The 144,179-nt window shown below is 38.4% G+C and overlaps 2 protein-coding genes and 4 long non-coding RNA genes across 9 annotated transcripts in view; 2 read left to right on the forward strand and 4 right to left on the reverse strand.

Moving 5' to 3' along the window:
* Positions 1–2,204, reverse strand: part of LOC137858169 (uncharacterized) — a 15,077-nt gene extending 12,873 nt beyond the window's left edge. For both annotated transcript variants that reach the window (XR_011097543.1, XR_011097542.1), the window contains exon 1: positions 2,026–2,204. This is a non-coding gene — a long non-coding RNA (uncharacterized lncRNA). The remainder of the gene's footprint in view (positions 1–2,025) is intronic.
* A 50,784-nt stretch (positions 2,205–52,988) lies between these two features.
* On the reverse strand, positions 52,989–113,898 carry TTC6 (tetratricopeptide repeat domain 6). The gene is made up of 32 exons (XM_068683283.1): positions 113,727–113,898; positions 112,274–113,422; positions 106,898–106,981; positions 106,008–106,091; positions 102,618–102,757; positions 98,948–99,157; positions 92,177–92,333; positions 91,639–91,743; positions 90,559–90,657; positions 88,656–88,715; positions 87,171–87,595; positions 85,535–86,015; positions 84,186–84,315; positions 80,985–81,160; positions 80,443–80,579; positions 77,077–77,246; positions 76,483–76,603; positions 74,989–75,139; positions 73,581–73,663; positions 72,405–72,481; positions 71,412–71,572; positions 69,202–69,336; positions 67,654–67,803; positions 67,251–67,391; positions 66,460–66,573; positions 64,863–64,982; positions 62,347–62,426; positions 60,431–60,641; positions 58,589–58,741; positions 58,221–58,391; positions 56,067–56,292; positions 52,989–54,593 (listed from the first exon to the last, which is right to left on the reverse strand). Exons 2-32 carry the CDS (start codon positions 113,078–113,080, stop codon positions 54,457–54,459), a joined length of 5,496 nt encoding a protein of 1,831 aa, XP_068539384.1. The 5' UTR covers positions 113,081–113,422; positions 113,727–113,898; the 3' UTR covers positions 52,989–54,456.
* Positions 101,626–104,646, forward strand: LOC137857138 (uncharacterized). Its single transcript, XR_011096985.1, has 3 exons — positions 101,626–102,068; positions 102,740–102,800; positions 103,440–104,646. It is a non-coding gene; the product is annotated as an uncharacterized lncRNA (long non-coding RNA).
* Positions 113,899–117,944: 4,046 nt separating the features above from the next.
* LOC137857140 (uncharacterized) lies at positions 117,945–124,800 on the reverse strand. 2 transcript variants are annotated; one of them, XR_011096987.1, is made up of 4 exons: positions 124,660–124,800; positions 124,035–124,144; positions 122,447–122,937; positions 117,945–120,640 (listed from the first exon to the last, which is right to left on the reverse strand). It is a non-coding gene; the product is annotated as an uncharacterized lncRNA (long non-coding RNA). The 2 variants fall into 2 exon arrangements; XR_011096986.1 differs by having other exon boundaries at positions 122,447–124,144.
* A 14-nt stretch (positions 124,801–124,814) lies between these two features.
* Positions 124,815–130,158, forward strand: FOXA1 (forkhead box A1). The gene is made up of 2 exons (XM_068683284.1): positions 124,815–125,165; positions 127,542–130,158. The coding sequence occupies exons 1-2, from the start codon at positions 125,094–125,096 to the stop codon at positions 128,802–128,804; spliced, it is 1,335 nt and encodes a 444-aa protein (XP_068539385.1). The 5' UTR covers positions 124,815–125,093; the 3' UTR covers positions 128,805–130,158.
* Positions 130,159–139,017: 8,859 nt separating this feature from the next.
* LOC137857141 (uncharacterized) lies at positions 139,018–141,484 on the reverse strand. 2 transcript variants are annotated; one of them, XR_011096989.1, is made up of 3 exons: positions 141,349–141,484; positions 140,058–140,761; positions 139,018–139,733 (listed from the first exon to the last, which is right to left on the reverse strand). It is a non-coding gene; the product is annotated as an uncharacterized lncRNA (long non-coding RNA). The 2 variants fall into 2 exon arrangements; XR_011096988.1 differs by having other exon boundaries at positions 139,018–140,761.
* Positions 141,485–144,179: the final 2,695 nt, after the last annotated feature.

Here is a 144,179-nt window from a genome sequence, read left to right on the forward strand (position 1 = left end):
GAGAAAGAAGTGAGAAGGAAAACAGGACCCTTGGACAGAGGCCAAAACTATGGATAGGGTAGAATAAGAAGAGTCTCTAACAAAACTGAAACCTGAAATTTATGAAATTAATAAATTTTGAGTTTTCCATACCATTAACCTGTGGTTATCAAGGTGGTTGAATGTTTCTCTTTGATTCTTTAATTTCTGTTCAATTTAGACAATATAGACAATTTAATTGTCTACACAGAACTAACATCTGTGTGCTATAGGACTTAATTCATGAAAAATAAATTCCAATGTAAATTAAGGGATTCCCACTTGTTATATATCTGTATTATTTATAAATTTGCTGAATGCAGTCAACACTTCTTTTGTAGCTTATCTCCTGAATCTTTCCCGATATGTTGGTCAATAAAAAATGCATATGCTTATATTTCAAATAAACTTTTTCAAATACTATTTCAAATAATATTCAAGTAATATTATTAACACTCCATTCAATGGGAAAGAAAGGTGTCCCTGATATCTTAAAAAATTGAAAATATCTTCCTAAAAGTGTCTCCATAGAATTATATAATTCATATTAGATAAATCTGAAATCTTGCTATGCTGCTAGATTTGCAGGTATTTGATTGCCTGGCATTACTTTCAAACACATTTTCATGTGTAGCAGGTATCATATGACCATGTCATAAGTGTAATCCAACTGTCTGAAAAATAACTTACTACAACTCCTAACTACTACACCAGGAAGCATTTAAAACTTATCCAGTCTATTGAGCACACTTATTGAGCACACTTTTTTTTTTTTTTTTTTTTTTTTTTTTGTGACGTGTCAGCTGCTTTTATTTTCTCATTGCATTGTTACAACGCATTTAGATTGTCATTCAGTTTGTCTCCACTCCAGAACAGCAACAGAAAGTCAATGGATATATATTTGTCACTGCTACATTTCCTCTCATCAGAGGCAAGATTGACTCCATTTGTTTTTTAATACGACCCGGGGAGATAAGTGGTGGTTGAGATAGAAAGAGGAAGTGTTTTTGTTCTTTTTACATAAAGGAAATGTGTGGTTCCAGATACACAATTGCACCAGATATGAAAAATCGTGTTGTTCAAAGGAGTTTGTCCCTAGTAAACAAGCTCTATTTTTAGGCTTTGTGAGTTGCTTTTACAAATATTTTAATTCAAAATTTAAAGATTATTTGATGTGACCATAATGCTATTATTATAAAGGTTTTAGGAATACCTCTGCAATGGAACCAAGGAATGGAAGTCAAATATTTGGGTTTGGCACCAATACTGGAGGTTTAAAACTTGATCCCAGCTGGAGATTCACAGAGAAAACAAAAATTAACATATACCAGCTTCTAGATTATTTTCAATGTCTAATCTAGTTAACTTATATTTTAATAATTTGCTAATAATTTTAATTTTTAAGAAATATAATATTTAAACAATTTTGATATAAGATTTTAATCCCCATAACACTTTGCCTTCAACGATTAAGCACAGAAACCTCTACTCTAAAAAAGGCAAGCAAGGTGAAAATAATTCATATTGAAGATGCAATGTAGAAAGGAAAGACAGAATAACTAACCCAGTAGAAATTACTGGGTTTATTACATATTAATTTGAAATCTCAACAGCAGGTGCTTCATAAACATGCAGCATATTTGAAATGTGTATTGTTTAGCATTGAGGCAACCATGGAACCTAAGCCTTCCCTGACTTAATTTATTAGTGCTTAGAAATGTCTGCACTAATTCATTTGATTCATTTGATGTACGGTCATGATTTTTCCTCCAAACAACCATTTAAAAAAGACTTTTAAAAATATATTTCAGATTTGATAAAAAGAATCTATTCCTCATGTCATAAGGTTATTTTTCTTGCTGTAACTGACTGGAAGTTTCATTCAAATTTCATTAGTTTTTCTTTAAGACAGATCTTGTTTTTGTTGTTTCTACATAGACTCAACCTTTTGTAAAAGGAAAATATTCCTTGCAGAAAAGAAACAATATACAAAACATAACTGTTTACCTTGTTCACTCTTTTATACAGTGGTCTGATGTGCAAATTTTAGGGCATGATCCTCCTTCCTGTAGACTTCCAGAAGAGAAGATTTAGGTGTAGTTTTTACTTTTCTAATGATTGCCACTGGGAGCTCTCTAGGAAGTGAATCCTAAAGCTTTCCAATCAAGAAGATTAACCTGGTGTGCTTAAAGGTAATAGGTTAGACAAGTGCCATCAGCTTGTCATTTCACTTAAATCCTTCTTTCCTGTGTTTTAGCTGGGTGTCACCACCTCAAGAAAGAGAAATAAGAACACATGCATTTTTTCATGGCTTGGTTCCTACTAGCACTAGAGGGATTTGCCCAGAAGTACTACTCACTGATATCCAGATGGCAATCTCAATTTTCAGACAGGCAGTAAATCCTAAAAAATCACCCCCCTGGGGTAGTGAGTTAGCACATAGCTGATTGCATGGCTGCAGAAGTTCCTAGGCAGTAGCACAAATATGCCATGCCCCACAGAGCACCGGGAGCAAGGCTGCGCTTGTGCTTGAGTCATTTTCTGAAATGTGAGCTCTCATGTTCACTCCTAGGTCATGGCAACTTGGCCTCAGCATCTCCCCATTCTGGTTCAGCACAGCTTCTCATGCTGGAAGGGCTCATCATTGTTATTCACCACTCTAGCACCTTGCTTAGCTTTAATACAGGTTTTATTTCTTTTCTAAATACTGTCTGTGAACTGTCCTAAAGACCATAGTTATTCCAGGTACAAATTATCCACTTTTCCTTCCTCCCCATCTGCTGCTTGCAGGTGGGATGGTACAGATACAGACACACAGCTCTGCAGTTTCTACTGCGTACAGACAGTGTAGCTGCATCTGGCTCCACTCCTCCTGCTATTAACTGATGTATTAGCCCAAAAAACTCTGCAGTGATGAATGTATTCACTTGGGACATAATTTAAATTGGAGATAAGAAATCTCCATATTTTATTTATTTATTTATTTTTATTTATTTATTACTACAGGAGCAAACTAGGCTTTTATTAATAGTTTCCCAACACTGCTATTTAACATCTGATTTGCACATCCAGAAATCTCCAGAGGTTAAAATGTTAGGTTTTGATCACTGTGTTTGAACAGAAAAAATAAATATTCATATAGCATAGTGAATGCCTTCTTACTTACTAGGGTGTTTTGCTTCATCTGTTACCAATCAGGTTGTGCCATTTTCCAGGAAAGAAAGACATCTCCTGGCTGAATCTGGGTATGGAGAAAAGGATATTAATTGCTCAGTGCTGGCTATGTCCGCATGGAACGAGAACAAACCTAGAACTGCAGAGTAAGGTTTCTGGCTCTTGCATGTCATTGTTGCAGACTTTTTCTGGTTCGGCATCTGCATTTAGAAAAACATATGAGCATAACGATACATCATTTGGTGCTGTGCTAAGTCTGATAGTAAATAGTAGGAAACTTTGTAGCTTAAGACAACACTGTGGCCTGCATACTTTCATGTTAACCACAGGAACTTGTCCCTTCTGCTCCAAAAGGGCACATGCAATTAAGCAAAATCTCCACTGTTGCTAACAATATATTGTAGTATGTGTTATATGCGAAGAAGAGAATCTGATATACTAGAAAACCATCAAGACTGTGTGTATACATATATATAAAAATTAAAGGTTTATGTGTATGTATTCATACACAAATTTGCATACACATATATATGTGTGTGTGTAAATACACAGCCCAGTATAGGATAAGTAACACAGGCAGTTGCTAACAGCAACAAATGGCTGGAGCAGAAAAATGACCTAGTGTTTCTATACAAGTCTTGAAAAGCCTCTCCCAGACTGCTGTATTTCTGAGAGTGTCTGACAGAATGGTGGCCCCTCTAATCAGCAGCAATCATTTTCCCATGATTTTGCCTCCTCAGCAGCAGCAGGATCAACAAGGTTGACTATCCCCATCCCCTTCAACTGTCTCTTCCTTTCCTGAGTCAAGGGCAGCCCAAGCCTTGTTCCCCTCTTTTATTCACTGCTGACAAAAAACATAAAGCTTTGAATCAGCTTTAGGTATGTGCATACTCGGGGAGCAGATTGCCTAATCCTCTGCTTGGGTGCATACGCAGGACTTAGAGCTCTATCTATTAGGAACAACATGGGTTTATGGAAAAGCAAAACTGGGCCCTAGATCAACCACATTAACAGAGACATCTTTAGTTTGTTACAAAACCGTATTCCAGTTTATGCTGTAGAACACCGGAAATATCTGCATATCTCAGCTTTCTCAAAATAAATTGAAAAAAATATTGACAGAAATATACACAAATACAACTGAAAGGTTAAGAATGGTGTATGTGAGGATAGAAGAAAATCAAAACATTTTAGATTTTCTTCTTCATTATTGCCTTTTTTGCTTACAGATTATGGTAATGAGAACTGCAGAAACATAAACTGAATGCATACAGGATTATAAACCTGTAAAATGCAAAATACCAACAATATAACTCATAACATCTGAGCCCAAAAGTTCCCGATTTTGTATTAAAAAAAAAAAAAAAAAAAAAAAGCCTTCACTTATCTGCAGAATTCTTTGGAATGTTTTAACATAATTTTGATAAAAATAAAAAGTTTAGTGTAAATGTCACCCTTAAAACCTGTCTTAAAAAAGAGATTGCTGCTTGCGGCTCTGGGTGTGCTTACCAGCATATGGAGCATTTTCATATTGTAGCATAGATTTTGGTTTAATACAGTGAAGACATTACTGGTTGTTGTCATGACATTTCTCTCTGCAAGATTAAAGTATTTCCATTCCAGCATCCACAGCTATTATTGAAATAACATAATTTGTGAGTTATATGAACTTGTACCTTGCCTAGGATAATGAGTTGATGAGGCATTTGTATGAAGAACGATGTTTTATTATTAGCAGTATAAATATGAAGGTCTTCAATATAGGCTTCATTGCAACTTGTGCATGATTCTTTGCTCTGTTTTCATGTTCTCATATTGATGAAAAGAAACAGCAGTTGTGTTGTGGCGGCTTAGTACTGAGCAAATTTCACTTTCATAACAGCTTCCACAGCACTTGGCCACCCGAGAGTACTAACAAACCCCAGCAGTGCCATCTGAAATACTCATCCGGTTAATCTCTGCATGGCAACTGCATCTGCTCTCAGTGCCTACTGCCTGCACCCCTTGCAGGTTTTCTGTAGGATACCAGCTGACTCCAAGGCAAATTTACTTTTTTAATAAAAGTGAAATTCACACCAGCAAATAGTGAGGGCACCGGCTTGCCCAGGAAAACAAAACAAAACAAAACAAAACAAAACAAAACAAAACAAAACAAAACAAAACAAAAAAAACACAGAGAACAAGGGACACATAGCAGAGTACTTGGTTCAGCAGCTGGGAAGGCTTCCCTCTCTCTATTGACTACTGAAGGTGCCTGCGATGATTGCATTTTTCTATTAGCTGCCTCCAATAAATGCCCAAAGCCTTAACAGCACCCTTCACAGGCTTGCCACAGGTGCCTGTGCCACAATACTCCAGTCACAAATGCTACTGGCACAACACACCTTGCTCTTTTAAAAACTTGAAGAGCCTCTCACAACAAAAGGTGAAAGAAACTCTGTTTTACACTGCTCCTGGGAAAGATCTCCTAGGGCAATTTTATAAATTATTGGATGGCTGCTGCAAGCCCTTCCCAGGTAATCAAAAGGTGGATGTTTTCTAGTTTGCCCTTTTGAAAAAGAAACTGAAGCTAAAGTGAGTGAAAAAATGCATGTTATAGGCCAAAACAAGCAGCCATAATTTGCTGATCCATAGCTGATCGTGTAAATGTATAATGGATTAATTCATATTTCTGATTATCCTTTTTCATCACAAGCTAGGATGTGTTATGTTGGCTGTGTTTGCTTTTGTTAATTGTGACTGTAGTCTGCCAGATTGTTTTGTTCCCCAAACTGAAGATCTAATTAAAAGGCAAAAAATATTCCCAGTCTAAAATTCAATGGCCAATACAATGGCAATAAATTGAGAAAGAAGGGATATTAAAGCTCAGGTACTACATGTTAATTTATCTCAAAACTTGTGATGCTCCTATAAATTATTTTGGATGCTCACTGGATGCTTAAAAACAATTCCTGGACTATTTTGAAGCAGAGAAAGGAGATAATACCTAAGGTGTTATTATTTCATATCTTTCTACTGTCAGCTTTCATAAAAATTAATGTCAATTTCTACAATACGCTATTCCGTTTAAGGACAATATAAACAAAGTATAAACAATATTTAAGGACAATATAAAGATGCTACTCTTTACGTAAGAGAAATTGCCAAGTCTTTCAAATTTGTGCTAGCTTTGCTCACCTCCTTTTTTCATTCTCAAACTACAGCAGCCTAAGAATCCTGTAAAGAAATATGAACTACCATGACGGAGCTAAAGCTGCAATATATATCTCAGGCTTGATGCCTATGAGGCACTGGGAGATGTTCAGTTAAAGGCTGTCTGAAGAATGGGATTCCATCTGCCAAGTGGTGGGAAAGGTTTGGTGGAAAAAAGGTCCTTTGGCTTGGGCGAGTTTACTCATTTACGTAAGAATTTGCTGCCTTGTTAACTACAGCAGAAAAAAAAAAAAAATAGTCTTCACACTGACAATGAGATGAGCCCTTGGTTGTTTACCATGACATGGGCATTTTCTGATGTCATCCCTGCAAAATGGAGAGTCAGTGTGCCTGAATTGGTATTTTTATCCATGTCTTTTATCACTGACATCTCTGGTGCTAACCAGGAAAATCTTCCGAGTAGGACACCTTGGTAATCTTTCTACTTGGGGGTGGGCATCTGGGTTCTCTGCCATGTAGTTCTGGAAGCCTTTTCACAGGGATGAAGCTGGAAACAGGGTCTCAAGCCGAGAGTTAATCCACCAACCTTGTGTCATTTGTTTCAAAAAAAATCAATTAGCTTATCTTTCAGAAAAAAAAAAAAAACAGGCCAGGTTTGCTATTCACAGATGAATTTGGAAAGAAAGCACCAAGCTTCCTTTTCAAGTCATCCTACAAAAGATTGGGCTGCATGGCAGAGTAGAAGTGAGGTTCCCATTCCCTTGCGCTACAGCTAGTTACACCTACTTTGAGAAAGAAATAAATTACATCTGCAGCAAACAGTATTTTGTAGCTTTCAAATGTCACTAGCGAGATTGACGGTATTTAGTTATCTTAGTTTGAAAGTTGATTCCCTTCCCAAAATAATGACATCGTCATAGAATTCCTGTACACGGTCCCATTTTCCACAGGATGTGCTTAAACTATTGAGTCTCTGAGGATTCGGTGACCTGTAGTGTGACACAACTCTAAAATAAAGAACATACTCAAGAGAAATGCAGTCTCTTACCTTTGTCAGGTCATTCACATTAAGCACTAGAGAAGTTGTTCAAGGAGTTACACAGGTAATACACCAAAAGGAATTACATAAGTCAAACCCAAAAAGTACACTGTGGTAGCTATGGCTTCTGCTATGGAAAAATCTGCAGAAAGCATAGGAAGTCTGGCAGAGCTTCCAGAGGAAGAGGGCAGAATAAAATGTTGTCTGTCACTCTAGGTAAACATTGAGGGAAATAATACATAGCACAGGAAAAAAAAAAAAAAATAGTCCATAGTCTTCACTATGCAAGAGACTCTAAAAAATCCACATAGGAGCCCTGAGCTTTGTAGAAGATTACACAGCTTCAGTGACAGAAAATATTTTTATCACTAGCTTGGGATGTCCAGAAAAATGCATTTATTATCAGGCTTTGTCCTCAATGTCCCGGGTATACCAAGTACACATTTCTCAGTGTTTGGGTGGAAGGTTCCAAAAAATATTTATCCAAGACAGACTAAATAGAAATACATTTTGCAATTTGTATCCTAGGAAAAGGTTAGCTTTAAAGTAAAAAAAAATAAATAGATAAATAAAAAAAATTCCAAATCAGGATAAATTTAAAGTTAAGATTGTTTCAACAAAAAAAAGAACTTATTGAGAGAAGTCAACAAGTTATTATCTGGACCTGAAATGTTTTATTCCACGTGATTACCTTGACTTTAGTGCTCTGTGATTAAATTCAATATTCAGCTGAGTTTTTTTACCCCTTGTGGACTTCAGACATAAAGTATCCAATACCCCCATTTTCTCCTCCTTTTTCTCACCTCCAGTGTGCCTTGTGCAGAGTGTTTTCTCCACAACACATGCAGAGGCAAGTGCCTCCAGTGGCAAACTACTACTTGGCTAGAAGATATCTGCACTGAATAAGAGGAATATTACTTTTTATGGGAGCATTGCAGAAGAGAGACTAGGAATTTAAAAAAACAACCTTTTCCACAAGGAAGTGAGGAAACAGGGACGTGCAGCAAGGTGTTTTAAACTAAGTTCCCCATTCATGTTAAATCACTTTGAACTAAAATGCTCCAATTTTTCACAAACTGAATTATCAAAGAATGTAAAAATACTAATTGCAGCTAGAAAAGACTGAGAGTAATTATAATTAAATGCTGTAAATACCTCAAGGTTTAAACAACACAGAGAGAGAATAGCTATTGAGCTAGTAAAAACAAACCAGAACTGAAATTAGAGCAAATAAATCCAGATAGTCCCAAATAAATGAAAGCTGTAAATTACAAGAAAATGTGCAATGTTAATTTCAATAGACAGGGGTGTGAGAAACCCTTATTTTTCATTTTTTTTTTTTGGCAGTGTGATATGCATATTTATGAGAAAAGTTTGTTGTCTGTGGGACCAAAGAACTTCACAAATCAGGATCCCAATGTACAGACTGCCAAAGCTGTCTAACTCTCTTTCATAATAAATAATAATATAAAAATAATAATGAGTGAGTGAGTGAGTGAGTGTGTGTGTGTGTGTGTGTGTGTGTGTGTGTGTATTTAAATCAATTTCCCAAGAAAGCAGTATTTCTGTGGAAGGTGGATTTCTTTTCGGGAAAGCCATTCTGATATGCCATCACCTATTAGCAATACATCCAAGTCTGAGAAAGCTTCAAAACACATAGCACAACCTTGAGCTATTTCTAATCTTTATCAGTAAAATGTGATTATTGAATCTTTCTTTCTATCCCCTAGATTTTTCACATGACTCATCTAGTTGGATAAAGGTATATTTTGGATATCTATTTTCTGTTTTGTTCAGTCTGAGTTAAATGTTAACCTACACTTAAAAACCTGACCTGTGCTCTAATACTTCTCTTACTGCATATACTTACAGTAACTAGTACACTGAAACAAATTTTGCTGAGATTTCTGCTTTGTAATGAACATTAATTGTTTGGGGTCCAAGAAAAATATTTTTTTCCTAGTTAAAATTAAAACAGTTTATGCATTAGAAAAATATTAGAAATAGCTGAAATGAGTGAACAGATCTATGCTTTGACACTTTAAAAAAAAAAAAAAAAGCAGGGGGTGGGGGGGGAAGTGGTGTTATCTAAATGACGTCATAAATTTCAGACACTTCCTAGAGGCAACACTACTGAGCAGAATCCCAGTGTGTTCCCATTGTCAGAGGTGCCTTGTATGGCAAACATTGGGCAGAAGCTGTGGCTATTAGTTTTTAAAGAAACAACATTTACTTACCTTTACTCATGATCAACTTATCAGTTCTTACAGCAGTTTTCTGAATCTTGTTCTGCATTCATCTGTTGATGCTTCCTCATCTCAAATACTCTGCACAATCTCACAGAGCAGAAAACTGTATTCTGGCAATATATAATTAGTTGTTGCTGGATTTGCTAATCAGGTCACTTTGCTTACTGTTTTTCTATGTAGAAGTAGGCATACTTGTGCTTGTCTAATGTTTCTCTTAGAATAAACTGCTCATATGATGTCACCACTACTAAAAATGTCAAGGACATACTTAGGTACATAAGTTAAAATTCTCTTCATTAAAATGAATGATTGGCTCATCTTTGAGCAAACTGCATAATTGCCTGTCTCTGTGTAAAGCCCTCACTGTTCTCTTTCAAAAAAGAAGTACAATCCTCTTAGTGTCCAAAACATAGATCCCAACCACTATGAAGGTGACTCTAATACTTCAGACAAACTAATATTGGCTAACCCTGACTTCGTGCTGGCAGTTTTCCATCTCCATAATAAAGTTCACTAGTCAAGGAGTTGTGAGCATCTCATTTTGAACTGCAGAAATGCAGAAAGCTGACCTTGCTTAATGCTAAGAGAAAGAAAGAAAGAAAGAAAGAAAGAAAGAAAGAAAGAAAGAAAGAAAGAAAGAAAGAAAGAAGGAAGGAAGGAAGGAAGGAAGGAAGGAAGGAAGGAAGGAAGGAAGGAAGGAAGGAAGGAAGGAAGGAAGGAAGGAAGGAAGGAAGGAAGGAAGGAAGGAAGGAAGGAAGGAAGGAAGGAAGGAAGGAAGGAAGGAAGGAAGGAAGGAAGGAAGGAAGGAAGGAAGGAAGGACAGACTTACAGGGTAGGACAATTCAATTACACCTCTCACCTCAGGTGAAGAAAACATCTGAAGTTTTCTCTCCAGCCCCAGAGAAAAAGAAGACTGCAAATCTGATTTTGAATCTCCTGACATCAGAATAAATCAAAACATTTTTGTTGACCTGAAGAGGATGGGGTATAAAAATGATAGGACAAACCACACAAAATCTGTGGATAGAATGCATCCCCTACATTCAGGGGATTAATAACGATTGATTAAAATAGAACGCTGGAGATGGAGGCAACAGCAGTAATTCCTAAATGCCACACAGACCAGTCTAGGACACTAATTACCAAGAGATGACCCAGTACTGGTACCTGAATTCATCCCCTACACCCTAATCTGCAGGTAAGTCCGAGGCTGAACTTTCTGGTGACACATAACCCAGAGTGTTCTGTCATGCTCTCTGCAATGCAGCAACAGCAGATATGCAAATGCATTAAAAAATTCATGATGTGTACTGAAGGGCTGTGTTTAATGAAACCATGCTTCAGTTTGTAGCAAGCAGTTGATGACATAACAAGGGCCCCATCCTTCTCAGAAAGTGTCCTTAGCAGAGGTTTCATAGGAGAGGGTAGGTTGACGCTCCAGAAGTCCACTGCTAGGTGGAAGTGCTTGTCCCACCCCAGGCTTACATTTTAAAAGCAGTTCAGCAGTAGTCATGAACGTAATAAATGGCAAAGAAGAGAGTATCTAATTAAAATTCCCATGAATCATGAGGAGCCTAACTTAGCTGGTTTTCAAAAGGCTTCTAGAATGAAGGATTTTTCTTAGGATGTTTATCTTTATAATCTTTATTATAATTACAACTATGTTATAATTATATTATAATTTTCTAGTTGAAATCTGGCTTTTTCAGACACAATCCTAAATGATGACAAAGGGATGTACTGCACTCTGCCACACCAGAAAGAGAAGCTTCTTAAGAAGTACCACTAATAGCTGATCAGCTGTTAATTCTACATGAACAATGTCCATTGAAATGTGGACTGTCCAAATATTTCCTAAGCCTTTTGATCACTTGACATTAAGGTGAATTTAGCCAATTTACTAGTGAGAGATTTAGTTTCACAGCTGACATTTTTCAGCCCTTGCTTGTCGGCTTGTTCGTCTGCAGGATGTGGAGGTGGATGTTTGTGGAGCCTGGACTTCATTTGCACAGCCTCCAGTAAAACAAAACCTTCAGCAAGCAATAAAGACTGAGAAAAAAAAAGGGGGGGGGGGTGGGGGCGGGACGGGACGGTAAGTGTCAGGCTATGTTGCTGAGTAACAACATTTATAGCCACATAAAAATCAGAGCACATTCACAAAGAACCTCTGGAGGTGGAGAATCACAAGTAAACCTTCTGTCATCTCTGGCCATTAGAAAAACAACTGATTCTCAGACTTCAGCATTTCAAAAAGCACAAGCATCTTGTGGGAATGGACACTATGATTCCTGATTCAACTTGACTTTGCTGAGTAGCAACCCTGATAGCTTAGAACAAAGGAAAAATGAGAGAATATTCAAATCAAGAAGGGCCCAGTGAGGCATGTAATTGGGAGAAAACCTCTGGTGATTGTCCATTGTATCTGTAGCAGGAAAGGGCATCACTTTAATGATTTACATGAATGAGAAAAGACAACTTCATAATTGCCAGAACGTTGTCACAGGAAAAAGCTGAAAAGAAATTGCAAGAAAAGCACATGAGTCAACTCTGAAATTTAAAATGTCATCCTGAGGAAGCCTAACTGATTTCTCGGAATATAAAAAGAAATGTGGGAAATAATTTACAGAAAATTTAAGATGTTCACAGTTGTTTATTAAAAATAAATACACCAGCCTATTCACACATTCACGGTTCATTCTAGGAACTGACTTGTGGAATAGATCTTCAAACACTGTCAGAGCACAGCAGCAATTTCAGAGTCAGGGGAAGGTGAGGCACTGCTGAAAATCTAGTATCTGGTTAGTACCTTGTCTCACCCCATGGTATCTTCAGAAGGTATGGGTACTGTCCTACACACACACATTAATATGCATAAACGTCATACTTTTATATACATGCATATACATATATATATTATATATATACACACACATGCTCAGCTCTAAGGGCCTCTCCACTGAGGTTCTAAGGTTCTAAAGAGGTGGCTGGCAAGATATTTAGTAAGACTTTCCTGTTCCATAATATAATATCCACACATGGATATTTTAAATGTGATGGTATGGTAGTGAGTTTACATGATTCCACACAGCAGATTTTGATACTATTTCAAACAAATTATGAAAGAAACTGTCATCAGAGCTGAGCTTTTGAAAATATACTTTTTTTTTTTTTTTCGTAAATGACATACATTTAAAAGTCTGCTAAAATACAGTTTAAAATGTTCTATCCAGTTTTCTGATTTCTGTCCTACATTCAAGATATGAGATGGGAAATAAGTGCTTTTACCTCTGATGGAATTTTGCCTAGATTCCCATGAATACCAAACTGAGAGAGTTTGGTTCTTCCAAAGTCCTGCCCAGTCTCAGAATTGCTCTGTTTTTTTTATTGGTTAAGAACTTCAAAAGCTGGTAAGAGTTTTTAAGCAACTGAAATAGACTGTTTTATAGACTTACTTTTTAGTTGTCATAGCACAGCAAAAGAATTAGTGACTGCTTATCAGAATTAAGTTAGGTGGGATACAGTAAACTTGCTCACAGACATCATGTGTGACCAAGAATTGCTCCTTCCATCACCACCCTCAGAGTAGCTTGAACTCAGTATGTCAACAAAGGCTCAGAACATTTCTCAGTGCATTCAGGTTTGCTGTTCAACCTCAGTCTCACAGACAAGACAAAGTAATTTCATGAGAATACCTGCATAAGAATTAGTCACAATTTTTTAACTGTCTTGTAAAAAGTTTCCTGCACTCATGGTATTCTGACATGGAAGTACTAGCATGTTTTAGGCTGATCTAAGTACTTTCTGTATCACTTTACTCTTTTCCATAGGGCAGAGACTAGTACCAGCACTAACAAAAGGTCTAGGCAACTCAGGCTAGCCAAACACCACTGCTCCTGTCGTGGCTGAACTTGCTGTCTCCTGGGACCCTGGAATGGAAAGTGGAGAAATTGGAGAACCCTTCACTGAAGCAGTGACCGGGATATACCTATCTTTTTGCAAAGATGAGGAGTAACCTTGCAGAATACTTTTCAGTGAACCCAAACCATTCTGCTGACCTAGACATGGCTGTGAAACAGATTTCACCAATCAATTCTGCTTCAGTTTTCCCATAGTACAGTGCAAAACATTATGTATAGCCCTTATCATTATAAAATTGCAAGAAACATTGAAATTACAAGGATAGATTTCAAGCCATTGTTATTTTACAAAAACATGCATTAATCACTAACTGTGCCTGATGATCCCCTTCAGCACCATGGAAAGCCCTAACAAATACCAGTTGCAAGCTAAAGAATCTGGAACGTACCTGTTAAGTAATATAGGCAGTTCAGAAATCTAGGTTATTTTAAAGCTACAAAAGATGCCTAAAACCATCAGGGTGAGATATGAAAGCAGCACCAAAAGAGGCCATGGCAGTTACAGAAAAACATTGTTGCTATGTATAATAGCAGGATTTAAATTTATTCCTTGAAGCTGTCTAATTGACTATGCATAATGTCCATCTATATGCCAATTGCTTGCCTACACTGTCCCTAGTAACAAATAACTCCTCTGATATGCAGTAATAATCCTCATATCGCTGTTGCAAATAGATACACCCAGATTAATGTGGAACATCAGACTTTAGTCTTACATTGCACAAACCTCTAGCCTGTTTCCTGGGGGGAGCTATTTCTGGTTGTTAGAAACACTTTTTAATGGGACCATACAGAACTGGACATTACCCTCTTGTTTTGCAGCAGGTGTTCTGGACTTAACAGCAAGAAATTCTGCAATCAACCCTGAGGCTTATCAATTTGGAATGACAAAAAGAAACACTGTGTGTTTTGCTTGGTTATAAGATGTTTATAGACCACCACTATGAAGTTGTGGTCAAAAAAAAAATTAAAATAAATAAATAAATAAAAAAGGAAATACAATTATGGAATGCATCGAGTGAAGTATTTGCACTACTTCACAGGCAACTTCTGTTCAAGATAGATGAACCTAGACAAGAAGAGTGGCAGAAGTGGATTTTTAGGATAATCAAGAGAATGTAGAGGCTTTTTAACAGAAGAGAGCCAGAAAATATTTGCTTATTGAATCCAAAGAGCATCATCTCAAGCACTAATAGGTATTAAGTGTTTGTTAATAAACACAGGCTGAAAATAGAGATTTACAACAAAACACTGTTAGTAAGAGCTGTGAGAACAAAGATAACATAGATATATAGAATATAGATATCATCAAATATACATATAAAAATTTCATCTGTTTAGGAAGTGACTTTATAACTTAAAAAGATCCCTTTAAGTCGTACAGCTATAACATTATAGTAGAAAAAATATTTTACTTATACATCCTGTTCAAGACAATGGAACTTAGCTTAAAATAATTAACATTTTAAACATCCTGGGGAACTTCTGTGTCTATACTGGCATTTTCATGAAAGCCGAAGCTTTTAACCTGATGTACAAGCAACATAGAGCACAAAACTACCGAAGAGGACAAACAAAAAAGAGAGATTCAGATACTACTGTTAGCAGTATGGTCAGAGGTCCTTCTCAGTGCAAGCTGCAGTCATAAACACATAAACCCTGCAAAAGGTGTGCTCCCTCAGAGAAGGGCAAGCCCTTGCCATGGATATTCTCTTTCTGACAGAGACAGAATAAAGGGATGCATGAGCCTTTTCATGATGAACTGTAGAGTTTGGGTGTTTTGCTATGAAAAGCTTTACCTGCAAAATTAGCAAGAGGTATTATGCTTGACAAAGTGCAGACTACTCTATAAAACCAGTCTCTAGAGCTTTCAAATTCTAATTCATGGTATCACAGTCCTGTAGTGTGAGAGAGGTGAGATCCTCTCATTGTTACTTCTTCTTTCAAGTTCTTCCACAACTGAAAGATTAAAAAGACACAAGGAATCCCTTCACCTCAAAAGAACTGCTCACCTATATTGAATCTAAGAATATTTCCAAGAAATCTTTTATGGAATTAACACCTAGAAGCAGAAAAAAAAAAATTATTTGCCACAAGGCTAGTAGCTGACTGACTGACATGCAGTCAATCACACAACAGTTGAGAGTAAATCTTAAAAAAATCCCATCCTTTATACCACTTGTGTCAAAAGTATTCCATCTTGGACCTACGCTGCAGTTATGAAAATACGCCAAGAGCAATGAAAAACCAGTGCTCAAGGTCTGGTTTTCCACACAGAAAACAAGTACACAGAATCTTACAATCCCGACAGCTTTGCAGAACTGCAGATTCTTGGCTTCTTCCAGAAATGTTCTGTTTGGAAACAAATTCACTTATTTGCCTAATAAATTCAAAAAGAAATGGAAGAGTTAAATGAATACTGAAGCACTTTTCTGAAGTTCTTTCTTTGCCTGGATACAGCATTTCTTGTAGCTAGTACATTCACTTTACTTCATACACTCCTCAGTATGGTTCTATGTGGAGTAACGTATACACTTATTTCTAAGAAACATGGCTTCTGAGAAGTGAACAAAATTTTCTTGAAAGGAAGAACCAAAAATAAAGAGAAGAGTTTCATCAGTGCTACTTTTACTGCCTCTTTTATCATTTGCTTGGAGTAGAATGTATTCATAGAACCTGGAGAAGACACACAGAAAAAGGATTCGCTTGTGTTATTTACATTTAGATATCCTTATGTTGACTTACTCGTGTGTTGTTGCTAGCACATAAGCCCTGAGCAGAACAAGAGCCAACAGCGAGCTCTGCAGGGGCAATAAAAAACTTCCCAGGTATCCTTGAAGATGCAAAAGAGATTGCTCACATTGTGAACAAGTTTGACAGCAGAGATAAAACAGTAGCAGGGAACCTGTTGTCTATGCTAATGATACGTCAAAAAGTAGTGTAAAGTTTTCCCTGCAGGTGGCCAGGCATATGAAACATTATAAATTAGCAAAAGAAAGAAGTCTGATTTGAGTCTTCTCTTCATCCCTGTCTTAACATTTCTTGTAGAATTAATTTTCCACAAGGAAAACTGTGTGGAGACAAAGACAGACTGGCATACCTTAAAGCCCTTTTGACACCTTTCTATAAATCTGGTCTCTATGGAAGAAATATTCTCTATTACAAACCTGACTAGCTTCTTTGTGTCATTAATATTCTGGTATTCTAGCTGATTCCTTAATTAACTGACTTTTAAATCCAGCTTTTAAAGCAAACTAGTCAAGTATGAAGGTATTGGAAAGGCTTTTTCTTCTGAGAGAAAGAGAGAGTGAGAGAGATTCTAATAATTATACCTTCTTGCAACCCCTGACCAAGCATGCATTTTTAGTATTATTCTCTGTGCGTCTTATGGGTTATCTAAAGATGTTACTTTAGGTCAAGTTGAAAATAAAACAGCTCTTTTTGAAAAAGTTTAAAATGGTGCTGTGTGCTCTGAAAAAAAAATGACAACTTTTTCCTTTCCCCCTCAGTTTCAGAGCTACTGAGATGTAATTATTGATTGATCTCTTTCTCTGGACTTTAATAAAACTTGGTTCTATTTTGTGCCTGGAAGAATAGCTCTTAGAATAATTTCCAAATGCTTTTCACTCTAAGACATGCTCTGATTAATTACTAGTCCCTTTACATAATTTGCAGGACTGTATTTTTGTTTCATAACAATTCATTTTCTTTAAACAGATGGATGTTAATATATCACACAGCCCTGAAAACTTATGTTATGGTGGATCTATCTAAATGAAAACCAGCTTCATTTCAGTAACATTTGCTAAGTGGTGTAATGCTTTATTTTTTTTTGCATTGGGATTATAGATTTATCTTCTTTACATGCTTAGAACTGTTCTGTAACATTTCTACCTAATGTTCAGTTTATGGCTGGGAACACTGAGCTTATGGAATTAGTCTCTTACACATTAACATAAAATATGAGAAATTAAATCCCATAACATATGTAATTGCTATTTATATAAAAAGCAAGATGGTTATTTAATTTTTATACATGTAAATACATATTTGCTAATTTAAATACTTCGGTATGCCTCTCTAAGACATGTTGGCTAGAGCCTCAGCCTTCTAAATGAAAAATAGAAATGTTACCTGCATTCTTAGACTGATCCAATAAGTTTAAATCTAAATCTGGGCAATTTCTCTCTAGCTTTAATACAGTTGCCATTGGGGAAAAAAAAAAAAAAAAAAAAAAAAAAGCCAAATTCTCTGATGTCTTCATTATTTCAAAAGTGGGCAACAAGTGGTGAACATTTTTGTGGACTCTAGGTGGGCAATCCAACAGAGAAATATGCAGATCACTGCACTGAGGTAGCCCAGAAAACATACATCTGATTTCACCCAGCTATAATAGTCATCTGAGTCCACACGTCCTCCAACACTCTACACCTGGGAAGACTTACTCATTCAAGAGCAACTTTAGGCCTGAGTGTATTCTATGAACTTGTGTGGTTTCTAGATCTGCCTATATTTTCCCAGTCCTGGGAATCAGAGGCAGAAATAACCTCAGTTGTTAGGGGGAAGAGGCTACACAGGAGTGTCCTCTTCACCTTCCTGAGTCTGAAGACAGATATTTACCTCCATTTCAGGACATGACGGAGGAGCTGAAGAGAAACTATGGTACTGTGCTGCAGCTAGCAAGTATGTGAATTGCCACTGATTCAGGGTAAGAATCAAGAAACAGGGGTGAAAGTCCCCTTTACCTTCATAAAATGCTTTCCTCAAAATATCAGTGTTTGATTGGAGTCCAGAGCTGAGAGATTTTCTCTGTACCCAGAGTGGTCTAAGTACCTTGTGGACATGGTTTTGCATATCCTGACATTCAAAGTGATTCTCTGCAGTGGCAGAATCACTCTTCACAGCCCTCTATCCACAGTCAATCTAAAGTCCAGCTAAATCTTCCAAGGCTAACAGCAGATAGGAGCCCCTGAAGTCATGGGCAATACCCACTGAGTGACACTAAGTGCTAAAAACAAAGAACAAAAATGGTCTGCTCCACACTGTAAATCGGAGCAAGGAAAATAATACTCATCTGAAATCACTTATTCACATAATTGCTCATTCTTGAAGGCCTCAGAGACTATAGGAGCAAGGTACTTGTACATTCAAATCCATCATCTTCCCCCTGTCTTCTGTAGTTTGCAGGCTGGAAGCTTTGTGTGCAAAATATGTAAGCAAGCAGAGCTGGACAGCTGGTGAGCTGTCATCCCTGCAGAGAGCTGATGCTCTCCTCATCTCCACACCCAGGATGGGTAGTGCTTGCTGTGACACAGCACAGCTATCAAACAGCATTCATGCAGAGGAAAAGCAGAACAGACGCAGTATATATTACTAAGTGTCCATAACTGAACGGAAAAATATCCAGTTTTGCAGAATAAAACTTATTCAGTGTTGGTGAAGATGCTGTCGAAATTGCACAAGAGTTTCTCTGAGCACTCAGGAAAAAAAAAGAAAAAAAAAAAAAGAAAAGGAAAAGAATGTTTACTATCTCACCTCACTTTTTGGAAAATTAGGAGTCTTTTTAATTAAATAATAGAAATTGTGACAGTTCTTACATACCTTTAAGGGTCACCTTAATATCTTAAGGTCAGCTGTGTGAGAGGAGTTACCCAAAGCAAAACACCACCTGTAATAGTTAAAAGTGGGGGTGAGTCACTGTGAATTTCCCGGACATTTCTGCATGGCTAAGTCAGTCACAGACACTGGTCTACCTGGCACTTTGCTGAGTCAGAGCCACTTGTTCTAAAACTAGAAATGTCAGTGGATAACATGCTAACATCTTTTTTAATCCAACTGTAGGCCTTGACAGCTTGTGTCCTTCATTTGTCTGTTCTGGTATTTCTGCTCCAGTTCTACTTGAAGGCTAGGATAAGCTATCTTAGAGTTACAGGCAATTATATGCTATCCAGTGTCTGAGCACTGGTGTAGAAACAAGAATTTTAGACATCCAAGTGCAAAGTGAATGCACTTGTCCTGTCTGTAGTATTGTGCTGCATCTCTGGGATGTCTCTGCAATCTCTAGAAGAGAGTTTGTGCTCGTATCATCCTTCCTGTTTATGGCTAATCTACGTCTAAAGGAGCAATCATGAAAGTTCATCTCTTCCCATTATATTTATGCATGCAATTTTTACAGTTCCATCCTGTTGGTACATGTCTGCTACAGAAGCAGTCCTTCCAGTCACTTCTGCTTGCAGAAGTCTGCTATGAGAGGAAAACACCAACAACAAATCTATGATAGAAACCAACAGGTTTCTCTGGCTATCTCTGATTACTCTCTTTCCTCTCATGTTCACAGGGCATCTTCCCAGAGCATGGAAAACCAGCTGCGTTTATTCACAGAAATAAACACTTAAATGCCCTGCTAAATCTGAGCCTTGACAAGTGCCCTCAGACTCCCTGTACCTGCATCCCAAGTGTATATGTTTACATTCAAAAACACAGATGTCATAAAAGCCAAATATGTCTTGTTCCACTCTCTTAGACGCCTTAGCCTTAGTAATGCTAAAAGCTATTTACAACTCTGTAACCTTTTACCTAAGCCATTGAGGTAGTATTCCCAGAGCCTGTGTCAAGACTTTTCCTTTATTATTCTCAGCCTATTGTACTCTCAGTGTTGCTTTCATATTCTCGCCCTTTCAAATCCCAATAGTGGTTTTATGGTAGGTTCTCATCTGCAAGTACCATGGGTACCACTGGTATGGGAATCACCTCTCTCCTTGCCCTCTTACTTTCATTATATTTTTTAGATTCTTATATTAGACAGATCAAAAGCATAGTGCACCTTGAAGCAATTAATAGCCATAACAATCCTCAATACATATTAACCAATAATTTATATGCACAGACATATAACAACCAATAAGTGTGGAACACTGGCACTTAACTAGCATAATCCAATCAGCACTAATAACATCATCATTGTAAATAACTGTGAAGGAGTTTGTGTGGGTCCCAATGAAAAATTATATACACTGCATTGGAGATAAGTGCCAAAAACTCATCAAAATCATCACCATTGCTGCCTGCTGCACTAGAGAAAGGATACTCATCTGGGACCCTGTCCTGTTGTTCCTAGCTGGACACTAGTGAGAGTTTTCCCTTTCCCTTTTTTCTTTCCCCTCTTTCTCTTCTTTTGCTTTGAATGTCCCCAAAAGTAACATTCACCAGAAGATACACCAACGTGAGAACTCACTCAAACCTTTTTTTCAAAGGAACCCTTTATGCAAAGGTCCCTAATGTTACTCCCAGATACTACATAGGAATAGGCAGTAGGTTTCTTGTTCTTCAGCAGCAGTGATATCTTTGTACACATGCAGATGTGTCTGACTGCATAGGTGTTTATTCATGCTTCCAGACACATTATGCAAAGTGGCAAAAGAAAATCATAATACTCTTATGGGGTCCTCATTTGTTTCACAGTATTGATGTTTCAAGAAGAAATCCTTCTCTGACCTACTTTGCCTTTTCTACCATATCTTCCTCTGTTCCTTTTAACTGTATTTCAACCTTGTAAAGCAGTTGACACCAGATGGCTATGCAAAGCTTTTTTGTCTGCCTTGATACACTTGTGAAAGTGAGTACAATATGCTTTCCTATCATTCCCCACAGCCACATAACCCCCTCTCTGCCCTGAAAAAAATAACCAACTTTACTCAGTCTACATGTAGTTTCTGTCTTCAAAGTTAGGATTTTGCTGAGGGTTACACAACTAAACAAGTACTTGCTTAACAGTGACTGAATAGAGCACATTCAAGCCCAGTATGTCAAATGCAAGTCAAAGTGTGGGGTGATGCCCGTGGTCAACCTCTGTTGAATTACTACTCCTAACAATAGAACATTGTTACAATGGAAATTCTCAAGGCTTCTTTACAGTGGGCTTTGTGCTTCAGGCTAGGTCACCTTGACTGTGGATTTAAAACAGAGGCAATTTACAGACGATGTCAGACTGAGCATCTCTTAGTCCTTCCTCTCTGTCTGTCACCTGTGCTCAACTGATACCAGAGCACAGAAACATGGATATAAATGGACTCAATATATGAAATGTTTCATCTCGTGATATATTGTACAGTCTTCATTATGAACAAAACTGCTGTAGGTCAACACACATAAGAGACAAAGTTTAAGGCTCAAAACTGGGCTGAAACCACAGTGAGGACTCTGCTGATGTGGAGTCAGTACCAGGAATAATGAGAAGTCCTTAATTTATCAACAATATTTCTGAAAATCACAGGAACAATCTGTTATATGCACCTGAAAACATTATTAATGGCATCCTACCTACAAGCTTTTTTTTCCTCAAGTGCTCTTTTAAAATATTTTGGAAGTAAATGAAGGGGACACTGATGGCTTAAAAGTCTAGTAATGTCTTCCACTTCGATGCTTTTGCAGTTCTGCTCTCCCAGTTGAGAAAGAACATTGCTTCTTCTGCTACTCTAGGAAAAACTAATGCAGTGGTCACAAACGTGGTACTGTTTGGTTAAATAGTCACAAAGGAATCAGCTGTCTATAGGGTCTTTCAGAAAATACCAGCTGAAAAACAGAGCAGTGGATAGGATTTCCACTTGAAAGTTTCCACTTAATTTAACAGATCCTGAAGTAGCCAGTCATATATGAAGCAAACGTATTATTTATATTTTCTGTGTGGTTTCTTTGGGCAAAAGCAGAGTCCAGACACTTGCTGCACATAAATGAAGTGTGCTTCATTTTAGATGCCTATAGAGGAGAGGCAATTTTAGGTTAGATTTCTGCAAGAACCCTCTCTGTGTGAAATGTCATATTGTAATGCATCCCTTCCTGCCCCCTGCAGCATTTCATAAAGCCTTCTCTGCAGGAAACTGTATGTTTCAGCTGTCATGTTCCAAAACCTCAATGCCTATATATTTTAACTTGATCATGATATACTCATTCTTAACCATTCCTTTCAATAGAGCATGTTTCCTTATTCTCATAGCTAAAAATAAGGTTTCTAAGTATAATGTTTCACAAATGAAAGAAATAACATTATAGCTATGATCATATTATGAAAATCATTGTATCATTTGGTTTCCTAAAGGGATTGAAAACCAAACCCAATATCATAATATAGAAGGCAGTTTCACAGAAAAAATACTTCCCAAACTGTTCATAGTACCTTCTGTTGGTTACCAATATAGTAAAACTTAATGCCAAACACATTGCTATCCAATAACAAAAATTCAGGTATATGTCTATATTAAATTAAACTATAAATTTTGATTCCTTTACCAGATGAATTTCTCTGAATGCTTCCTATAATTAACAATGCCATGATGCAAGTGGCTTTTTTAAAAGCCTTGTCTTTCTCATTCCTGTTCCATAGTCTGAAATCCTACTCATCAGCTTTTCACTATTTCACCTTCATCCCATAAATCAAATATGAGAACCTAAAAAATATTCATCTCACAGATAATGCTCTGAATTGGTCAATGATCCTTGCTTATGCAGAGGTGATGGATTATTGCACTTTTGATTAAACGATGGTCATAGAAAGACACATTTATGTCATGCTACACTTCCTCTGATGGAGCGTGTTGGAAGTGCAAGATATGACTACATGTTTATGTCAGACTATTCTGAGGGCTGTGAGACTCATTTTAAAGCTAACTTGACATTAAAAATAAAAATGAAAAAACAAACAAACAAAAAACACCCTCTAGCACCTTCAACATTTCAGCATACCTTTTCTAACAATGTTCTTTTCAAGAAAATGCATGGATAAAGAGCAGAGATAATCCTTTGCAAGAACTTGGCTTTCAAAAAAATTTATGGTCATATTCTCTTGGTCTTTTTTTTTTTTTCTTCCCTTTTTCTTTTTTTTTTAACTTCTTTTTTTCTACGCTTTTTTCCCAGTCTGTGCAATTCACATTTATTTAAAGAGTGATCTTCTACAAAATAACAGTCTGCATGGAAGTCCACATAGCAGACTGTGGTGCATTTTCACCCACATTTTCAGGTGTTTTAACGTGTCTTTGTGAAAATATTTCCCAAATTCACCAAACTCAGAGGACTTCTTTACAGGAGAGTACTATAATTACAATTTACTTGAGAACATCAGTTATTTTTGTTTCAAGTGTGGTGAACAGTTTATTACCCATCTTCATTCTTAGCACATTTACTTAATTTGCTGAAGCAAACCAGCCAAGTGTAAAATCAAATTATTTAAGGAAGATTATAGGATAATGAGGTAGTCAGCATTAGTATAATAATCATTGTAATGTGCAGAATATTGCATATTTTGCAATTTGTTGCAGAAAATATGCCAATATGCTAGTAAGTAAACTGACTAAAGTTTTCTAGTGGCAGAAATATACTGCTCTCTCTCTCTCTCTCTCTCTGTTTCTTAAGTAACTTTTCTTTTTAAGCTCCATTCAGAGATGGAAAGCTCCAACAATTGATTGCATCAATAGACATTGATTTACAGAAAAAGTTTGAGTGACTATCTCTTGATCCAGGTAAAAATCCACAGCAGTCAACGGAAACAATTCCTACTGCTTTTAGTGTGCTTTTGATCATTACCTGTAGATCTCAATAGATTTAGAGTGTGATCTTGGAGTAACCCTCCAAAGCATCACTAAGCCATCATCATTAGGATTAAGTGTAAAGCTAATTTTTGAAACTTTGCTCCAGTGAAACGTTCACAGAATCACAGAATCACAGAATCACAGAATTTTCTAGGTTGGAAGAGACCTCAAGATCATCGAGTCCAACCTCTGACCTAAAACTAACAGTCCCCACTAAACCATATCCCTAAGCTCTACATCTAAACGTCCTTTGAAGACTTCCAGGGATGGTGACTCCACCACCTCCCTGGGCAGCCCGTTCCAATGCCTCACAACCCTTTCAGTAAAGAAATTCTTCCTAACATCTAACCTAAAACTCCCCTGGCGTAACTTTAGCCCATTCCCCCTCGTCCTGTCACCAGGCACATGGGAGAACAGGCCAACCCCCACCTCGCTAGAGGTTAGATTGAGATCATTTATTGTACTGCATAATGATTTGCTTACCCCATCTGCCTGTTACGTATGAAAATAACTTACTAAAGAATGGGCAGGGACCATATCACAGAAACCGGATTACCTGTGTAAATAATTGTGTGGGACAGTGTCACTGCAAAGACCATCTCCAAATTGTTCATAGGAGAACAGTGAATAAAATTAAATATGTCAGAGGGTTTAAAACAAAACTCTAGTTAAGTTGACCTTGTTAAATTGAATACATGTAAAATAATCCTGGTTTTCTGTTTCAAAAGGAAGAAAAAGAAGCACTCAAGAAAAAAAATCCCACTAATTACATCAAGACAAAATTGCTATTACTGTTGATTCCCCTAGAGGTATCAAGAAAGGTCTCTGTCATTGCTTGCAGAAGTGCATTGGGATGTACATGTTAATATTCACCCAGTTCCAATTAGGAGATTTCAATATAGAGAAATTTTCAGTTAGATGTTAAAGTCATACTAAAGTTACTCTTTCCTTCTCCTGGAGCCCGGGAGAAAAGCTATAGCAAAAAGGCTGTTTTCTACTTGTGGATGCTTTTGTTACTGGAATTCTTCAGAGAAAACCATCCACTTTCCAAACTTCTCTGTTTTTAGTACTAATCTGAAAACTTGTATATTGTCATGGTTTCAGCTGCACACAACATCCTTCTGTTTTCAGTTAATTGATCCCTGTGTCCACATAAACATGACCAGGCTGATGTGCTTTCCATCTTTTTACTACTTATCACTGGGATAATTTTCTTAATTTTGTACAGAAAACTGAAACAAATGTTAAATTTATTTTTTCCTAAAGTGTGCATTAAGGCTTCAGGAAATGTTATTGAATAATTATGTTTTAGTCATGGATTTAATGAATATTCATTACTGTTTCTGATGCCTCTTCGAATACTATATTTAAATTAGAAAGCCTTCTCTCCACAGTACAATACTGATTTTAACCATATCTATTCTGTGCTGTAAAATAATCAGAAATTGCATCATCATTACTAGATAAATCTCACAGACTTCACTGGGACTTAGTCACAGGATTAAAGCTTTCCTGAGAGGGACAGAACTACTTGTGTGAAAATACTTTGCTCTTTGAGGTTAAGACTTTATTTTCTGATTCCACAGATGAAAAGATCAGTTTGTTACTATATAATCCTAATATAATGATCCTCACACAGTTTCATCCCTTGAGAAAATGTTGAGAACCTGAGAAACATCTGACCTGATAAGATTTTTTTGAAGACGGAGAATATGTGAGCTGATCCTCTTTATCATTATCCCTTATTGAAAACGATTTATAAATATGGACAGGTTATTACATACACACATTATACCCATTTTATGCATACACACTTATTTTCATACATATTTTTCATATATGTATATATATTTCCATATAGATGTACGCAGATCTATTTTCCATGCCCTTCTTTAATTGTCTCATTTGTATAGCTGGAATTTTCTTTTATATGCTTCACAGACCTTAACTACTGAGCAATTTCCCTCTTTTTCTTCTCAATACTGAAAGAAAAGCCTATGCTGAAATAGGTAGAACAGTACCTTCAACATCAACTCCTTTGATTTCAGGTTCCTAGTCTCCTCAACCCTTTTTTTTTTTTTTTTTTTTTTTTGCAGCTGGCAAAGCACACAAAGATACCCTATGTTTCCTCGTGCTCTATAGAAAATAAATCAAAAAATGAGGACTAGATGCAGGACTAGATGCAGCAACATAGAAACTATGTAAGTCTATCAGAAGCACCATTCTTGCCACATGGCACTAAGCAATTAGGCGATGAGGGATGGTAAGAGCCAACAGTGATTTTTAATAACATGCTCTGATTCATTGGGCTACAGAAGATGTAGCCCAATAAAAAAGCCTGGACAGTCAATAAGTAGAGCTAGACAGAGTACCACACAAAGCTAATTTCTAAATAGAATTTTAAGTAATCACTGTTTATCATTTTGCCAGCCACGGACTCTAATGTCTTTGGGGCCTGTCTGGAACAACCAGAGGGATCAATCAACAGCCATTCATTAAAAATTATCTTCCTTCTTTTTATAAATAAAATTTACACAGATGATTCACAAGTCACAAAAAAACAGTAAATATCAGAAATTAGGTGCTGTCTTTGCTCATTCCAGATCTTCCCAAATAGTGGTATTGCTCTTTCTTGTCCTCATCTGCTTCGTGTTTGTTTTTTTGTTGGTTTGAAGGCTATACACTCAGTATTTGACCTCCCAACTACTGCTTGACTAAACAAATCGGAAAACTCTACTGGCAGGAAACTTGAATCCATTAAAATATGCATCAGTTCAACCCTTAAGTAAACAAACAGGTTTCCTGTGATTTCAGAAAGAGTTTGGTTAGTCTACCATGTTGCTGTCATTATGTGGCACTTCCCCTGTACACTTGCACTCACAAAGCAGTTATACACTACCTTTGCTCATCAGGTGTCCATGCACATTACAAATCTGGATACATACTACTGAAATAATTCATTGGTCCATTTTTCCAAGCCAGTAGCAAACATGAAACAAAGAGAAATTAAATTACATATTTCTGTTGACTGTAACATATAAAAGAGATGTCTAACTGAAAATTCTTTGTGGAAGACACAGAAGTCTCCAAGAAAATACATAAAAACACCCATTCAATAACAACCAACTCAACAAAACTTTACTGTGCTCCCAATTATGTAATTCATTGGACTGGGAAAATAAAAAATCATGAATATTACCCAGAAGTGTAATTCAGATGTACACAGATGTTTCCACTAAAACTCCTCCTTAGTCCAGTGCCAGGAATTAGACTGGTGCAGAAAAATTAAAGTGATGTATATAAGTAGAACATCCCTCCTGAAAGAAGAAGCAGGATCACCCCAGTGAAACTGTTGCATCATCTATACTGAGACATAACATTATAATACACCAACTAAAATTAGATCCTTTGTGGGTTTTTTTGTTTGTTTGTTTGTTTGTTTGTTTTTTCCTATGCTTGGGAATAAAAGAAATAAATAAAAAACACTTGAAATTGCTAATGTCATCACAAGTGGGTGCAGGACTTCTTGCATAAAAACATTCCTATTTTATTGCATAAAATTAAGTACCTTTCTGTGCAGAAAAAAATAGTTATTTACCTTAAAAGAAATATTGGTGAGCTACTGTGATAAATTTCTCTGTATGATACACATCTGTAGTACAATGAACATGAAAGCACCAAACTACTGACATCGAACTTTAGATCAAAATATGGATGACCTGTTCCCTCAGAGATTATTTTTATCAAAGATAACACAGAACTTCAAAAAGCCTTGCAGAACATATGAGAACAGATGCATTTTATAGCGAACCAGGAACAGTTTATACATCAGAAAGCACACTAAAAATGATTACTATTTAAGGGAGAAAAGGGAACACAGGGAAGAGGAAATCCTCCTTTCTTTCCCCAATTAAAAGCATTTGTTAATGTCACTGTATGTGGAAAAAAAAATATAAAAGTCCTTTAGTCTCAATAGTAAATCATGACACTTTAAAACAGGTCCAGTGGAATTAAGCAAAATACACATTCTCCAAATAAACAAATTCAAAGGTATGTCAGAGAGGTTGTTTTCCTTCTCTCTCAGATAGGTTATTTTGCAGCCAGGCTGAGGAATAGGGGATTACCATTTCTTAAAGCACTTGAGAGCTAAGAGGAAATGAAAGCACTCTAAAACAGTTATAAAGTAATAGTAAAAGGAAATAGAGGAAACCCTGTTAACTGCATCCAAGAATAATGACAGTGATATTGGTAGTTTGCTGTATCCATTTCAGATTTCAGTATTTTGTTATTACTGCTCCCCAAAATACATCATTTGAACAGAAATTCTGTAGCCAGAGGACATTAAAAATTGTCTACACTGCTCATGTAGTTTTCTCCACAGTTATCTTCAAAATTATTCACCATTTTAGAATTTTATCTTGTCAGATAAAAGAGCCAAACACTAGAGTCAACTGCTCTTCAGAAACCCCAAGACACTCAGAATTTGCAATATGTCTTCTGAAGTCATGAGGCAGCATCAAGAGGTCCTGCACTTTTTCAGGAGAGTGACAGTACCCCTTGAGACTCTTTACAATCACCAAAAATTTTACTGCAGTTTTTGCAAGAGTAAATATGCAATACACCAATGCTTTGTCCAATTTTCCTCTCTGCAAATTATTTCTTTTTAGTCTTTTTAGATGTTTCAGTCCTTGTTCTAAGATGTTCCATAACACAACAGCTGTGTCCCTCAGAGGAAGAAACATCAGTATATGGGTAAGTATCACATTTGTCTCATTGACATTCCATTGAATGGAAGACAATGCAAAAAGGAAATGTTTTTATTTTAAGCAATATAGTCTCACTTGATACTCAGACACTCTGAATTCTTCAGAAAGTCATTAGCACAAATCTGTATACAGCTTAGGTAGAGTAGCTACAAGGATGTGTTGAAAAGGAAAGAAACTATGTAAGTAGGCTGATGAGGTGCTTGGTATCACTTTGCTTCTGTTGGCAAGTACAAGCACAGCCCATCTCTAAGTACACTTGTGCCTAGAGTGTGCATTTTTCTAAGTAGGTTACATGTTAAATGGTACAGGTATGCTACAACTACAGATTTCCTGTACCCATTGTACGCTATGTTTTTCTTTCCTGTGTCACAGTAACCTGACAAAAAGCTGAGCAAGCTGATCTCATTTTACTGCATGTGAAAGACCTACCAGAAGTACTTTTGACTGCTTAATTTATTCCCCATGAGGATGTGGAACGAACTCAGTAGTACTTTTTTGTTCATGGCATCTATCTTAGATTAGATTTATCTTTCAGCCTAGAAGAGAGGGATCTGGGGGTCGTGGTAGACAACAAGTTGAATATGAGCCGGCAGTGTGCCCTGGCAGCCAGGAGGGCCAACCGTGTCCTGGGGTGCATCAAGCACGGCATCGCTAGTAGGTCAAGGGAGGTGATTGTCCCGCTCTACTCTGCGCTGGTGCGGCCTCACCTCGAGTACTGTGTGCAGTTCTGGGCACCACAGTATAAAAAGGACATGAAACTGTTGGAGAGTGTCCAGAGGAGGGCTACGAAGATGGTGAAAGGCCTGGAGGGGAAGATGTACGAGGAACGGCTGAGGGCACTGGGCCTGTTCAGCCTGGAGAAGAGGAGGCTAAGGGGAGACCTCATCGCAGTCTACAACTTCCTCGTAAGGGGGTGTCGAGAGGCAGGAGACCTTTTCTCCATTAACACCAGCGACAGGACCCGCGGGAATGGAGTTAAGCTGAGGCAGGGGAAGTTTAGGCTGGACATCAGGAAGGGGTTCTTCACAGAGAGAGTGGTTGCACACTGGAACAGGCTCCCCAGGGAAGTGGTCACTGCACCGAGCCTGACTGAATTTAAGAAGAGATTGGACTGTGCACTTAGTCACATGGTCTGAACTTGGGTAGACCTGTGCGGTGTCAAGAGTTGGACTTGATGATCCTTAAGGGTCCCTTCCAACTCAGGATATTCTATGATTCTATGATTCTATGATCTTATTTTCTTCTTGTAAGCTGCATATGAAAAGGGAAAGAAAGGGTTTCTGTTCTAGACTGAGTAGGTAGAATAGGAGATTAATAGGTTTCAGCTACTGGAAAATACAATGTTTTGCAAATTAATTTAAAAATTGATGTCCTTTTCTGAAGATATTAGTGTCTTAAGGGGTAAATGTTATCCCACATATAAAGGAATCAATAATGGATTGTTCCAAAATTAAATTTATTTCATCAAAAACAAAACAAAAAAATAAAAAGAGAAATATCCAGTTTTGGACAAGCCAAATATATTTTTCCTCATCTTTTTCTTATGGCCAATTATATAAAAACATTTATTTTCCTCCAGTTCCAGCCTTCATGGAGACCAACAAAAAATGCAACATCAATTAGAAAAAATCAGAAAATGCTAATGTGGGAAGGGGGAGTTCTAGTAAATAAACTACAAGAGTGAGAGGTGAGAGATTCAAGTTCACTTTCAGATCAGCTACAGACATCCTGAATAGCTTTGGACAGCTCAAGTGGATTGACATTTTTGAATTTGGCTGCCCATAGTTGTGCATTACATTCACAGTTCCACCAAAGTTAATACTTCTGCATGTCTAACGGTCATTGCATTTTGACACCTCAAATACACAATTAAAAGTCTAAAGTTTAAGTAACTCCACTTGAAAAATAACTCTTTAATCTTAGTGTCTGAGCTTTCATGCTGATCGTGTAGTAGACAATAAAAGATCTGTTGTGTTGGCTGAGAAACTGATGGATTAGTGATGATAATGATAGCAATGATGACAAAAAGATGAAAACCCTAAAATAAAATAATGTACAAAACATCAGTGTTATGGCAAACATCATGCTGAGGCCCTGAGGAAAGATCATCCCATTTGACACAGCATTAATGTGGCCATTAGAATGGTAATTTAAATTGTTTGCAATACAATATCTTCTGCTAAGAGTATTTCAATGTGGAAAAAATACACCAACAAACAGAATATTGTTAGATGAACAACTTCCACTTAGTCATATTTGGAAAGAAACAAAAAAGATGTACATACATGCATGTATACAGAAATCCACATGTACACAAAAAAAAACGAGGCTAAACACTTACCCCAGAATTGCCTAAAATTTTCTAACTTCTGCAGGACCTATGTTGCATACTGATGCCCTTACACCACACCCAAATTCTTACATACCAGAGCATGCCCCATAGAAAATGACATAGTTGAGGAAACACTTAAAGAGTCTTATTTTCTCATGTTGCCATGGTCTATGAAGCACTTTGTGGTCTCACCTGGGTTGTTCAGAAGATGCATTAGCCATGTCCAGTGAATATACAGCAAGGGTTGAACAGTCCAGGTTTCATGGCTATTGTGATGATGGACCTTTAGGGCATAACAAAAGAGAATGATAAGCACCGCAATAGATCTGCAAATAAATTTCAGAGTGATTCCTCATGGTATCACCATGAGGAAAAAGAGCTATTTCAGGTTTTCCTGTGTCATTTCAACTTACTGATGAAGCCTGAAGTTTAAGCAACATTGCTAATTATAGTGAAGGTCACAAACTGAAGTGATCTTTTCAGTAGGAGCAGCAAGATACAAGATGGAAAAAAATGTAATGATAAAATTAAATATAATTTATTTCTTTAATATCTGGGTATGATTTTGGAAAGAAAAATCATACATTCAAGATAAAATGTCCACCTTACTGACAGACTCCTATGCACCAGTTTCTCCTATTTCAATATTATTTACTATAATTACATTTATTGTGCCTGTTTCTCCATCCTGACCACTTGCCTGCTTACACAGTGCTGGACGCTGTACTAAAATAATTACAGGCAGCTCCAGCCCTGATCTAAGTAGGTAAGAGATACAAGTGGAGCTCAGTCTGATGAAAACAAATGTTATGCTTGACAAAATCACTCTATTATCAAAGACAGTATGAGCTAATAGAGGAGCAGATATAGCCCAGGTATGCTCTAAAGCTGAGATGAAGAGATTGTACAGGAAAGAAAGGTTAGAATAAACTACCAGTCCACACAAGGCATGGACAGTCCCAATTGGACTGATGTGTTTTTTTCATTATTTTTTCATAAGTAGGTTCACTGCAGATGCTTCTGCTCACTAAAATCTCCAGGAGTCCTCTATCTGAAGGAATTTTTGCCCACAAAAGTAATTTGGTGAGAGTTCCAGAGATTAAAGATGTCAAATTGTACACATAATAGATAATTTTGTTTGTTTGTTTGTTTAGTTCATTGTGGGTTTTTGTTTGTTTGTTTACCAACTAGTCCAAGAATGCAACTCCTCATACATTTTCTGGGTTTTGACAAAAAATGTTGATATCAACCATGCCCTTACTCAGACATATGGCATCAGTAAGAAAAATACGGATAATGAACATTGTAATTCAAATAGATATCATACAGATTTGTAATGTTGACTAGATTTAAAAAAAAAAAAAAAAAAAAAAAAAAGAAGATGGTTAGAAGAAAGGTTTAGAAATACATATGCTGTATAAGTAATCAGGGAACTGTCTCCTGCCTTCTTCTACCAGGACATCGCACCCAGGAGATACTGGAAATCACAGAGATGTTCTGTCCTGGCAAATTTCATTTGTAAAATAACACTGTAATATAGGTGTGCTGCCGCCTATGATTTAGAGAAACTCTGAAGCCATTCCCAAATTACAGTGGAGACTGAACCACCATAGTACTATCAGCAATCATGAACACACATGGAGACCTAACCTACCTTTGTATGTTTGACCTCTTTTGGTTTTCCAAGCAGAATTCTGGCTAAGCAGAGCTGACCTATCCAGAAAACTTTAATGAAATTATACCTTTTAAATCAAAATATCTCTCCTTGTCCATTAACAGAAATCGTGGAGAAGTTCCTATGATCTTCAAGCAATTACCCACCAATACTGCTACCTGCAGAAAATAAACTGCTTGATTAGTTTCTGGTTTGAAAAGGCAGCTGCTGGGTCATGCTGTCAGTGTAGCAGGTAACAGAGATGCTCTGCTTGCAGGCATCAATGTCTGTATATAATAAAAAACAGAATAAATCAAAGCTATGCAAAATTCCATTTCTACTGTCATGAAGTTACTAACAGATTTAAGAAAAAAGCAACCAACCAACCAAGCAAACAAACAAAAACACTGACATGAATAGAACAGCACAGATTTGCACCAGAGATTCCAGTGCTTGCTTAGAGACCCTGAGTTACACAGAACACAACACAGAATTTGTCTTTACATCTGTCTTTCTGCAGTACACTGCTAATGCACTCAGATTTGCTCCAGCTATTGCTCAGCTTTCTTCTTTCACCTGTATTTACTGGCACATCGGTGTATGCACTTTGAGTCCCTGCATTTTTTGAAATCTTTTATTCTTCAATCTTTTTAAAATCTGTCTGTTTAGTCTTGGCCTCCCTGGCTATCATTTCCAAACACCACTTCTTCAGCCTGTATCTACTTGAAAGACATTCTTTCTGATGCCTTTTCCAGCTTCTCCACTGTGAACTCTAATTTCTTTTTCAGATCAGTACAACTTCAATGTTTATTTCTCAAACAGGCATACTGCAGAGTGCTGCTAATATATCTACAGCCTCCTTTTGCTTCCATTTCTCCTTTGAAAACACTGCAGTTCTGGCAGGCTGTGTAGATAATATTTTGTCCTTTCCCTAGACCAGGGTTCCATTGTCCCCATTCCCAGAGTAATTTAGAAATCCCACACACTGGCTGAACACTCCTTCACAGATAACAGCTTTCCCTCTTCCTAACCATACTTTGGAGTCCAGCAATAGAAATGTGTGCTGCTCTTATTTCTTGTAGCCAAATTCTTAATGTTCCTTTCCAAATGTTGAGAAACATTAATAGGGATATAAGCACAGACTTATCAGAGCTGAATCTGGGTCTCTGGTGTCCTTTATTTCTTAAGAGTCTCATCTTCAAGCAGTTACTATAATTAATAATTTGCCCAAAATTCTATTGAAGTGTTTTTGGTTTTGTTATTGTTGTTTGTTTTTAATGATTACATTCTTCTCCATTCATTTAGACAATAAATTCATGTTTATGTGTACTAGGCTGGTTGGCATCGCACAGAGATATGCAAAAACATTAAGGAAGGCAAATGTCTCTTGTGGTGAATGAAGCTGAACTCAACCAAGCAAGTAAATAGAGCACAAGCCTGATTCAAATATGATCTGCAAAAACTCCTCTCCTCCCTTTGACTGTGGTAAGATCCTATGTAGATTAAGCTTCTTATGGCAAATTAGGATATAACCATAGTTCCTATTTCCTGGAGATATTCATAGTCAGATTATGTATAATTGCCTTTTTAATATATATTTTTTTCTGTACAAGTCAGCTCTGCTTGTCCTTTGATCTTTTTCTGTAATAAGTCCACAGGCTTCTACTGTATCTACAAACCTCTTCATTGCTGAGCAACACAGGTGGTACTGCCTGTGTTGGTCTATGGTAGGATGTTTCAGTATTTACACCTCAGACTTTCCATTTTTTCTCCTTTTAACTATTATTCACCATTAAATCATCAGCTACTGTGAAATCTAGTTCTACTTTAGCATAACTGCCTTCCAGGTACTGCTATTTCACTGTGCTTCCCAATACTTTTCAGTGAGTACGTTTTCCAAGAAGTATGCACCTCCATTTGCCACATCTATTTCTGTACAAGCCTTCACATAATTGCTCTAACTTGAAAAGCATTTTTACATTAGGCATATGAATATGATTATGAATATAATTAACCCTTAAAGGAAAAGACAAATGAGCATGTCTACAAATGAGCATGTAGGAACATGTCAACCTAGTTCCTAGGTCCGCAACTTAGATTTGAGTAGCCCAGGATGCATACAAGGCATAGCACAGGCATAGTGGAAGGAGGAGACGTGAAATACATGTGTCTCATCTCCACACTAATTAAAAAGAGTTAATTAATTAAAATTAACTCTCTGACTAGAAGGTAGTTTTTTCAGTGTTTACTGAGGAAGCACTAGATTACGCTGCAGAGCCTTAACGCAGTTCTAGCTTGTGGCCCTAAGGAAACAGAGGAGACATTTGCACTTAGTGAACAACCTTCTATGCTGAAATATTTGTTATCACCTGCTTTTTCTGAGTCTTGCTGGGTTTCACAGGAAAAGATAATTTACGGGGGTATGAATGGTACAAATTTTTACATTGTGGTTTCACATTCTATGAGGAAATGCAGTAGAACAGAACCACCAGAGGCTGTAAACAACTGTAAAAAACAGTTGGGATGTCATTATAAAGACAAAATAGGTAAAGTAACTGAAATGACATGCCCTGGAGGCCACGTACTTATGGCAAGATGCACAGGTCAGTCTCACTAAGCTGAGTGTCATCACCCACTAGACTGATCCAAAAGACAGGGAAGATGCCGCTAAGTGGGAAATGTTTCAAACTGGCAAACCAAGAGCAAAAACATGCAAAGATGGTGAATAGACTCAGAAGACAAAACTTGCAATTGTTCATTTAAACAGGCCTGGATGAAGAAAGGTGCATCAGTAAACAGCTAGAGGACAAAGACTTATCTCTTCTTGGCTGTGAACTCATGTTTTGGGAGAGGTCAGCACATCGGTGTAAGAGCAGAGACAAATTCAAACACTACCATTCATTGCTGGTTAAAGTCACAGACTGGCTGAAAGCATTTGATACAAATGTATACACAGGTGATTACCTCGAAGTGCTTCACATGCTAAGATTACCTGATAGCTTATCTCCCAATAAAGTATTAGTTTTTCCCTATTCTGAGCTGGGTTTGTTTACTGAGTTTTGAAATACCTATTTATTTTTTTTTCCATCAATTTCTTTTTCCTCAGCCAAAACTACCTGTGGTCTAGTTACATCTATTGAAGGCCCAATTGATTTGCTACTTTACTATGTCGAACATGTTCCATTAAAAGATTTTTGTGTGTTACGTTTTAATAATGACAGTTCCAGTGAGTAGCTGCCAAAACAACTTCAGCAGTTTAAACAATTAAGAACACGAGTAAAGGCAATTCTATTGCATTACTCCTCACGCTACTCTGGGCAGCTAATCACCAATAAAAAGTGGTCCTTCACAGTACAGTTCAGGTCTCTGTTTTAGAAATGCAGATAAAATGGAAAAAGTGTGTTAATCTTGTATGGTACTGAGCCAGTCCAGGAGCTCCATGGCAACCCTTTTCCTAGGTCCTGTGCACGGAAAAACGACCTGTTTAGCATGAGCCTTTATGAAGGATCAAGTTAATCTCTAGCTGTCTGCAATGCACAGGAGCCAAAATTCTATGTTCCATACTTTCCAAAAGCAGCAGCTCTAAATATGCTGTTGGACTAGTCCATTGTTGCTTATATGTTTGTTTGTTTATTGAACATTTATGGCCTGTGTTATAGAGGAGGTTATGTTAATTGATGTCATTGCCAGTTCTGGTGTTATAATTGAAAATTCTGTTATATGCTAAACCAGCTTAGAAAAGAGAGTTACTGGCTTCCCAAGAAGGATAACAAATGGCATAAAACCAGCAAAAAGACAGGCTGTTTTGCACTGGGAGTTGTTTTAGTTATACTGATGGTAAAGAATCAAGAATCAGAAGAGACATATATAGAAACAATTATTCGGTTGATACCAAGTAAATCTGCTGCACTTACCTCTGTGGAACACAAAATATTTTCCTGGAGAACTTAACATATTTAATGTGAAACTACCATAATTCTCATGTTGTACACGATTCTCTGCAGCATGCTCGTGGAACAGGATGGCTTTCAAATTCTTGGGTAATTCCTTGTCTGTGTGCTGTTAATGACTCCACACTTCTTTCTCTCCTGCCAAAAGATAATTATATTAACTTTTACTTATATATTAACTTATTATCCATGTTAGTTCAATATCCTATAATGATTCTGCCCAAAGCCAGGATAATCTGCAAGAGTTTTAAACCTGAAGTGTAACAATGGATATAAGTTGGCCATCTCCATCTGTCTGCCTTAATCTCCCAGTTGAATTGGAGACAGATACACATCATTAGTCTCCCTTTATAGCTCATAATCATTCAGGATTGGGCAAATAAAACCATCTCCAAACTTGATCATAAAAAATATCCAGTGAGTTCTGATCCTGTGAGGACACCTAGTGAGCAATTCCATATAGAAACAAAAGAATAACTTCCTACAGCACATGATACAAGCACACATTCCCAGTAAATCTTTTTTTGCAGACAGGTATTATAATTACTGTTTGTATTACAGCAGCTTCTAGAGCCAGGCAGTAGTTGCAATAGGCTCCCTCTATTCTATCCCTGCTTTTCTGTAATCATACAGAAAATAGAAAGCTATGTCCTGAAGGCTTACAGATAAAGGAAAAAGAACTCGCACACTTTCATAGATACTGCCTTTAATAACATAGCTTCACCATTTTAATTATTTATCCAGTTCCTGTGACTGTCATGGGATCATGACTGCTGGCTCCTGCTGGAGTGGGAGCCTTCTGTGGGGGCTCTCTGGTGTGTCTAGGGCTCTCCGTCCCAAAGAACACTACTCTGCACTCTCCTTGGCTGTGGGCAGGTGCATTGGGCACTGGAGGCTCTGTATGCAGACACCATGGACCAGCAGGAAAAAACAAAACAAACAAACAAAACAAAACAAAAACACATGAGATGTCAGGGAAGGGAAAAGAGTTGCCACATGCATTTCACACAGCCTGCACAGGACTTGGCAGTCTGTGTTTACATTGGGAAAGAAAATGCAAGTGAGACCTACAGCTCAATCCAGAAACCCTCTGGATCCTGTTAAAAACAAGGCATGGTACAAAGAAAGGTTTCTCTCCCTTGTTTTCTGTTTTCTGATTGTTTGCTTGTTTCCAGGAAGAGTGATTCTCCAGGTCACTGCCATACTATAATTTACTCAGAGTATTTGAATGTGCTTGCAAACACTGCTCTGTTTAGTAGACTGAAAAACAAGTGAAAAAGACTGGGGATGGGGGAAGGAGGGGAACCACTCTCAAAGCTTGCACATGTTTTATAAATCATTCCAATTTTTTGATTCTCTCTGGCTAAAATACATTCAAAATATGTGTGAGAATAGAAATTAAGAAATGATCAGCTACAGAAAACCTTAACTACAAAATATGCCATAACAATTCTGTGAAATTTTAAAGGAAGGAAGCCCACATTTCAAGGGAAGCCTATTACATTGTATCTACTTACAACACCTGAAAACTTGAAAGATTTGGAAGAATACTGCATTCAGCTTCCAAAGACAAAATTTCCTATTGTACAGCACACAAATAACACATTTACTGAATTGCACACAGAACTGTAATTTTTATTTCTGAAATCACTTTCAGAATCACTGCCAAGATTCTTTTTGTTCTCTGTAAAGGTAGAGACTCTTACATGGAAAGGCTGGAAATAAGAAACTGTAAGACTATGAATCGGTAATGTTCCAGGCACTGTTTAGAGGAATGTATTATATATATATTATATTTATATTAGTACTAAGGCCTCCAATTTCCACCTAATTAGTGCACTAGTGGATTTCCCCAAATCCTCACTAATATGGAAGAAGCTGCCAGGTAATACAACAAGCTTATTGAAAAACAGAAATTAGCTTCAGAAAGAATTTTTGCTACATCTCATGTCATAAGCATAAGGAATCAACCCCCCACTCAAAAACAAAACAAAACAAAACAAACAAACAAACAAAAAAACCACCAATAACAAAAAACAACATAAACCCTGAAAATTCAGTGAAAGGAAGAGTAGAAGAGTAGACAAATGCTTTGGTAAATTCATTTGTTCTGAAGCATGTTAAGGTTTTGTATGCCTGACCTTTTTGAGTCATCCAGACAAATTTACACTTTCAAGAAACCTCCCAGTCTACTCTGCTGTAGATTTGTCATTATACTGAAAATCACTTCCTAAAGTTAGTGGAATTATCCGAAAACATAGGAGTTAAACTTATGTAGTTCAAAAAGTTAATCAGGTATCATAATAGTAATATCTTAATCTTCTGTGAAAGCCATTCACTAAATAAACAGTGATATGTATGTACAAATAAGCAGGATTTAAGAATGGGTATGGAAATTCTGAAAGCACGTTTATTTTTTCTATTATACAGACATTGAATCTTAAATAGTCTGTACTGAAATGATTGTCAGAAAACGTTCTCATAAAGTTCAGAAAAACAGACTTGATTTACGTAATTATGTTAAACATCCAAATGACAATTGTCATGCTATGTTATTTGATTAGTTATTTTACAGTTAACAACCTAAAATAAGCTTATTATCTGGCATTGTTTCTGTTCCCAGTCTTTTTACAATTATGCATGAACATTCATAATTCCTTGAGAAAATTAACACAGCAAGTGAAAACATTTATAAAAATTGCAGTAGAGGTACTGTTGGCATAAAGTTTCATGATAATGGTTGTGGATAGTCAGACCACATAGAAATGGTAATATTGTATAACTACAATGAAGTGAAAAGCAAACACTGAAAAAAAATGGCAGAGACGAAGTTAAATAACTTTGATATCAACCCCAGCATCCAGTGTCTGCACCCAATTTACTAAGGGAAGTAAAATCCCCAGTGATCACCAAGCATCACTGATTCTGCCCCTCACAAAGTCTATAGCATCTAAAAGTAACCTGTCAGCTTTGAACAGCTATCCAGGGCAAGCACTATTCACTCATTAAAATTAATGTCTCTTAAATGGCTTTGAAAACCATACCCTTGACAATCATTTTACAGAATGCATAAAATACATAGAGCTGCACATAAAAATTATAATGCCTTATTTTATTCTACAGGAAAGGTTAAAATATGACCTCTCGTATAACATAACATCATTTACAATACCGTTATTTGATTAAAGGACTACTTAACATTGTCTGTGTCCAATTTAGTAGCAGAAGCAGAGCTGATCCAAGGGACTTTGTGCAGACTCGTGCACCACACTCACACAGTGCCGGGAAGCACAGTGTGGGAGGGTCTGCATGAGGTGGCCAAGGCCAGCTGGTATTTCTAAAATCAGCTCTGCTCTCTCTCAGACAGTGGATTCCAAATCCAGGTCCACGAGTTTACCAAAGCATGTTATCACATGTGCAAGGATCCAGCTTGTGTTTGTTACTTCTGGCTTCATGTTTCTCTCAGAGTAGGGAACAAGGAGATACTTGATATGGCCATACAGCAGTCATCCTATAACCATCACAGTTTATGTTGCACTGGATTTGAACCAAGCTGCTGGGACAGGAGCATTATAGGACTTAGTGTTTGTTTGAGTTAAGGGGGGACTTGAGTTGGCCATGTGTACTTGCTCCAGCCCCACTAGCACTCTCCTCAGTAAATCCACACCTGGTCTTACAAAAATATTTATATTCACTCTGTCTGTCCGCATCAGTTGCTTGTTTACAAAAGCTGAATGCGTTATTTCTGTGTTAGAAATCTTACTAAATCTTACTAAATTATGGCACAAAAAATGAGGTGCAAACACCAGCCTTCAGTGCAACACACAGCATGCAGTAACATTGGTCGTCTTCGCAATCATCATTTATGAATGTAATGACTTAGACTTTCATTAATTTCAAGAAAACTATCTTGCACTGAAGAAATGAAAGTTATGTAAATACTCTAAATTGTTCTTTGCCAAATCTTAATCAAATCTTAATATTAACTGCAGCTGAAATAATGCATGCAAAATTCAATCAAGAGGGAAAACAACCATGCTATATTCTGAAGCATTTTTTCTAATGTTCATAAATAAAAATATTTCCATCAGTATAAAAATACAATGTTTTTATCTAAACTCTATTAGTTTGTTTTCATACCCCATAGATATTTCTCCCTATGAAGCTATGAAGTAAGATTCTTACTGTTTTATTTGTTCCTGTCACTGTCTTCTTCTTTTGTCTTCTTTTTTTTTTTTTTTTTTTCCCAGATAAACTCATTTATGATATTTCTTGGAGCTTGAGGTTATGCTTGCATCTGAAGACAAACATCTACATTTATGATATTAGCTTGGAGCTTGAGGTTATGCTGGCATCTGAAGACAACCATCTACATTAAAAGTCCAGAGAACTAAAACATGAGGATAAGAGGGAAAAAACAAAACAAAACAAACAAAAAAAAAAAAACCAAGGAGCTTTCTCAAACTTCACCACAAGGTTTTACTTTAATTTCTTTCCTTCACCAAAGTAATGGTCTGCTCCAGAGGAAAAATAAAATAAAAATAAATAAAATACAATAAAATAAAGCACACAGAAAAACAAAAGCAGTAAAAACATGTAAGTCTAAATATTGCTAATAGATTTTAGACGTAAATCAAAGCCCTCAAAAACATTCAGAAAACAGAGTCAGAAAGACTAAAACATTTATTACTAATTGGGAATATGGCACGAGAAAAATCTCAGGTTTGGATGAAATTTTCCAAAGAGAATAGTCCCACGTTGATTGAGATAAGATCTATACTTTTTATTTTTACGGAAAATAAAATTAATCTGAAAGCTTTCTACAGTTCAGAGAAGAAATATAAGCCCTCTTTAGAACCAATATTCCAAATGAAATTTCACTTTTGGAAGATTAAGATTTTCTTTTAAACTAATTAAAATGTTATTAGCTCATTTATATTCCTTTCAATTTTTTTTTCATAAAGTAAAATACAACTTCTCAAATCAGAAAATAGCAGTTTCAATGCAAAGTCAAAGCATTCTGTTCTGTAAACATCAAAATAGGAAGGAAACCAAATGTTTTATTTTGCTGGGCTTTTGTCTAAACAAGAATTCAGTGACATGGGCATGCTTCCATTAAAAGTCTGAGTTTAACAAAAGCAACATTTTTTATAGAGAAACCTTCTGTCAAAATTTTCTGATTAACACTAATCACATTGTATTTCAGCAAAAGTTAAATTAGCAATCAGCTACATCACAGATTTTCAGATTTATATGGACACTTAAATATGCAGATAGTGCCCAACTAGAATATTTTACAGTACCTAAATGTGTATATACATTACTTTTGAAAATGAGAATTGATCAACTAATCCATTCAATGACTTTTAAAAAATTATTTTAAATCAATTTTTATTATCACATTTTCACAGGGACATGATCTGTCCTTGTTGCCTCTTTCTCAGAGAACATGCAGAAAATTCTCATTTTAAGCTCCACAGTTTAATTTTTTAATTATATTTCATTTAAAGAAAATTTGTTTTGGGAAATCCTGGCAACTGTGTTCCAGAACAGAAGGCAGGAAAGCTTCACCATTCATGTTGGACTGCATTTTGTCATTCCTACTTGACAATACAGGCGCAGAATAGAGGCGCAGAATAGAGGCGCTTCCAAACAAGACGTCTTCTGCAGAGGAAGTTCTATGGTGCACAGCATATCCAAGCCACAGTTGGCATCTCAAGCTCTCATCTCCATTTGACTGGCTCATAAAGTTGGCAGTATGCATACAGCTGTTAAACTATCCTTTCCGCACTCTTTAGCCCTAATGTCTAATCTGTGGTGGTTTGCAAAGGAGTTTCTGTGCTTGCAGGGATACGTTACATTAGATTTGTGGCAATGCAATTTAGTTTTGGAAGTTGTCTTGCCCTTTTCTACATCTGTAGCCTCCTTCCTGTGTCCAGAGGAGAAGCTGTGAAGCTTGACGTTACAAATCTCTTATGCAGAATATAAACCCCACAAAGTGAAGGTAGTTGTTCATCTTGTACGGGGTACGTTTGAATCCAAAACTCATCTTTAGGATAGAAGCAAGGTATTAAGCTCTTTCTGTTAATAGGAACGTGAGTCTTTCTGCCTGGAGTACAATTCAACAGAGCAGTCAACCATTTCTTTAGCTTTGAAGATGCTGAAATGGGCCCTGGATAAAAAAGAACCGGTTCCCAGCCTGCCTCGAAAGGTAGTTGTTTAGTGCTAAAATGTGAGTTTCCTTTCTGGTACGTGAACATCCTAGCCTTAAGATTTTCAGTACTCAGTTGCGGTCCCCAGACTCTTGTGTTTTGAGAGGGATTGTACTCCCCTTACCTAATGTGGGAATCCCGTTTTTGTGCCTCAAGGGTCAATGGTGTAAGGCACTTAGAAATCATTGCGGATTGTGGTTGTTGTCAATTGCCACAGAAATTAAGGCCATGCAAGTACCTTCTATTCCTTCTTCTTCCCTTTCATTTGTTGTCCGGTTACTACTCAATATTACACATTTGGTGAGATGTCCTAAAAAAAGCATTACAAAAAACATTACATAACAAGAGTTAACAACTCTTGGTTTTTCTTTCTCTAGGTCTGCCAGTAGCTGACATGGTAGAAAGATGACCTCTTCTCTTTCATTCTTGTGAAGTTAGAGGCAGTGCCCATTTAAACTGTGGCTGAGGCTCTGCGATGGTGCATGTCTATCATACTCCTTCAAATTCAGTGATGCTGCCGGAGTTTTCAGTAATAAACTTTGAAGGATTCAACCACTCTAAAGCTTTTGGACAGTGGCAATTATCTGAAAACATTCCTACAGGTTTATCTTCTTCGTCTACGTTTGTTTGCTCTCTCTATCTCATTCAAAGCAGTCAGGACTGGTTTGCTTCCCCCTTCTCTGGAAATTTGCACTAGGAACCATTGTTAGAATCAGAATCCTGATCTGAGAGCACGATGAAAAATGTTGCACTCCAACTTGGACATTGGAGAGGAAACCGTTCATATATATGTCAGTATGGTACTCAAACAGCTGCTTACACATTTTTAACTTTTAAACCTGAGAAGCAACAGGTAGTTCTTATGTTGCCCTCAGGGATAGTGTACTCTTCTGTACTTTGCTTCTATACAAACAGCTCAAAATTTTAAAGTCATGTTGTCGCTCATACCACCAAACAACCTTGCACGGCATTACACGTTCCCGCCCAGATAGATCTTGCCCTGAATGTGAGACCAGACAAGGAAATAATGCCGGCACGTAAAACTAACTTGTAAATACATCTCTTTTTGGCTTTTTTTTTATTTTGTTTTGTTTTGATGTTTTGTGGGGCTTAGCTGTACTTCAGTGAGAAGAATGTCTTCTGGTGTGAACTGGAATTATACCTCTATGCCACAATGTCCCTCTATTTTTTTTATTTTTTTTGGGGGGGGGGTGGGGGGGTGGGGAGGGTAGAGGAGGGTGTTGATAATTCCTTGTGGACACCTGAAGGAGTTGCAAAATAATAAAATTTAGGAATTTTATTAGGATAGAGGCACAGGATAGAGGCGCCTGTGACAGCAGTCACACGACTAATGGATCATTAGGGAATGATTGGGATATCAGCACAGTTGGCTCTGCTCTACTGCTGGCTTCCTTGTGTGTTCTAAACAAGTAATCCATCTGTTGTTATTTTCCAAAATTTGGGGAGGAACTAATAACCAGAGCTAGGGAGCTGCCGTTGCCATGAACCCCCTGGCTGGACTGAGCTGGCTGCTCTACAAGTTGTCCTAGTTCCTGGCAACTGACCGAAAATACTGCCAGCATTTCTAGAATAGCTAGCTCTGCTCATCTATCCAGGTCTAGCTCTCATTTCTGCAATATTTGAGAAGACCTCAATAATTTTGAATGTTGTAAGAGGATGTTATTTTACACAAGAAAAATATGCCATGCTATAATGAATAGCAGAGAAATCATCACAAGACAAAAAAGATGGGGAAAGAGAGTATGTATAGTCAAGCTATAGTCAAGTTTCAGGAAGAAGTAGCCACCTGCATCTAGACAGGCATGATTACCTCTCTGACCTGTGTATCTCAGAACATAAACATTGTACTCACCCCTAAATGTTGTCTTCCTCTCCATTCTGCTGGATTCTCCTCTCCAGTTTGCCCAGCCCCACCATTCAGAGTTTGCAATACTGTTCCAGTCAAATTGATACTTATTAATATCCTCATCAGCCATCATAACCCAACATTTCTGCACAGAGCCTGCACAATCTCATCAAAGGCATGTTACCACCTCCCCAAGTTGACATTCAGCTTGTGTTCTTTCCTTTGCATTCTCTTGCTTTCTCAATATAAGTGCTCCAGGGTCACCAGCAAATGGAACAAGTCTGGAGTAATCTCTGTGTCCCCCTTCTATTTGGGGCAGAACCTTTAGACTGCTGTGCAATGCCATGCCATGCCAGAAGTGCTTTAGTTTACTGAGCTGATGGGATAAGAGCACGTCTGCAGATGGCCAGGAATGGACAGATATTCTCCCAGAATACACTCTAAAATGTTTCAGAAAGGACTAAGTGCTAAGGGTTCAGGATTTCAAGTGCCTGCCCAGAGCTGTGGTTCCATTATGAATGCAACTACATCACTATGTCTCAATATTGTGGACTTTCACACTCCCAAAACCCAGATAACTGGGTTATCTGCAAATATATCTAGCAAAGAGAGCAAAAAACAGAGTAGACAGTTTGACAGACATGGTGAGGTATGACTCGGGTGTTAAAACCTGGCAATACCACAGTAACCACTAGAAGCAAGCAAGTGCCACAGCGTCATCTAGGATGTCTGCAATGCTGCATACCACAGCCTCATCCCTGACTTTCTGCAGTCACCTCCAGCCCTATGTTAGTATACCAGCTACCCAAGGAGTTGCAGCCCATGTAAGCCTTTAGAAAATATTTACCTGCTGTGCTCTACAATGTCTGCAGCAAAGGATAGCCTCTTCTGATCAGAAATAGGGCTATCAGGATCCCTTTGCAAAGACACAGAACTTTAAAAAAATCTCTGCAAAGCCATGAATGCAAGAACCCCATACTGAGATGGAGAATAACAGCTGAAAAAAAAAAAAAAAAGATTGCATAAATACAGCACACATTGCTTGGTGTGATTAATTTGATGTGGGATTTATATCTCCACAAAAACAATCCTCTATCTCCTACCCATTTCTTATTCATCTGTCCTGATTACTTTATTGTACTGGGTCTGGCTGGAATGTTAACTTTCCCAGCAGCATATATGTACCAGAAGTTTCACATTTATACTTTTAAAACTTACAATTTTCAGTGCCCCTTGATACAGAAATATACACTATTGCTTAATGAGATTAAGAAAGGCAGCAAGTTCATAGCAGTGCTAGAAAATAAAATATACTTTCTCCCTGTGAAAACAACCAGGAGGGAAGGCTGGCATATTGGATAATGCTATTATTAGAAAAGAAGGTAATGGTTTTTGAACTAATTAGCTACCTACTGATACTACCTTAACATATTTGTTCCACTTGATACTCAGTTTAGTAACTAACAAGCTAGGTTTCAATGATGAAGGTTTTCTTTCTTTACTCCATGGCTTCTGAATTGCTCTAATCAGAGTTAAACTACTATTTGGAAAGCCTCCCTAGTTAAGTAATTTTCACTTTCTCTTTAAGGCAACTAGTTATTTAAAAACTAGTGTATTTCTCACTAAATTGCAATTATAGTTGATAACTGCATGAATAAACTTCTCAGATTCATCAGCATGTAAATTAGGGCCAATCAAAGACCTTATTAACAAATACAAATAAAATACTATTCTCACTTTTTAAGTAAGTATAAATGGTGTTTTAGCTGTATTTTTTGTACTCTGCCCTCTGGAGACTGGCTATGAAGACTATGCAAACTCCTACAGACCTAGTTAATATTTCACAATTCCATAGCTCTGTGAGAAAAAGACAATGACAAGCTATGGAAGACTATACTACAAGTTTCATTTTGCAAACAAGAAATTAGAATTTATCTCACAATGAGCAAGCTAGTCAGAAAGGTCAGAGTTAAATACATAGAGCTGACCTTAGCAGAATTTCTCATCAAGCTTTATATGGAAAAAAACACTGATATGAAGTCTGGGAAAATGCAGATAGAGGAAAATCATCAAAAATGGCTCAGTAACTAGAGATACAGATGAGGGACATACAGAATAGCTCCAATATTCATTGCCATCTGACATCTAGGGGAAAAGGGTATCACTAAGAGCAGCAGAACCCTGTTCTGCCATGCCCAAGATATGCTTTTCATCCATTTATATAAGTATCAGACTTTTCTTTCTAGAAGTAATATAGGCAACATCCAGCTAATAAAGGATTTAAACTTAGTACATGGTGAGACCCTCTACACCATACCAGTGTGACTGCGGAAGCCACTCTCAAGTAAAATAGCATATGAATTTCCAGTGCATGTGTTGAACTGCATACTTTGCATATTATCTCCACATGACAACAGCATTAATAAACACTACGCTTATAGTTGCACACACTACTTGATAAAGCTATTTTGCACAACATGAAGTTGTTTGCATGCTATACATTTATATTTTAGGAGTTGTAAATAAACTATTTGCCACACTGCATCACTGTCAGTTGGGTCAGAAAAAAAGATAAATATCACTGTTTTATTCCAATGACAGGTCAAATCAGACAACTCTAGTTTCTATAAACATGGGAAAAGGGTAACAGCAAGGGAGCGTTTGCCATTCTTCTGTAGCTTGTAAATTTGACTTGAAACATAGTGAAGCTCCATCTTTTCACTGAATTTAATGAATTCTGAATCAGGCTTTTAACAGTCATTGCATGTATGCGTGCATTTAATTACAAAACAATATGAGACTGCAATTCAATTAACAGTCATCCAGTAAAGAAACCAAGCTTGCAACTCTGAAAATGCCCAATGCCATCTTTCCTTTTATTAGAGCTAAAAAACACTTGTTCTGGAAGGTCACAACCTCTGGTTGCTACTCTAAGATTGTTTGTTTTCTCTCGGGGAGAAAGCACTTTACCTTTTCCACTTGCCACCTCAAACAGAACGTTGTGTCCATGGGGGGAAAAAAAAGGCCACTTTTTTTTTTTTTTTTTTCCAGCTTTTCTCCTTGAATTCCAACAGAGAGCAACGATAAGCTTTTTCCCTTTGCATCAAAAAGACTTTACTGACTAGGTAAAGTGAACAAAAAGAAACATGCTGTAAAATGTAACTGCTGGGAGCAGTTAAAAGGTTCCACACAGTTTGCCTTCCTTTTCTGAATACCCCATTTTGTAGAAAAGTACATCAAAACCAGGAGAGAAAAAATGAGCACATGAAAGGAGTTGTTATTCAAGGCTTGTTCTGCTTATAACTGTATTACTGTGTGTGCATGCACATATATATCCACATGTACAATTCTGCATGCGTTCAAATATTTATATGTTTACATTATAATGTTAAAGTTCTATACTAATTATATAGTACTTCCGATCTGGTGAGGTAGAATAATCTCAGTTATTGTTTTATTGTTAAATAATTGTGTATAACGTATTAAAAAATAAGTGAGAACAATACTGCCAATTAAGGAAGAGCCCTAGAATATACCAATATACAGAAATCCCTCCTCAGAAAAGGGAGCAGCAGCAGCTGTTGTAGCTAATCTGTCAGGCAATAAAGTTCTCCCACTTCATATTGCAGGCTGCCATCTGCTGGTGCTCTTATTCAAATTCATACTTCTTAAGTCTAGAAAAAGGTTACTTGAAATATTGCCTTTTTTTTTCACACTGATTTTTCACAAGTATATTTATTCTGGTATATTATTTACCCTGATAGCACATGAACTTGCTCAGGCTGCATGTATATATATTGCAATTCAGGGTTTGGTCCACCACCAACTCAAATACAAATTCAATTTGTGTTCACACAAGCTCATGCTCAAGCATTGGCTTGAGGTTTGGGGTTGAGATGGAACACAACAGGTAGCTCAAGCTAAAATAAATTATATCTACGTATTTTACAAAGGTGGAAATCTTGGAGACATGGGAAAATCAGATTATATTTGTTATTTACAGTTTGTAAAATAGACTGCTAAATTTGAGCCCCTTACTGCTCTCTCAAAGGCTACTCATCTCACTGTCACTGATTGGGACGTTCTCTATGCAACTAGATAATTAAACTGGAGATAGACTACTTTAATTTAAAAGGTTTTCTGACTTGAATATTAAAGTAAGTTAGATTTAGTCCAATAAATCTAAGGCCTAATCAATAATTTTAGACAAAGGTTGACAGCAAAACATACAAAAACAAACAAACAAACAAACTTCCCCAAATATAAATACTATGAAGAATGACCATGAAGTAGTCAAGTTTAAAATCTTTGGTGTTAGGAGGAAAACTGTTGCCAAAACTTCAACCCTGGTATGGGTAGAGCAGGCTTCAGGAGGCTCAGGGAACTAGTTAGTTCCTCCTCTTAGGAGGACTGGAACATGCAATTCCAAAATGTCAGAGGCAGCTGGGACAGAAGGTCAGCTTGGCTGAGCAGAGGTCTTCTTCTAGAGTTTAGGAGGAAAATGTGTATGGCCACTCAAAGTGAGGTTGGGCAACATAGAAGGACTAGAGAGATGCTGTTTGCCATTGCAGGGATAAAATTTATGCAGCCAAGGCTCAATTAGAGTTGAAGGTGGCCAGTATAGTATGTATGGGACAATAAAAAAATTGTTGTTTGTTTTTTAATATGTTAACAACAAAAGGAGGACCAGAGAAAGTATTGGTCTATTTCCTGATGAGGATAATCACCTCACAAATAGAGACATAGACATAGCAGAGACATTTAATGCCTTCTTCACCTCCGTCTTCAACACCAAGAATGGTCTCTGGGACCCCTATAGCCCTGAGCTGGAAGACTGTGAATGCAGTAATGATAAACTCCGAGCCAATCCTGAACTTGTATGGGATTTGCTGCTCCATCTGGATGCACAGAAGTCTATGGGGCCCAATGCAGTTCATCCCAGGGTACTCAGAGAGCTGGATGATGTCATTGTGAGGTGCCTCTCAATTATTTTTCAACAGTCTTGGGAATCTGGAGAAGTTCAACTGAAAACTGGCAAATATTGTTCCTATTTTCAAAAAGGACAAGAAGACCCTGGTAACTACAGGCCTGTCAGTCTCATTTCAGTGCCTCGTAAAATTACAGGGCTTATTCTGGGAGTTATTGAACACCTGAAAGACAATGCAGTCATTGGTCATAGCCAGCACAGGTTTGTATTTGTATATGAATGAACAATTTGTTGATGGGTTGTGCTCGGGGTACATTGGTTTACATCAGGTTGGCAGTCAGTCACTGCTGAGGTTCCCCATGGCTCTATTTTAGGGCTTCTTTTTCAGAAATAACATGGATGCAGGACCTGAAGGTAAACTAAGTTTGCAGATGACACTAAATTGGGAGGAGCTGTTGAATCCATCAAGGGTAGAGAGTCCTTGCAAAGAATTCTTAATGAATTAGAGAGCTGGACGATCAGCAACAACATAAAATTTACTGAGAGTAAGTGCTGGAGTCTGCAGCTGGGAACCTGGATATACATAAGGACTGGGGGACAAGAAACTGGAGAGCAGCCCTGCAGAAAGGGATCTGAGGGTTTTCTTGAATGTATTCTCTGCTAATCAAACACTTACCTATTTTCCAATAACACATTTATTCTCAGTATTTTAAAGAGTGAGAAATAAAACAGGTGATTCAGTCCTTTAGGTGAATAGAGATATGTTTGCATAATAAAGTTCTGCTTCAGTTATAAAATTAAAAGTTCTTTATCCTATTGTATTATAACAGTTAAACATTACTATAAAATTTCATTATTTTAGATGGAATTGGGACAGAGAAAACATTCTTGTTTGTTTGTTTTATTCTACAAATCTGTAAATCTTGCTTGACCAGCACTCATAAGAATACATCTGTTCTTCTGCCCTCCTTTTTCAATAAACTGAGCTATGTTTCTATCAACATAATGAACAAATAATGATCAAAGCAATATCAAGATTTCTTGAAATTGTATTTCTTATTTGGAACAATTACCAGTAACTAAAGATAAAACTTGTATATAGATTTTTCATTTTGTCCATGGAAAGACATAAATGGGAACACAGATGTCACACAAACTAGTTTAGTAAACTAGATTTTAGTGGGGTTACTAGTAGTGCAAGTCTTAACAATAAAGTATAACACTGACAAATGTGATATAACAACAGAGATGTTCCACTGCTGATGTATTTTGCCATTCTAGACACAAGTCTTCTCAGCAGCAGTTTCCAAACATAAATGCAGCCGAGGTTTCTTAGTAAGTCTGCTTTATTAAACTACAGCCCGTCAAATGGATTTTTTAGAAAAAGAATAAAAGAAGAAAAATTAAAAATAGAAAAATTAAGCTCCACTAAAGAGATTTTAAATACAGAAAGAACTAATACCACTGTATAGCAAGGGACAAGAGCTTCTCTTAAAGTAATTTTGTGAAGCAAAAATTTTCATAATACTAATTATGAAAATTTTCTGGATCTATAATTAGCAATGGAAGAAATCTCAGAATTTAACAACCATAGCATACTGGGTTGAACAAAGTTCAGGCTGCAATAAACCCATCATAATCCTGTTCAGACTGTAAAATACAATTGTAGTGGAACAGTGATTCTTAAAGTCACTAATGACCTTATCAATCTATTTTACTAAAAAGACATGAAAGAAGTGCTATAAAGAAGAGGACAATATATTTCCATTGACTTTTAAAATGCTTTAGAAAATATAAAATTTCTCTTGAGAAAGAAAATTTGAAAGATTTCAAGAAAAAAAAGGAACTGGTAATCTATTCTTCTAATAGAGCAGTAAATTTTGATCATGCAACTTGAAATTTACAAGCTATATTATGCAAACAAATTCTTCATCCATTTCACGTTTTCAAAAACATCTAACATGCTCCCTGAATTGCAAATTGTGGTGCTAAATGATAAAATTGGAAATTCAGCAGGCCACCACCCACATCCTAGCATTGTGTAACAGATGAAACATTTGTAAATGACAATAGCCCATGTCATTTATGTCAAGTCACTCTAGCGGTAGCAAGTCATAACTGACGGTGTTTCATTTCAGGTTTTAAACATGAAGATAAAAGTCTTATAAATGTTCATTTCTGTTTGATATTCAAGATGTGCTAAGCTAAAAAAAACAACAACAAAAAAAAACACTATAGTGGGTACTGCAAGAAAAGGATCCAAGGGAAAGGTTTGGTCTCTTTTCATTCTGATTTAACATTGATGATGCTCTATACATGATGAGGGTATCACTATCTCACAACCCATCAGCAGGTAATTCATAAGGAGGTCAAAGAAAGGAAAAGGCCATAGAATCATGAATAATTTAACAATTTCATCAATAAACAATTCTTCAGATAATAAAAAGCACCGACAGAGCCATGTGGAGAAAGAGAAAGGGGAAAAAAACGTTTTTGCCTCACACTGACAACCATCATTCAAGCAAACTTTGAATTTGTGCACATACAGTATATTAGGTAAATAATTCCCCAATTTGCATCAACAACAATGATAGTCCTGCATGGAAATATAGCCACTTGTAAATTTATACTTATATAATTTAATTTTTGATCATCCTATGGTCATGTATTTTAATTTAATTTCAAGAAAAACTGTTATTACAAATAAATTTCCAGTAACATGCTAATGTATATAATAATACGATATAATGAATGCTATGACATAATATTCTATATGTTTTCTTCTATGATAATACTGGGAAAAAACATCCTACATTACCTAGAGATATTTTAATTTAGTGCTTATATCCATAAACTCCTTTTTAAACATCAGAGATACTAATCATGAATAAAGAAATTAAAAGCAATGTTTTGTAAACTTTTTCTACCCTTTATGTATTTTGACTATGATTCATCTATTCCAGACAACCAATGCATTTGCTAGATCTGTCATCATCCTAGATATTAAACAGCTAGATAAGAGGACAATCAAGGAGAGTAGGGATATAGTCAAATGCTTTTCTCCATCAACTTATCTTAGTTGTGATTTTCGGAATTTCCTTTCGGTGGTAATTTTTTTCCAGCCCAAATATCATAAGTGTGGCAAGCATAGGATTTTTTATAATGTAATATGATATTACAAATGAAAAAAATTAGACAGCAGAACATAGCTAAACTTCCAGTCACTCTCTATCACATTGACTAAACATTCACCACATAGGTTTGTAAGAACAGGGAATATACAGAAATAGAGTATATCATTGTTTTAAGTACTCAGAGTAAACAAAACATAATAATTTGAGAAAAAGCAATGACAACATTTTCACGTCAATTTCAACAACACATAAATGAAAAAAAAATCAGTTATAAAATTAAACCAACAAATATGATTATTCTTTAATGTTCCTTTAATATGAATTAGATTATTTACTTTGAATCTATTCTGGATTATTCTCTATCTACAAATTATTGCACAAACGGGGGATTAGGCAATTACAGGTATATACCAGTATGTGTTAGGTCTATTGTTTGTTGAAGTTTCCCCTCCCTTTTTCCTCTGCTCTTTTTTGCCAAGTAAATTGTCAGCATTTTATATCTAAATCTAAACTAAAAATACACATATAATTTCCATACCTCTGGGATTGAGCATTAAAGAACCATTTGTACCTTTAAAAATCTTCTTACCATCTGAACCCATAGTACTGTTTGCATTCTGAATGAGACCTTAAGATTCCTTCTTTTTCTCTTTTCTGAGACAAACACATCTGTTTCGCTTCATCCTTTTGCTGTCTTCACCACGTTGTACCAGATTTGGAGGGTTTAATTTAGCACCTGGGTAGGGACTGACAGTTTTTAAATTTTGTTCATGCTGATTCACACTCCAATCTCCATGTTTAGATAAAAGCCTATTCTTAAGCCCACTCTCACAATTTAGAACCAAAAAAAAAAAAAAAAAAAAAAAAAAGATCTAAGATCTATTACTTATGCATTTTTACATGCCTCTTCAAGATGACAGTGTAACATATTTAAGTGGAAGCAAATGACCTCAATTTTTTTTTTTACTCTCAGAATGAATCACCTTCTCAAATTTCAGTTTCTGGAGTAGTTCTCATGCTCTGTAACATGTACCTTGCACAATGTCTAGTGTGAGTGACAGGGAACTGGAAAGAGATAAGGTAGAAAGTGAGGCCTAGTGAGCAGTCACAGGCATTTGGCAGCCGTCTTAGAAGGTTTGATATCCAAACACTTCAGACGTCACCTGGCCAGGGAATTGTCTCTCCTCTCATTCTGTCACCAATATGATTGAAGCCTCTTGCTTATAACTACTACTTATCTGTTCTTCATTTACTGTACAACACAATCAATTCTCTCTTTAACAAATAAAGAACAATCTGTAACTCATAAAAATAAAATGTGGCATTCTATTCTCGTAACTCCAGCTAGTTTGGGATTGAATCAAGGTAATTATATTATTTAGGAAAATAAAACGTGTAAAATATATAAAAATAAAGATATATTTCTTTGCATGTTGGACTTTAATTAAAAGTCTAAGAAATCTGTAAATAGAACTGATGTATTTTCATACGCAATCAATCTGTTCTTGTATGCTGATTGCTTGTTTGTAGTCTTCTACAGCTTCTTTATTGAAACCCAATTTAGCACGAATATCAGCTCTAAGTCTATACATCAAGGCATCATTAGGCTGAATTGACAATGCTGTAAAAACAAGAAATACAATATTAGGGTGTTTTTTTTCTTTTCTTTTTTTTTACACATCATCACATAATTATAAAGAGAAGCATGGTCTCAAAGTTGTTGTCAGTGTTCTAATTTTTCTCAAAACATGCTTTCACAAGAGAAAAGCATTACCTATATACTAATTACCTATACTAATTTTACATGAAAAGGTAAATAGCATATTTACCTAAAAGTAATAAAAGTAATAGCATAACTTTGTTATGCTACTTATTCTTCAGATTTTTTTTCTTTTTGATGCCATTTATGCATCAAATTTCAATTCTGCCCCATCAGCAGGCACTATGCTTTCCTCTATAATATGAGCAAAATCTCAGAAAAAAAAAAACAAAACAAACAAACAAAAAAAAACTATCACCATCCATGGCAGACATGGCAAGGTACACAATAGCTTTCTCAGTTCCTCCATTATGTAAAAAAGGATTTATGAAATTGTTGGAAATCTTAATCTGATGTTTTAAAATTCTATTTTAGAGAGGAAGTTAGTTGAAAAGCATCATCTCACTGGTCCAGTCAATTTTCATTATCTTATAGCATGAAAATAATACTCATGAAACCCAATATGCGATTATTTTATTAACCACAAAAACAATGATTATTTTGACAAATCTCAAAAAGTAAAAGTAAACTAATTTAAAAAAATCTAAAGAGTTAATTTTTTCTGGAAAGATCACTACCTGTACAATCAAAGGTCAAATCAAAGGCATAGTACTAAGTTTTGTTCTACAAAATTAATACAAACTAAACATAGCATTAGTTCCTGGGAGAAAAAAATTGCCTGTGTATCCAGAGTTGCTGTATCTTGTGTTAGCACCAAGGACAACAGAAGCAAAAAACATAGTTCAGCTGTTTTAAATCCGAACAAACAGTTTGTATTTTACTAGGATCAAGACAAGAATTTGATTCAGCTCCTCTTATCCATGAACCATGTCTGTTCCCAGTACAAAAGCTTATGCCAGCAAATACCATTTTAAAACTTCTACAATGAGCATACACATTTTATTTCTTGCTTATATATGAAATAAACTACATGACTGCCATTTTCATAACACCTAGACTTCTCAATACACACATATACAAATTAAATTTTTCAAGACCTGGTAAGTATTGTATTTTCTCAAAATTTCTTGCCACAATTTCATTTAGAATGGGGTTCCGTTCAGCTAATATGACACATTATATGAAACTGTTTTCCTTCTAATCTATATATTTTTAGTTCTAAGAGTGAAAAAAAGCCTGGAATTCATTAGTACATGTATGTTTACTTTAACTTGCTCTTTTTAATCATATCATAATACCTTATCTAATTAGCTAGAAAATATGCTAGCAAAAATACACACATACTTGCTGAATTGTGAAATAAAACCAAGTAATTTATCATCACAATTGTTAGTATGGTTCCAAATGGCAGTCATAGCAGGTAATTAAGATTACCTGTTGAAATGTCTTTCTCAGCTTGTTCATATTGCTTTAATCCATTATAGAAATTTGCCCTGTTAAAATACACTGCTGCAGAGAATGGACAGAGGCAAACTGCCTTCTCAAAGTCTTCTCTTGCTTCTTCGAAATTTTTTAATTTTGTATTTGTAATAGCACGATTCATAATAGCAGATTCATTTCTTGGCTCAAGCTTTAATACCTTGGAATAATAGCAATAGGCCTAAAAAAGACATGAATTGGAGATAAAAAACAGTGTTAAAACTTGAGGAATATTTACTCATGCTGTTTAATATTCTTTGTGCATAGTAAAGCACCCCTATGCTTATTCACTGCATTCATTTTTGCTGGGATAGAGTTAATTTTTCTTCATAGTAGCCTGTACAGTGCTATGTTTTGGATTTGTGACCAAAACAGTGTTAACAATACACCAACATTTTAGCTATTGCTGAACAGTATGTACACAGCATCAAGGCCTTTTCTGTTTCTCATGCTGACCTGCCAGAACAGTTGATCCCAGCTAACCAAAGGGATCCAGACCTTACATCATCAAGCTCAAGCAACAAAAAGCTACAGAAAAGGATGAGAACATTTGGAGTTATTGTGTTTGTCTTCCCAAGTAACCATTATGCATGCTTTCCTGAAAATGGTTAAACATCTGCCTGCCAAGGGGAAGTATTGAATGAATTCTTTATTTTGCATTGCATGTGTACACAGCCTTTGCTTTACCTATTAAACTATTTTTATCTCAATTCACAAGTTTTCTCACTTTTACCCTTTCAATTCTCTTCTCCATTCCACTTGAGGGGGACGAGAGGCTACATAGGATTTAGCTGCCTAACAGGATTGACCCACAACATCCACAAATGGGTTAGTAACCACACAGACAGAATTTTGAAAAAAAAGAATACCTGTTTATGCTGAATTGTAATTATAGCACAGAAGAAATGAGCTACGCATTGAGTTCAATTTGAATTAACACAGAAAGTGATTTATAATGCAACATTCATTCTTGAACTTCTTTGTCCGTAACCAAACCTTCTGGGAGATAGCGTAAAGAATCACAGATTTTATTCATAGGAAAGAGGAAGAATAGATTGTGCTAGACCACTCATAGATGAATGATACCAGATGCAGTAAAAAGAAAAAAAAAAAAAAGAGATTACATGATCAAAGCTGAACCTACATGCAGAGCACTGACCTTGGAGTCTTAAGGAATTTATGACCCAAGTCTAACTTATGCTCAAAATCAACAAGGAATTTAACTCAAAGAAACAAACAAGAACATTAAATTGTTTTTTTACATCATCTATTTCTTGTGCTGTATGAAGTACAATCTCAGTTTAAAAATATTTGCCAAGCCTGTACTGTACATGATGAATTCCTCATTATGTGAACTGCAAGCTAAAGTGTTTACAGATGCAATTCTAGGAGAGGATTAATTAAAGTAGACAAAACCTGCTGAAGTATCCATACTGGTTTTGGGTTTCCACAACTTCTGGACCACAAAGTTCCAACCAAATAAAAGGCTGAGCCTGTGTCCATGAAGTGTGACAGGAAGCCAAAGGAAAAATCAGTGTGGGGGCCTTCTAACTGAGAGAAAAATAAATGGTCCTTGCCTTCAAGCGTATTTCAAATTCTCTCACAAGAGGAGTTTCAGAATCCAACTCTTCTGTATTTGAAGATGCATATTGTATTTAAGCAGAAATAGGTGATCTAAAAATCTGAAGTTACTGTGGTGAAAGGTAGAAGATCTGGCTTCTTGATTAAAACCCATCAGTATGAGATTCTTTTTATTTTCCTTCTAACAGTGCTATAGTGAATCCAGGCAACTTATTTAACATATGGGAATTAGGCTTGATAAAGCTTAATTGATGTCAGTGAAATTTTAGTACTACAATTCTTTACAAACTTTTGTGATGTGTATCCTAGCTGCCATAAATGTTTAGTTCATTCATATCAATGCTAAAATATAGTATGGCAATTACTTATTATTGATTACTACAGATTAATCTCCCATTAAAAGACCAGGAAATTCAGTGTAAGAAAGTTTAAGTGCGTTCAAAGACAGATTTGTACCAACAGTATTTATTCCAGTTAAGGGAAAAAAAAATGTTCTGAAGACAGTATAAAGACAGACTAAAGACTTACCTGTGAAAATTGATGATTATGGAAGTAAATATTTGCTGCGCTGAAGTAAGCTAATGCGTAATTGGGGTCAACAGAAATTGCTTGTTGATAGTCCTTCATGGCACAGGATAGATACCCCATTAACTGATTGATGACACCCCGATTTGTTAGCAGTGGGGCAGTAGTAGTGAGCTGAAAGGAAATACCAAATTCATTCTTATCCAGGGAAAATCCACATTTATACAGCAATTTATTCTGCTTTTAAATGATACATTTCTTTTTAAAATAAAATTTAAAAATGCACCTTCTGGCAATTGTTCTTGTACAGTAGTGACTGGCTTCATAAAACCAGTTTAATTTTAGTAAAATCACTTTAATCTAAGATCTACCTTTAATGCAGCATTTATATCCTGAAATGCAGCAAAATTTTCACCCATCTGAAGACAGACCGAAGCTCGTCCATCATATGCAGCATAGCACTTTGGATCAATAACAATGGCAACTGTAAACTGGTTCCATGCTCTCTGAAGCTTTCCATGGACCTAAAATGAATTGCAGTATGTGCACAATAAGAAACTGAGGAAACGTCAGAAAAAAAACAACCTACTAATGACCCGATTACAGCAGAAAATGGAAGAATGCTTTTACTTACAAATGCAGTTAACTTAATTACAGAAGAAATAAGAAAAAAGACTTCAAATAACTTGTAGGCAACACTCATTGTTTTTACAGCAATTCAATCTATCTGCCACAACTGTTTTAATTGCAAGTATTACCTTTTCTATATCATAGATTCACGGAATGTTTGAAGGTGGAAGGGATCTCTGAAAATCACCTAGAACCTTTGGTGAAAAGGTTCTTTTCACCACTTTTGAAAAGCAGGGTCACCCATGACCACGTGCAGTTGGATTTTGAACTTCTCCAAAGATGAAGACTGAACAACTTCTATGTGTAATTAGTTCCAATGTTAGATCATCCTCACAATAAAAAATAAAATAAAATAAAAAATAAAAACTTTTCTAATTTTAAGTGGATTCTCCTTTATTTCAATTAGTGCCTCCGGTCATATCACTGGGCACCATTAAGAAAAGCCTGGCTAAATTTTCTTTGAGTTCCTCCATTAAGTATTTATACACATTGATAAAATCCCCCTTTACATCTTCAGCTCTCACTGTGGCAAAGTGTAAACATTTTATCTAGTATACAAATTAATTAAGCAACAGTGAAAGACTAATCATCCAAATCAAAAAATTTCTCTTCTTGTGTGTATGTTTAAGCCCCAAAGGTACAATTAAGGTAAGGTAAAGAAAAGATACCCAGTCAGATTTAGGCCTCAAAGGAATTAAGCACCTGCCTCCTGCAACATGAGATGTCCAATTTCTACATAAGTCATATTCCTACCTACTCACCAATGTAGTCCTTCCTGTGCAAATAGGCCTGACACAGGCCACTGACTCATATACGAGATATGAGAGACATATACTCATGTCTCTCATATACGCATACATTGGCAAAATATACATATATATTGGCAAAAAATAATTCCCAGCAAGATTCTTGACAATTGAAGACATTTCAGACAATTGGATATAATAAATCACAGTAGGTAAATCAGAGGAATTAGACAGAGAAGAAGAAAAACTGTCAAGTCATATCTTATATCCTTTTGCCAATACAGAATTACAGTTTATGCAGTTAAGCATTTTACAGTGATCATTATATATGTAATTTTCCAAAGGATTTTAGTAGACTTTCTAACACTATTTTGGATAACTGGAACGCATAAGATTGTTTTAAATTGATTTTTTAAATATATATTTACATGTATTTAACATTTTGGCCACTTTTACATCTGTAAACAGCTTATACACACAGAACATGCCCATTGAGGAACCTGCTTTGGCTGGGGGGTTTGACCTGATGATCTTTTGAGGTCCTTTCCAACCCCTTCAATTCTGTGATTCTGTGGTTCATAATGTTCATTTATCAGGTGCAAACAGATGGCAAGGTTACTTGTTATGTCATTAATTGAGAGTGGATCTACAAGTTTCTGTACAAATGTGAAAAGAAAATAACTGTCTAGCCATTTATCTAAAAACAAAAAAGCACACTAAGACATGTCTTAACATATGGATTGTTTTACATTTTGCATTGTAAAAATATATGCATACAATATTAACTTTATTTTGTTTGATTAATCATAGTATTGACAATGAATTTTGGTGTGTTACCTGCAAGTTGTATCCTAAGCAAATTCTGGCTTTCGTACACATTGGATTCAGGTGAATTGCTTTCAGGAAATCTTTCTGTGCTAGTTTAAGACCAGTCTCATGTCCACTTTCCATGTAAGAATTTCCTCGTTCAATATAGGCATCCACAGAAATGGGTTCTAGTTTGATAACCTGGTTAAATGATCTCACAGCTTCTTCAAATTCATTAAGTCTAAAAATAGAGCTACGAGTGAATATTTGCTCTGTTTATTGTTTAAAAAATTATAAACAAGATCCTCTATCCCATAATGCCTTCAGAACATAGTTCGATTCTGACTGAAGGGACACTTTTTTCTTAAGTTTGGTTTCTATATGTGCTCCCTGATGGTTATTGTAACAGTGAAAGAAGATAGTCAAACTTCAGTTTAAATTCCTTGGCCTGAGGAAGAAAGCAGCAAAATTCTCATTTAACTTCTGCTGGCCAAAGATTTCACCTTTTCACTGTTTGTACTCAGCAGATTCTAATATAGACTTTATCTGAGTCATTCATGCTGTCCAAATGTCATGACTAAACATGTTTTTTTGGCAAATTCCTCAGGCACATTTATTTCAGCCATAAATCATCTACCTCTAATATAAGCCTTCTCTCTGTTTCTACTGCTACCAGTTCTTGAACTTATCCAAGCTATGTTACACTTGTAGGGTAAAAAGAGCTAATATTCTGGCTACTAAGGACAGACCATTCTGGTCAAAGAGTAGGCCAAATATGGAATTCCATCCGTAAATAAAATTTGATGCATGTGGATTATAGTGAGTGTAAACAGAATACCTGAAATACATAAATGATTACTAATAGATGCCTTTACATACAAAGCAAAAAATTCAGCATGTCGAAATACAAACTCATTTTACCAAGGCAATACTGAAAGGTAAGAGATTTTTTGACTGTAAGTTACCTGTTTTGAATCCACCTGAATACAGCCTGATTTCTTTACCAAAGGAGGGCAGATTATAGATTAATCTAACAAATAATTTTAAGGGTTGTAAGTCAAATGCTTTTTTTCAAGAAAAACACATGTTGCAAAACAAATTAGGGCTTCATCCCAATCCTGCTAATAGTATCCCAAATGCATTTAAAACAGGTTGTACTAGCTCAGTTTTACATTTAACAGTAACTCCTTTTGACAGGTAAATATAGACGTGAACACCAAAATCTTATACCGAGTTCTTAGAAGCAGGACTCGGCATTACCATGCTAGTTCTACATCATTCAGACACTGTGAAAGTTGGAGCCAGCTGTGCTTTAATTATAAGCATGGTAACACAAGAAGTTGTGATGCTAGAATCCTGAATATGTCTACTTCCAAGCTGCCTCATCAGAAATAATCTTATGGAGTGATACATAACAGCATAACTTTAGAATAAAATAGATTACACTAGACTAATAGGTAGAGAGAGCTATTAAAATTCCCTTTTTATCACAGGTTATGTTTGTGTGAAATGGGAGCTAATGACTCTAAGTGTCAGTATGATGAGTACAACTAAAAATACTAACGCACATCTTATTTCTTCCAACTTGTATCTGTTTTAACAGATATACTTTAACCTTTCAAAATAAATCTCATCTTGATAAAACAACACTTTAAAACTTCAAAATAAAAAATTCTGTCAAGGCTGACAATTCTTTCTTCTTCAGTCCTTCTCTTGATTCAGTTTTTATCATCCTAGTATTTCCTTCTGATGCTGCCATGAACACATGGTTGCTTGATACCAGAAGATTATAATATTAGTTATTTCTTCCCTCCCCCCCCCAATTCCTCTTTACCACTTTCTCCTCCCCCAGTTCTCAGTATGCCCAAAATTAAAGGGGGTATAGGCATATAAAGTTCAGGAATTATTAATTTTTCTACTCTGCATCAAACAAAAATACCTCTTACCTATGATAACAGATTCCAATAGCTTGAAAGATCTTGCTTGAAAGATCACCTGGACTAAGCAATGCTGCTTCTTTAAAGTCCTGAAATGAACAGACATTAAACAATGCAAAATTTGCATTGTTTCACTTTACCTAAAACTGTGATTTTAGCTATACAACTTTATGCTTCTATAGGAAAAGGGAGATAACTCTTCACATAAGGAAGTGCTTTAGGCCTTCTTCATAGGAAAGCAATCAGTACACAGTAGGAGTGGTTTAGCTGGTACATCCACTGAATCACAACTCAGAAAGCATTTTCTGTATGTTCAGATTTTAAAAATAAAACAACATGGAAGATTTTAATCCTGCTGGAGGTACGGAAGTGGCAAAATACTTTCACAATACTTTCATGATGTGCAGATGTGTATATATATTAGTATTTTATTAAAATAAAACCTCTCCTTTTGTAAACACAAAATAAAATTATAGATCTGCTTCTAAAAAAACACTGAGAGGCACTGTTCCAATCCACTAAAGCCTTTCAGTGAATTTCCAGGGAAGCTAATGTGAGTCTTCATATGCGCAGTTTGAAGTATACGCCTTGCTCTGTGCATGAAGTACAGCAAATGCAGGATTAAATTTCCAAGGATCAGGTTTAGTTTACTTAAACCAAATATAAACCCTCACAGTCACCACACACTTCAAAGAATCAACTGGAAAAAAACAGACACCTCTATACAGCAATTCAGATCTTATGCAGAATGAGTTGTAACTTTTCCTCTTCCTCCCAGTGTACCCAATTTGGAAATACATTCATTTTGAGTAGAGTTTAATAAGTACATGTTATTTCAGCAAGCAGTATACATGTATTACACATACTTGCAATAAAATAACAGAAAAAATACACAAGGAGGTCTCTAGCACATTTATGATTATTTTTTTTTTTTTTTTTTTTCCCTTAAGTTAGCTGTTACATAATTTTGTGTCTGTTGAATTACTATTTTGTGAGTCTGTCTTAACTATTGTCCTGGTTTTGGCTGGGATAGTTAATTTTCTTCCTAGTAGCTGGTATGGTGCAGTATTTTGGATTTAGGATGAGAATGCTGATGACACAGGATGGTTTAGTTATTACAGAGCAGTGCTCACTCAGAGCCAAGGACTTTCCAGCCTCTCACTGGTAGCACACTGCCAGCGGGCAGGCCGGGGGTGCACCAGGAGCTGAGAGGGGACACAGCCAGGACAGCTGACCCAGACTGGCCACAGTGATGAGCAATAAAACTCAAAAAAAGGGGGACTGCTGCTGTTAGGGGAGTGTCTGGGCATCGGTTGGCAGGCATCAATGGGCAATTGCATTGTCCATCGCTTGTTTTGTACATTCTTTTATCATTATCTTTTTTCCCCCCTTTCCTTTTTTATCCTATTGTCTTTATATCAACCCATAAGCTTTACCTTTTTGCTGTTTTTCTACCCCATCCCACTCTGAGGCAGTGAGCAAATGGTGCTTAGCTGTCTGCTAGGTTAAACCATATCTATAAACCATTCAAATTGTTTGCTCAGCCTGCTGGTTCTGTCCCATTTCAGTCTCCTTTCACTGGCCTTACATACTAGTTTGTACCATCTCAGTATCTTTTCTGAACTATTCTGATCAATTGCATCTTAAAGACCAATAATGCAATCTTCCTATTTAACTTCTACACAAGCTCTACAAACTGTAAAGAGCTTTTGGCATGCACTTCCAGTAGGACAATGGGATTCATAATCATTCTTCAATTTATATTTGCTCAATTTTTAGAATTTCTATGTTCACATTGTTGCTATCACGTAGTGAAAATACCAATGTTTATAGTCCACAATGGAGGCGATGAATGCAGCAGCAACTATTCTTGGAAAAAAATACAAAAAAAAATACACTCTTTAAAGACAAGAGAAAAAAAAACTTTTAGAAAACTTGAAAAGTATCCACAATTTGAAATTAAAAGCCTGTATGTTTGAAAGAGTGGTTTAATGCTTAGATTTCTGCTATACCAGATGGAGTCCCAATGAACAGGAGTCCTCTGCAATGCAGGTGTCAGAAACACATTTTTTTCCTCTACATTTAAGAAAATGAACTTAAGGTCTGACTCTGCCTGCCCTTTCGACAAAAATGGTCATTTACACACACACACAGGAAGAGGACAAGCTCACTCAATTAATCAGAACCCTCCATTTATTTTGGATTCTGCAATGAATTAGTACTCACTTGGACCCAGCATAAACAACTTAAAGGATTAAAAAAGAAAAGGAGGAAAAGTCAGATTCTTGCTTATTAAATTTTGTAAAATTCCCATGCTTCCCCCTTGCAGCATAAAATTTTAAAAGACATTTCTATCATTTTACATGTATTTGCTTTCAGACTGGTATGAGTTGTTGAGCATATGAGAAGAGGATACCAACTATTTCAGGGAAATATAAAAGCTGGCAAATTGGTCTCTATATCATCAGTGGCTTACAAATAAGAAAAAAATCAAAATTTGCCTTAAACAAAAAAAGATTTTGTACCTCACATGCATTAGCATAATCACTAACTTCCATGTAGAGTAGCCCACGATTAATTAACACTTTAAAAATTATTTCCTTACTCAATTCATGCAGAATAAGAATTCCATAGTCTTTCAAAGCCTACAAAAACATAGAAGGCATTTTAGAAAATAATTCATACAGAGACAGACACAAGCACTGACTTCAGTCTGGCTAGTCCAATGTTTCACTGTTTGCAGATTGAACTTAACTGTATTTGGAGACTTCTATACTTACATAGATACCTAATCTCAGAGTACAAAAGCAAAGATAATACAAATTATACAGACGCGTTAAACAGGCAAAATTAAAAGTTATTTTGGTATTACATAAATTACAGTTGGAAGTAAGTCTTTATTTTTTCTGCTGATAACATTTGTCCGTATTCTTTCTTTTCTTTCCTTTTTTTTTTTTTTTTTTTTTTTTTTAAGCAGTTCTGAATGCATTATTCATGGTTTAATACCAAGGTAAAATACTTTTAAAATTAAGTATTTTCAGATACAATTTATTTTTATTGAAAAGTCTAAGCACTAGTTTTATTAAATAATTTTTTGTGTAAATTCTGTAAAAAGGTAAATAGTGATATGACTGCATAGATTGAGGAAGCCTTGATTCCCAAATTTATCAAAACTGAACAATATTTCAGCAACAATGCTTCATCTTTTTTTTTTTTTTCACATGAAGAATTAACTCATATAGTTTACTTAAGAATAATTGGATATTTTACATCTAGATATTTAGATATTTTACAAAAAACAAAACAAAACAAAACAAAACAAAAAATGTTCTTGACAGCAGTATTCCATATACTAGCTTCTTAAGGGAAGTTCTATTCCTTGCCTCTTCTAAATTGGGGAAGGCATTTGAAAGTGTTTTACAGAAAACAACACAGTTCTTGTCAGACCCAGTAAATTTCTTCTGTCAATAGGTTATTACATTTTTCTGCAACTTCCCTTGTACTTTAATTAGCTTTTCTAAAAAGTGATAGCAAAGAATGAATTTTATACTAACGTATTATGAAGGAACTAGCATTTTCACATCTTACATTTTTACCTACAACGCCCCTGTTTGTTTTTTTCTTTACCCCCGCATCATTCTTGGCCATTTAACCTTTATGAACAAATGGCCTTTGCCCAAGGTCAATTTAACTTTAGACATCAAAACGATAGTTCAGCATGATCATGTTTCCAGTCTCAAGCTGCACTGTGCCTTTTTGTGTCCTGTTGTGCTTTTTATTTACAACAAAAAATAGACAGCAGAAATAGAGGTAGTGGCAGCTCACAGGTTAGTCATCTGAGTTATAAACACACCCGGAAAAACAAGGTTGTGATGAGAGTAGGATGTCATCCAAATTTTCATGTGGTCCTTTTTCGGATATAGCCATTATATTTTCAAAGGTGTATCAAATTAACATGATGAGGACCAAAAATTAATTTTTTAAACAATTTCTTGAAGAGCATTGTCATACATTGTCAGACATTGCAAGAGATCAGAAATTTTGACTAATTGTCAAAGACAGGTTACTAGCTAATATGAACAACTGAGTGATCATGTGATGTTACAAAAATATATATCATACCTTTCTGAAGTTCTTTATTTGATGGTAACAGATTGCTCGGTTATAGTATGCCAACATGCAGGTTTTGTTGAGGTCAATAGTTTTTGAGAGATCTTCAATAGCAGCTTTAAATGTCTGGACATGAAAAAACACTATGTATAAATTATAATTCACAATTCACAACACTATATATTCCTCCTCAAATAACAGCCTTTTGGAAAACTTGATTTTACATTTACTTTTTTTTTTTTTTTTACATTGTTTCTTCGTTAGTACTTCAAGGTATCTAATCAATTCTCTATGGACTAGTTACTGCAGTACTTGCGGCAGAAGGAACAATTCTTCAGTTCTATTTTGCCAATGACTGGACAACCAAACATTTTTAATTTTTGTTTAGATAATATACATATGCTGCAATCAACATTTAATTTTACTAGCCTGATCTGTTTCTTAGCCTAACCTAGACGGTATCTTTGATGGAGTTTTGGTACTTATTAGGTAAGGTTCTATCCTGAAGAACTGAAGAGGAGATCATAGAAGCATACAATGTTTGGAGTTGGAAGGGACTTTAAAGATCAGACTTTAAAGATCATCTAATGCTCAGTAGCTTGTCCAATCCATCATGAAAGTTACACAGAACAATTAGAGTGGCTTCAAAAGAGAAAAGTATGATAGTCAATTGAAATTCCTTGCTTCCATCAACAACACTGGTTTCCAAAGTTTTTATCATTGTTTTACCATTATGAAGTGGCAAGTGAAATACATTGTTTTGGGGGAGAACGCAGAAGTACAACAATAACAGAGATACCCACCTTATTCTGATATTTCAAAGTTCCTCGGTAAAAATAAGCTCTCGCACTGTTAGGAAGAATTTTGATTGCCTCATTACAATTCATAATTGCCTTAGAGTATCTGCATTTACTTCCATAGTAAGCGGCACGACTCATGTATGCCTGCAGAGATGAACACAGAATGATGATGTGGCATAATGCTAAAAAAAATAAGCTGGTTATTTAAGACAAGGGTAAAATATAAGAACTAAGCTCTATAAAAACATGCATCTTTTGAAGTATGTAATTTCTTTTATTTAATCCTTGCATTGTGTTTACTGGCAAATTACAAGGCAATACACCCCTAAATGCAGAACCTGTTATTCTTTGAACCTATCCTAAAACACCCCACAGAAACAAATTATGGGGAGTCTTTATATATTACCTGGAAGTGTGATGGACAAAGGGCAAGTGTTCTATTGAAATCTCGGATGCACTTAGCTTGTCCGAGCTGCATTCTACACAGCCCTCGCTGATAAAAAGCATCAGGGTATCTTGAATGTAGTCTGATAGCCATATTAAAAGCATCACGGGCCTAAAAGAATGACATATCATCTAGATTAAATATGGTCTGTTTGTACAGCTGTAAACATAGGCTGTTAAACAACTGATTCATTGTACAGCAAGGTATAATCTATTTATGCAGTTGAAATCCAACACGTATCTGCATTGGTTTTGATTGCTTTCATCTATCTGCAGCTACTTAAAGTACCCCAGTAATGCAATCATAACCACAAGGAGGTACAATCTAACTTGCTTAATAATCTCATCTCTTCAGTGGTTTATCCAAGCACATGGTTTGTCAGAGCTAAAACAGTGAAGTTATTTCTTACAACAAGAAATCCATCTGGATATTTTTTCCCCACACAATTCACATGAACTTACAAAATCATGAGCTTTTCCTAGATCTGCAGCTATAATATCAGATGTGCACTGATTTAGAAAGTCACCTTTTGCAATTGTCATGTATTATTGCATTAGATATTTCAGACAACTTTGACAGCCTTCTTCCAAAAGAATATCACTTATGACAATTGGGGTTGGAGGCAGACAGTGCAAGGAATTATTACCCTACCCTGTGAAAATCTGCTTTCAAATATTTCTAGTTTCAGTCTTGAGCCTTTTAGCAAATCAGCAACTGACACATGTTTACTAAAAATCAACACTGAAAACATTTGAACCAACACAAACTAGGCCAGCCACAAAGCTCCCTGACTTTTTATAGAATCAACGGCATGGGTTGAAAAGGACTTTAAAGATCATCTTGTTTCAATCCCCTGCTCTGGGCAGGGTTGCCAACCACTACAGCAGGATTCCCAGAGCCCATCCAGCCTGGCTTTGAATGCCACCAAGGATGGGGCATCCAAAATTTAGTATTTTTTTAACAAAGAAATCTCTAATCAGAAGTATTGATTTTATTGAAATAATGCAAATATAATTTCCTTAAGTAAGGCAGTGTCATAGATAAGATAGGTGCCAAATAGAACCATCTAGAGGGATGTTTTGAGCTACAGTAATATAGAAGAAGGTTAACAAAATATAGCCAAATCCATAATTAATACAATAATCTAGGAATTCCCTTGTCCAAGTTTAGTACTAATTGACTTAGCCACTGATATGCTACCAAGTACCTGTCTATAAGGTCTCTGAAAATAAGCATAAAGAATAAGAAATTCATGTAGTTTTTAAAACATTAGAATGCAAACTAATGTCATACAGAAAAAAAAAAAAAAAAAAAAAAAAAAAAGCCATAACATTAGCACTGAAAAAAATATATTCACAAACTTGCAGGACAGTCTAATGTACATTGTGAGTTAAAAAGAAAAATGCTAAAAACAATGGAGGCTGTTGAAAATATTGAAATCATTCATTTGGTTATCATTTTTTACAGGCAGTGGAGTCAAAGGCTAACACGTATATAATTAATACCAACCTGTAATAAATTTGTTTGTTCCATATAACACAGGCCCATAAGATAATACATTTCAGCAACCTCAAATGCATTATGTACGATTTTTGCTGAGGTCATCTGAAGCTCTATAGCTTGTTTAAAACTTTTCATAGCATCCTGCAATATAGATAATACTACTAGTTACAAAGCACTTAACTGAAATCTGAAAGACTTGTTAGTCATTTTCAATTATTTTTAAAAGGTTTTCTTAGTCTGAAACATTAAGGTAAAAATGACTACTAGAGTGTTACTTGATGCTGCTGCATTTAAACATTCTCTTGATCTCTGAACTGTTCATATAGACTGACTAGAAAAATGGACATTTTTGTGTGATTTTTATATAACAAAGTAGCTATTGTACATGATCTAGAGATAACAGTAGAAATGAAATGTATTCTATTTAGGAGCATAATTATAACTATTTATTGATTTTCCTTGAAATGTCCATTTTTTCTCTCTCGCTTCTCAGGAAGAAAACATATCTTTTGATGGAGTATGATGATAATGAAGTACTTGCTGCAGGTATCTTTATGTAAATAATAATAACAACAAACAGTTATGTAAAATACATCTTTATTCCATAAACAGCTTGCATAAACTTATTACTGATAAAGAAATATACCAAAATCCTGAATTGAAGAAACTTAGGTGAACATGAACAACCTCTCAGAATACTTGAGATCTATGAGACGTGGTAAGAATTTATGCTTTTTTAATAATTCTTTGTCTTAAAGGAGAGAATAAGGAAGACAACCAGGAAATTAAGATCAGTTCAAGATAAACTATTCCTTTGCCTTTAAGGATTATGAAAGGAAAATAGCTGAAAGTTTAAATATTAAGAATAGTAAAAGAATTATAACGTTTTTCTTGAAAAATTAAAAAAAAAAAGTGTTCAGAAAAATCAGCCTGAAATACCAGTAGCTATAGGGGTGTCTGCAAATACTGTGGCTGCTTACCTAAATTGTCATCAATGTAGTGGATGTTTTAGACAAAACAGATCTGCATTTACTGCTATTTTAAAATCCTTTTATTCTATTCCTACAGTTAAAAAAATACTCTTATTTCAAGAAAAAAAACAGTACATATCAGAACTCACATATGATTCTAAATGCACAGCTGATTCTCAGAGCAGTATAACCTGAAGGCTGATCACTTTCCCATATCATGAGATTTATGTAATATCTTTCCAAAAGAGGTGGCAGTCCTCACCTCTGAGAGCAGGGAAGGACTCTGAGAAATCAGGGAAGGACTGTAATAAACATCCTCTTAACCATGACAACTGAAATTGTTTCGGTAGGATGATACTAGTGATTGCCATCTTTGACTTAGCATTCTTTTATAAACAGCAGAAATATTAATGTCGTGTTATGGCTTGAAATGAACAAAACACACAAGCCTAACAAAAAAAAAAAAAAGTTGAGTGAGCCAAGAGGTTTTATCTGGTACAATCCCAGGGAGCAGGAGTATAATTTCTGCACAGTGTACACCTGATGTTCATTTTAAAAGATGCTGCAAAAATGAAGCTATAAGGAAATAGAAGGATCATTCATGTCAAATACAGAACTCAATGGATAAGGTAGATCCAATGTTTTCTTGATCTACCTGTTGCTTCCAGCTGTTGTGTTTAGGGAAAAAGGACTCTGTACATTTTGTAAAAATAAATAGGACTCTACAAGAAGAAATAGCCTATCCATACTGCCAATTTCAACAACTCTGCAGGCATTAAGCGCTGGGTAACTGCAGGAGGCAGAGGAGTGACAGCATTTGTTAAATTCTGAGATGTGAATATTCACAAAGTTGAGAATACACCTGCAACTATATATTATATATTAGTTCACATACATTAAATTTTGTACAACATTTTATTAGACACAAAATGCCAGACATAATTCTGTTTTATTTCACAAGAAACAAAATTATGACATACAATCAACCTTAACCTATACAACTGAATCTATAAATTTTTTAATTAAAATGTGTTAAAATTAAAATTGCCTAATTTATGCCGAATTAATAGTGCTGCTGTTGTTCAAAAATTTTACCCAGATTTTCTTATAATTTAAGTAGTGAAGTACTACGAAGATTTATTATTATACTAGGAGATTTTATAAAATATTAAAAGAATTAAGAAAAAAATTGTCTTGTTTGGCATATGTATATAAATATATGTATATAATGTAAACATTTCTAACCTTTGTTTTCTCAGCTTTCATTTGTATTTTTCCTAGAAGAACAAACATTGAAGGCTCAGGCTGAGTTGCTGTAGCTTTGCGTAAGCTCTCTATGGCTTTATTGTGATTTTGACAAAATGACTGAATGAGTGCTTGCTGAACAGGCTGAGACTTAAAGGATTCTGGAAGAAAACAACCATAAAAAGTGATCATCTCTTCTACTTCAACATATATTTCTACAGTATAAGATACCTTTAAACAATATGTAAACTTCAAAATGCTATTAAAATATGTTACATTTCAAAGCTTGTTTTATCAGCCATAAAAATAGAAACAAACTAAATTCCACATAAAAGTCTGAATATGAACACTTAATTATCCGTGAGTGTAGTTCAATGGCTAAATACCAATAGCATTTACCTTCCTCGCCCCACATCTCAGAAGGATATGCTATGTGGGATTATCACCATATGTTTGCTTTGTTTTTATATGGTTATACTCTGTGTACCCACTCTTGGTCACTCCAGTGACAGGAAATTCATCTCATGCAGTAGAACTATCCATATGGACTCACAAAGAGCTTCGCAATGCACTGAACACTGCTGTTTTATGCCGAGCACATAACAAGGAACTACAATACTGCAACATTTTTACTGCTCAAATGTGTTGGGAAGGTTCAGTCCTAGAGATATTTTGTTAGGGACTATATAAGCACAGAACAGAATCCCTATTCATTTTTCCTTTAAAGCAGAAGTTACCAATATTGAAAGGAAGAAATATAAATAAAAATAAAACATAAAAAAAGAACTCAAAAGGTATAGAAAATTCAAAAAACACAGGTCATAGGCAATAATGTATACCATTATTATATTTAAATACCCTGTATTTTAGCTGATCTATGGTAATTAACCTATTTGTGTAATTGTGTGCCTGAATTTAAAAAGAAGAAAAAAAAATTTCTTGCTTACAGACCCTTGCCATGATTCACAACCATGTAGGCAAATTGACATTTACCTTCATCTATTTCTGCAAGTTGGTGAATACACAAACTTGCCAGCTCATATTTCTTCAACTCCATTAAATACCATCCCCTGTAAAGAAATATTCATTAGATGTAATTAATAAAACCCTCTTCAAGTGTTTCTTTCAAACTGCAAATGCTGCTGCAATTTGTTTTCATTAATCTAAAAAGAGAAAAAGGAAAAACAATGCCTTCCAATAAAAACAAATTTTTTCTTCGTTTCCATCAGAAGTATCTCTTCAATTCTTAAATTTTTCTCTAACATGGGAGCACCAAGAAAATATATGTTTACTTCTTTTCAGATAGTGTGAATTACAAAAACATATTTTCTTTGTATTCCACAGATAGCAGTCCTTATTATTTTAAGACCTGTGACAATAATCTTAATATTGTTTCTAGAATCCATCACAAACTAGTATCTGATATTCTGTTATCAAAGACTTTTTTTTGCCTCAGATCTCACTATCAGTCTAAGAGTTACTGCTAGCCAAACCATCCTTTGAGAGACAAATTAAGCAAACCCACTCGTAAAACTGGGAAAACACAGCATTATTAACTGGAACATAGTAACCAATTTTCCTAGTACACCTAAGGAGTATTAGGATATCCCAACATATTAGGATATATCAGGATATCCCAACATTTCATTCTTAGTTATGGCTTTTCAGTAGAGGAAACAGCTTTATCTAGTAATTTTAGTTTTTAGTCTTGGTAAAGGTCAGTACTTCTCACTGAGCCAAAGATGGGAAAAAAAAAATAATTCAAAATTAAATTGGCCTGGACTTAGTTCTTCATATTCCTTGTGTTACTTGGATTCTGCAGACAAATCAGTGAAAGGCCCATCCACTTGGGAAAAACATTTAAAATGATTTTTTTTTTTTTTTAAGTTCAGACTTCCTGTACTATCATTGCACCTCTCCACATCTTTTTTTTCCCCCCAGAAACAACATGCACCTCAATGAGCAAAATCCTGTATATGAAGGTCCCTCTTTCCAAACTAGAGATTATACTATACAGATATAAAGTTCCTAAGGTTTGAAAAATTCTATGAATATACATTTTTAACCTATTGAGAGCAAGTTTCAAGTGATACAAGGTATCTACCAACAGCATTCTGCATCAGAAATTTTTTAAGAGTAAAATACAAGCGAAGACCTCAACTTTCATACCTTAATATCCTCAGTTGTGACTTATTTGGATAAAGATGAATGGCTCGATTCATATCTTTCACAGCATTTGACAAATTATGAATCTGTAATTTAAAAAGAAACAACAATTTAACTCTTAATATGGACACAATTTGGAGACAATTATTATTTCCATAAATGGGGTTCTACAGGCTGCAATGCCCACATGGTAATAACTCATGAGGCGCATATGCCCTCTGCACAGGAGCTCAGCACTTTTTTTTTTTTTTTATTAAAAAGTCTGAAACACGCAACCTACAAATTTCCATATCCACAGGGCAGATTCTAACAGCAAATAGTTTCTTTACTTTTCCAAAATACAAATGAGGTTCTGGACTACTGGGAAAGGAGATCAAGTGATGAGATCTACATGCACAGATGTCCTTATTCATCTTCACTACTGTAATGAATTTTCATTTATTTTCCAAGTGTCCGTGCCTGTGGTCCCATTGTTCTTCAGATGTGGAGGAGAAAGTAGATCATTGCAATGAAGATCCCAAGGACAGATCCATCCAGATTGGTAGCTGCTAACTGGGACTGTCATCAAAGACCACCATGGATGGAATGCATACTGATCTTAATTTAGCTGCTGTACATATTTCAGATACTGGGGGAAAAGCAAACAAGCAACAAAAACACTACAGAAGCAACCTAGCATTAGTGGATGACCTCCTATTTGAACTATCAGCTATCAGACACAACTTCTTAAAGGTGTAATCAGTCCATTTTGATGGACTCTGAGTGAAAAGTCATTTCCTTTAGTGGGAGAAAATTAACAGTGTAAGCAATTTCCCAAAACATTTTGCAAACTAAGCACTGTGAGAAACAGTTGTTTCAGTTCTGCCAATGACACTTTACATACATGTAAATTGTCACACTGAAGACCATATTCCTCGTACTCCTGAGAGGATCTCAAAAAGCAACTGTTGGCAGAAACTATTCTCAGATCCTATGCAGATGTAAAATACTTTGCTTCATGGGAAATTAAAATATTTAAAACATCCCACTCCCATTTATAGTGAAAAAAAAAATGAGTTTCCAGAAAAGTGAAAATTCTCAAGAACATTCTGAATTGGTATTTCAAAATCTGTGGGTTTTTAATTTCAAAAGTGTATTTTATTAAAGCCTAGATCAGATGCACACTGATGTAGGGACAATCAAATGAACCTTGAAGTATTTTATGTCATTGCATCACATTCCAACAATATTTTACAATAATTGTAATGTATATAATTCTATTATGGTGATGAGGATCACTTGAAGTATATAGCTATAAATAGGTTCTAACATCTGTACAATACCAAGCAATAAATATTAAAATGCATTGAACAACCATAAATATAAATAAAGCTGTATTAAGTAGCCAACAAAAATGAAAGGAGCATATTACCTTATGATATGCTTGTGCTCTACATAAATAGGCTCGAACATTGAGAGGATCAATTTTAATTGCATTAGTAAACTGTCGAATAGCTTCATAGTATTGATCCAGATGCAACAGCAGTATCAAACCAATATTTAGGTAAGCAAAGATGACAGAGCTAAAAATAGATTTTTTTTCCTTTTGTTATTTCAGGAAATGTGTCATTATATACATTCCACAACTTATACAGTTGTACACAACTTATACAGTATACTTATATATCTCCTTTTATGACATTTACAACAGTCTATTTTGTGACCACACTGAGCATAATAGTAATTTACAGCTGAGGAGAAAACTATTTAAAAAACACCATCTCAGTAGCTTGGGATGCACACTAGAGGCTTTCTGTTCACCAAAACACCACTTCAAATGAGAAAAAAAAACAGCGACAAGTTTCTTTGTCATGGAACAGACTAGGACTAGACCTAGCTGTTAGTTTTATATATAATGAATACAACAAGATATATTGAATTCTTCAACACTAAAAACACATTTTGGTTTTGAAAGATTCTGATAAAGCATACATGTTTTCCATCTAGCCTGCTCCCTTACTTTCTGGCATTTCACTTGGCTAACAACTACGGAGACTCAGCTTTCCAGGATCTGCAGTATCTTATGCAGCCCTCTCTCTTGTAGACTGTTTCTAGGCAAGTTCTAGACTTCCAATAGCACAGCCAATAAAATGGAAGAGCTGAGGAGTTTTTACATCTGCCATAGGTGTAAAAACAGAACGGAAGCTTTTACTCAAGACAAGACTGTTGAGGTTGCCTAAGGCTGAAGGAGAAGTCATTGTCTTTAAAGAACACAACTACTTCAGCTATCTGGAATAGGAAGCTTTTTGCATATTGCAAAACTGCTTACGTAATAGGGCTGCTACAGACATAATATGTTTCCAAGGTATTTATAAGTGTTAGGAAGAAATGCAGTTCACAAGAACCATATTGGTTTCCCTCACTAACCATAAAGGATCATAAGCCATTTTATTTTGTGCTGTTGGCTTCTGTTTTTTGTTTCTTTTAATTTTATTTCAGGGACACTATCTACTGTCTTCTGCTAAACAAAACATTGTGACATTTTCTTTGGGGGGATAAATAAAGGGTGGGTGTGTGCCTGCACTGTAAAAAGATTCCCTCCCAAAAGACTAATTAAATTATTATGGCGTGAACACTTAAGGCTTTAACTAGGACTTCAATTTCATCTTTTGTCTGCCAAACCTTAATTTATTTTTACAAGTATATATAAGGTGAAGTAAAATGTAATTTTGAAATTTATTTAATAATTATTTATATTATTTTCTTACTGCAATAAATGGGGCAAAAGATATTATAAGACGTTATGGTTTTGTTTTAATTTCAGTGTATTTGCTGAATAATCAGTTCTGGTTCCACTTTCCTTTACTAGTACCCAGGTAAAATCAGAATATAAACAAAATATATTAAAATGTTCAAGTTCGATTACCTATTCAAAGCTATGACACTTTCAAAGTCACAGATTGCAAGTGACCATTGACACTGCTTTGAGTAAATGATCCCACGATGAAGGAAAGAACAGAAATTTTCTGGAGTGTCATTTATGAGTACTGTGGGAAAGGGAGAATAAAAATCAACAGTTCAGGTACTCATATATATTTCTGTTACTCCCCGCAACTTATTTGGAGTTTACTTTTTACTCTAGCTTTCTTAGAGATTCATAGAATATCATAGATAAACAAAAACATAACATATTAGATCATAATACCAATGGTTTAATGTGGCATCAAATATCTTCAAGATATATAATTCTCAATTAACCCAATAAAATTGTTAAAAGTGTAGTAGAAAAAGCTTTAGGAAGCAGAGGAAAAATAGCTAAGCAGTAGCAACAGCAGCAAGAGTTGATGTCTAGTAGCAAACAATAGAAATAAAAAAGGAACAAATTTTTAGCAAACACTGAAGTACAACCATACATTTCAATATTTTCTACAGGAAACAACTGCACTGTACAGTACAGTAATTACTGGTAAATGTTCATTTCTCTGTTTAACAACATATACACCTTTGAAATAAACAATACCAGAAACACTGAAGTCCTGAAGAGCTCTTTTTGGATCAACCTGTTGTAAAATGCAACCTCTATAATAGAATGCTTGCCAACAAGATGGGTCTAGATGAATTGCTGCTGCTAGGTCTTGTATTGCATTTCTATATTGCTGCTGTTTAGCATACGTTCTTCCTCGATACAGCCTAATAAGAAAGACAGTTTCTCTTTAAATACAATTTCTCTCAGAAAATTATAACTCAGTCATATTTTGAAGTCATAAATTATTACTTAGAAAATGAACAGGATGAGTCAAGTTAATATGAAGCATTCTTTCATTGTTTATGCCATGCAAGCTTTAAGAAATTATTTAGGGAAAAAATGTTTAAGAACAGAATAAGCATTCACTTTTATTTCTCAATTTAATAAAGCAAATCTGATGGAACAACAACCTATAGTCCTACAACCTATACCGTACAGGCAGATCATTGCATTGTACTTCCATAAATCAAGCTCGATATAATAGAGAACTGTATCAGCTTTGAGCATCACAGACTCTCTCAAATGGACTCTCTCCAAGTTCCAGAGTCTATTGGTACAGCATTTTGTATACGGAAGACACTAGATTTTGTCAAATCTGATGTAACAGAAAAGAAATAAATCTGTCTTCATCACTATTAAAGTTTTTTTTGAAAACATCCATTCTATTCTTCAAAATTTCTTTCAAACAGATAAGTTTACAGAATCAGTTCCTATCATTAGAAATCATTATTCCTATTATTATTTCCACTAATTCTCAATGAAATTCCAGACTCTAGCAACTCTATAAACAAAATAAATCAAAGGCATAACTGAAAAAGTGTGAATAGATGGTAATGGCTGTAAAAAAATATTTCATCAATGCAAAATATAATATATAAAACATTTATTTATATTACTAAAGATAGCTTTCACGTATCAAATGAGTCTTATGTCACATCCTACTTCCTTCTATAAAGAATTATCATGCAAAATATATACTGTTCCTTTTTAAATCTAACACAGTCAGTTCCTCGAGAATTTAAATCACATGCCTAACTCCCCACAAACACAAGGCAGTGACACTAATCATACTCGCTAGGACTATTCACAGAGCCCACTCATCCACCTTTGAGCCTCAAAGTAGTAAGTCGACCTTAGGAAGCCAACTGCAGCTTCACATTGCTTCAAGATTTTATTTTAAAATCAGAGTTTTAAGAAACATCTGTAAATTACTTTAGTAGTTCAAGCAACCTGATGTCATTAGAAAGCTTTGCATAATTCTGTGGCTCCCTGTGATAAAGAAGATGAATTGACAGGTAAAAGATGCACATAGGAGAGTCCTTCACTAGCCCCTTCTATTCAGTTTGGTTAGAACAAGACATCTAAACTTAGGTGTTTATTTGTTGATGTCTACAATGTTAGCTGTTAGATATTTCCATTATAGATGTGTAGTGGGTTTACGTGGCAAGGTTTTGGTAGCAGGGGGCCATAGGGGTGGTTTCTGTGAGAAAGATCTAGAAGCTGCCCCATGTTTGGGAAGGGCCCCATTGTTTTCCAGAGCTGAGCCAATAAGCGATGTTGTTTTGCGCCTCTGTGAGAGCATATTTAAGACAGGGAAAAAAACGCTGCGCCACACAGCAGCTGGGAGAGTGCAAGCAGTGAGAAACGGTCTTGCAGGTGCCAAGGTCAGTGTAGAAGGAGGGGGAGAGGTGCTCCAGGCGCCAGAGCAGAAGTCCCCTGCAGCCTGTGGTGAGGACCATGGTGAAGCAGGATGTCCCCCTGCAGCCCATGGAGTACCACGGTGGAGCAGGGTTCCACGCTGCAGCCCGTGGAGGAGACCACGGTGGAGCAGGTGGACCTGCACCGATGGAGGCTGCTGCCTGTGGAAGACCCCTGCCGGAGCAGATTCCGGGCCGGACCTGTAGCCCGTGGAGAGGAGACCACGCAGGAGCAGGTGACCTGGCAGGAGCTGCTGCCCGTAGGGGAGCCAGGTTGGAACAGTTTTCTCCTGAGGGATGGACCCTGTGGTACAGACCCATATCTGGAGCAGTTCTGGAAGAGCTGCTGCCTGTGGGAAGCCCACGCCAGATCAGTTCATCAAGGACTGTATCCCGTGGGTGGGACCCCACAGCACAGGGGATAAGAGTGACCGAGAAGGAGTGGCAGAGAAGAAGCGCTGTAGACTGACCATAACCCCCATTCCCCCGTGCCGCTTGGGGGGAGGAGGTGGAAAAGGGTGGAGGGGGAGGAAGGTGCTTTTGGTTTCTTTCCTTTGTTTCTCACTTCTCTAGCTTGTTAGTAATGAGCAATAAATCTTACTATCTTCTTATGCTGAGTCTGTTTTGCCTGTTACAATAATTATTGCATGATTTTCTCGTCCTTATCTCAACCCTTGAGCCCTTTTCACATATTTTCTCCCCATTCCTCTTTGAGGAGGGGGAGTGAGAGAGCGGCTGTGGTGGAGCTCGGCTGCCCACTCAAGGGGAACCATGACAAGATGAAGATCTAGTGAACATAATCCAAGGAGATGAGAGCAATTCAGCTCATTCAAAAATGAGCACTTAGTGGTTTCAGAGCTATATAGCTCTCCAGGCTTTACATAAGTGTTCAGATGCATACTGATTCTGTCTGGAATCTATTACATGTATTGGCTAGATTGCCCTTGGTGTTAATGGCAGTTCAGACTTTTACATCCCAAGGAGACAACATGCTTACACCTAAATTCAAGGTATCATAATCTGGTATCAAATCCTCACATTTTACTTTTATTTTACAGATCATAGTATAGAAAGAATGTGATTTTTTGCAGGAATTATATTAAAAATATTCACATTTTCTAGTGGCAAAATGATTTTAAAAAAATCAGCCTTTGTAAGTCAAAACTCAAAATCATTGTTATAATTCAAAAATAAAGATGTTTCTTATTCATACATTCATTTATTTTTTTTCCACAGAATACATCAATTCAGCATAATGCTAAAACTAGAAGTGTCAAGACAATCAGTGTAAATTAGGCATAGAAATATACAATCCTTAAGGACATTCTTCACTTTGAACATGTATTTAAATCCAGCACTTTACAGCAAAGCACACATGCACGTGCTTAAGTCCAACTGACTCTATATTTGCATTACTCCAGTGGAATTTGAGCACATGGTTCTGTGCATAGCTAAATTAAGGTCTAGGGACTAATCCAAAGTCATTAAAGCAATAGAAAGATTCCCCGATGAATATCATGGCCTAGAAGTCTATTTCTATTATACATCTCTTTGGAAATGCAATTGCTTTATTATTGTTTAATGCGCAGTTAGTCTTTCACATATTAATATTATTTTAACAATCTACTTAAAATTCAAATACTTGTCAAATTATAAACCATACCTTGCCTGAGCATTGCTAGGGTCTTCCCTGATCACAGCTGTAAAATCCTGAATAGCTGTAGTCAAAACTGAACGGTCAAAGAAATATATTCCATGTTTCATAAGTGCATCTGTTCTTTTTGGGTTATACTGAAAACACTATAATGAAAAAAATAATTACTTGATGTTATTCCTCAGTCTTAATACTCCTAATGATTAAAAGCCTTAACCAAGCATAAAAAGAATGTTAATTTATTCTCAGGTTTCCTTTTTTATTCTCTTGTCCTTTAGTGTCTATTGTCATTTTCATTAACTGTAGAGTGAAATACAAAAGCAGTGACACAAGGTTATCAGTGCCTGATAATTTGTAGACATTCAGTAATATATTGAATTACTTGGCAGGAGTAACATAAATCACATACTTATTCCTATGGCACTGGTTTGTTTAAACATCATTTCTTTAAAAGGATATCTGTTCTCCAAGCTATTTTCCAAATAGAATTCACTTTTTAAGTTATACAAAATTGCTACATTATTGTAACAATACAAAAAAAGTTAACTTACTTTGGCATAATCATCCATGGCCAATAATAACTGATTTTCCTCAAAATACATCTCAGCTCTCCTGAAATAAATGTCATCGTCTGTTGGGCAGCATTGTATTGCAGAACTATAATTGATGATTGCCAATGTATTATCACCCTGTTTTCTGTAAATTTCAGCCTTTGACAGGTACGTATCTGAAACAACCCCCCCAAAACATAAAAGGCACTATTTAGCGGCCCAAAATAATGTCATCTCCTTACAAGGTAGTTAATACAAGCAGTAAAAACAATAAATTATACAGAAGGTTAGGAAGTTTATTTTTAATCTGAGCAACAGAGCTCAAAAAGTTTACAGCTGCAGCTGTGTTCTCAGTCCTTGAGCCCATGCAGCTGTAAACTGATTGTTCTTGTAGGATTTGCAGCTCTTTGCTCTCAGTAGAGCTCAGTAGAAATGGCCCATCAAGCCATTTGAATGTAGACCTGTTGACCACATATAAATATAAAGAGATTTAGTTTAAATGGACCAATACAACAGTTGCCCCACTGTACTGAATCTGGTTGGGATGTAAGTAACGTTTCTCATAACAGCCCATATGATGTTGTGTTTTGGATTTGGGGCTAAAACAGCATTGATAATACAGCAGCTGGCTGTTACTGAACAGTGCTTGGACAATGTCAAGGCTTTCTGTTCCCCAACGCATAAGCTGGGGATGGGCAAAAAGTTGCGAGGAGTCACAGCTGGGACTGTGGCACAGCTAACTTGAGTTGGACAAAGGGATATTCCATACTATATCATGTCATGCTCAGCAATAAAAATATGAGGTTAGAGGAAGAAGGGAAGATGATGGTTGTCTTCTAAAGTGGCCATCACTCTGGCCACTGCCAGTCTGGCTGGCATTGCTCTAATTTTGAGAAGTGGCGAGTGATTGCCTTTACTTCTTTTGTATCTGTCCTCTTTACATGTTAAACTGTCTGTATCTCTGCCTACGATTTTTCTCACTTTTGATGTTCCCATTTTCTCCCGTCCTGTGGCGTGTAGTGTAAAGGAGCAAGAGAACAATTGTATAGGCACTTAGCCGCAGGCTGGAGTCAAGCCACTACACTTACACACCATCAATGGTTAAACATTTCCCAGTATCTCCTAATAAATTTCTAGTGAAGTTCAGAATAAAAGACCCAAAGATGAAATTGTAATAGATCACAGAAACAGAACAGCAGATGTCAACACCACCAGTAATTTTTTAAGCCTCTGCATGATCAAATAATAGAAAACTTCCAAATGATCATCACAGAAGTAGGATGTTCCCATTTTCATGTTCTGTAGCAGGCCACGCAAACAACACAGAATATGATGAAACAGAGCAGTCTTCAGTAGACAATGACAATTTGATGGAGTAAAATAGTTCCTCCTGGTCCCTGATCAAGCAAGCCTGACCTGTGATCAGTTAGATCAGTTAAAACCAGAGCATAAGCAAAGGACCCGAATAAGCAAAGGAAAAAAAAAATAAAAAAAATACTCCCTGGTCATTACAGATAGCTAGCCAAATTCCTGATTAACATATAACAGATATCTACAAAAACAGCAAGTCCCTCTCTTCCAATATACTAATGAATCTGACACCCAGGGACCAGTATGAACTTAAATCTGTCTCTAGGAATATTGTTATAAAATTTGTTTCATATTATCAAGCTCAATTTTAAGCTCCTCGGCTACACTATCCAATTTAGAAAGCCACTCCAGAGCTTCACTCCTAAAAAAGTTAGGAACACCTTTTAATTTGCGACTCACATTTATCCAATACAAATGTACAATGACGATCTTGTGCTGTCATCCTTCAATTTCAGTATTTTCTCTTCATAGCAAACAGCTCCCAACATGACTTTTTACAAATACTTGTATTATAAATGTAGACTTTCATAGACTGACTGATCATCTCCTGTAGTTTAAACTACAGATTGAGAACATGTAATAAATGTATTGTGTTCAGAACAACAACACGGTGACTTTAAAGTTTAGTATATTGCTTAGCTGTCCTTTGGATGTTCTTCACAGAAAAGAGGTTTTAGCAAAATAAAGTCATCTGAGTTATTTGAAGAATCATTAAAAAAAAAAAAAAAAAAAGATTAGATCAAGAGGTTGCTCTCAAACTTACCTAGTCCAATGACCTGCTCAAACTGGGGCTAATCTGGAAAGTGAGGTGAATCAGCTCATGGTCTTTTCCAAATTTAAAATCTCCAAGAAGTATCTGCTTGCTCCAGTGCTTAACCATTCCTCTTGTGAATATTTTTAGGGCCAACTGAAAATTGATTTGTTGCAGCTTGTGTCTATTGCCTCCTGTTTTGCTTAGCATTTCTCAGAAAATTCTGTCTCCTCTATTACTATCCCTTACATAGCTGATGACAGATTTCCCCCTTAGTTTTACCTTCACCAGGCTAATTCAGCTCCCTCAGCCCTTCTATATATATGGAAGGCCCCTGACCATCTTAATAACTTTCCAATGGACCCTCTCCAGCTTCTCTCTCTCAACAAGACAGTATTGGAAGCGTAGTAACATCACAGACAGGTACAGGGGAACCACTTTCCCTGACCTACAGGGCCATGCTTTTGCTAATGCATCCAGTGTATAGCTAGCCTCCCCTGCTGAAAGTCCATACTAATGACTTACATTTGACTGCTCATGGACACAAGAGCACCCCAACACCCTTTCCTGTAGATCTGCTATCTAGGCACTAGTCCCCAGTTCACACAGGTAGTCAAATAAAAAAATTCTGCCAACTCTTCTTCACAAGTTGTAGACCAAACTTGATCCTTTTTCTTGGTCTGTCAAACAGATAGAACTTTTCCCTTTTAAGTTCCTCCTTCCTAGTATAAAGGTTGCAGGAGAACAGGACTGACTGAATACACAATAGCACACAGTCCCCATTATAGGATTATCAGCTTTTCACATTAAATTAATAGATACAATTTCCACCAGTTCTCTCTTTTTTTTTTTTTTAATGAAAATATGAAGTACTTATTTTTGTCTTAGAAAACATTTTCTGTCCCAAATCTTTGGGGATTTATGTCTGCTTCGTAATTTTTCTATAATACAGATAAAATAATTGATGTAACGCTAAATACTTATAAAAAAAAAAAACTTTTGCGGAACTAGGCAGCTAGAGAAAAAAAATGAAAAATGAACTGCTTAAAAAGTTAAGTTACACTTTCACAGATACTTACCTGCCTTATTTTTGTTCATTTTAGTTATGAAATTCAGGTCATCCAAAGCAGCATAAATTTTATCTTGAAAGAGGTAAATCAAATGTCTATGCCAGTAAGCATCAAGTAGTAGCGGTTCTAAACTTATAGCCTATAAATAAAATAAGGAATAAATAATTTATATTGCAGAAGAAACTTCTCAAATATGCTAACAATAGTATATACGGAATGAGAAAAAAATGTTTGCACTGAAATTATTTTTAATAAGTCTTAGACTGACAAGGTTCTATTTAATCCAGAAACGTGAAAAGTATGTCTGATCCACTCATCTAAAAACACAGTGTACTTACAAAGATGCAGAACCAGAGTCTAATCTACCAGCATGCAGTAGAAAATACAAATCAGCTGTGATATCACCATGTTTGATTATTTCTTTATAATAGTTATCTGAATTATTTCTAGAAAGTCAGAATTAGTCCTGCAGGAATCCCAGGGAATAAAAACTTAGAAACAATCTTGTTCATTACTGTTCTATTTGAAAATACGAAATAAGCATGTCCCCATGAAAAAAGTATCAGCTTTTCAAACCATGTTGTTATAATTCCTATAGAAAGCACTTAATATTCTGTGAGATATCATTTGACAGATATTATCAAACAAATAATATGTATGATTGTATTCACTACACATATAATAAAGATTTAACAGCTACATGGAAATAAATATAGAGACTGATATGTATCTGAGACTGATCTGCTACAAAAGTAATTCTCAAATTTGGGTCTGTGAGCCATTTCTCAGATCCAAGAAAAGTCAATAATGTTTTCACTAGAATACGTAATTGCTTTACAAGCAATTTAGATGGTTGATATTGGCTCATTGGCTAATGAGCCACTTTGTCAGTGTTGAATTTTTAACCTTTCAGACACTTGACAATCTGTTTCTAAAGTTTGGAGTAATTTAATACATTTATTTATTTATTTATTTATTTATTTATTTATTTTGGACAATATTTTTACTGTTTTGTTTCCTTCTGGTTAGTTGTTCAGGGTATAGGGTGGAAGTAATGGCAGCTTTTGTACTGCTATAAAAAAAAAAACTTTAAAAAGTTGAATAAATAAATACACAAAAGAACATAATTACTACTGTATAAAATTCATGTGAAATGACAGCTTAATCATAAACAGGAAATACATTATTTTTCATTTTATTTGTTCACAATGCTTTTGCAGAAATTAGAAATGTATTTGTTATACGTTAGCAACATTCCTGTGTCTAATCATCTCCTATTGATGAATTCAGATATTCTTTTATCAAGGTGCTTGATAGGAGGAAAATAGCTTTCCAAGCCAAGTGGTTTGGAAACTTACTTTTTCCAAGTCTTCCATAGCTGACTTTAACTTCCCTAACTTTTTTTGTATTGCTCCACGCCTGCAGTAGTGAAAAGCTGAAGGATGCTCATCCTTTTCTATTATCTCAGTTAGTCTTCTTACTTCTTCTTCTAAATCATCAATACTAACTGTTTCACCTTCAAGCAGAACAGGCTGTATTGAGTCAACTAATTCTATTGGTAGATTTGCTTCTTGAGAGTCCACTGCATTAGTCCCTTTTAGTAGCTCAATACCCTCAGAAGAATTCTCACTAGGAGGGAAAGTTTCATCAAACCAGCTGTTCCAGATTGCACTGACCCATGCGCGAGCAGAAGTTTCTTTTGGAATTCCACCCCTCACTCTCGCAAACTTTTCAAAATCTAACAAACAAGGAATGCTGGGGCTCCGGTATTCTTTGATTTCTGGAGACAACTTGATAATGAATTTGTCGTGAGTAGGAAGTCTTCCCAGAGACACGGACCTAAGGAAAAATATTACTGAAATTAACTAAATATTCCCAGATATATTAGCAATATCAAATTACAATCTGCCAGTCAACAATTGAAAAACCTATTGTTAACTATCTTGTTAGTGATTTTTTTTTAAACTTACCAGCCAATTATAAGTTAAAGAGAGAGAGAATACAGAGGTAATATTTTATACATATTTATAATATTTATCTAACATTTATAATATTTTATACATAAGGATCCCATTGGGGAAAAAAGGAAACTGAGGAAAAAGTAAAGCAATCCCATATGTGAATGGCATATAAAATAGTACAAAGATTTAAAAAAAAGAGGGTTCAGCAAAACTGATATGAAAGCCATGAACAGCAAACATACAGTACTGTCTAAAACAAGGCTTTGGAAAAAGACCACCATCTCCCTTAGTGACAGCTCAGCATGCCAGGCTATCACACCATAGTTTAAGCAGCTTTTATTTTCATTACAATAAACCTCAAGAAAGGTGGGAGAAGAGAAGAAGCAGAGAAAAAGGAAAGGCTGAATGGGAAACTGGGCTGAAGGACCAGGCCTAAGCGTAAATATAAGTGCACACAAAAACAGACAACCTTTGGGAGTTTTTGGAGCTCACAACAAGCGTAAGTATTTAAGAAATAGCACTCTTCCAAAACCAAAACAAATTAGATGTTTTGTAAAGTATCCTATCTCATAAGTATATAAATAATAACCATTTACTAGAAAAATATTTATACCTTTTATTTTTCTGTATCACTCTAAAGCAAACCACTTGCTTCTTGTAATCAATATAGTTCATGGTACAACTGAGGTTAGTCCAGCCTAGCAATTCAGTTTCCTAAGAACTTAGAATTTCCTCATCTTTCAGAAGAAAGGTTTTTTGACTATTTTTAATCTTACATTTACACTTAAAGATTCTTTTGTTGTTACATGAAACCACGCCATTTCTGTTTAAAACACTATATTTACTAAATGTCCTAAAGATATCTCAGAGTAAAAAAAAAAAAAAAAAAAAAAAAACTTATAAATAAATAAGCTATCATTACTTATTTTCAGAGCAATACTTATTACATAAGAAGATTAAACCTGTAATTATATAACATAGCTACAAATTGAAATACATTCTTTAAAATGTCAATACACTAATTAAAGAAAACCTTTTAAGAATCCTTGGGGGTTGAATTAATTTCTTAATCACAGCTTCTAGTTTTCTAGGATTTATTGTTTTCTTTGATTTCTTTGTTTTCTTTCTTCTTGGGAAAATGGTGTATTTAATTCCAGCCTTTTCAGCTCTCTGGACAAGTAAAATATTCTCACTATCCTCTTGTCCAGTTGAAGTAGGCATTTTTTCCACTGGTGTGTCTGTCTGCATTGACTGAGGATCATCACAGGCTTGATTCAATACATGCTTGGTAGGGGAGCTTTTCCCAATCTCTCTCTCAACCTTTGGCTCAGCTATCCGTTGCTTCATAACCTCCAACTCTTTCATGCTGGTTTTGAAATTAGCTGACATCTTTAAATTAGTTTTACATTTGAAAGCAGCCACCTCCACAGCTGACACTGATCTCTTAATTAAACTTATCTGTTAAAAAAAAATACGATTTATTTAGATGTTCGTTTGAAATAAGATTTATATATAACATTTGGTTAGTTTGAATGGACTGTATGTTGTGCTCTGGTGTTTAATTATAATTACTTATTAAGCAAGTAATATTTGCAGTAAGACATATATTGCTTCTCACTCTTTTTGTTAATTCCAGTATGCTGGTAAAACTTATACTATAATATAAGGCGTAACACCTTTGTTAAAGAAATTAAAATGCAATTTCATGTCCACTGTCTGAAATTTACAGAGAAAAGCACTTGTTAATATTAAAAAAAAAAAAAAAAAAAAAAAAAACAAGCAAAGCACTTAACAAGACTACGTCTGTTAGAACATAAATCTGATATTTTAAAATCAAGCATCAGTGCTTAGTTAAATTGCAGATATGGTGTTTAAATTATTTATTATTTATACAGCTTCAATTGCCACCATGCTTTATATCTGTCCTTAAAATCACATGGTCACAATATTTTATGCAGGTCTTTATGAACTATATAGAGGTTTTTAATATAGACTTATACTTTTTCTTACTCAAAATCAAATCTCTTTATAAAATACATTCTATATAATTCTATAAAGTTCATCGTTGTACAAGTGTAAAATTTGCATTATTTACTGCAGCTTTACGTATTTTGTGAACACCTAACATTACTTCAATAGACATAAGAATACATAACATTTAATAGATTGAAAACTTCATGTTGATGCCTTGATATGTCTGAAACACAAGGATCTGATGCTGCAAATCTTTACTCAGTTATGTTGTTCCACTTATTTCAGGTTAGAGGAATATAGATTCCTCCAAAGGATCTCTCTCCAAAAAGAGAGACCTCTCTAAATGACTGTAAAGTTAATGGGGGGTTCTCATTACAAAGCTATGTTCTCATATTATGAAATGAAAATATTGAATGTAACCAAACCCCTAGAAAAAGACTTTTGAGACTCATTTTTGCATTTAATAAGAAAATCTTCAGTTCAGTGAAAGAATTTCTACAAGATCACGGTTTGGGAAAAAGTCAAAGTAAATATAAAATAATACCTCTGAGTTGTCACTGTCAGAAAAATTTGGCAGGGACTGGCATCTTCTCAGAGTTTTTGCCTACAGATAAAAGAAAGAGTGAAAATAACTCTAAACAAATCTGAGTCTACTATGAATGGAGCTTTCAGATATATTCTGTTTTTAAAAGCAGAACTAATGCCCAAAGAAATCTGAACATTTACACACACACAGAAAAACCACATACACACACACCTTTGCCAAACTAGGGTAAGGACCGCATTTGTCTGGATTTCTGGATGTCTTATTCCCATTTCCATTGCCAGGTGTCCAAAAATCCCAGTCACATTCAAAATTCTCAGATCAATTAACACTACAGAACAAGGACAGTCAGTGGACATGTTCTATGGACGTATCTGCATTCTATGTAGATGCTCCAATCTCAGAACATACTGTGAATATTCCATACTGTTAATCACCCATAATGGATTTACTGTTGCTGTGGTTTAACCCAACTCTATCCTAGCTAAAACCAGGACAACTGTGTATGGACATGTCTTTTCAATGAAAATGCTTTAAGCCAGATTGTTCTTAAAAGTGTCACATTCACTCCACAACAAATCTCTTTAGTCACACAGATATTCCTGTCTTGGGAATCCCTGGCAACAGAACAGCCACATACAATCACCACATCACTTCCAATAAAAATACCTCTATCTGCTTCATCTGGTTTTAATCCATTTTGATAGAATAGACCTACTTGTACAGGAAAACTGAAGTGGTACCCACAATATGGTACCAACACAGCATGAGTAAAATATTTTAGCCAAATATAAAATAACAATTTAAAGTTGCTGCTGCCCATGAATGTAGGAGATATGCAAAGCTCATCAAAGAACACTTCCTTTTTTACATTAAATACTAAAAGATTCTCCTCATTATTTGTAGCCAACTCCTGCAAGAAATGTTCAAAGCAGTGAACAATCTTTATCATAATGGTATTTATCTTTATGTTCTGCTTCCATGCCATCTTCAAGTCACATACTCTTGAATCACAGATCCTCAGATATCTATTGTCATTATTTAAAAGTTTCTTTCAAGGGCAAAAGCAAATATACCTTGACCAGCATTTTTTACTTCCAAATATGAAACACATCATCCAACAGATCTTGACAGCTCTAACAGTCCCAACTCACAATTGGAACCCTTAATTAAAATATAAAACAGTACTTCCAATCACTAAATTATATCTGGGAACTCAGCTGCAGTAACAACACAGTATCCTCAGTTACCCCATTTCTGGCTGCAAATATATCCACACATTGAAGTGGGTTTATGCTCTATGAATGACACCAAAGGTATTTGAAATGGTCAGGATTCCATAATTGGAAAGACCCGCACTACAACTCACAGCCACTTCAATTTCCCACTTACAAATCACCTGTACAGAACTCCTCAGCTATCCTTTAATATTACATTTGAGAAATTTTACATAAAAATTTCACACATTGAAAACATTTCAACACTTCAACACTTCCCTGTTCTGCTTCTTGACTCTTCCAGTTTTTCAGATGTCTGGATATAGCAGAACATCCAATAAGCCTCTCTGTTGAGATACATCATGTTCTCCAAAATCTCTTTATTATAGGGAAGGGCATTACAGTCCCACCCCTAAAACATCACCTAGTGCCATGCAAAATAAGAATTATCTTTAAAATATGCAATGACTCTTTCCAAGCACAGTCTAAGGTTTTAAAAAGTGAGATTTAGTATTTCCTCTCTATTCAAAAATGAACCAAATATAAATACTGTTTTTCATTTGCAGAGATATATCTAACATAAAATTGCTTTTAGATGTCCCCTATACAGAAATATTTTGTCTTACAACTTCAAAAAAAGAACTGTTTTGCTAAGCTTAATTACATTAAAGCACCATAATACACACCTGGACATAGTCATAGAAATCATGATCATCTTGCTCAGCTTCTAACTCTTCATAATCAATTAAAAAGTCTTCAAATACAACATCTTCAATAACATTGCTCTGAAATAACATATTTGCGCGTTTGAATACATGCAACATTATTGTTTGCCAGCTACAGGGAACATATTAGCAGGTAAATTAAGCCTATAACATAACTGAGCCAAAGAGTTATGATGATCAAGACCAGTATCACAGAAGCCATTTATCATAAGCTTCTAATGGACAGTCAGTAGAACACATACTTTAATGCAAGCAAGAATTACATGGTGCAAAATGGGCAAATAACCTGAGGAAACTGATTATTGATACCTGATTCTCTAAAGTTTTTATCTGTAGCCTTGGTAATTTATGTCAGCTCACAGTAGTGCATATAGTAACAACAACAACACAGCTCTCAGTTCAGGTCAGTAGGGCTAGGATATGACAAGCTATGTCAGAATTAAGCATGGATTAACTGACAGCAGGAATAAGCATGCTTTATATATTGCACAGAGTTGTGAATTTGTTGTGAAATGCTAGTTTTTCTGTAACTTTTGACATAGGAAAGTACAGTGTGCTATGAATATGGATATGCTATAAGCATGCAGACTTACACAAATGGCTCACCTCTCACAACAATGTGACAGTAGTGGAGATTTTAAATTCAAAACATTTCAGACCTCAAATCTTGTTTGACAAAACAGATCTTGTTTGACATAATATCACGTTTAATATATGTATCACAGCCAGAATAGCACAGCAGAAGAAAGTCTGTGCAAAAGTGGCTTTCAACAAAAAGATAAAGACATTAAACAAGATAATATAATAGTAAATTATAATTAAGGATAACTGCTACCAGACACTTTCTTATTGGGGAAACAAAGTAAACAATACCATTTAATACATATTATTACAAACTGTACAACTTATATAAAGAGCTTATAATGTACAGAAGTGTTAATAAGGTAGAAGCATAAAATACAACTATTACAGTTAACAACCACAATGTTAGAAAATTGCTGCAATTGATGAGAACACCAAAAATATTTTTTACATATTTACCTCATATTTAGGAAATAAAATTTCCTTCATAGAAGAAATTGGAGCAAAGAATTTTGGTGGAACAGGAGCCCAAAACATTTTTAAAGCTTCTGGATAAATTGAAACCTTCAAAAACAATACAATTCAATTATCAGCTAACATAAAAACAGTTTATTAATGTCTGTATTGAATTTGAACAATTAGGTGATAAAACATATTTTTTTCTAATCATGATTTTGTAAACAAAAACAAAAAACCACCAAATATAGTGGATTCTTGTGAGGCATAGGGCTCTGCAGCCTGAAAGAACTACCTGGCTTGCTATTTTAGTTTTTGTTTTGTTTTGTTTGCTATTAATTAGCATATTTATTATTTCAGAAGAGGAATTAAGAGCTAAGACATGAGGTTTTAGAATGACAATCCCCATCAATAAAAAAAATCATATACGTTTCTATACTGTATCTTGTCAAATGTCAATAAATCAAAAGCTCTTTATTTCCTAAGTGTTTCATACACCTTGAATTATGCAACTAGATGAAATATTAAAATTATTTCTTACTTTCTCTCCTACCAGTTGCAGCTGTGTTTTTTTATGACTATATTCAGCTAATATTGGCCAATCAGCTGGAGTTTTTGGTGTGTGAGGAAGAGAGTGAGTCCCAGCTGTTTGGTTATTCTGGAACTGTTCTGAAACAGGAACTCCTTCATAACAAAGTCTGCAGCAACACAGAGGATGAATAAATTACTTGGATGCTGTCAGATATTAAAAGCACAAAAATAAGAAATCAGGTAAATTTTTAATCAAATTAGAAATCAATAATGACAAAAACATTTTTCTTTGGAGGGAAGAACTGAAGAGTGAAATGACTTAATACATGACAGAAACCTGATACAGTCACACACTATATAATTTTAAGACGACTTTCATTATTAGGTCTATGGTTCATGAAGTCACATGAAAAATATAACATAACCTCTAAGTTAGTATGAAATGCATTTTTATGGATGGCAAATACACGTCACACATGGCAAATACACGTCACACATGGCAAATACACATCAAGTACTGTGCAGTACTGGTCAGATATACTTAAATGCCAAAGAACCTATTTCAGCAGGAATGTCTGGATGGTTTTGACCAGTGTCTTTTGTGACTACTTTGTGATTGGATTCTGATTATTGTTTGCTTGCCTATTTTAAATTAACTTACCTATGGCAATCACATTGCAAAAGGAATATTTCACTTTAGAAAGCTTCAGTATGAAGTAATTATACAACCTAATTTCCTATTACTGTTTCTATTTCAAAACTAGTGAACACTTTTTTTACACAACACAGTGTAACTCACACGTATGTTTATATATGCATGTGCATATATACATAAAATCCTATATAACTATTCTACCTCTATTTCCTTTGTTCTTTGCACCTGCAAAGGGAAATTCAGATCTGAAGAGCCTATTACTACTACCAAACTAGTAAAACTAATTTACAGAAAAGTAGCAACCACTGTTCCAGGTTTATTACCTTTTAGCACTTACAAAGTTATTTTACAGTATTTATATACAAAATGATAATGAATATTTTTTACTTAATGGATGATAGGAAAATCATCTATAATTTAGCTCTTTTTGTTTTTGCTTGTTTTATAGTACAATAATTACTTATGTTGTTACTTATATACTTATTATTGTACTAGAATTACAAACACAGAATATAAAAAATGGTGAAACATAATATATGTACAGAAAAACACAAAAACACACTCAATTTAATTTATTCAGGTATACGTATGTAAAAAGCATATATAAATTAAAACATACATTACATGGAACATCTGACTTTTCTCAACACGTTGGCACACTGGCATATGCCAACACTGACATCTACTGGTGTTAATTAGGTCTGGGGTAGTTTTTCCGCAAACAGTAAATTAATAATGAAGTTTTCTTGTACCTTTGTGGAACTAAAGTGTGTAAGTTCTATTACCTGAAATGTCACTGTCAGGCATATATATGTTATTGTGGACTTGATTCTCACTAATGTTAATATATGTTGCTAAGTGCAACATATTTCCATTTTAAGACCTATTTGAATTATTTTACACTCTGTAAAGGGGGGGAGGAGAAAGGGATTGTCTCAGCATAACAGAGAACAAGCCATTTGATTTCGCAAACAGAATGCCACTGAAGTACTGGATGTTAAAAGGAATCTTTAAAATGTAGCACTAGTGCAGAAGTTGTAGTTCTTACACACAAAGATTATAGATCTGGGAGTACTTCTTGAACTCTTTCTGGAATGTTCCTTACTTCAAGTTGAGGCTTTGACAAAAGACTTATTTCTTAAAGAGAAGTAAGACAAGAATGGAAAACCTAACTTTTAGTAATTGTTTGGCCTTCCTAGTTTTTCTTTACATCTAGAGTATTTAGTGGTTCTGACTCTTCAAGGTGGGAGTCTGCATAAAAGCAATGTCAAGTGAAGTTATACAAGATTCAGAAAGGTATAAAACAATTAAAAGATTCTTTAGCATTTGGTTCTTAAGAGCGCTTTAAGTGAAAAACAACAAAAGAGCTGTTGCACTTTTAGGACATTTTTGTCATAAATAGTTTTCAAATCAGTGAGTTAAAGTAATAAAATGTGAGTAAATGTGAAACAACATTCAGACTTTTAATTTCTAAAAGACAGAGGCAACATGGAGGAAAGTTCTAAGCAATAATAATAGTGATATAATATTTTGTTTCCATCTGCAGGTGAAATATACATATATGTATATATATATAAAATCAAAATGTCTCAGTGAAATGCAAGCATTGCTTAACAAACATAACATTAAGCTACAAACTCTGTTAAAAATTTGGTAGGAAATCTGACAGGAGCAGGTTTGATTGTCCATATATAACAATCACAAAAATATATTCTCACTAACGTTTGTCTTCATAGCTAAAGTAGCAGCATTTCTAACTCTCAGAGAACTGTTTTCTGTAGAGGATGTCGATTAAACAAGACAGCAAAAGAAAGGAACATTTGCTTTCTTACAACATAAACTCCATAAAGTCAATACAAGGAGAGGCTTGCAGCTGACCTTGGGAACATTATATATTGATAAATCATTATACCCTGCTCTGCTACATATTTTCTGCAGATGTGAATGAAAATTTGTTTGTTTGTTTAAACTTGTGGATATTTTTCACAGTGAAGACAAGACTTTAGAGCATACACATTATAGCTTTCTTGATGTGATCTAATGTAAAATCTTACTATTGAAGGCTTGCTTGGACTTTGTTACAGCCAAACAAGATTATTTTATAGAAGAACTCAGAACTGGTACTAAAAACCTAAAGAATATAGATCTATTGCTATTCAAACATTTGACAAATTCATTTGAATTTTACTATCCACTACATAGAAATCATGCTTACCCCTAGTTAGATTGTTTGTATTTGCGAAATTAGCCAATTGTGGAGAATTGGTCACCAATAAAGTGTGAAAAGCATAAATAAACCGAAATTAGTGCCAGACAAACGATACCTCTTACCTTCAGGGCTCAAGTCAAGCAATTTTAAAAAATTATAAGCAGATGGATTCTGGTAGATAATGCCACTAGATGGCAGTGTTCCAAAGAGTTTAGCTTTCTAGTTTTCCAGGACCAAACAAATTCCGGAAGAAATTTTGGTATGGGCTTATTTTAAAACTTTAATTCCCCTCATCTCTAGGAATTTGAACTCCACCAAAACCTTTCTTCTGCCTTATAAACCTCTGGTTGATCCTCAGCCTCTTGGGTTCCTCTTGACAGCCAAGCCATTTTCTTCATGTCCTATCTTCCCATAGCTTCTGCATTTCCTCTCTCTTAGTTCTACTCCCATCTAACTCTTTACGCCTCCTGCATATCTCAAGGCATTGTCTTCTACTTGTTTCTCTTCTTCCTCTACTATTTTAGTAACATGTACAAGTAGACAGTGTACAAGTTTGCTCTCTGTGATAATGAATCGGTGTGATTCATCATTGTTCTGCACCAACAAAAATACCAGATCTTCCTCTTGGTGATGTTAAGCTGCCAATGCTAGCTCAGCAAGTCTGAAGTACAAGGATCTCATGAGCCTTTTCCCTTTTCAGTCTTCCAGACCTCCTCACTATTTACTTTCTTCATCACGATGGCTAGCATCCCATCATTCACTAAGACTCAGAAGACAGGTAACATTCACAACATTCTAGAATTAAAGTTTTTTTCCTAATCTCCCTACAAAGCTAAAAAAAAAAAAAAAGCAATTGGAGTTGCTGCAGCATCTGTTTCTTTAACCTAGACAAACACCGCTTTGTTCTGTTCATTCATTCTGTTGTTCTGTTCTTGTTCATTCGAAGTTTTACTGCATAGGCATAGGTCCTTGCTTTGAATGTTATCCCACTCTTTGAAGTAACATGAAAAAAAGGACCTAATTCAAATATAAGATGCTCCTCTGCTTTCAAAGCTAAGACTTTCCTCTTTCTGTCATCTCTAGACTAGTAAAGTGGTACCAACTACTATTTCCATGTGACTTCCATTACTGACTTCCTAAGGGTGTTTTTTGCCCCCCACCCTTTTTTTATTTTATTCTTTTACTTTTTGTACACCTTTTTGCCCATTCTCATGCTGCCTCTCATTCTTGAGAAAAGCTGCCTATGGCCATCAACTTATTTTCTCAGAATTTCATTAAAGACTCCTTCCCTGTAACCTGCAAAATAACCAATGTGCAGGTTACCAGTATGCTGAAACCCCTGTTAACAATACTCATCAGTGACTTTCTTCTCACTGAATCCTCATAGTCTGTCTCTCTTTCTGTCCAACAGACAGAAAACAATGTTCAGTCAAAAGCAAATGCTCCAGTTATGGCCATGAGCGATATTGTTATCCACATTCCTGAAAGCAGCAGAAGCTCTCACAAACCAACAGGAAAGATCAGGGCCTAGTACTCTACCTTGAAATAATGCCATGCTTGAAGGTTGGAGCAATCTCAACTAAATCAGAAGAGTTCAACATCTAGAAACTTTCATGCAGCAATTTTATGGATTCAAAGAAACATTATGACAATCCAACCTGATCTTCTAAAGAATAATGATAATAAATTTTTTAAGGAGTTTTCCTGCATCAAGATCACAATTCTCTGGAGTGAAACTAAGGATATATCTCAGAAAGAAATCCAGCCTTCATTTAAAGGCTGCAAGCAATGGATAGTTTCAGAAGTTACTTTTTTTTTTAAGTTACTTGCAATGCTATATATTGAAATCTTGCAGTTAACTCTTAATCTGTCTAGACTGAAACCTCAAGTACTGGGTCTGTTAAGTTTTCATTTGCAGATTCTTCTGTATCAGAAACTAAACCACGAAGGTAATAGAGTCAAACCATCTCTTATATAGAAACCAACATAATGATCTTTTAAAGCGTATTAATACAGAACGGGTGTTCAATTAAAAGAATGATCACATACAGGAATCAAGACTTCTGTTTGCTCCTTCTAAATGGTATTTAGAACACTCTGCTAGGTGCATTAAGTGTACAACATTCCTGCAAACCTGCATATGAAGGACCACAGATTTAGCCAACAGGAAATCTGCTGCCCTTCTCTTGAGCTTAGATTTTTCAGGGAAGATAGAAATTTCCCTCCATTTCAAATCCCGAGAATGGAGCTTTCTAACAACGTCAGTCAACAGGGGAGGAAAAAAAAAAAAAAAAAGTGGTGATTTCTACCTCTTTATGATAATTTGCTATGAAGCACCAGAGCCAGGAAATGAGAATTCATTGCTTATCTGAGGATTCAAACCTCACTCACCATTACATTATTTGACCATTCTGGGTACAGGAAGTGGTTCTGTTGAGCAGAAAAGAATGCAGAAGTCATGCAGCCAGGAGAGAAAACAAGTGGTGGCATGACTGTTTTAGTTATTACAGCACTTACATGTAGCAAAAAAGCTCTGTACAATCCCAAAACTTCTTCTATTTTATTGATCATGTCTCACATCCTTCATTTTAAGGTAAACATGCTTAATTTACAGTTTTGAGAGTATTACATAGCCCATCTTCAGTTCCTTATCTTTCAAGAGTGCAAAGCTCCTTTTCAGAGTTACTGCTTTTCAGGATACAACCTCCAGTTCTACAAAGGATGACCCCTATTCCCTATTCTTATCCTTATGACCTTGCTGCACTAAAATGCATGCTTTTCAAGGGAGCCCAAGTTAACAAGCTACATAAATTGCCCTGTAAAACTGACCCATCCTTATTTACCACTGTACTATTCTTTAGATCAATACAAACTTTATGAGCAATATTTTTATATTTCTGGACTTAGTGATGCACATTAACTATAAGTAGCAAACTGCCAGTCTACAAAATCATCAGGAAAAACCTGAGAATATAAAGACTATTTCTAAAATCTTTGACCTTATTACATAGGCACAAAAAAAAGGCAAAAATATAACTGAAATAATAGTTGGTGAAAAATGAATATTCTTCATACCCATTTCTTAGTCTTATTTCACGTTATTTTAGTGTAAAACGTGTTCAAAAAACCAAAGGTCTAGGAACTTACTACCATCAAATATAACAAGTGCTAATGCAATAACTGGATAAAAGTAAGTTTATTCTAAAGACTAACATTTCCTCACTACTTCTTACAGAACTTTTTTTTTTTTTTGACAGACCTCTTCATATGCTACATCAACCTCAGAAAAAATAACTACTCTTACATATACAATAAGTACTATTGACTATAAGTCTATCCAAAGTCCCAGTTTTATATGTGCTTAACTTTGTGTATGTGTTGAACTCAACAGAACTACACACAATTACTTAAAATTATGTTTGTTCCTAAGTGCTTGTAGAATCAGGATTTATGTAAGACTGTCTCTATGATAAAAGGCTAGTGACTGCACACTTTAAGCCTTTTACTCCTGTAACATTTTACATTCACAAAAAAAAAAAAAAAAAAAAAAAAACTACTCTATTTGTTCAGCATTTCTTGTGATTTCAGTAGGATCTCTCCTGATTAGAATGAAGTATAAAAATTCATATATTTATAATAAATTGTGACATGTAACTTAGAATGTGTCTAAAAAATGCAATTTATTCTTGAAAACAAACAAACAAACAAAAAGCACATTTTACATTCTAAGCAAGACAAACCTTTTAGGACCTTTGGACTAGTTATCTTTAGGCACATCTACCAAGCAAGGGAAAAAATAATACATATATTTGCCACTTCTGTGAAACCGCTAAATAGTGAAACACCACCAAATTCTCAACATATAATTAATTTACAAAATTAATTAAATTATAGTAAAACTGACATTAAATTCATACCTCTTCCTTTCAGCTTGCTCTTTCAAATAAATATATTTGGAGCAGATTGGTTCTTCTTGCTTATTGTCCATGTCCTCTGCTGTAAACAAGATATTGTGACCTTTTCTGTCGAAAGTATGATAAATTCTAGAAGCCAATTGTAAATATGGAGGTAATGTAAAACCAGGAAAAGCAGTACATAGATGATGAATGCTTGGATAATGTTGACCTCTAGAAAGGAAAAAAAAAAAAATCAAGAATCTTAATATCCATTCTCTGTATTGTAAAAGTATATGATTTATCTCATACTAGATCATGACATAACAGATCACAGGATATAAATTGTTCATATAAACACCTGGAAAAACTGCCTGATAATTTCTACTAGAAATATAATTATTTAGCGAAAAGGGGAAAAAAACACAGGTCGTGAAAGCAAAAATTTTGGTAATAATTTTATTTTTTAGAAGATAACTACAGTAGTAGCACTTCTACTTTCCAACTAAAGTGGATCTTTCACTTGCTGCATTGAAAATTGTAACCAACTAAGTAATGTAGATTTATAGCTTAAATTGGGCATGTGAATAAATGTTATGTTAAAATGTTATTTATACATTCATCTGCACATTCTTTCTCATGACAGAGTACCTTGTAAACACCCTTAAAACTCTGAATTAGTTTTATGATATGCTATCACTTGAACATTTTCCTAGCATTTCAATTCATCTGTTGATTATACGTAAAACACGATGTCTTTGACTATCTTTGAAAAGTTAATAACTAAAAAATTCTACCATTTAACCCTCCAATCTAAGTTGTGCTGAAGGTGATGAAAGTCTATTGACTTCCACAGGCCATGGATCAAGTTCTAAAAACAGTCTCCAGCTACTGTATGAACTCTAAAAAGTTAATGAATGTCTAAGGTGCCGACAGTTACAACGTAAAAAGCAGTATATGGAAAATGTCTGATATGCAAAAGATCAGAAATGACTCCACAAATAAATGCTACTTTCAATTAAAGTTCATAAATACTTTCATATTTTAAGAGAAAATCTTAAATGAAAATAATTCCACTTTGAAATCATACTGAATAGTTTTCAGGTTTAACTGTTTTTTTTTTTTTTTTTTTTTTTCTGAGGTTATTCTAAGGCAATGTCACTCACAACTGGCTTCTTTTACTGAGAACTATACCTTGTATTATAAAGAGATATTACAAAAGTGGAAATTGTTAAGAACTACTAAATAAAGATAAAAACGCAAGACAAATCTAATCATGCAATACATATTCAAGTTACCAAAAAATATATATTACTTACTTTTCCTAAAAAATAGTGACAGCAAAAAAGTAAAACAAAAATCACATATGTAAAGTCAAAAAAATAAAAAATGAAAAAAAAGAAAATCAATGCAATATAGCACGAATTTGACTCACAATTAAGAATTCATCATATCAAGTAGTGATACCAGATATATCTCTGTTATGTTAAAGCAATTTGAGTCCTTAAATTTACAGGCACTTGACAATGCAACACAAATAAGAATGCCAATGAAAGTCTGTTTATTCTAATAAATAAATTTTTTAAAAAGTACTTAAAATATTTTTGTCAAGCCATAATATGTGATAATTATATGTGATATATAGAAATAACATACATAAAAGAGACTACTCACTTCAGGGTTCAACAAGACATTTGCACCAGATTTTATAATCTACTAATACCTCTACTCAGATTTGTGGCATTTTTTTTCTGAATGAGAACAGGATCAAGCTTATGAAATAAAATCTGGTCGTTAAACCTAAAAATTAAATATTCAGTTTGAAAAGCTACTCAAACAACACATCACACAAGACTGATTAGCATTTAAGGCACACTTACAACAACCCTGTTTGATGAGAAGGACAGGTTATTTTAGAAGTCATTTCATTCATTTTACAACACAGAAGAAAATAAGCAACTGTTTCAGTGTGAAAGCCGAGATCAATGTTTTAATAAACAGACCATAGTAATTTCAAATTAGAAAAAAAATCTCACTGCTTTTTTAACTGAAGAGTACATGATCTCCACAAATACATGTGGTATTTTACCTCAGGATGTTCTAACACAGTTCACTTTCTCTGCAATGCAATAACCATGCAAATAAAAATAAGAATAGGCAAACAATTTTGAACTTAAAATGGTTGGAGTTTTCTGTAAACAAAGGTGGGCACAATGGTTTTAAAATCACCTAGGAACTTTTTCTCAAAGATCTTGTAATTTATTTTAAATAAATTAAAACAGTTTGAATGTTACTTTAATTGCAGTATCATTACTGTTCTTGTATAGAAGTTTATCGTTTCATTGAATGAAATGACTGAATGTTTTATCAATGTAAACTAAAATATTTAGGGCATGCTGCAGGTAAAGGTGAATGTTTTTACAGCACACAGTCTCCTAAAACAGGCTATTTATCATTCGTTGAAAAAGGGGACATGAAGAAACAATACTATGTGTGTGGCCTACATTACCTTTACTTAATGCACTAAATACGGGTTTTTTAGAAAATCATGCAGTTTCTGCACCATTGATAATCTGACAGTAAGTATTTATTGAAGGTAAAACACTCATTGTCTGTTGTCACTATTTGTTTTAATATATAATCTTGCTAACCAAATGATCTTTAAGCAATGCAGATAAGCAATGGCATGCAAAGGGTCACTTAAATGCCAATTTGACTGTTTCATAAACTTAAGCATTCTTTTCCCATGACTATTCTCAGCTACTTAATTGAAAGTATTATCCATTTACAAACTTCAGGCCTGCCATAAAAAGGCTCTCTTCTGTATCCAATAGACCTTTCAGGACCCTAAGAACAACAAAAGCTAATAATTAAAGCTGCTCCCCCCGACCCTCCCCCCCCCCCCCCGCTTTTTTTTTTTTTTTTTTTTTTTTTTAACCTCAGTAAAGAGAAAAGTGAGGAAGCAACTTATGGTACATCCAAACAAAGCCAGCCATAAAGATCTTATTAGTAGGGAAGACCATAAAACTGAAGAGTCTCACTTGGCATGGGATGGACAGGATCAGTTAAATTAGGACACGGGCTATACTACTTTTGTAATCTGCACTCCTACAGAATGACAGATGCCACCTATGACAAGAGCAAGGTAATAAGCAGTTGTCCTTAAATTACAGCTCTGTAAAATCTCCTGAATTTCATACAAGCTCCGACTGTAATACAAATTCAAGTTAATGAATTTTTAATACATCTTCTCTATTTAAAGATGATGACTTACAGCTGGCATTGCTTATATTAAATTTGTGGTATTTTCCATTGTTTGTTTTTAATTATTTTGATTAGATTATGCTTGGAATTATACGGACAAATTCAACCCCCACATAAGCAACTTCAGCCTCCGCTGCAGTCAAGAAGTTTCATCGGCATACAGCAGCAAAGAACATGCCTTCTAGACTTTAAAAACTGTAAATCAGTACTATTTCGAGGAGATAAGCAGCAAACTAAAACTAGAGATACCAAACTAAAATTGATAGTTAAATCAGAACTTGCATAAAATTGCAAGTGTTCAGATCCAAATTTGGGGGGGGGGGGGAGGTGTATTATTTCTTCTCCATACTTATCTATCATGCTATGCATTGATAACTTAATACATTTCTAATATTATTTTCATTGTAATGAAGGAAGACTAAAAAATTACTTGACATTTGAAGCACGAGTGGACAGGAAAGACAAAGACTGTTGCAAGTTGTGTTCCTCTTGTAGCTCTTTCTGAATTTCAACTGGTTTAATTTTTGATATTGCTTTTCCTTCCACCTGTAGCATATCTGCAGATGGAGCCTACAACATTCACAACAGAAGATAAACATAGTGTTATAAACCAGTAAGTTACATGAATATTATCATAGCTAATCTGACAAACAAGGAGCGATGGCACATAAGCAACTTTGGCCATCAGAGAACAAAATTCAGTCAGACTAGAGTAGTTTAGAACTGCTATTACTGAGCAGATCACAAAAACACCCACAGCTATTAATATATGCAGAAACGTGCTATTAAGGAAATTTTCAGTGTGCCCTACCTAAACTGCATTTCTGAATAGTTTATAAGATGAGAAAAGTAAGTTTATTAAAGAGAGAATAATCAAAATAACATCAAAATTATAATATCACTATTCAGAACTACTAAATTTAGAAGTACATGAGTTCATCTAAAACTTGTTCTATCTTTATGCAAATTAAAGCAGATAAAGATGATGCTTTTAGAAAAGTTTCTTCAAGATTACATTTTTTCAGAAACTTCAGCAGCAATATGCAGATGAGGAATTCCTACTGTTTCCTCCCACAGCTGCTCATTCCTATTTATTAAAGCACCACCTGCTTAGCTGTGCCAAAAATTGTTCTTTCACACTGTGAAACAGCTCAGATAACTGATCCATGTTAAAAAAAACTTAGTTATAGAAAAAAAAAAATAGTGCAGGGAGAAGGCAGAAATTAATCCAGATCTCTGATTCCCTTTGTAGAGTTTCCCTACATACAAACGTTGTCAGACGGCGACTCACTGGAGTTCAGGAACAAGAGCAAAAGGCAAGGAAAAGGAACATCTTATCACTGCTCCCAAAACATCTGCATCTGTTTCATAAAACCCAGCTTCAGAATGTGCTCATTTTCCCATACTGTGATGACCTCTGGAAGACCCTCCCAATCTCAACCATTCCACAGTTCTGTTTCCTGCAAACTGTTAAACGTTTTCATAAAACATACTTACATCAATGCCATCGATGAAAAGTATTCTTCTGAATTCCACTTAAAGCCTTACATATATAACATAGTAAAGCAGGTTCAATAAAAATAATAATAATAATGAAACACTATAATAATAACAATAAAAGACAGAAACATAACAACGCAGCACAGAAAATTACTTGTAAAGTGCTTTGTCTTGAAAAAAATGTCAATATGAAAAGTCCTCTTTTTTTTTTTTTTGCCCAGGTCTTCATGATATCCCATAATAACTTGATATCTTCTTGATATACCATGGTAATAACTAAAGTAGCCACCCTTACTCAAAGAATACAACTATAGAGACCAAATGCCTTTCTAACTAAGATTTTTCAATCACGTATCTGGTTAATAGAATCACAAAAAGTATGGAATTTTATTCTTCTTTGTCCACTCACATATTTTATTTATCCCAGAACATAAATAGCCACACTGTCTATGTTTACTGATAACTTCAGCAATATTTAAGTTCTTAGAAGAGATCACTACATGAAAAAATATGGAAGCTTGCAGTTCATAAACAAATATATAAATCAGCAAATGAAGAACTGTGAAAGATAATTATCTTCAATTGATTGAAGAGCCCAAAATTAGAATGGTTTGATCTATTGTTTTATATTTGAAACCAACACCACTGTTTATATTAGCATATATATGAAACAATTTGAAGGAACAAAATCAGATATTTAATGTTTACCAGAGAAACTGGAAACTGATCCAAATTTCACATAAAGAAAATAGGCTAACAAAAATAAGGAATATAGAAACATTTGGAAGTACTAATCTACCTAGATCATTAAAATGAGCCAAGTATAAGACTCCGTTCTATTTGTTCTATTTCTATGTTCTAGGTGAATGTCAAGTAAATGAATATCATGACCTCTTGACCAATAAAAAAAAAAAAGTAACCTTATTGAATGCATTGCCGTTAAATGTTCTGGAATGTTGATACTCAAATAATTTGGGGGGGGGAGGGGGAGAAGGAACATGTAAATGATATCAGAAGTAACAGAAGAGGTAACAGAAGATACTCAACAAAATTTTTCAATATGTAAGACACCAACATGGCTAATGGAAACTATAAAAATTAAAATTACAGTAGCTAGTATTTTAAAATCACGAGCCAAAGTTCTGCAATCTTGTATTTTCCATGAAACAGACCATACAGGAAAAACTTAGAGCTGAGACTGCGGTGGACACCTTAGCTGTGTGCAGGGAAAGCTGTGTGCATCTTGTGTTCTTAGCTATCCCAAAACTGATTAGGAAATCTGGTCAGTAATGCTCTGAAATCTTAGAGACACGTCTACCTCTCTTCTATGCATTTCTCCATGCAGCTTGACAAGAGGCCATCAGGGCCAAACTACAGTTGATGAGAAGAGACGAAGAAGCAGCTGACATAAGGGTCTTAGATATTCTTAGGTTTCTCATTTTGACTACATCTGTCTTACTATGACTAGACCTTGAAACAACCTACTGTCCAATAATATTACTATCAACAAGCATTCCACTTCTGTTGCTCTTGTCCTCTTTCCATTTTGTTCTTTTATCCCCTTATTTCAATAACTGCATTTGTCTTTCCAGGTATCTTATCCAAATTTGTGCTCATCTCATTTATTTAAGTTTAAGCCATGGCTATCTGGTATTTCTGCACATAAAACTGCCTAGAGGAAACATACCCCAGTCTTGGTTGCTCTTCATGTAATACATTTAGCATGTGTAATAATTTTAGAGAAAAGTAATCATTAATATTGAAGCTGCAGAAAGAGCCATGTTAAAGCTTCATTCGACTGGTCTAGTTGTATCCTCAAAATATCAGAATGCTGGAAACTGACAATGTATGGGAAAAAAACTTTTTTTTTGTTTTGTTTTAGAATCTTATTTGTTCTCTACGATACTGTCTTTATAAACTTAATGAGTTCTCTACTAAAAAGCTTTATAGGGTCAATATCCTAATGGCAGCTTTTGTCATGCATGAAATATTGCAAAACTAAAAGGATATTGAGCATTATGCCATTTTCCAGGAAGGCACACAGTTGTTAAATGTAGATGAGAATTCTATTTATATGTTGTTTCACCTGTAATCTTCTTCCCAATCTCATAATGAGAAGCCTAACCCAACATCTGACCGAATGAACCTTAATTTATTTTTTTTCCCTCTAACCTTAAGCTGCAAGACCAGTATGGAGACCTGTTTTATAGAAGAGTCTTCTTTTAAAAGGCAGGTGCTACAAAAACATCTTGCAAATCCCTGTATGCTCTAAAGCATAAAAACACTAATACTATCTCACAAGGGTACTAAACCTGCTTACCTGTTTCACCTGATTATTACTTGTTAATCTCTCTTCTGTAGGCTGAGATTGAACTGCTTGAGGTTCTTTTTGAACAACTGGTGTCTTTTGAGCGAAAGAGAAAATCCATTTAAGAGGTGAGCATACAATATTTTTTCAAAAACACTTTTGTGTTTCCTTACAAATAATTCAGCACAATATTTCTTATGGGCAATTATTTTCATTGACCATGTATTTTATGAATGACCTAGAACACTGTATCAAATTTATCTTAAACCAAATATTTCCTCAATCACTAAAAGGATTTTCAAAAATAAATACAGTAACAGTCAACTTACAATGATTAACACTAAATAATAATATTTGTACAGATTTCTTATCTTAGTCTGTTTCTTCTACAAATTACACTACCAAAATGTAAGAAGAAACATACAGTAGAAATGGACATCAACAGATCTACAGTCCTTTAAAGCAAATAAGTCATTAACACCTCTAAACGTTAAGCAAATCCCCCAAACATACTTAAGTTTAAATATTTAAAATTTTAAAACAATTTGAATGCAAGGCATAGAATGATGGGCATTAATATATATAAATATAGATGAATGTCTTGTAAGCCCATTGCCCTAGTCCTCATTCTATTTAATATTAGTGAAATTCTGTATATCCAGTAGCTGAAGAATCGAACCGTGGAAGAAAATGAATGAACAAGAGACACAAAAGGGAAAGACAGAAAAATAGATATATATTTGTCATTTATGAAGTACCAAAATGGTTTCAAGCACTATTGCATTTCCTTTCCTGTTTTATCAGTTTAAAATATGAACTACCTATCTCAACAACTCTGCAAGTAAATAGAAGCACAATTAACTTATTATATTTTAACATTCCTAGATAATATAGAATGTTACCAGGCTTGCTTGGTGAAAACTTGGCAGGACTTCTTTGCTATCTTGAGATTCAGTTTTTATTTCCTTATGTTCAACCAGTACCTGCTGCATAAGAGAAAAAATATATATATGTTGTTATGCATACTACCTTACAGAACAAAACATCAAAATAATATATATGCATGAATTAAAGGCTGGGTCTTTACTACATATATTACTTTGAAAGCAACATACAGAACATTACTTTGAAAGTACATACAGAGACAATCTCAGGCTCATCTTCTGCAAACATTTGCACCCATGCTTAACTCTTTACTATAAGTAACTTCTCCATGAAATTGCCTGTCGTAGTAAACTTTAAAAGCTGAGTGCAATTTTCAGTTAATCATTTTCTCCACAGGAGAAAAAATAAAAAAAATAAATAAATAAAATTAAAATTAGGAAAATAAAACACCTAATGACAGAAATAAAATCCAGCACCTCTAAAGAGGTAGTAGTTTAAGGAGAGTGTGTTTTCTAAGCACCTGAGTAGTATACATGTACGTACTCAGCACACACATACTTTATACTCCATGACATATACTGGTTTGATGAACCACATTTTAAAGATAACAGTAACAGGCAGAAGTATCAAAAATAAAGTTTATTTCATTTTAGAATACAGTTCTTTAAAATTACCACAGAAATTTGAAATACACTGGAGAAAAATATTTCAGAGCGACAAGTCAATGCACAGCTCCATCAAAACTGTCAGCTGAGTATGTGTTGGAAACAGCCTGTCACTTCATGAGAAAAACTTTTGCTGGTGTTGGAAGTGTTCATTTGCTCTTTTAATGTAAGAATCTTCCACACAGTAGATTTTTATTACATTGTTCACCTAGCAATCTAAGAGTCTATTTATTATTTTTTTTAATGCTTAGGGTGTTTTTCACATCAAATTAAATTGCATTTTAACAAACTGGGTAATAAGCATACTCTCACATTGATGGTTTGTTTTTAACCAAACCCTTACCAATTAATCTACCTTTGACAGAAATGACAGATTAAGAAAAAAACAATCATAGTACATATTCTTTTCATCACCATTGGGAATGCAGTAACACCTCAGAATAAAATAAACAGATTCAGCACTATCTTCCCAAGCCATACTAAATAATCTTCCTCTTTACAACATGTGCACCCTTTCAAATGTAGTGATTACTATGGACTAATGACTTGATGAACTTGTTTCAAAACTCTGACAGAATACATAAATTACAATGTTATGTATTAATTTCTCTGTTCTGTCAAAATCAACAGAATTATGTGAACAAACAATAACTTCATGCCATGTTCGACATCTGCACATGTTATGTGACTGCTTTCCTTTGTTGGGTGTGGTGTTTTCTCTTTTGTTCACTCCCCATGGGAGAATTGCAGGCACAATGCTGTTGTGTTATTTTAATAAAATGATGTGTACTGTGTATATATGTACTATGGGCTGTCTGTTTGTATTAACAAAAACTAGGCCAAAGGGATTTGATCTAACTTTGGGAAATAAAAGTGTTGAGACTTGTGGCAACCCTTAATTCTTGTGGATCCATTCTCAAACATTCTGCTGATTCTTCCTGCTCTGATATTTTACCCTGTGATGGAAAATTCTATTGTGCCTTTTAAAAAACAGTTTTACTAGCCATAGCCTTCCTGCTTCCCTTGTAGGAAATTATTTAGGTACCTGAGCACCTTCATAATTCATGAGAAACTATTTTAACATTTTCAGTCATTTTGATATGTCTTTGGTCCTTTGTTGCTGAAAGGAAGCATTGAGAGTCTTGACATACATAAAATTCAGATTTTTTTTCAGCATTTTTTTTTCTAATAATTTACATCCCGATTAAACTGATTAAAATCAGTTTGTTCTCTTTCAGCAGCATCTCACTGGCCTAAATAAGGACTACTCTCCCATTTATTTATTTTTTAGACTTCAGGGTAAAAAAGACAGTCCTTGCCCCATGAAACCTGCAGCATTTTTACAAGACGTGGTAATAATTGTACAACTGGATTATTTTTAATTAGTTACTTGTATTAATACTTTTGAAAAGATAAACAGATTAGATTTCATAAGTCCACACTTGTATACCATATATGTCTCACCAGGCTGCTTCTTGTAACATCACGAAAACAGTAAATAATAATAATAATAATAATAATAATAATAATAATAATAATAATAATAATAATAATAATAATAATAGAAGTAATACAAGTTAGTTATTCCAGAAAAATAATAATAAAAATAATGTATCCAGGACTGGTAATATCCACTCCTGAAGACTGACTCCCTTCAGACAACAGCAGGAAGCGCCATAATGTCTCCTCTACTGTGATTAAACTTATAGAGCATAACCAATAATATGTGGTTACACAATCAATGATATAGTATCAAATTCATAATAAAAAGCATCATGGTCTTGATTCAGCTACTTTTAAAGAGATCTAAGTGTAACAAATTGAAATGTCTTGTTCATTTCTGTGAAAATTAGAATATACCTTATAGCACTTAAAAGGAAAAAAATATATTTTCAGTAAACCTCCTAAAAATATTGTTTTATCAGAAAGTAATACATGATCTATTGTATAATTTTAACATCAACTGAAATGTAAGGAACATATACAGCAAATACTAAATAAGATATTGTAAAGTGATGAGCAAATACTTGTTTATATTTTCTTGTAGTTATGAGAAAAACACAAACAAGCATTCTCTAGCTGAACATTAAAAATAATTAGACTCCACGCAACTACTTTTGAAAGAGTATTAAACCATTACTGAGAACACCTCCTCAAGGTTTCACTCACAATTGGGAGTACCTGAAGAGTGAGAGATGTTTTTTAAAAAGGATGTATATTTTACATTGGCTTGCTGATGGTATGGTACACTGTATAGTCCCTGTTTAATAGACACATTCTAAATTGATTCTTTTTTGCTAGAATGCACATTTTTCTCACAAGCTCATCTGAGGTACCAAGAATGGATCTGCTGAAAATAAACCAACTAAAGATGATGAGCTGCAGGCTCATCACCAAGAAAGCTGAACACTAAGAAAATGCATTTCTGGAATGAATATAAACATCCTCCTGTGGATACTAAATCCAACATATAGCTTGATAACTTATGGTACTTCAGGGGTAGCAACAGGCCCTGAGGCAACAAAATTATTCCAGACATTAGAAATTATATTCTGATATAATAAGCAGGAATCATTATTCTGATTTCTGCCAGTGCAAATTGGGCTAAGTACTAATGTCCCACCGAGCTGGCATCCCATTCCCCAGGTAATACTCTTTTTAATGCTGTGAGAAAATCAGTGTTCAGTCCCCACAGCAATAGCATAAATTATCAGTGATAACCAGTCACTAATTCAAAGGCAAGAATAAGATAAAGTGAACAGAATATTTTTTTTTTAAGGAATGAAAATCACATTTAATTCTGAGAGCTTGTTTTCATTTTAGTAGTTCTGTTCTTTTCCTAGGTATTTCTATTTCATTTAAAATAATACATTTCTTATTTCATTAGAAAAGACAAGTCTTGAAGCTCAGTCTAAAGCAAACAAACCACACATAATAATAATAAAGAATTGCTAGAGTCTTCATCCTATTGATAAGGTCACTTAAGTTCAAAAGACACCTGCTGCAAATGCCTTTGATTAAAAAGGTGTGATCAGTAAGAGTGTCATTCATCCTCACTAATTTCCATATGTCCATATCTACAAAAACATTAAACAACCAGACCAGAAAGTCACCACCAAATCTAGATTTTCATTTTACTTTGAACTTGATTGATATGTTTTAGACATCACAGTACTCCAGAGGCCATTTCCAAATTCATAGCCCAGTAGCTCCCACTACAAACAATAGAGAATCAGTTCACCTCTGATCAAGACCATTAAGGCCTGCTAGAAGCCAGACTTTGAAAATCTTATCTAGAACACATAACACATGTTAATAAAAGAGTAAGATGCAGCACACGTTACTAAATACTACTAATTATTTTTGGTAAGTTGAACAAGAAATGGTTTTACAGGTCTGAGATCTTCTTTAGTCCTTTTCCTTTCCCATCTCCCCTGAGGTATTTTTGTAACCAACTGGCAAATTTCAACCAGGCTTAACAAAAAGAGAACAGTCCCAAATTATCACATTCCTAAAATAAGAGTAAAGCAATGAAGAGGGACCGTATCAATGCTGCCACCCTAAGGAAAGGCAACTCTGATTTCAATCCCAATTGTATAGCATAAAACATATACAGCACGGGTAGGGCGTAGGAGAGTGGGAAAGACACGAGTGCTTCACCCACACAGACAGCTCTCAGAACAGTAGTAAATTAAATCTGAGGACGTAAATCTACTGAAAATGCAGTTTCAGGCCATTGCTGCTCATGGACTTATTTATATTAACTCAGTTTGGAATTATTTTTTGTCCTAACTTTTGAATCTAACATTAAAGGAATGTAAGGTACTACACTTGTCTAACATTCTATATGAGATACTTTTTGGTAATAGAGGTAGTATTTTGGTAGTTGCAGGAAACAATGTTTGCTATCATTTCCTAAAACACATGCATCAGCCTTCCATACTTCCCTGAAGAGGCAGTTACTTCTTAAAAGGAGTAGTTCATCTGCCATGGGTCTACTCATCTTAGGGCACCCCTAACAAATGCAAGCATGAATATCAGATGTGATAGCAATTTTGGGGACATGAGCTTCAGCTTTTGTGGAACTAGAATAAAACCATCACTCTTGCTCAGAGAAGTGAAAAATCCACCTGCAAGTAAGTTACTAGTCTAGTCAACAAATGAAACAACCCTCTGGTGAAAATCAAGAAAGTGTTCTGTACCATCTACATGATGTTACCTGATGTATTACTGATATCTCTTGCCATAATTGAAGGCACTCTAACTACAAACAGCCTATACAATCTACATAACTGTGATAATGCAGAATTTGCCTTCTTAAGACTTCACAACCAAACAATAACTGAAATGAGTAACACTTCCAACAACATTCTGGATACATTTAACACACTCCTTCATCACTTAGACTGGAATATGCCATCTTAAAAAAAAGGGAAAAGAAAGTAAAGAAAAAGTTATATTAAACTATAAGCAGTATAACACAATTATCACCCCAAAAAGAGCTTAGGTTTTAATAGATTTTTATATTGGCTCATTTTCATTTAAGGCACATGAAAACAACAGTCAGAAGAAACAGTGAAGAATATGATACATTAGTGTTTTTATCCATTTGTTTTGTCTGGCTTCTGTGTTATAACACATTGTAGGAGCTGGAAAAAAAATATACAACTCTTATAAAAGTAATATTTATCCAAGACAAAAATATTGCTCTTGTTCTGGTTCACCTACTTCCATTTTTAAGTTGTATTTCTGGCCAAGAACACTCTCCAGGAGTTCTTTGATCGTCTGGTCTGAGGGAGATGGAGAAGTAGACTGCAGGGAAGCAGTTATTTCATCAACAGACCTTGCAACCACTTTCACAGGCAATGCTGGTGTGGAAGTAGGCTCTTCAGGTTTGCTCTGCTGGAAGTTCTCGTATATTTTTGAAGTGTCTGGTCTAGTCACATCTCGTGCCTCTTCCAACTGTTCTCGAGCAGACCTCACACTTGGCTGCTTGCTTCCTTTTCTCAGCACTCGTCCTGATTCAACATTTAAATCTTGCTGCTTTGCTTTTGAAATCGCTTTGCTCCCCTTCTTACAGCTTTCCCTGGTTGTTTTTTCCTTCCTGGAAATGTTTTTATTTGTATCCAAATCCGTAGAGCTAAACTTACCACTATCTTTAAACACAGTGCCTATTTCTTCAGTTCTATCCCTTTCTATATTTTGGGGATTCATCTTTAGTATATGCACTCTATCCTTTACTTTACTAACAGCTTTTGTCTTTCCTAATGACACAGGGGAATTACTAGTGTGAAGATTAGACCTGCAGTAACTTGGACTCTGAAGTGGTGCTGGGTGCTTAACCATGACGACTTTTTTAGTGGTACCTGCAAATGATGCTATTACAGGCAGTTTTACAACACGACTTTCATGACTACATGTGGCATTTTCTTTGCTAACTTTTTCAGAGGAACTTGGATTTACGTCATCACTGCCTTCTTCCACAGATGTATTTCTGTGAGTCATTACCCTGAGATGAGGAGTTTGTTTTTTCATTTCTCTTACTTCAAAAGATATCCTTACATTCTGTGAACTTCAGAACAGCCAATGAATTAATTAGTAATATTTTTATTTATATGCATGACAGGCTTCTGTGGACTCTGACCTCTGGAGAGGATAATGTTCTTAAACAACGCGATTGATCTGATGTGCTAAATCTTCCAATAAGAGCTAAATGCTCATGCTTCTAGGAACTGTAACTATCGCTCGTTTGATCTTCAGACTGTCCTGCTGAGATTCCCTGCACATAGTCTCATGTTCCTTAATCATACTCAGCTCCTCCAGATAACGGCCCAAAGTGCTTGTGTTTTCTAGCAATTCTCTCCTGCTGCATGCAGCCTGTAAATTCAAAGAGAAACGAGCTTTTATACTTTACAACACAGAACCCAAGCTTTCAAAGACAACTTCACTAAATTTTCAATAAGACTGAAGGCATATAATTGGATAGCAGCAAAAGTTTCTACCATTCTAAGGAAAAAGCCAAATTGTTTCAACCTTTGGGATCACACACTGGAAGCCACCCAGAAGCTGCCAGCTGAAGAACTGAGACAGACTGCGTCTCGGTGCCCACCCGAAGGGGCTACAGCAGCCTTCTCCCTGCAAAAACAAGTGACCTCAGACCCCCACAAGCCCGGCTTCTCACCCTGGGGCAGACAGAGGGCCTCTCTCCCCCCTCACAAAAGGACCTCCCAGCAGGACACACCGGCCTGACAGACCCCACGCCCACACCCAGGCGGCTGCCCCCGCGCCGCTCCCCTCACGGCTCCCCGGCCACGAAGCCGCCGCTGCCGCCGCCGCTCCCTCTTGAGCGGGCGGGCGGGCGGGGCACGGACGCGCTCCGTAACCGCGCAACCGGGCTCCAGGCGGGGGGGCGAGGGGCCGAGCGCCCCCTCTGCCGGCCGGAGGGCCCCGAGCTCGGCCCCGCAGCACCGGCCGTGCGGTGTTAGCGTGGGGCGCGGCTCTGGGAGCTGCCCTCCGCGGGTCTGCCCGCGGTAAGGGCGGCGCTGCTGGTGCTCGGTGTGTCCAGCAGGGCTGTCCTCTTGAGCACAGTCACACACGCGTTCTCCCTAAGTGTCCGGATGATTTTCCTAATTAATCGTCAAAGGCTCGGCTTGGAAACAAAAGCCAAAGCCAGCTGCGTTTGTCTGGTTTATTGTCACCAATACACTTTCTGTCTCTGGCCTTTTATTTAAAACACCAGGGATTGTCTGCAACAGGACAGGCTCCACAAACTGACCGGCTTCACAGAGCTAAGATGAGCGCGAGGGCTGAAACGAGTTCACTGAGAGGAGTTGGGGGGGTGGCGACACGCACCAAAGGTCTTTAAACTGCGGGGGGTGGGGGGAAATATAATAAAATCTGAACACAAAAATTAAAAGAAAATGTGAAAAGTCAATGTGGGTCTGCCAGGAGGGCTATCACAAGAAATACAGCACAAACCTACAAGGTTGCATCAACTCAGTTGCACAGGGGGTTGGTTGTGCAGAACAAGGGAAGCAGCTCATAGCAGGAAAGGGGAAAAATGAGATTCATAGAATCATAGAATGATTTGGGTTGGAAAGCACCTTTAAAGATCATCTAGTCTAAACACAAAATACTGACTGCTTTCCAGGAATCCCTGGGCTGCAACACTTCTCAAATTAAGCTAACAATCCATTTATGCCTTTTATGGTGTGTAAAAAAAAATAAAATCTTTTTCTCTTTCATTTTCTTTTTCTCTTTCTTTTTCTCTTTCTTTTTTCTTTTCCTTCAGTTTGGATCACCAACCACCTGTGTAATAATAAGGGACTGTAGTGACTAACTGCATATGTTGGATTCAAATAGGCCACACAGCTGATTAGAAGGATCCAACAAGCAAGTGCCTTCTATTATCCTCTCCTTTCTTTGTAGCTTTCAGCTACAGCTTTGTAGCTTTTTTTCCAACCTAATTGTATTGCTGGAGTCCAAGGGGGTGGCCAGTGTACTTCCTGCAGACAATGCCCCATGCACTAGGCTAGACAGCCCACTTTTAGCTTCCTAAAGGAACTCAGGACTTGTTAAAGATTAAAAAATCATTAGCCAGTCACATTAAAACCAAATTAATAGTAGGATTTCTTCTTGTTGTAGTATATAATCAGATAACTGATTAAAGACCTGTAATACACCCTAGGAAGCCTGTCTATTTTGTGTCTAGTTGGCTTCTTCCTCTCTCTAGTAGCGATACTAGAATAGTTGGAGGAGCAGTTGGTGGGATAGGAAGTAGTTGTTCTGTGTGGAAGGATTTCCATTAGCTGTCCAAGCCATTAGAGCAGTTCCAAACAAGCATGGAAGTGTTTGATTCCCCCATTGAAGACGAATCCTATCAACAGGCTAATGCAGATGTAAGTCTAGAGAGCAGATTCATTTCAAACTAATTACACAGTCAGTGAAGCCTTGACAATTTAGTTTACTGAGAACAACTCCTCTCTGCAGGAGTCACAGTGGGGCATGGAAGAAAAAGCCCTGCATGTGAAGAGGTATTTGCATCAGGAAGTTCCCATAAGGAGATGCTGAATGGCAAGTATTTGCATAAAAAAAAAAAAAAAAAAAAAAAAAAAAAAAAAAGTTAGGAAGGAGGAAAAATCCTTAGACATTGGTAAAATGATGGTGTCCTGCGGGAAAATGAGTGTGCTGTGTTATCTTACTGTATCTGTGGTCCACCAGCTCAGCTTGTAGCGAAGCAGGGACTGGCTCCAGAAGAACACATTTAGGTTGCAAGAAAGGTTGAAAGGTTCAAACTGTAGTTCAGATATGTTTCCTGTTCCACAACATTGAGGTTCTCAGTCTTGTAGCAAAGGAAGTTAGCACCCAAGGGTAGCTGTTGACAAGTTAAATCCTAAATGCTATTTCCCCTGCAAAGCCACACACTCTGCTTAGCAGTCATTCCAAGAGTAAGTGTTGCCAATATCCTCTAGAATTTCAGCTTGAGCTGCAGAGATGACAACTATCTCTGGTACACAGGGATACAGGGAAACCTTTTTCTCCATTCCCCAGGTACTATTAGTATGTTCCCCATCTCTAAATGTTCACAGTGCTGCTTGAAGCCAGGAGGTTGGTTTTTATTAACATTAAGTATTTAGTTAAACAGGTTAAGCCTCATCTCTGTAGCTTGCAAAGTCCAAAATTTAATCAGTAGATGAATCCTTATACTGAGCAAATGGATCTAGATTTGGAAAATCTTGTGCAAGTTTAGTCCCTAGGTACACATTATTATTTTTCTTAATTAGGCCTCACCAGATCACTAAGCTTTCTAATATCATATAAATTGTACCATCCAGGTTATTAGTCTATTAATGTTATAAAGAAGGGTTTTTTTCTTTCTTTTTATTCTTTTTTTTTCTTTTTCAATTTAGGAGAAAAAGTGATTATTTAAAAAACAGTTCATTTGGTTAGAGAAAGTCTTCAAATGCAGTTTATTTTCTCCTAAATTGTTTGAGTCCACACCGTGTAGGAAGTCTCACCCCTAGTGCACATCATCGCCATGATCCAAGTTCATGCTGCAGTGAGATTTAGATGCACATATTCCCCCCCAGGCCTCATAAGGAAGTAAGCACACAGTCAGGAGGAGTTATGGTGTTCTCCAATAGCTACCTCAGTCTAGACAATTGCAAATCAGGACAGCAGAGTGAATATGACATATGCACAACCTGCTATGGGTTGTCCAGCAATGCCAGAAAGAGTCCCTGGAAAGCTAAATAGCAATCACTTAAAGGAAAATAAAACTAAGGGCAGAGCTACCTTGCTAGATCTTCTGCAGCTTACACCTAAATAGCAACTACAGACTAAGCTTCACCTTGGCATCCTTCTCCAGCTGGCTGTGAAAATCTTTTCACTTGGAAAATGTCTAAATCCCCAGAAGACCTGCTGAGGGGTTCTGATCTGTCCCTTTTGGCATGCTACAGCCAAAGTGCTTGTCTACCTTGCCTCAAAATGGGACTACACTTGCAGTACAGTATTCAGCAGTGCAACAATTCTGTAAGGATAACAGCACATTTACAAATATGGTTTTGCCATGATGCCCAGGCATTATTCCATTTCAGAGACCACAAAGAGAACACAAAGAGTATTAATAACTTTTTAAAGTCTCACATTAGAACTAGTGGCAGATCCATAACAGACTATATTTCTGACTGTTAGTAAATAAAAAATCAAAGCTATGTATCCTCAGACTACATGTTACTACTTGCTTTTTAGGGGATCAACATCTTTGTTTAATGTTTCTGTCACATATATGTGTAAAATGGCCATAAAGACTCACAGAAAATCAAACAATTATAAGTTAAAATGCTGATCTGTGAGGTATGGTCTCTGAGGATGTGGCACACAAACAAATCAGACAGTGTCAGCACTGAAAAGCTTTTTGGTTAACTGCAAGGGTTTGATACAGCTGAGGTGAAGCAAACACTTTTTTATTGTTATTATTCACAGATCAATCCGTATTGAATCCCTTGTGCAGTAAGCAGCAATAGAAAGGTTTTGCAGAATTAGTATTATAAATCATATATTCAATCCTTCTGTGAGCATTGAAAGTATTGTCATTCTTCTAATCACTATATCCTCTCTTTGATGCACACCCAGCCCCTACTAATCTCTGTTGTGATTGTGAGATATTTGTACTTGCCAGTACTACGTCAGCAAAAATAGCTAAAATTTTTCCTCCTATGGTTTTGAGCTTTGCTTTGCACCTCCCCCCAAACCACCAAATGAAAGACATTATTTAGATAATGGTGTTTCCTTTATAATTCAAAATAAAAGCCAACAAAAAAATAGAAACAAGATGGAGCTTTTTCATTCTCAACCATATCTGAAATGAGAAAATTGGGTCATCTTGAGTGATCTTGAATTTCAGGTTTATTTTTTGGTATGATGAGACTGCAATATTTTCAGTTATGTGCCATTTCATTATACAACTCAAGAAAACTTACATGAGTAACTTCTAGAAGCCTATCACACACAGCCTTTATTATGGGCACAAGGTCAGAGACACTCCTGGCTTTAAAAAAGGTTGTAAGCAATAAATCAAGAAATTACAGCTAGACACCTGCCAAAATCTTTGCTGGGCTCAGCCCTTTACTAGCTTTAGATTTAAAACTTGATCATGTTATCTTTGTTCTCTATTGTCTTTCAGTTAATACTAGAAAACAGATTTTCCAGACCCTTATTCTACCCCAACCCTTTTTACACTTAGGACAACAACTTGACAGTGAATGTGTGTGTGTGTATCTATCTATCTATCTATCTATCTATCTATCTATCTATCTATATGCAATACATGTGTGCTTTTAGATCTCACAGTTGAAGAGTTCTCCTCAGGTTTTACAGATGAAGTGTCAGTATTGAAGGACAATGAAATTCTATTTAATCACAAGAAAAATCTTTACATCTGCTTAGTTTCTTCAGCAAAAGGAAATGTTCTGCGAGGGGTGAGGAGAGGTGTCTGCAAAAGCTGAAGTTTCAGTTGTGTTGTAAGGTAAGGTTAGAAAAGATTTACAGGATTTCTGGCATAGAACAAGTGGTTCCTGAAAAAGAGCTAAAGATTCAATGTTCAACAGGTAGTAGGAAAGCCACCTGATCCAACTATGAAACTGTTGGGCTGGAAGACAGAATTTCTCTCATTTGGAGGACATGAAGGAAAGCAGTGTTGGCTTACTTCCCAACCATCCCACCTTAAGTTGCTACCTAAAAAGGAGTAACCCTGAAACCACATGCACTTCAGAAACATTTAGGCAGCTTCCTTGTTCACTGGGGAAGGGTGGAGGAGGAATGAATGAAATCTGCCTAGCCCTGCCTCTTCCTTGTCTCACCAGTAGTTGCAAAGAGAAGTGAGCTCACATGAAGGCGGAACGGAAGGCTCATGGTGAGCTAAGTGACCTTCCTGATGTCATTCTCTTCAAATCTGCTCAGCAGGAAGAATTACCCTTGAAATGCTTGAAGGAGCAGCAGAAGCTCAGGCCAACTGCTGGGAGAGCCAACCACTCTCCAAACTACTGAACAGCTGCTGCCCCTGAGGAGTCCTAAAATGTTACTGAATCCAGACCTTCCTCTACTTTCCCATAGATGCGAGTTGACTGTCCTATTTTATGCGTCTTGCTTATAATTTTAGGGTATTACCAGTTGACACTCACATTCTCACATTTCAATGTAAAACTATGGTATGTGTTACATAGGGCCTCCAGACATCCTTTTCCAGGGTAAATATCATTTTTTTCTATGTGCAGGTTAGTGTATGTCCCCTGATGGTATAAATGGCCAAAGTGTTTCTATATGAGTGATCACACTGCCACACATCCCACAATGCTGAGTGTCCGTATTAATACAGCTCAAGAAAATGTGCAGTTAACACAGCCTGAATTCATTTGTGCTCTAGGAACTGCAAGCTGGGTAAAGCTGTGGAACTGCTCCCTGGGGAAGACTTTAAATAAGCCAGCCTTGATTTTGTACATTTGATTTTTCAGAACTGAAGCCAGCTGAGAAAGAGTTATGATGGATACTAGTCTCTCCCATGCTTTTCTGTAAAACTGCTGTAGAGACAGAGGAGAATGAATATTTTGTACAGGTAAGGGAAATCAGGGCAAAAAAAAAAAAAAGAAAACATGGTACTATGCAGTGATAGAAGAGTAGCATTTCTACACTCTACACCACACAAAATCCAAGTTGCCAGCTCAACCTTCTGCTTAGAAAGGTCAGTTTGCAGAAGAACGGGTGTGTTTATATTGACATGAATATCCCAAGGAGCTGATCAGCTCTGCATCGCTTGACCAATACAGGGATGGATCTTTGGCTTGCATCAGTAAAACAGATGTTCTCACGGAGAACTCACTGCAGGTTTTGGAGAAGTCAGATTCATGAGGAGTGGAAATACCTTTTTTTTTCAATGAACAGGTACTGTTGGAAAAAAAAAAAAAAAAAAAAAGAAAAAAGAAAAAAGAAAGAAAATAGAAAAGAAAGGACAGACAGCAGTCGATGAAGCCTTTCTCAGCTCAGAAACAGAGCACACTTAAAACAAAGAAAACTTTCAAAAACGTAGAACAATTGCATCAGAACTGACACAGTGATTGAAACAAACGTCGGAAGAATTGCCATTTATGTTTCAGTAAATCATAACATAAATAATGCACCCAATAAATGAAATACATACCTACACGGCTGATCTTGAATTGTGTGAAATGTCAAAAGCATTTATTTTTATGTAAAGTAAGACAGACTTTGCCAATCGCATACTGCACTGTGAGCATCCTACCAGCTGAAGTTCTGCAAACAACATACTCACATCTACCCGATTAGCAAAAATGAAGTGACTGTATACACTGGATCATGATTTATCTACTTAAGGAGCTATTTTTTTACAATAAAGAAAAAGTAAACTGCTTTCTTACTCTGATCTCTGCCACCGTCGGACACTAGCTTATTTGTAGCTTTTCATTTCGTTATTTGTCCTTCTTTCTCCTTTAATTGGTCGGATATGTATTTTCAGAGATGGAGGTATGTATTTATTTTATGTCAGGAATGTCTCTCAGGTCTTTCATGTCTACTTGTGTGCTGAATGATGCACAGAAAAAAAAAAAAAAAAGAAATGCAATGAATTGTAATGAATTATATTAAAATTAAAAAGAAAATGATAAATAAAAATAAATTAGATTAAATGAGATAAAGTAAATAATAATAATAGGTAACGAAGACAAATAAAATAAAGTAAAACAAAATGTGGCAGCAGAAAGTTGCCTCTGCACGAGCTGTGCAACATCTCCGGGGCCTCGTAGGGTGCCCGTAAAACACACACCGGGAGCAAGCCCCCAGACACGCGTGGGAGCGCCCCCGCTGCCCCGACGGTTCGGGCCCGGCAGGATTGGGCCCCCGGAGGCTCCGCAGCCTCCTTGAGCCCCGGAGGGAGGATGGAGGAGACGAAGAGCAACGGGGAGGCAGAGGGCGGTGGGCGGTACCTATCCCGGTTGCGGGTATCGGCAAGGTTCCCACGCGGTTCCTGTTTGCCCGCGTGGGTGGGGAGGATTTGGGGTCGGCAACAGGTGGAGCCCCCGGGGGGTTCCCACCGCCGGGAGGGATGGGGGAGCTGGGTCTCTGCGGGAGGCAGAGCCGGAGAAATGAAAGGGCGGCTGTAGAGTGAGGAGCAAGGGAGGCATCCTGATGCGGAGACAGCCTGGCAGCCTCTTTCCGAGGTAGAGCCCTGCCCCACACAAACGCTGCCGACAGATCCCCAGCCCTTGGGCGACGGCATCTGGATAAAATTAAATAAACCCTGCGAGTCAAACCGAGGAGCTGGCCAGCGGGCGCTGCCTCTTCCAGAGGACAAGTGGTTCTTAGGCAGGAGAAGATTAAAATAGCGCTGCCCCATCCCCCGGAGGTACAGTTAAAGCCCCCGCCAGCTCCATCCTTCGCCCGCCCCACGCGTGGGACAGTACCTGCGGGCGGCGCTCCCGAACAGCGCTGGAAAAGGGGCACCGGTGGTCCCCGCGTGGGTTTTGGTCCCCGCGGCGTGGCCGGGGATCCCCTTCCCACGGGAGAGGGACTCTCGTCTACGCACGTCCCCAAAAGAGGCGATGCGCGTCCCAAAAAGCGGCCGGCTGCTGAGTGGTCCCGGCACGGCAGGGCCGAGCCCTTGCTGCCAGGGCTGCTTCTGGGCACCCGTGGGTGAGCCAAGCCCCGACACCCACTCCCACAGACATGTGTGTGCGCACGCTCCTCTCTTTTAGGACAGGTATCGTGTTTCCCCCCTTGGCAGTGCACCGGTGGAGCCAGGAGCCGAGCCCCTGCTCTCGTTTAAAGAGTGAAAATAGAGCTCGCCTGCGCGTTTCTCCAGGGTGAACAAGTAGCTCCCCATAACTAATAATAAATAAATAAACAGGGGGGAAACCGGTGCATGAAGTGATGAGAAAGTGGTGCTCTAACGAGATCTGGAGAAAGGCTCCGTGCAAACCGGGCCACGGTTCCCGTCCCGAAATCTAGAAAGGCGCAAGCCCGAAGAGCTCCTGCTCGGTACCACGCGTCCTGCATCCTAGCAGAGCCCTTTCCGTCTCTCTGAGGCTGCTGCAAAGGGCACGGACCAGTTGCGCCGGACTCTCCGAGCATCCCAGATAGGGCTTCGCGGGCACGGAGGAGCGGGCCGAGGGGAACTACCGAAATCCCCTCGTTTCCCATGGTCACGGGCATACCCGTCTGATGCGCTGCTTCACACAAGGAAAGCATTCAGCTGCCGGGGCCACAGCACAGCAGCCTGGGCTGAAGGGAATTTCCAGCAGCGGCTAACTCTGCCTCGGGCTTACCGATCTGCACAACGAACCGAAACGCTCTCTAAGAAGATTACAGACAGGAGCCCCCCTGTGCGCTCACCTCCGGGAGCAACGTTAGGAACAGGGCACAGAGCCCGGAGCCGCAGCTGGACAACAGGAGGCGCTGCGGCTTTGCGCAACGCCCGGCCCGGCATGGCACGGCCCGGCACGGTCAGCCAGGAGCGGGACCTGGTGCCCTCTACGCCTCGGGGGGCGGTTCCAGCCAAACGGCCCCGCGTTTTGTACCGGCATCCGAGGAGCGTGCCGCCCGTCGGGTTCGTGCCTGCTCTTTTTCCAGGTACGGAGCGAGCCCTGCGTGGGCTGCCCGACGGCCCGGCGGGTGTTGCTCCCGCGGGGCTGTGCCCTGGGAAGCGGGGCAGCACCGCCCCGAGGTCACACGGCGGGGAGGCACCGCCGGCGGGGCACTGGGGCTGCTGAACCCCTCCCAGCCTCGCCGGAGGCGTCTGTTCTTCTGGGAGGCTCCCGAACAGACTTACGCACCGAATTAAACGAGTATAGGGGCTCTGTGTTCAGGCGTATAGACTGTTCCCACTTGGGAAAGAGGGAGGGTGCATACGTAAAGACCGCAATTTTAGTATCACTTAGATTTTCCTCTAGGTTTTGCTCCAATTTGCTTTTGTGTAGGTTGACCACTTGGAAAAGTAGGGTTTAACTCAGTACTTTTATTTATTTATTTATTTTATCATCATTTTATTTCCTTCAAGACATATTTTCATCCCCTGTTCTTGTCTGCTGATTCCAGAGTTCTGTTTGTTTCAATAATTTGACTTAATTCTGTTGCCAGATTTAAAGAAAGAAGGACGAGGGGAGAAAGAACAAAGAAAGGGATAACAGAAAACTCATTTATATAACCTATATCTCGTCATTTTAATCCCTGGTTCCTCTGTATAAGAAACTTTTTTTTTTTTTTTCAAAAAATCGTGACTGACGGTGACGTTTTCGCAGATCGATGGAGGACAAATCAGTGTGGAGTAATTGTTATCTTACTGGACAATAAACATGCAAGGGAGAAATTCAGACCCAGCTGTGTATTTTACTTTGCATGATATGATACGCCAAAGTTTTTCAAAATCCCAATAAATTGTATTTCCCTTCCAAATTTCTATTCCCCGGATAGCCAGGGATGGGGGGATGTTGTTTATTTGGTTGGTTTGGTTGGTTGATTTTGTAGGTGGGGGTGTTTGTTATTTTCATTTCTGGATTTATTTATTTATTTGCTATCAGGTGGAAAAAAGTAACTGGGTGAGAAAAAGCTCAAGACTAGAAACCCAATAAAAGTCTCTGGTCTTGACATAAACTCAAAGAGCTGGGCAGGGTAAGAACAGAACAAGGGTATGTTAGATCCGTCTGCAAAGACTGAGCGATTCCCTACATCCATATTTTAAGGAGCTTTTTCCAACGTCGATTTGTTTTATCGCTGTTGTCCCTTTTTGCCCTCCAGCCCACGCAGATTCCTCCTCCCCTCTTCCTTTCAAGAAATCAAGGTGAGGAGCGAGAAATTGGTAAGGGGATAGCTGCTACTTCTAATTGCTGCTCCTGGGTGCCTGGCACCAGAGAAGGCTTCCCAAGTAGTCTTCTGGCCTGAAGGCTTTCCTTAGTAAAGATACTAAACGGTTCCAGTGACTCACCTGATGTTTGCCAAGTGGAGGTTAACCTCGGTGAATCTGCATTCAAGCCTCTGTCCGCATGCACTGGGTGTCTGTAGTGTTGTGTCTCTGCGCCGTGACTCACGGGGTTTCTAAATGCAAGACACCAAGAAAGAAACACCATCACCATCACCGTAGCCCTAGGGCGGCAGCCCCGTTTGAAGGGCTCCGGGCAGCCCAAAGGGGGGGGGGAGGGGGGTCCGAGGCTCCGTGCAACCCATGGAGGGCTCCGAGGCGCTGCCGGCCGCCCGCAGCGCAGAGCGGGGGGCGCAGGGGCGGGGGGCGCAGAAGCACCTGCGCCGTGCCTAGCTTTGAATGGGGGGGGGGGGGGGGGAGCGGGGGGAGCGTGTTTGACTGCGGGGCTTGGGACTTTGGAGCACGTCCCGGCCATCGAGTTAAAGGAGCATCTACCGGACTTTAGTAAATATTGCCCCTAATCTCGGGGGTTTAAGGCTGGATGGCCTTTTGCATTCTATTCAAACAGAGGGGGCTGCCCTTCCCTTATCTGCCTCGTTTCATTTCCAGCGATCCCTCCTAGCATTTGTTCTGTCCATCTGAAAGGGGTGGGATCCTCCCCCCCTTTCCTACTCTCTTTCCCCTCTCCCACCTCCGTCTCTTCTTCTTTTCCCGCAAGCTTAAACCAATTACGCTGCTTTGCAAATAAAGTGCCGCCCCGGGGGGAGTTGCAGGCGAGGGGAACTGCCTTGTTTGCAGGTGCATCTCCGGCTTTGTAGGTGCGAACGCCTTTGTGCGGCGGACAAATGGGGAGAGGAGGAGGAGGAGGTGGGTACTTCTGCGACGTAAGATCCACATCAGCTCAACTCCACTCACATCCCAGCCGGCACTTCCTCACTTTCTCAACTGTCTCGCCCCACACCGCTCCCTGCCTTATTTTTGGCTTGTTATAGAGGAGATTTGAACACCCTCCGCCTCTCCTGGGAGCTGGCTTCCTGCTAGGTCGGGCTTTCGGGCTCTTTTCCTGCTGCCCGTCGCTCGCTTGCAAGAGGGCTGGATGGTTACACCGGGCAGGTTGGCTCCATAATGTTAGGGACTGTGAAAATGGAAGGGCATGAAACCAGCGACTGGAACAGCTACTACGCCGACACTCAGGAGGTGAGTAAATCACAGGCTGTGGCTCCACTGCTGCCCTCTGCGAGGGAGAAGGGGGGCCGGAGGGAGGGCTGGGGGTCCGGAGGGGGGCAGCGGCCGCGGGAATCGCTTTGCACTCCGGCCAGCGCAAACGTGCCTCTCCCCTCCAACTCTGAAACCGGCCAGGCTTCCCCGAGGAAATCCACCCGGCCTGGAGGCGCTTGAGGGAGAACCGGGGCAGCTGCAAGCCCTCTGAAGGAGGCCGGGGGCAACCCTTAAGCTCCCCCGAAAGGCTCGATCTCCGCTCCGGGCGGGCACAAAAGCGCCCCGAAAACTCCGGGCTCGAGGCAGGGACTCGCCGCGCTGCCGGCCCCCGGCATATGGCAGCGGCGGGGAGCGGGGCGCGCCCCGAGGCGCGGGCAGCGCCTTCCCCCCGCGAGGCCCGGAGCCCCCCGCTGGGGTCCTCACCTGGTAAAGCCGGGAGAAAAAAAAAAAAAAGGAAAAAACAAGGAAAAGAAAGAATAAATAAATAATTAAATAGCCGTTTGTTCGTACTTTTCAAGACGGCTCGCCTGCGGTGTGCGCTGCTGCCGCGGGCCGGCTGGCGGCGCTGCGGAGAGAGGGCCCCGGCTCCCCGCACCGGGAGGGGGCCCCGGGCCCCGGCCCCCAGCACCGGCCCCGGCCCCGGCCCGACCTGGCCCGGCCGCCCCCAGCCGGCCCGCGGCGTCCCGGGAGGTGGCCCCGGCCCCCGGCTGTTTTCCAGCGCGGTGCAAGAGAAGGGGAGCAGCGGCCCAAACGCGGCCGGGGAGTGGGCCACGGAAGCGCCCCCGGGTACAGCCCGGCCTTGTGGGGGCCCTGGTTTTACACCGTGCCGGTGCGGCTCTGCCCGGGTCCCCGGGAAAAGCCAGCGCTCGGCAGCACCACCAGAACCCCCCCCCGTATCGCTGGCCGGGCAGGAGCCGTTTTAAGGAAGTGTGGTAGCAAACCAGGCACCTAGGTGTGCGCGCACAGGCATTGCATCAGCACACCCGGACACACGGCTGCACAGTCCCCACGCCTCGTCCCTGCACCCCGAGGCTTGCACCCAGCACCCATAGGGCCACGCGGGCACACGCAGATACGTGTCACCCTGCTGGCACCTTGTTTAATAGAGGGAAGCCGGCTAAGGGCAAATAAGGGTCATCCTAATTATGTATCGTTTCCACAGTCATTTATCCTCGCCATGCTCATTATCCACGAACATAAAGTTAAGCGACCTTCCCTTTTGCTATTTTTTAGCCTCTATCTTTTCTCCTCCCGTGCTATTTAATTTGAATCACTACACGGATGCAAGGTGGAAAACCCATCCGCGCTGTATCCTCGCCAATAATTACCGTGATCCTCTAAATTAAAACCGCATTTATAAAGCTCGTGGAATCTGTAGTGAATAACAGCGATTTTTACAGTGACATTTAACCGTCGCTGAACATCCTTCCCTTACCTCTATTGCTTTTGTTCGAGGGAAACTGGGAATACATCTTGCAACGTCTTTCTCCCTCCTGTTCATCAGCTGCCGTACTGGAAAGCACATTTCCAGGCTCGAAGGTTCTGCATTTTGTAAGAGTTGTGTTCAGTAGTAGAGCTCTACAATTTTTGCACGTTGGACGATTGCAGAAAATCACACGCAGGGAAAGCTCAGGCTGTTTATACTATGGAGAAATTGCGTTGTGTTTTCTTTATTTTTATTTCTTTTAAAAAAAAAAAAAAAAAAACTTCCTAGACTGACTTTTTAGCAAATGCGTTCAAAGAGGAAGCACGTTTTACCTTTCCGTACGTGAAATGTGAGGACATGAGCTGTCGGTTTTTTATAAATATTTTTATTTTCATTTAATTTGTGACAAGATGCTGTCACACCTAGTGTAGCGATTTAAATCAGTGCGAGGGGAGAGATGAGCAAGGTTATTCTGAGAAAGGGCAGGCAGATATATCACTCCTTGGCACTTCGTGCACCCGTCAGCTTCAATAATCAGATGGCTTTAAATGTTCTGCTAACCCATCGGACTCCAAAATTTACAGGACCTCGGGGAAGAAAGGGAGGCGAGCTCCTCCCGGGGCAGGCAGAGCCGCAGCGTGCGGGGCGCGGAGCTGCCCCGGGCGGGTCGCGGTCGGCGCTGCCCGGCCGAGGCTCGGCGGGCCGGGAAAACGGCGGCGTGTGCCCGCGTGTATTTATTTATAGGCACGCCTAAATATGAATTGGCCTTTTCATCCCGCAAGCGGCCTTTCCGAGGGGAGCCGGGGCAGCGCTCCCGCGGTGCCGGGCGGCGGGGACGGGCGGGCGGGAATCGGCCCCGGCGGGTCAGGGGCTGCGGGGGCTGCCCCTCCTCTCCCTCCTAACCCCCTCTCTCCGTCTGGCTGCCCTAGGCCTATTCCTCGGTGCCCGTGAGCAACATGAACTCGGGGCTGGGCTCCATGAACACCATGAACACCTACATGACCATGAACACCATGACGACCAGCGGCAACATGACCTCCGGCTCCTTCAACATGTCCTACGCCAACACAGGGCTGGGAGCCGGGCTAAGCCCCGGTGCCGTGGCCGGGATGCCGGCGGGCTCGGCGGGGCCGGTGAACGGCATGCCGGCCGGCGTGGCCGCCATGGGCACGGCGCTGAGCCCCGGCGGCATCAACGCCATGTCGGCCCAGCCCGCCCCCATGAACGGGCTGAGCCCCTACAGCAGCATGAACCCCTGCATGAGCCCCATGGCCTACACGCAGTCCAACCTGGGCAGGACGCGGGACGCCAAGACGTTCAAACGGAGCTATCCCCATGCCAAGCCGCCCTACTCCTACATCTCCCTCATCACCATGGCCATCCAGCAGGCGCCCAGCAAGATGCTGACGCTGAGCGAAATCTACCAGTGGATCATGGACCTCTTCCCCTACTACCGGCAGAACCAGCAGCGCTGGCAGAACAGCATTCGCCACTCGCTGTCCTTCAACGACTGCTTCGTCAAGGTGGCCCGTTCCCCCGACAAGCCCGGCAAGGGCTCCTACTGGACCCTGCACCCCGACTCCGGCAACATGTTTGAGAACGGCTGCTACCTCCGCCGGCAAAAGCGCTTCAAGTGCGAGAAGCCGGCGAACAGCAAAGCCCCCCAGGAGGGCAGGAAAGATCAGGCCGGGGCCTCCAGCTCCAGCTCCAACTCCCCCCTGCACAGAGGCCACAGCAAAACGGCGCAGCTGGACACCGCCACCTCCCTCTCCAGCTCCAACCCGTCCACCAGCCCCTCGTCCATGGACCACAGCGGATCGAGCACGGAGCTAAAGACCTCGGCCTCGGCCGCCTCCTCCACCATCAGCTCCGTCCCCGCCTTGGCCTCCGTCCCGCACCCCCCTCACTCCTTAGCCCACGAACCCCAGCTCCACCTCAAAGGGGATCCCCACTACTCCTTCAACCACCCCTTTTCTATCAACAACCTCATGTCCTCCTCGGAGCAGCAGCACAAGCTGGACTTCAAAGCCTACGAGCAGGCGCTGCAATATTCCTCCTACGGGGCCGGCATCTCCGGCGGGCTGCCCCTGGGCAGCGCCTCCATGGCGGGCCGGAGCAGCATCGAGCCCTCGGCCCTGGAGCCCTCCTACTACCAAGGTGTGTATTCCAGACCCGTGCTAAACACCTCGTAGCTCCGCACCCCGCGCCCCGCTCCCCTTCGGGTTCCATCCCCCGTTCCCTCGAGCTGTGACCCCCCGAGGTGTTCCCGCACGCTGCGTGCACAGGACTGTTACTTTCTGGTTGTCTCCCGACGCGTCGTGTGCTGTTATTATCCAACACGACCTCCTGCAAAGCCGGCCGCCTCCCTATTGTACATACCCGCCCTCGCCCCCCGCCCGCCGGCCTCGGTCCCCCGAGATCCCCGTAGCCTTTGCAGGGTGTTATTAAAAAGAAGAAAAAAAATGTTGAGCTTGTAAACTACTTGTTTGTGCTTTCCGCCCCCTCATCCCCCCCTTCTGTGCTCTATAATCTCATGTAAGTTTACAGGTATGTGGCAATACTTTAACAATACGGAGATGAAGAAGCGAGTAGATGTTTAAGGCTTTTTTTAATTAAAAAGGCTTTGAAGGACAATACTGCTGTGAAGTAGCAAAACACTAAGAGAATCTCTAAGCAACAAGAGGACTATTTACTTTCTCGGATCATCCTTTTGATACTTGCAAAATAAACCTTCGGCTAGTACAACCCGCATACACCCAGATGCTGCGGGCCGGATCCTGCACTCCCGAGGGGACCAACTGGAGCTTTGGAGTGCAGGATACGACCCTTATTCTTATTTTTTTTTCCAAGTGTTACCTGTCTTGGGATGTAATATAAAGTTACAAGAGGTCACAACCAGTTGGATGGTTTTTTTCCTTCCCATCTGTTACTGAAGATTCTCGTTCATCAGGAACTCTCGTCAACATGTGGATGACATGCTTATTTAATTTCAGTGTCTCTTCATTGTGTACCAGCTAGGGCTATGTACGTAAAACAAGGTTATTTCCCCTCTCCCCCAGGAAACGCTGACTTTTAAACGAAAGGAAAAGAGGAAAAGAGGAGAGCTCATTCTCTCTCTCCTTTTCCGACTTGTTTAATAAATTCCACACCTTTTTTTTTTTTTTTTTTTTTTTTTTTTTTTTTTTTGTGGCCGTTTAATTATCGCCATCGTTAGCTTGTTTCATCCAGTGTTAATGCACTTTCCACAGTTTTACACGGTGTTAGCATAGCCAGACGGGTTTTATTATTATTCCTGTTCGCTGTCTCAATGTTCTTAATTTATTGCATGGTTTATATTTTTTTTTCTTTCTTTACAGCTGGAAATTGCTTTAAATGACAGTAAAAAGAATTACAAGTGAATTTAAGAAATTTTGTTAATTTTATAAATGTGATTGTAATTGAAAAAAATATTTTGATTTAAAACGATAACTGAGAATTTAACGCGTGAAGTATGTTTTTGATCATTTGCAGTTAAGGACTTTAAATAAATCAAATGTTAACAAGGAACGACTTCTGCCAATTTCTTTCCAAATTTATGGGGCGGGAGCCGGGCAGAAGAGCCACTTGCGATAAAAGCAAAGGGAGCCCTGAAGGGGGACCGCGAAGAGGAGCGGTTTGCACAGCGGAGCTGGCGCGGAGGGGCCGGCAGGGTGGCTGCGGGAGGATGGGACCAGCGCTGCGCGGGGCGCGCAGGTTGCGCCGGCGTGCGCGCGTTTTTTATCGCGGGGCGCTGTGCGTGCGGGCGGTGCTGCCTTTTTTCTTTTAGTTTCTTTCTCGCCCCGAGGAGGCTGGGATGAGACACCACTTCCCCGGGAACGGAAGGCCGAGCCCAGGTCCTGCCTCCGAGCCTCAGCCTGACACCGCTAAGGGCGGCTGGCGAGCGCTGCTCCCCAGCAAGGCATCGTCGGGAGGGGTTTAAACGGGAGCAGATTTCACCGTGCTCAGCCCCCTTCGTGCAAGACGGCCGGATAAAAGGCCCGTGTAATTCCCGTAATTAGCACATAATTGCCCCCCTGACGGGTTAGGGACAGCGGCGACAAACTAAATTGAAGTGTGGGAGAAAAAAGAAAAGCCAAGCCAACCACACGGTAATCTCACAAACTAACAGAATTCCTCCAAAGCTGCTACCGAGAAAAAAAAATATTGAAAAAATATTTTAGAGCCCCTCTGCCGTGGGGGCTCACCTTCGGTGTGGGTGGCAGGAATGAGGACACGGCGCTGCCGGCTTCGGCATTTTGTGGCGTGGGGGCACTCGGTCGGTGGAGACATGGATCGAGGACCCCGCCGCGGGTGGGTCCGACAGCGTGTTGGGAACAGGAGCTTTTGCCAGAACCTCTGGGCTCAGCCCCTTTGCCCGCTGCCTTTTGTGAGCCACCCAACAATACCAAATTCCCCGAAGCCAGGGGCAGCTCCAGGTAGCTCAGCACCAAGTTCAGGCAGGTGGATGCTATTTAAAGTCCCACTTTTTCTGCCAAAAGGAGCTTCGTGCGAAATCAAGGCAGGACGAAGCCCGTTTTCAGCAGGACTTCGCTTGTCTCCCACAGACCAGCCTATAGAGAATATGCCACTTCGGAGCGGAGACATTGATTTAGTGCCTTAGGCTTGTACACAGAAAATATCAATCGACCGCCAGCGATAAGGCAGCAGGTCTCACATATCAGCTGAGGAGCACAGACCGTGTGTAATGGAAATATTCGGGGCGTGGGCAGTAAAAGGGTTTAAGCGGACCAACGCGGCTCCAAACCTCTCAGAGATAAGGAGCGGAGCCTGTCACGGATACAGCGTGTGCCCCGCCGCCACCCAGGCCATATTCTTTCCTTTTCTTGGTGCGGGTACATGGTGGCCGAGGCGGGCAGTGACTCCCTGACACAGCAGGGATGCGGGTAGTCGCAAAAAGCACGTTGGAAGTCAACAGGGGGAAGAAACGTCCCCTGTTTTCTGCCCAGCTCCAAGCTGCCCGGCCTTAATCCCGTGCTCACGAATACCCCGGTGCAAAACAAGGGTGGAAGTGGGCTCCATAGAAAAGGAGAATATCCCCCCCGCCCCGTAATGTTCAGAGGGGAGCTTACGAGCATCTCCTTCCAGCCGGACTGGTGGCTCCGCCCGGGGGGGGGAACAGCCGGGGGATGCGGGTTTTTTGCCTTGCCAGAACTCAGCCCCAGGCCACCGGCAAAGCGGGGAGCCGGCGGGCTGCAGCCTCCGGCCGCCGCCGCAATTTATAGGGGAACTTCGCCTTTTCCTGCCCGGCAATTATCTCCAACCGGCCACGTGCGAGGGAGCGAAAACGGCTCATTTAGCGTCATTAAAGCCAAGCGGGGAGCCGGTCAGGGCGGCGGGGGATTTCTCCGTGAAGGCACTGGAAGATCTGGGGCGCCGATGGAGCTCCCCGTCTGGGGCAGGGGCCGGCAGCACCGGGAGGGGGAGGGCGGCGGGAGGGGGCCCCGGCCCCGGGCACCTCCGCACGGCCCCTGCTCTCCGCAGGTGGGGAGAGTCGATGGGATGAAAACAGCCCCCGGCACCCAAAATCGGGAAGGGAAGTTCATTTTAGGGGTCTGGATGGACAAGCCCGGCAGCTACATCGGCAAACGATGGCAGGGTGTGTGGTTAGTGGAAGGAATTGATTTAAAATTTGCGGGACGGGAAGAGGAGGAAAAATATTTCCCGGGCAGTTTTTCCTCCAGAAACTAAGTCAATAAAAAGCAGGTCGTAAAAGAACGGCGCAAGAAAACACTTCAGCCTTTGGCGTAGCTTCAGATGTTGTTTCGAGTTGTGGAGTAGATACTGAATACTTGAATGGTACTGGTCCGTCAGCACAAACCAGAAATAAAGGAACTCCCTTGCTGTAACTCCAACTAGAGCGATTGGCTTTCTTTTAATTTTACAGCAATATTGTAGATAAAACGCTTGAGTGAGATAATAACGCACCTTGTATTATTTCTTCTCCGCTGTGATAAAACGGGATCTAGGCGTACGTGTGTGCCTAGACGTGTTTAATCGCTTTGAAAAAAATGTTTTAAAACAGACATTTAATAGATATACACTTCTCATGTGCATTCAGGGTGATGATATTAATTCGTGAAGAAGCAAATTATCCTCGCATAAACATGGGATGAAAAGTTCTCTCGGGAGGTGTATAGATGCATATATTGTATATATTAACATATATATAATTAATATGTATTTGTTTCCAGGGGAGACAAGTGGAAATACACACAAAACACAATGACCAGGCGAAAATCACATCACAATAGTGCACAGAGAGTGACTGAGGTAAGGAATGTAGACGTAAGTTCTCACAACACTCCCACGCTGCAAGATTGGGTTAGGAAATACAGGATAATGGTTAATAGCTAAAATAAAAATGCAATTAGTTTGATTATTTAAACGTCAAGAGCTGCATTGTAAAAAGGTTCATTTTTTCTCTTAAAGCAAATCCGGGTTTCTTGGCTACCAGCAAATGCAGAGTAATAGCTAAAAAAATAATAATAGAATATGCATTTTCTGCGATTTGCAGGTCTTTTCAGCGGGAGAAAAAAAAATATGGAAGAGTGGAAAATGGGATGTGATAGGAAGAAAACCTGCCTTTGTTCTCTCTGGTTATTTTCTACTAATTATTCTGCCCATTGTGACAAAGTAGCAGTTAAGGATAGATTAGTGTAAATAACCTCGCATTTCACTCCCGAACCGCGCAACTTTCTGGCCCAAGCCGTGCCATGGTGTTTGTGTTTCTCCCCTTCACCTCAAACAGAAACTCATTGAGATTTCAGATCTTTGAACTTTGGACAGATCAAACTGCCAGCGCTCACCTTTGTCTCCACTCATCAGGATTTAAAACAGATGTAGCCTCATGACGGGATCCATTTGGGTCTAAGAGGGAAAAATAAACGCAGTCTCCTCTCTTCCCCCCACCCCAAAACTCCTGTATTTAGCTGAATTCATTGAAACGATCATTTCCCGGAATGGCCCCTCTGCTGCGGGAGGACTGCTCGGATGGGTTTTGCCCAGCCGGGTTGTTTTAGGGGAAGTTCCTCGTCGGTTTCCGTTGTTATTTTGTCACTCCTGATTTATTATTGGCAATCTAATTTTCCTATCAAAGGCTCCTACACCTGCTCGTTATTCCAAGAGAGAGCTACCGAGAGAATGGGGAATTTATTATTATTATTATTATTATTATTATTATTACTGCCCTGGGCGCTCCTTGGACGCCCCCACGGCGGGGACAGCTCCAGGGCGCCGCGGGGGCGGCACCGGGGCGGGCGGCAGCGGGCCCGGGCCCGGTGGGCTCCGGAGCCTTGTCGGGCGGGGACAGCCCGACACATGCCCACCTGTGGTCCAACCCATCGTGGGGCTGCGACCCCCGTCCTTCGCCTTCACCCGGTGCCGGGGGGGGAGGAGGAGAACGGGGACTTCTGGAGGGTTGGCACCCCCGGCCGGGCACGCTTCAGGAGGCTGCATTTCAGCTTGCGGACACCTCTCGGCAGCAAAAGGGTGCCGGGGTCGTCCATGGGGAAGATCATCCTGATCAACCGGGGCGGGGGCACTCAGGGTGCCGGGTGCCGTCGAGGCTCGAGAGGCTGCGGGGGGAGCCCACGCTCCGCAGGGGGCTCTCCCCGCACCCCCAGCCCCAGCCGGAGCTGGGATCCTCCGCACGGAGCCGGGGCTGGTCCGCTGGCAGCAGCCATCCCCACGGCAAACACCGCCTTTGTGCCCTCTGCTTTTAAGTGCTCCCCGGTGAATCATCTACATTTGCGATCTACTGCGCAGCAGCTGAAATATATTTTCCCCTTTATTCCTTTTTTTTTTTTTTTTTTTTTTTTTTTTTTTTTTTTCCCTCGAGCCTGCCCGGCAGGTTGCTAACACACATTTCCTCCGGTTATGACCGGCGGAAAATGTAAACATGTTGGTGACCAGGAGGTGGGCCTCATTCTGAAACCCGGGATCTCTCCATAGTGACTCTCAGTAATGACCTCTTTAGCATAATAAAGCCCCCGGGGCGGGGAATCTTTGAACCGCAGGGCAGGAGATTGGAATAAGAGCATGTCTGAACTTATTCAAATGTATGCAACAAGTTTTCCAGTTCTGAGGTTATCTGATGTGACCAACATATGTTTTCCCTCTGCCTTTTTTCCTTGGCTGGCTGTTTTATCTAAGGAATACTTCACAAACTTCAGGTATGTTATGAAGTTGTTCAAAAAGGCAAAGGAGAAGAAACAGAGCAACAAAACCGAGTCTCGACTCCACGTTTAGCAGAAACAAATAAATACAAATAAGAGAAAGATTCCTGCTTGGGAACAGGGGATGCCCTCACCTCCAGACACACGCGCAGCATCGCGCCCCAGCCCCCAGGAGCTCCGGCAGTATGGCCGGGGGCTGGCAGCGGAGGGAAGCGCCCTGCCCGTCCCAGACCCCCCGAGTCCCTTCCCGGCCGGGAGCCGTGCAGCATCTCCTCGAGTCTCCCTTAAAAACACCCCCATGGGGGCATCGGGGTTCGGAGGAAGGGGGAGGAAGGAGCCGCTAGCCGGTGCACAGCTCCCCCCACCCCGCCCCCCGGGCAATTGTTCCCTTGAGCCCCTATTAATGCGGGACATATGTTATCCACAGGCAGTAGGCAGCGGTAAGGCTTCGCCATCTAACTTGTTGCTCAACTTACGAGGCGGTTCTCATCTTCTCATCAAAAGCCGCCGGTCTTTCTTCAGCCGTATGGACAAAAATGTGAACAACAATGCCCGCCTCCCTTCACTTCAAAAGCTGCCATCGCGGAGGCTACCCAGAGAATTTTCTCTCTGCCTTTCATTCCCGGTTTGAAAAAAGGCACTACAGGGCCAAGGCGCTCCTAATACTCTTTGATGGGGATTGAATTCATTATCTCCAATAACACAATTGTGCTTGGCCAACGAAAAGAGCAAAGTAATACTCATCTAGAATTAGAGAGCGGGGCTCAGAAGAAAGGGAGCGGGAGGGTGAGGGGGGTGGGGGCATTTCAAAGGGAAAGGGGGGGGATGAGAAAACACCTATATCGAAAATCGGCTTGGAAGGAGGGGGTCCCCAGCAGTTTAAATTACAGAAGTGTATTAAGTGGTGCATTGTACGGATCAAGGCACGTTGGTGGTCCGACTGCGCATTCCTCCCTCGGTTGGCCGAGTGGACACCGGCCGGGTTAGAGGTGCCTGACATTTCCCTCGCCGGGCCGGCTGAGCCCCGCTGGCCGCCCCCGTCCGGCTCTACCTGCCCTGCCTCGGCCCCGAGCCTATCCTCGTGCCGGCGGGGCAGAGGGAGGGCTGCGGCCGGGGGGGTCCCCGCCTGGGGCCGCCGGCCCTCGGCGGTCCCCGCCTGCTCGTAGGCACCAGAGGGACGCTCGGTAGGGCTCGGGGAGGGGGCTCCAGCCCCAAACACGCCCCGGCACGGCTTAGGGCGACGGGCGGGCCAGCAAAGCCCGGCGGGGGTCGGCGCCCCTGGGGCTCATCCCGGGCTACCGTCGGCCCCAGTCTCGTCGGGGGAGGGCAAGTGATGGCCGAGTGAATGAATGAATGAATGAAGGAACGAGCGAGTGAATGAATGAACGGAGCGAATGAATGAAGAAGGCGCATGTAAATAAATAAATAATCGGAATAGAAAACCCACCCGATTGAAAAAAACGCTGTGTTAATATGAGAGATTAAAATATTTGCCTGTTTGGCTTCCAGCGTAAATGTTTTCTATCGGATGTTAACCAAACAGGCTAATTTTCAAAGCCAAGCAAAACACTCCAAGGAGTGCTTAAAGGGGGGCGGGCGGCTGCGGGGCCTTGTGCGTGTCACACGCGGGCGCGGGCAGTGAGATGGGCTCGAGGTGCGACCTCTGCCTCTCGCATCTCTCTGCACGCCGGCGACACGCAGCCTTCCCACCGAGGAACCCATTCGCCTTTCCAAACTTCCCAGTGACTGCTGCGCGTCCCCCAAAGGGGAAGAAGCCAATGCCCATCGGCTTCGGTGGGAATCTTGCCCGAGTGAAGGACACTTGGCCAAAGGGGGAGAAAGAAGGAGAGAGAGATCATCCCTTCCATCCCCGTGGGGATTTCCTCATGTGCAATAATGCTGACCCTGTCGCCTTTCCTTTCACAAGACAAAGCTGACCTTGACAGGACTGGTTTATGTGGATCCACACTCCTCCTTTTAAACACTCCCTGGGCAGGGGGTAGATTTTTTCCTTTTTTTTTTTTTTTTTTCCTAATGAGTGTGGACCGAGATTGCACTGACCTCAGCAGAGTCCGAGGTTCAAGGATATCAGGATATTTCCCACCTCATGAAGTGCTTTGGGGTTTTATTTTTATTTGAGGTGCATGTGCGTTTATTTGTTTAAGAAATTTTTAAAAAAGAAAAATCGGGAATAATGTGGATATTCCCGGGGAAAACAGTAGCAAAATGCCTTGTTTTCTCCAGAACTAGGAGCAAAACTCACTTTCTTTCTGCTGAGGTCCATTTAGACAAAGCATACACGCTAACTGGCTAACTAAGCATTTTACTGTTTGTAGTTTACTTCCCTGTGCATAATGACTCCTCCAAAGTATAGATTAAATGACCACATACTTCAAGAATTACCTTTTACAAGTCATTTTACCTTAACGATCAATGCGCCATTTATGCTTTTACACAATAGACTTTAATTGTTACAAGGGAGCTCTTTGGTCTACGAGAAATAATTTGTTTTGTGCTGTAGCACAAACAGGGGATTAGGAGTTCAGGTAAGGAATAAGCAGCAGCTACAACTTAATTCCTAGGCAACAAAGATCCTGCTTTCACGCCAGACTTCTTTCTAGTAAAAAGCAGGACATGGCACCATCTCCAGCTCGCTGGACCAGTCAGACATTAAGTAGCCTGCATTTCTTCTGTTTTACATCAGTTCAGGGCTTCCCGCCCTTCATCCCTCCCAGGGCCAAAAGTTGCATGTAATACTATGCAGCGCTAAACAAAAATAAACAGAAGAGACTCGCCAAATTAAACACAATTCCCCTTTTTTTTTTTCTTTTTTTTTTTTTTCTTCCAAATTCCACGATTTAACACATAGGTTGAAGTAAGGTCTGTGGATTTATGTTTTACCAATCACGGCTGTATTTTCCGTGAAACAGATGCAGAGGCGATTGGATTTAAAATATCATAAATATCACTTTCATTTGGATTGATCGCTATTTTTTTTTTCCCTTGCAATCTATCAGGCATAGAAAATGGAAATAGCAGCCACGTTTAGGACGGATCCCCCTTCCCTGTGGTGCTGGCGGAGCATTACGGAGCATCATCAATCCGCGGGGCGGCAGAGGGGGCTGCGAGGGGAACCCCCTTCCCCCCCCCCCCTTATTTCTGAGCTTCTTGGAATTTCGGCGGAGGGGAAGCCACGGGAAACTTTTTCCCTTTGGAAACAAGCCCAGCGAGCTGCGGACCCCAAACTCCGATCCGCGGGCTTCAGCCCGCCCTGAAACAACGGCGGCGGGCGCCTGTCAAATTTGGCCTCAAGTCCAGGGCCCTGGGGGGTCCCGAGGGTCCCCACGGCCGCCCTGGGAAGGGGTAGCAGCGGGGGTCGCCCCGGCGAAAAGGGGAAACCCTTTCTGCCTCATCCCTATTGGAGCCCTTTGGCAATTGCGAAGGTGAGACTGGCTGGGATCGTGCTCTCCCAGGCTGAAGAAGCGAGCAAACGCCCAAGCGCAGAAAGTCAGGGACATGCAGGTTGATGCAGGGAAACCCTTTTTGTGTGTCTGTGCGAATGCAAGCCGTTTGGGAACCCAGATGGGTGGCAGAGACAGCCGAGAGAGAGCCGGCTGCTGCGTGGGAGCAGTGTCCGACTGCTCCTTCTCCCACCGAAACCGTCCTTTATCCGCTCCTGCTTTCCACACGAAGCCAGCTGAGATCCGGACACCTCCAGGCAAAGCGAAGAGCTGCTTCGGAATGCTGAGGGGTGGCTACGGGCTCTAGCTCCGCTGCTGCCCCGGCCGCAGGGCCGAGGATCCGATGGGCAGCTCCCCAGGCGCCGACCGCGGCTTTTTCCCGCTGCAGAGCGTGTTGCAACCCATGTGTTACCGGAATGTAATAAGTAAATAAGACCTAATTAAATAAGAGCAATTCCGAGTGCCTCTAGGAGGTGCACAGCACTTGGCAGGATGGGACGGCGAGAGCCCGGCAACATTTTTTTAACGCCGGTTTTGATGGTTAAAGCTCAGAAAAAGTGTACAGTCTCATCTGGATGCCATGAAGATACATTTCTTGTACTAAAAATGAGCAAGGGAAACGATGTTTTTCACATATTGTCTGATAATGACGGCTCTTCACACAGTAGTTCTGAACTTTTTAGCACGTTTCATCTGAGAGACCGGGGCTTTCAGTCTGCCCTACTGGCAGATTTTACAACACCTTTATGTCTCGGGTAACACTCAAGTCTTTAATATGCATTAACATGCTTTCTAAGGCATAATTGCGTTCCCACTATAAATATTGCCACCATTCTAGAAATACAGGAATAGAATAAAAACCTCAGTATTAATCAGGAAAGACGTTCATGGAAATGAGTCATTGCTTTTCAAATTCTTTATTTCGGAGGAAGCAAGGTCACTGTACTCAACCAGGTGGATTCTTTACACCAGGGCAGTCTAAGAACCATCACTGTATACATTTGGGATCGAATATTTCTCAACAGCCTGGTACTCCGGGCTGCAGCAAATACAGAGCACGTGTCGATGCGGTGGAGAAGTGCAACAGTCCTCCTCCCACGGCGGTGCCCACACTATTAGTAGGGGACACAATAGAAGAAGGAAAACCAAAGAGAAACCATTATACTTAAAATGAATGAAAAGGAAAAAAAAAAAAATCTCGTTCTCATTTTTTCTCCTGTAAGTGTCAATAACACCTTTCAATACTGAGCGGCAAACCACAGCTAAAACCCTCTGAAAACAGTCAGTGCACAGACACACGAAGACACAGAGCTCTTTAATTTACGGAAGTCGCAGGCTCAAGCTCTCCTCATCTGCAAGGACCTGTGCTCCATAGGCTTTGCGGTTTGGCACATGCATCACGCCTGAGCCAGCATGAACACAGCAGGAGACGTGAAAAATCAGAGATCTAGGTGGAAAAAAAAAAAAAGAGTATACAAAATAATACAATAACACCGGTTTAAGTTACAAAATGTTTTCTGTGTTGCTAAACATCAGGGCACCTCGCGGGAGGAAAGAAAGCACTTTGCGGGGTGCTTTTGAGGAAGAAGGTACAGGAACAGGGCTGTGAGGCGGGGGGGGGGTGGGCTCTGGGGCTCCCCGGGATTCCTCCCCCGTCCCCCCTTCTCTCCCTCCTTCTTCCTGCAGGCGCGCACACAAGCCCGGGGGCAGGCTGCCACCGGCAGCGGGGGCACTGGGGGTGCCGGGGATGTAGCACAACTTGCCAACCTACCGCTGTTCTGTAGTCCTGCCCACCCCCTACGCCCTTCTTGGTCCTTAAAACCAGGGCTGAGCCCCCCCGCCCCGACAGCCCCGGCTGCTGAGTCAGCGCAGGGCAGCGGCCGGAGGGATTTCCTCCTCCTCCTCCTCCTCCTCCTCCTCCTCCTCCTCCTCCTCCTCCTCCTCCTGCCAGTCAAGCCGCTCCAGAGGCTCTGCTTTTCCCCGGAGACCCCCGCACTTGGGAGCTGCAGCTGCCCGGGGGTGTACCTCGGTACCTCCCAGCCTGCCCGTACGATCTGGGCATTCGTTTTTTTTAGCACAAGTAACCGTTCTTCGCATCAGCAGTGTTCTTAAAACAAACAAACAAGAATTAAAAAAAACAAATCTGGCTTCGATACACTCCACTGCCCCCCCCCCCCCCCCCCGTAGTAACCGCGAGATGAAGGCACCTCCACGCCAAGGGGTTTGCAGCGTGTGTGAAAATGCCAGCCCCGTCGAGGGTGGATGTGAAATCTGATCTTGCCTCGGGTTCAACCGAGAGACCGAAATGATTCATGCTTAACCGTGTCTCCTTGATATTTCTTTTTTTTTTTTTTTCCTTCTTCCTCCCTCCCGTCTCCCGGTGCATGCTCCTTCTGAGGGGTCCTTCAAACACTCGAGGAGAGTAGGAACAATGCTATATGCAGTATTTCCTTGAAGGGTTTTATTGCAGTCCACCTGAAACAAAAACAAACAGCATTTCGCAAAACTTCTCTTTGAAAGAAAAGCAGCCGGCGGTTGTTAAAAGAGGGGAGGATACATGGCAAGTTATTCGTGCATTTAATAGCATCCTCTCTTTCCTTGTGAGCTGCACGAAATTTGGTCTTTATTTCGAGCAGCTATCATGAATATCTGATTCCTGCCTTCAGTTTTAAGATGTTTGCTCCCCACGTGATGGACATTTTATTTTATTTTATTTTTGCTGGCAGGGTGACACCACCCACTGCCCTCCACCAGGTGTGTGCCACGTCTACCTGCAGGTGAAGGGGGACAGTGCTTAGCTAAAAGGGCAACATAAGGCTCACATAAACCCTTGAGAAGTGGTAAGAGTGGAGCACGAGGGATGTGGGGGTGGGAATAACGAGCAACGAATGCCTTGAGGAAGCAGGATGTGGAAGGGAGGGATATAAAGCAGAAGGTGAGCAGAGGCAGGTGGGCCAAGCGGTTACCAGTCAGGAGAAATTGAGGGAGGCTGGGAGCATGAGAGGGCTGTAGGGAGCAGATGGCTGATGGAAGCCAGGGGACAGCATAAAGGTGGACCACACCTGGAGCAGCTGTCTGCCTGTTCTAGGAAGCAAAAAGTAATGGGAAGGCAATACACTGGCTGTTCCCCCCATCCAGACAACAGGAGACATGCAGTGGAAGTCCGCCTCTGAACAGCAAACAAGGAAGCTTGCTGTTTTATGTGTGTGTTTAAAGGTGAATTTTGACCCTGAGCTGACGTCATGCAAATGAAGGGTTGGCTGCTTCTCTCTAAAGGAGGAAAAAAAACAACACAAGGAATTGGGTTAAAACCGAGAGTTACTAAAGGTTAAAATCCTCTGCTTCGGGGTGTAGGGAGAGGCTGGCTCAGGGCTTATGAAGCCACTGTCCCCTTTGCCAGCAGCCGGGGCTAAGAGGGCTGCTTGCTCACCCTGCTCCTCACTAGGCCCTTTCTAAGCCAGTCCCTGTTACTGCACTGCACAGTCTAAGGGCTAGCAAGATAGGATCACTAGGTGTTTCTTGCTATTGTAGTGTCACCCTGTCTCCAAGCTGGTTTTAAAGCATGTAAGAGCATGTGGAGCCTACTACTGCAAAAGTTACAAAGCTATAAGCAATAGAGACGCAGGTTAGATAAGGGGCTGGCTGGGTGGAGCTGGTGAACAATGCACGAAAGTGCTTTTCTTTCACCGATCTTGGTTCAAATTAAGGTTAAATTCCAAGGGGAGTGTATTTTTTTTTCTCTCTCTCTCTCCAGCTCTCTCTCTCTCTCTCCAGGAAGAGATTTTAAAGGGCATCATTTTCAGTTAAAAAAAAATCACAAAGAAAGATACATGTTAATACAAATGTAGCATTCCACAGAGCGGAGCTCAGAGCAGTGGTGTCGCACCCACAACTTTTATTCAGCTGAGGCAAGATCAGTAGTTTCAGCACCTGGCAGGAGTAGGGTTGATCCTGCTGTCAAGAAACAGCTATAGAAAAGCAGGACTTATACAAGCCACAGGGTCTATACAGAAAAAATGCTGATATACAGGAGTGGGAGACGGGATTATGAAAATAATACACAGAGTTCAAGTAATTTTTACTAAAATGACAATGTTCTTACTTTTTATGGCATGAAAGTCTTAAGGCAAATTAAAATCTTATCTATGCATGCATATAACAGAAGGAAATGGAATATGACTTTGCTATTAAATCTACAACTTTAGGTGGTGTCTTGACAGGAAAGAGCAACAAGGCTTCCACCTGGCCCTCTGAGACCTGTTTTTGTTGAAGAAAAACAAAACAAAACAAAACAAAAACTTGGATCAGCTTCTTCACAAAGGAAACTTCATGGAATTTGTTTTGCAACCTGTCCATTGCTAATTTTCTGCTTTAGCATTGATGTTCCAGGGCACTGTAAGGAAGCGCGATGCATTCTGCGTCCTTCTACAGTCTGAAAAGAGAAATGCAGTTTCTCTTGTGATAAGAGCTCCCCAAAGAGCAGGGGCAAAGGTGTCACACATTTAATACTGGCTTTTCTTTGGTATGACAAGAGCTCTTGAAAAAATCAAAGGGGAAATCTGTGGTCTTGATCCCCTGATGCAGTAAAAGTTTGCTGCAGGGGGGTTCTTGGCTTTCAGAGGAGCCCCCAGGGCCCCTGCTTGCACACTGCTCCAAGCAGAGGGGTGCAGCCAGCTCTGCCATGCTCAGAGCCATTTGTCAGCCCTGGGACTGCTTTTGTCTGCTAAGAAATATGAGACCTTTAAATGTGTCACATGCCACCACATGCTACCATCCCTCCCCTCAATAATAAGACTTATTGGCCACATGTGCAGTACATACCATAGAAACAAACACTTTTCTGAGCTTTCTTTCTTTTTCCTGATCAAAATCGAATATTATACCTACATCACTAAAATGAGTGTTCTTAGTATTGACCTTCAGTAGCTTTTTGTTACCATAAGAAGGCTGCAGCATAGACTGAAGAAGTGAATACTTCATGTATCTTACATGGCTTTGCAGCCCTCAGGGTAGCAGTGTCAGGTGTATTTCAATCAACGTGTTAATGTTCCTAGCAATACTTTAGTCAAAAATTCTTGCCTCTCTCTACTAGTCATCTAGATAACTTTTCTTTCAATTGCTGCAGAGCACACAGCTCTAATATCATTGCTTATTCAAACAGTATTCATTTAGGGTCTGTCAGTGGCATAAGTGATGTACCATCCACTACTGATCGACCTGAAAGCTCAGTTACCACCCAGCGGCTGGATACCCTTCTGGTTGTAAGGGAGTACTGCTGTCAACTATGGCAAAACTCGAGTGAATTCAAGGTATGGCCTCATATTTTGTGAAGGGTCTGCCTGGGACAGTGAGTTCTCCGTGCTAGCATTCAGCTCTGCAGTTCTATTCCCATGACACCCCTGAGACCTCCTCTCTCCTAACCATCAGCAGGGACGTGTTTCTCCCTCCCTTTCATGGTCAGTGCAGAATCACCGTGCCAATGAGTGGCTGTCATCCCTCACTGCCAGCCCTGCCTGCCTCTGGGAGCCTGTCATGCTGGTGCCACCAGCAGCTTTGCCCCCTGCCCATCAGACCTGCCCCCAGCACCACTTCTTTCTATTTGCATTCCACTAACCTCCTCTATCCAGCCACTATTCTTGCCATCCTTTGACTTAGCTCAAGTTACAGTGTAATTAAAATCACCATGGAACACAACTAAACCAACAAGATTGACTGCACAATCACATTTTTTTTTCTCTGTAGCAGCCTTACTAGACATCTTCCTTGCTTCAGCTTTTGTGACTTTCAGATGGCTATGACAGGCAGCTATTTCTTTCCATTACTGGGACCATTCATGGTCCAGCAATAAAAATAAAGGATACAGGAATCAGCATTCATGAAGCAGAGCTTACTA

The sequence above is a fragment of the Anas acuta genome, chromosome 5 (assembly GCF_963932015.1).
Source record: "Anas acuta chromosome 5, bAnaAcu1.1, whole genome shotgun sequence".
Taxonomy (NCBI): domain Eukaryota; kingdom Metazoa; phylum Chordata; class Aves; order Anseriformes; family Anatidae; genus Anas; species Anas acuta.

What these genes read in the sequence shown, in the direction of transcription:
- FOXA1 (XM_068683284.1), top strand. Translation starts at nt 125,094, where the DNA reads ATGTTAGGGACTGTGAAAATGGAAGGGCATGAAACCAGCGACTGGAAC. An exon ending in ACTACGCCGACACTCAGGAG is followed by an intron (nt 125,166 to 127,541) that starts GTGAGTAAATCA and finishes TGGCTGCCCTAG; the next exon opens with GCCTATTCCTCGGTGCCCGT.
- TTC6 (XM_068683283.1), bottom strand. Translation starts at nt 113,080, where the DNA reads ATGAAAAAACAAACTCCTCATCTCAGGGTAATGACTCACAGAAATACA. An exon ending in ACTTGCAGAAATAGATGAAG is followed by an intron (nt 71,573 to 72,404) that starts GTAAATGTCAAT and finishes GTTTTCTTCCAG; the next exon opens with AATCCTTTAAGTCTCAGCCT. An exon ending in CTTTGAAATATCAGAATAAG is followed by an intron (nt 66,574 to 67,250) that starts GTGGGTATCTCT and finishes TTTCATGTCCAG; the next exon opens with ACATTTAAAGCTGCTATTGA.